The 117,632-nt window shown below is 34.6% G+C and overlaps 11 protein-coding genes and 1 long non-coding RNA gene across 12 annotated transcripts; 4 read left to right on the top strand and 8 right to left on the bottom strand.

The window, feature by feature from the left end:
• Nucleotides 1-12,360: 12,360 nt before the first annotated feature.
• Nucleotides 12,361-14,514, bottom strand: LOC148771846 (uncharacterized). Its single transcript, XM_088815257.1, has 2 exons — nucleotides 13,046-14,514; nucleotides 12,361-12,919 (listed from the first exon to the last, which is right to left on the bottom strand). Exons 1-2 carry the CDS (start codon nucleotides 14,512-14,514, stop codon nucleotides 12,361-12,363), a joined length of 2,028 nt encoding a protein of 675 aa, XP_088671383.1.
• Nucleotides 14,515-15,189: 675 nt separating this feature from the next.
• LOC148771845 (uncharacterized) lies at nucleotides 15,190-16,122 on the bottom strand. Its single transcript, XM_088815256.1, has one exon. It carries the CDS (start codon nucleotides 16,120-16,122, stop codon nucleotides 15,190-15,192), a length of 933 nt encoding a protein of 310 aa, XP_088671382.1.
• Nucleotides 16,123-32,286: 16,164 nt separating this feature from the next.
• On the top strand, nucleotides 32,287-34,577 carry LOC105971448 (transcription termination factor MTERF5, chloroplastic). The gene is made up of 4 exons (XM_012996301.2): nucleotides 32,287-32,446; nucleotides 33,127-33,176; nucleotides 33,852-34,052; nucleotides 34,164-34,577. Exons 1-4 carry the CDS (start codon nucleotides 32,373-32,375, stop codon nucleotides 34,334-34,336), a joined length of 498 nt encoding a protein of 165 aa, XP_012851755.2. The 5' UTR covers nucleotides 32,287-32,372; the 3' UTR covers nucleotides 34,337-34,577.
• Nucleotides 34,578-37,646: 3,069 nt separating this feature from the next.
• Nucleotides 37,647-40,386, top strand: LOC148771844 (PKS-NRPS hybrid synthetase cheA-like). The gene is made up of 5 exons (XM_088815255.1): nucleotides 37,647-37,835; nucleotides 38,163-38,887; nucleotides 39,021-39,527; nucleotides 39,620-40,337; nucleotides 40,372-40,386. The coding sequence occupies exons 1-5, from the start codon at nucleotides 37,809-37,811 to the stop codon at nucleotides 40,384-40,386; spliced, it is 1,992 nt and encodes a 663-aa protein (XP_088671381.1). The 5' UTR covers nucleotides 37,647-37,808.
• A 4-nt stretch (nucleotides 40,387-40,390) lies between these two features.
• On the bottom strand, nucleotides 40,391-41,372 carry LOC148771843 (uncharacterized). The gene is made up of 3 exons (XM_088815254.1): nucleotides 40,866-41,372; nucleotides 40,483-40,781; nucleotides 40,391-40,394 (listed from the first exon to the last, which is right to left on the bottom strand). The coding sequence occupies exons 1-3, from the start codon at nucleotides 41,343-41,345 to the stop codon at nucleotides 40,391-40,393; spliced, it is 783 nt and encodes a 260-aa protein (XP_088671380.1). The 5' UTR covers nucleotides 41,346-41,372.
• A 20,477-nt stretch (nucleotides 41,373-61,849) lies between these two features.
• On the bottom strand, nucleotides 61,850-62,752 carry SLY1 (F-box family protein). The gene has a single exon (XM_012996133.2). The coding sequence runs from the start codon at nucleotides 62,661-62,663 to the stop codon at nucleotides 62,064-62,066; it is 600 nt and encodes a 199-aa protein (XP_012851587.2). The 5' UTR covers nucleotides 62,664-62,752; the 3' UTR covers nucleotides 61,850-62,063.
• A 5,091-nt stretch (nucleotides 62,753-67,843) lies between these two features.
• Nucleotides 67,844-70,591, top strand: LOC105971456 (cytochrome P450 81Q32). Its single transcript, XM_012996310.2, has 2 exons — nucleotides 67,844-68,874; nucleotides 69,818-70,591. The coding sequence occupies exons 1-2, from the start codon at nucleotides 67,963-67,965 to the stop codon at nucleotides 70,439-70,441; spliced, it is 1,536 nt and encodes a 511-aa protein (XP_012851764.2). The 5' UTR covers nucleotides 67,844-67,962; the 3' UTR covers nucleotides 70,442-70,591.
• Nucleotides 70,592-71,721: 1,130 nt separating this feature from the next.
• On the bottom strand, nucleotides 71,722-76,027 carry LOC105971240 (protein NRT1/ PTR FAMILY 8.1-like). Its single transcript, XM_012996091.2, has 5 exons — nucleotides 76,022-76,027; nucleotides 75,801-75,909; nucleotides 75,463-75,680; nucleotides 73,848-74,407; nucleotides 71,722-72,726 (listed from the first exon to the last, which is right to left on the bottom strand). Exons 1-5 carry the CDS (start codon nucleotides 76,025-76,027, stop codon nucleotides 71,811-71,813), a joined length of 1,809 nt encoding a protein of 602 aa, XP_012851545.2. The 3' UTR covers nucleotides 71,722-71,810.
• Nucleotides 76,028-77,238: 1,211 nt separating this feature from the next.
• Nucleotides 77,239-77,982, bottom strand: LOC105971241 (uncharacterized). Its single transcript, XM_012996092.1, has one exon. It carries the CDS (start codon nucleotides 77,980-77,982, stop codon nucleotides 77,239-77,241), a length of 744 nt encoding a protein of 247 aa, XP_012851546.1.
• Nucleotides 77,983-78,413: 431 nt separating this feature from the next.
• Nucleotides 78,414-81,335, bottom strand: LOC105971242 (uncharacterized). Its single transcript, XM_012996093.1, has 4 exons — nucleotides 80,974-81,335; nucleotides 80,009-80,753; nucleotides 79,135-79,435; nucleotides 78,414-78,979 (listed from the first exon to the last, which is right to left on the bottom strand). Exons 1-4 carry the CDS (start codon nucleotides 81,333-81,335, stop codon nucleotides 78,414-78,416), a joined length of 1,974 nt encoding a protein of 657 aa, XP_012851547.1.
• Nucleotides 81,336-98,758: 17,423 nt separating this feature from the next.
• Nucleotides 98,759-101,290, bottom strand: LOC148771842 (uncharacterized). The gene is made up of 2 exons (XR_016030541.1): nucleotides 100,850-101,290; nucleotides 98,759-98,967 (listed from the first exon to the last, which is right to left on the bottom strand). It is a non-coding gene; the product is annotated as an uncharacterized LOC148771842 (long non-coding RNA).
• Nucleotides 101,291-101,489: 199 nt separating this feature from the next.
• Nucleotides 101,490-109,998, top strand: HOS15 (WD-40 repeat family protein). Its single transcript, XM_012996240.2, has 14 exons — nucleotides 101,490-101,875; nucleotides 103,641-103,786; nucleotides 103,879-104,371; nucleotides 104,523-104,617; nucleotides 104,722-104,768; nucleotides 105,949-106,093; nucleotides 106,251-106,314; nucleotides 107,381-107,539; nucleotides 107,662-107,783; nucleotides 108,368-108,442; nucleotides 108,692-108,745; nucleotides 108,833-108,906; nucleotides 109,281-109,355; nucleotides 109,470-109,998. The coding sequence occupies exons 1-14, from the start codon at nucleotides 101,815-101,817 to the stop codon at nucleotides 109,687-109,689; spliced, it is 1,830 nt and encodes a 609-aa protein (XP_012851694.1). The 5' UTR covers nucleotides 101,490-101,814; the 3' UTR covers nucleotides 109,690-109,998.
• The last annotated feature ends 7,634 nt before the right edge of the window (nucleotides 109,999-117,632 follow it).

Raw genomic sequence — 117,632 nt, 5'->3', positions numbered from 1 at the left:
TGGCAATGGACACGCTCCGCATCGCCGCATTTGACGAAGTAACAAACGATGATGCTTTAAGATCACAGCTGGACGAAGTTTTCGATCTTCGGGAAACGGCGTATTTGCACATGGAAAGAAGTAAAAACTTGATTAAAGCTCGGTATGATCAGGGGGTGCGGTCCCGCTCATTCCAGATCGGAGACCTCGTCTTGCGACGAGCGGACGCGCTAAAACACACGGGAAAGTTGGAGGCTAATTGGGAAGGACCATACACAGTCACCAGGTGTTTGGCCGGCGGAGGATATGAGTTGGCAGACATCGACGGAAAGCCGTTACCTCGGGCTTGGAACATAATACATCTGAAACGCTTCTTCGCGTGAAAAAAAAAAAAAAAAAAAAAAAAAAAAAAAAAAAAAAAAAAAAAAAAAAAAAAAAAAGAGAAAGAGAGATAAAGGAAATCGAGGCAATTACGCCAGCGAAATCGAGACACACCTTGTACAGGCAAAACAACCATTAATAAACATCCATTTTCCGATCTGGGCTAGGCCCCGTGGTTTTTTCTCTCCTTATTTGGAGGGTTTCCACGTTAAAAAAGTACTTGTGTTATTTACTTAAGTTATAACTGTGGCGTTAACTCGCGTGTTTTACTGTGGCATTAACTCGCGTGTTTCATTGTGGCGTTAACTCGCGTGTTTTACTATGGCGTTAACTCGCGTGTTTCATTGTGGCGTTAACTCGCGTGTTTTACTGTGGCGTTAATTCGCGTGTTTCATTGTGGCGTTAACTCGCGTGTTTTACTGTGGCGTTAACTCGCGTGTTTTACTGTGGCGTTAACTCGCGTGTTTCATTGTGGCGTTAACTCGCGTGTTTCACTGTGGCGTTAACTCGCGTGTTTTACTGTGGCGTTAACTCGCGTGTTTCATTGTGGCGTTAACTCGCGTGTTTTACTGTGGCGTTAACTCGCGTGTTTTACTGTGGCGTTAACTCGCGTGTTTCATTGTGGCGTTAACTCGCGTGTTTCATTGTGGCGTTAACTCGCGTGTTTTACTGTGGCGTTAACTCGCGTGTTTCATTGTGGCGTTAACTCGCGTGTTTTACTGTGGCGTTAACTCGCGTGTTTCATTGTGGCGTTAACTCGCGTGTTTCGTTGTGGCGTTAATTCGCGTTTTCGTAAGCAAAATATTATGAGTGGGTGCTAAGTTAAAATATAGGAATGGTACAAGATTGAACTAATGGATGAGCTTAAGGAATAAAACACCACTGGAGATCAGTGAGGATATTGACAGACTAAGTCTGAAGTCCAAAACAACAAAGACATAAAAGCGAATAAAGACGTTTCAAGCATATGGAAAAACGGAGAAATTGTTAAGGGTACATGACAAAAGGAAATAAAGGGAGTAATATTCAAGAAATACATATTCAAAGTACAAAACATAAAAAATGGTTAAGTCTTTTTGGCCTTCACTTTGGAACTGCTTCACTCTGATTCTCAGCATCCGGAGGGGGCGGCGAAACGAGGCTTGGTTGTGCCTCTTCGGAACTAACCACCGTCCCAAGGGCCCCGATGTCTCCGGCGAAGTCGGTAATAGCCCCTTGCCGGGAGAATTCTTCAACGAGGCCTTGATAAACCGGCCTCCACCACTCTAAGTTGGGATCCTCGTTTACATCCCCCTCAAAACCCGGAATCACGTCGTCGGGGAGGTCCTCTGCCAGTTCATTTTCCACCAACGGGAACTCGATGCCGGCACCGCCTAACCGCTTCCGAACAGCCGCAACCGCCGACGAAAAGAAGAAACGAGCTAAGCCTGAAGCTTCTCGAGTAAACGTGGTGGAACGCCACAATCGGTGAAAGAAGCGGCGAACAAACTCCTCGATGAAGCGAAGGCCCTCAGGCGACCCCGGGAACAACCTTTGCCCCTCTTTCACCCCTTCGGTGAAATTGGTGGAGGCTTGTACTCCAGCCGCGAACAGCTCGTTGGAAAGCCCCTTAGCTTTCTCCTCCAAACTGGCATTATGGGATACAAGGGAGTCTTTTTCAGCCTCGAGGATTTTTTCTCTCTCTTTCAGCCTCTTCACTTCGGCAAACAGCCCCTCCTTCGAGGACTCCGACACTCCCAAACTCTCCTTCAAGCCCCGGACTTCCTTCCGGAGCTGCATCACCTCTTTCCTCTGATTATCATACGCCTCGCGTGAAACATCATCCCACCCCAGGGGACCCGAAAAGGCGATGGCGAATTGCTGCACCCACAAAGAGGTTAAATGGAGTTAATCTTAAATACAAGATGCTATGGCAAAAACCAATTCACAAGAACCGCGTGAAACAAACCTGTGTAATGTTATGAAGAAGCAACTCAAGTCGGTCGCCCTTACTCATTTGCCCGAAGTGGGCGACATCGGTGGGGAATGCCAAGGACCGGCACGCAGCAATAGCGTTTTCAGCATTCCGGCAGAGGTACAGTCCAAAGTCGGCCGGTAAAGATGACCCAGCCGCCCCAAGGGCCAGCTCAGACCTCCGTTTCTTCGGAGCAGGTTCTTTCTCTACCACCTCTTCGGTCGAAGAAGGAGGCGGTGACGGGGCGAGAACTATCGCGGAGGATTGTTTAGGAGGTTCAGAGTCCTCAGTTCGCGAAGCAGGTCCACCACGGGCGCGAGGAGGAGCGGCGTTTTTCTTCGATGGCCTGGGCCTTAGAGCCCCTTCCTCCGAGGGTCTTTTCTCGGATTCAGCGATTAGAGGGCGCTGAAATTCAGACGCCTCGAACCCAGGTTCCGGATCGGAGGGACGGGTAGCCGGCTTGTCACCTCGGAACATCCTCTTCATCCTTAGATCTACGCACCAAAACAAACGGGCAAGGGAGATACGTGGGTGAGATACAAGACATACAAGTACATAACTAGCGAAACAACAAAAAACAAACCAACCGAAGTAAGACAACGAGTCGAGGTAAAAATTAGTGTTATAACCAAACCCACCTAAATCTTCCCGAGTTAGAGAATACGTGCCGTTGTCGTGAAAACGAAAGTGGCGAAGCATTGGCGGAAAGCTGGTGAGGCTATCCGGGACGCCGTGGCTCGGTTGAAAGTGGGATATCATTTTTAACAAACAATCGTCAACCGCCAAAGGTTTCCCCCTTTTCTTTTCAGGCAGGGTGGCGAGCCAAGGACACAAGTAGGGCGTGTCGACAGGATTTCTGGCAAAGAAATAATGACCTTGCCACCCATCGGTTTTATTAGGTGGCATCAGAATCTTAAAACCCGGTCGAGCCGAGATAGAGACATGGAAAGGACTCGAATTCTTTAATACCATCACACTCCGGAAGCGAGCTGGTGTAGGAATCACCCCCGACCAGGCGCACAGCATGCGGAATCCGGTCATAATTATTATGGCATGGGGGTGGAATTGGTTAAGGGACACGTTACATAATTGGGCAATCTCGGAAAACCAGGGCGAGATAGGAAAAGATAGACCGAAGTAGAATTGCTCCGAAAACCAAGTACTAAAACCTAAAGGAGGGTTTAGAGGGCGATCATCTCGCGAAGGAAGAATCAATTCGACATCGGTAGGGAGGCCTATGTCGCGAACTAAGTTATTTAGATCTGTCTCGCTTAAAGTACTAGGTCCCCATTGGTCATCCAAATCTCGTCCTTCAGATAGGGAAGGAGAACCACTCCTCGCAGAAGACGAAACCTCTTTTCTGCCCCTCTTCTTGGGCCGTTCTAAGAGTTTGCCCGAGGGGGAGAAGTAGGGTCCCTCCTCCGACGAGGAAGAAATAGAAAAAGCGGGGTTTTCACCCTCCTCCCCGGAGGGCATTTTTTGGCCGAAAGGATCGGGAGAACGGGCAGACATTATCAATTCGAAGAGTAAAGGCGGGGGAAATAAGAGACGGGGGAAAGAAGTAGTACCTTTGTCGGGGAAGAAAATGGGCACGAAGGATAAGATCTCTGTCTCGGAAAAGCAGGTTCGCCGGAGAAGAAATAATAAGAGAAGAGAAAGCACAAGGGTAAAAAAAAGGGAAAAAACTTAAAAAATGGCAAGGACCAGGTATTTATAGAAGAAGGAAAAGGAGAAAGCTCGATCGTGACCGTCTATTCGGATGGACAAGATTCAAAGTAGGTCTCCCCGAATCCGATGCAAGAGGCGTCGGTTGGACTCCCCTAGTAATGACCTAGGAAAGAGAAAAAACCAATCATAACCGCCCATCCGAACGGACAGGATTTAATGCAAATTACCTCGAACCTAGCACGAAAAGCGCTGATGGAAATCTTCTCATAATGACCTAGGGAACTCGAACCGACCACGCGGGGTGTCAGAGCAATTAATGAAAGGGAAAGGAAGAGAGGCTGCGTATGCCGACATGAATCAAGTACGAAGTGCGAACTGATGCCTCATACTCCATACTTATAAAACGAGGTAAAGAAAAGCCGACTTGTTTTATAAATAAGGAGTAGGGGGGAGTAGTTGATACGGGCTTGTTTGACAATTAATAAATAAACATAAGCCCATTAGGGTAAGCCCAATATGATAGGCCCATAATGAAGAACCCATGATGCCGTAGCTCGGTCCTATGAGCGAGGTCGTCATATGGCGCGAACCTCGGAACTACGTGGGAGTACCTTAACTCGCTAGCCCAATACCAAAACGCGGTAAGGCGAGCCCAGGGCAATATAGGCCCAAGATACATGACTTGGGGGAAAAGGGGAAACCCTAAAAAAGGAAAGCCTTGGAAGCCAAGCTTTCCTCATCTATAAATAAGAGAATCAACATACACACACACGGGATTTTTTACACTAATCACTATTACATTGCATATACATTTTCTCTTCTATTCCGATCACTGACTTGATCGTCGGAGCTTTCCCGCCGGGAACCCCTCCCGGCGTTGCAGGTTTATTCACCCGGAGCACGGACGGAGCTGGCTTGAGGAAGACGAAGACCTACGGACCAAATCAAGTGGCGCCGTCTGTGGGAAAATCTTGAAGTTTTGGGAAAACAGCTTCCGGGAAAAATCAGATCTACCCCCGGAAGTCCAGATCTGAGCTGAGAACGTGGAGAAAAAATGGAAGGAGAAGACACGGTTACCCGAAACCTACAGAAGGAGCTGGAAGCAGCAGCTCACGATACACCTGGCGTTGATCCGCCGCCTGCCTCGAGGGAGAAGTCCGGGTGCAGCCTGCTCACGCCCGAGAAAGAGAGACGAGTCCCTCTCTTTTCAGGAAGCCCTTCTTTTGAATTTCAGAGCGCTGGAGCTGCTTCGAAAAGACCGGCTGCAGCACCGGCTCCACCCCCTGATGAGCGCACGTACACCCGAGATGAAGTAGAAGTCATGATCACCACGGCCATCCGCAATTACGCCCAATCCTTACCTCAGGATAACCGACCCAAAAGGGACCTGAGACGCTCTCTGAACGAGGGGCGAACTGATGATGAAGGCGACAGTTATTCGGAAAATCGAGGAGGCGACAGTCATGGAGTCAGGACCGAAGTAGACAGCCTGAGACGTGATATGAACGAATTAAAGGCCTTACGGAACAGGTCAATGCAAGATCTCGTGGGATCTAGCCCTTTCGCAAAACACCTCGATGATGACCCCATACCCGCTAGCTACCGACCCATCTCGTTCGAGTACAATGGCACATCGGATCCCGCCGAACACCTAAGCCGTTTTAACAACACGGCATCACTTCATCAGCTCACGGAAGGGGTGAGATGTCGTGCCTTCGCCACCACCCTAGCCGGGCCTGCGCAGGCCTGGTTCGGTTTGTTGCCTTCCGGGAGCATGCAATCTTTCGAACAATTTGCTAAGGCCTTCATGAACCAGTTCGCCAGCTCGAAAAAGTGCAAGAAAACCTCCCTATCGTTGTTCAGCATCCGCCAGAAGGAGAAGGAAAGCCTCAGGAGTTACATCAAACGGTTTACCTCGGCCACCCTGGAAGTCCCGACTACCAGTGACGAGGTACTCATGGCGGCCCTTTCACAAGGGTTGAGAGATGATGAATTTTTCCGAGCTCTAGCGCTGGAGCCATCACCTGATTTCGATAACTTATTAGAAAGGGCATCTAGGTTCATTAACTTAGAAGAAGCCCGCCAACAGAAAGTGGAGGAATCTCACCAAGCCACAAGTGTACGGGTCAGCCAAGTAAAGAGAGGCAAGGAGCCCATGTTACCTCGCAGGGATGCCAATATTCCTAGTCGGAGTATTGTTCCGGATGCTAAGGGATCTCGGTTCCAATCATACCAGCCCCTTACAGCTCCTCTATCCCAGGTGCTATACGCGATCGAGAAGAGAGCCGATCTGCGGTGGCCTCGAACTGCTCGCGGAGCCCCCCGTCGAGATCCGACATTGGGTACTTTCTGCCGTTTTCATAACGAATACGGACATACGACCGACGACTGCGCACATCTGAAAGACGAAGTGGAACGTCTCATCAGGGATAACAAGATTGGGGATTTTGTGAAGATAGATTCGCCTCGGGGGCAAAAACGTGAAGCCCAGTTCGGGAACCCGCCACGAGCACCGCCCCCACCGCCAGCGCCGAAAAGAGGGTACATTCAGATGATTTCAGGAGGTCCTACAGGAGGAGATACTCACCGGGCTAGGAGACGTCATCTCGGTAGCCTAAAAAATAATCATGAAGTTTGCCAAATTTCTACACCGAAGTATCGTCACTATCCCACTATCTCGTTCAGTCCTGAAGATGAAACAGACCTAGATGATTTTCACTGTGATCCTCTCCTCATCACGATTAACGTGGGAGGATACGATGTCGCTCGCGCCTTCGTTGACCCCGGAAGTTCGGTGGACGTCATATCTTACGAGTGTTTCCTGCAAATGGAGCTTGACCTCCCGGTTTTTCCCGTCACCACAGCGATATTTGGGTTCACAGGAGGGTCCCTGACGCCGATTGGACAAGTTAAAATCCCTGTCACTATAGGAACTCCACCTCGAACACGCACTCAAACTGTCAATTTTGTCATCGTTGAGGGGTCGCCGACCTCATATAACATCGTGGTAGGACGACCAATGTTACATACCTTTCGGGCGGTCCCTTCGACCATTCATCAAAAGCTTAAGTTCCCGGTTGATGGGATGGTAGGAGAGGTCAGAGGCGACCAAGCCCAATCGAGATCGTGTTATGTCGAAATGGTTAAGATAGCAGAGAAGGGCCGACGCGATACCCTCACCAAAGAACTAACAAATTCTATTTTTATCCCATAAATAACTGTAAAGAGAAAAACACAAACACATTTAAGGTGCAACGGAAGATACCATTAAAGAACGAACCAATTCACACAAATTTTAACATGCCGTTGCCCCGCCAAGTTCCTGGATTATAAATAACAGAATTCCAAAATGAAACACGAATCAAACAACGAGAACTTCAACATTTTTTTTATTTTCCAGACAAGTCCTTCAACAATAAATCCCGAATTTGAATATCTCTATGAATGTACATATATACATATTATTAAACCATAAAATAAACCTGTAAACCTAACCTGGAAACATAAATTTTAGATGTTTGAGGTCCAATTGTCGTGTATGCTCACTGATTTCCATTGAATTGTGACCACCAAGCAATTAATCAGGAGTCTTATTATAAGAACTATAGAGACGGAGAATCAAACAACGAGAACTTCAGAAATTTTAAAATAATTGAAAAGGGAAGAGAAATAATTTTAAAATAATTGAAAAGAGGCGGAGAAATCAAACAACGCGCCGATTGGAATTATACCTCGAGCAAACCAGTTCTAATCTGGTAATGGAGCGGATCGAAGGCGATTTTGAGATGTTCGCGGCCGGAGATAATTCGCCGGAGCTTGGTTTGAACAGAATCGAAACCTAATTGAGACGATTTGCCGGAGGTTGGCTTGAACAGAATTGAAACCTAATTGCGAAAATTACAGAGACGGGGAATCAAATAATCGACAGAGATCTCAAAATTTGGAAAAATAATTGCAAAGAAACGAAAAAAATCAATGGAAGGTGTCAGGGCTGGGAGCAATTTTTGGCTGGGTTTGGGTTTTCCCCTTGCTATCGTATTTGTGAGAACGATGAAATCCCCTTATTAGTAATGAATGTTATTTTTTTGTCACGAAAAAGAATTCTTTTGGTAACGATTATTTATTTTATGTAACTACGTTTTTCTCTTGTTACCGAAAACTGGACCTTTTGTAACGAAAATTCTCTTTTCGTAACAAATCTTTCGTTTCGTTACCAGAAATTGAGTTTTGCGTGACAATATCCGGCTTTCGTTACAAGAAATCATTTCTTGTGACGAATAATCCAATCGTTACCTTTGTTTTGTTATTTAAAACATCTTTTTTTGTAGTGTAAAAACAACTAAATTAGATGAAAAAATGGTGCTATAGTGACCGATGAGCATCTTCCAATATTAGTGACCGGTGAGCATCTTCCAATATAATCACTATTTTTTTACCGAATCCTATTTTTGGTGGTGAAAAAATGTGTTTACTCCTACCCTTAGCACACCATTCTATAATTTCACTACTTTTGGTGAAGAAACAGTGTATTTGGTCTCCACCAGTTCCATCAAATTTTATACGAAATAATAAAATAATAATATTTCACCATTTTCCTATTTATAGAGAATAATATTTGGTGCCTGCAAGGGTGTAGCTCAACTAGTTCCGAGGGTGGTAAGTTGGTACAAGATCCTAGGATCGAATCCTGGCAGCCGTAGTGTGAGAATGTCAACTCCAATGAGGGTTGATTCCGTGTGGGCACCAACTCCGGGACCGCTATCCTAACGGGCCGTTGAGTTACCATGATTTACATTCTTCCATCACATACTTATCGGGCCAATGGATAGAGACCCTAGGGGCGAGGGATTTCGCCTTTTGGTACAAGAATAACATTTGGTTTGGTCTCCCTGGATATTTCACCAAATTTATCACTAATTTATAAATTTAATGTTAATCATAATTTTAGTCTATTTTAATTTTATTATGTTTTTCATTTATATAATTATTAAATGTATTTCATTTATATAATTTGTCTTGTAATTTACTATGTTACGTTATAATGTTATGTTTTTGTTGGTTTTTGATAATTAACATATTTATTGTTTAATCATATAACTTATTAGAGCCAAACATATTTATATTTAATTTAATAATAATAATAATAATAATAATAATAATAATAATCATCATAATAATAATAATAATAATAATAATAATAATCATAATAATCATAATAATAATAATAATAATAATAATAATAATAATAATAATAATAATAATAATAATAATAATAATAATAATAACAATAATAATAATAATAATAATAATAATAATCATAATAATAATGATAATAATGATAATGATAATAATAATAATAATAATAATAATAATAATAATAATAATAATAATAATAATAATAATAATAATAATAATAATAAGAATAATAATAATAATAATAATAATAATAATAATAATAATAATAATAATAATAATAATAATAATAATAATAATAATAATAATAATAATAATAATAATAATAATAATAATAATAATAATAATAATAATAATAATAATAATAATAATAATAATAATAATAATAATAATAATAATAATAATAATAATAATAATAATAATAATAATAATAATAATAATAATAATAATAATAATAATAATAATAATAATAATAATAATAATAATAATAATAATAATAATAATAATAATAATAATAATAATAATAATAATAATAATAATAATAATAATAATAATAATAATAATAATAATAATAATAATAATAATAATAATAATAATAATAATAATAATCTATACTATCTATAAAAGGAGGAATCTTAGGATGGTTTCTTCCATTTTTTGAAGTGACAAAAAGTTCCCATGAATATGTCAAATTTTGAAGGACAATTAGGTAATAGACACTTCTTAATTATTAGAAATTAATAGTGACCTATGAAATTAAATTATTAACTATTAGCAAATATAGTTTGGATCATTTTCTTACAAATCATCCAAATGCACGTACTATAGCATTAATGAAAAATAAAATGAAACAAACCCGAAATTTTAAAATTAGTTTTTATTAGATTACTAATATTAAAATATAATCTAAAAATATTTTTATGTAATTAGTGTCAAATTTCTTCAGTTGAAGATTATTGTCAAAATTTTGACTAATATATAAGATTATAAGCACATCTAATATAAATAAACAAATAATTTGCTTATTTATTTATAATAAAAAATGTTAAGATTTCATGGAATAAGTTTTTCATAATTCAGGAATACTCAATTGTTATGAAAATCTCATTATTACTTACTAACAATCTAAAAAATATTCAATTCCTAATGACTGTTGACCTAATTCCTAATATTTGTTAAATATTTTACTAATAGCAACTTTATTGATTTTGGAATTTGCATAGGCTCATCTCTGCAGCCTTTAACATGTACATTTAAAATAACATCTATTTCTCTAATCCATTTTATGTTGGACACAAATTAAGGTTATATGATCCACCTTGACACCATCACCGGCCGTAAAAGATGTGGAGAATCGGACAGGGACCACCGGTGGCAACATAGAATATCGGGTTTTAAGAGGTAGCTCCTCGCATTTTGGGCTCTACTTTATTATTTACTGGCTTTCAATAAACTGACCATGAATGCCGACATGCATGGTGACGGGAAGGAATTTGATGATTATTATGAAAAATACAAGTGAAGTCTATTATTAATGATTTGTTATTTTACCATTTTGTGTTTGCTTCTATTTATTATATATTATTTTCTTGGGTTGATTACATAAGTATTTGGGTATAATAACAAATATACTAAGGCCTGAGGCTGGGCACAAATTCCAAATTTGAATGAAAGTTCTTGAGATTATAATAAGGCCCCGACTTAATTTTTTGCTCATCATGTCATTTTTTTATGGGTAAATTACAAACACCCCCTGAGGTATGATCAAATTACAAAACCCCCCCTCTTGTTTGGATAATTACATCTACCCCTCTCAACTATGATTTTTTTCTTACACCTCCACCCTTATGGTTCCAAATTCAACATAATCATCTAGATTCCGTGGAATGTGCTCTAGTTTGTACTCGTTTTGTGTAAAACTACAATTTCGGATCCACCGCAAACTGATATATACAAGCTAAAAATCACATATTATGATCATCTTGCATCATAATGTAGAGTTTGAATGGGATAAAACGGGTAGAAAAGTGATAATATTCCATATAATCTCGAAGATTCCACTAAATTTGAGGAGTTGAGGGGGTGGTTGTAATTATCCAAACAAGAGGGGTGTTTTTGTAATTTGACCATACCTCAGGGGGTATTTGTAATTTACCCTTTTTTTATTTACAATTTGAATCAGTAAATTGGATGAGATTCATATTGTTTGTTCAATTACTGAGGATTTTTTAAAATTTTTGAAAGACATAATTCTAGATTGGATCCTCGAGATATAGCATTTTAGCACTTTTCCGATATTATTCAACTTAATGATTTAATTCTTTTGGCGTACATATTTACGGTTTATAATTTAGGGTTTAACATTTATCTCTATAAAAATATTGTATAATGTTTATTTCATTCACTCCGACTTTAAACGACCCAAATTTAACAAAAAAATGAAAAAAGGCTAGGGAATTGGATAAATGGAATCCTTATTCTTGCAAGCTTTTGAGAATTTTTCCTGCATAGCATGTGAATGAAAAGTCTTCTTCACCTTTAATTTAGGAGTCAGTTTATCTGACTTTGTTTCTATTCCAACTCCACATTATTTTGAATTCGATGGAGCAATTGAACAACCCATATAGAAAGAGCAATATGCTTCAGTCAAATACAAAACTCGTGAGTCTCGCTGGATTATCACATATATATGCATTGAGAACTATGAACATGCACAATATCTTATATTGCGTTGCAATAATTTATATTTATGATTGTTTTATAATTCATTTACTTGATTTATGAAAATAAATTTGTATCCTAAAAATAATTAGTATACTCGACTTAATTGACTTTGGAAAATAAAAATGCTTAATCAATTAATTAGGCGTAAAAATATTCTCAATTATTTTTACAATCGAAAATAGTATGATAGTATTAATGCAAAAATTATCACAATTAAAATTCTAATGAATAAGTATATTTTTTTTTTTTGAGAAAAAAAAAATGAACTTATCATTAGGCAATAGCCACAACTTCTGGAGAAGATCAATTCCAGAAATACAATGATTATGCAAAATCTTAGCTAAACCATTAGCTAACCTATTACCACACCGTTTAATAAAAACAAATGAGCATGATTCTAAAGAGTTGGCAATCTGGAGGCAGTCCTCCATCAACGCACCAAACGATGAACCGTCACAATCTTAATTCCGAAGCGCTTGAATAACTTGGAGACAATCCCCTTCCACTATGATCGAAGTCCACCCAAAATCCTTCGCCATCTTAACAGCTGCTAGAGCCGCCATAGCTTCACATTCAACAGCCAAGAGTGAACCATCAATCGTGTCTACCCGCCACCCTATACTCTTCCCGTCGGTGTTTCGCGCAACAATGGCCACAGAATAGCAGTTTTTTCCCCTAGGTAAGGCATCGTCAAAATTAATCTTCACCACCCCAACGGGAGGTGGACGCCACACACTAGGTAATGGAAGGCTCATCTTTGTGTTTGATGGCAGTTGTGCAAGATTGAAAGCATCAAGGTATGCGCGAGACCATTGTACAACCTCGTCCATCGCAACCCCTTTTTCGCCCTTAAATTCCTTATTTCGAATATCCCACGCTTTCCATGCTATAATAATCGTGAGGTGAAAATCGTCCGCACTCAAGGATTGGTGCAACTTTTCCATCCAATTCCATACAGAAGCGAAATCTGTAGGCGTGAGTTTATCAAAAGGAGATGACCTCCAAACTCTATCTATACCCCTACATTTAAAAATTACATGTAGGGGATCCTCCACCTCTATTCGGCAATGATCACATATCGGAGAGGGAGTAATTTTCCGGCGAAACAATTCCGCTTTGGTTGGTAAAACGTTCGAGCACAGTCACCAAGTGAAAATGCGGATTTTTGGTGGAATCGGCAGACGCCACAACATTTTCCAGTTCAAATTCGTTGTCCCGCTATACGAAAAATGGTTTCGTGTATTGGACCATTCTGAGAGAAAGTGATAGTAACACGATCGCACCGTAAACTTGCCATTTTTGAAGAAATGCCAAGTCCATCGATCCTTAGCGAAAGAAGAGCCAACCGGGATAGATCGGATTCGATCTACATCGACTGGCCAGAAGATCCCTCTAATAAGATTCAAGTCCCAAGTTCTAGTGATGGGATTAATGATATCGGAAACTCGGTTCGGAAATACCGAATCAGGTGGTCGCTTTGTAATAATACAAAATTTGCCACCATCTTTTAGCCACGGATCTGCCCAAAGAGCCGTATCTTCCCCATTTCCAATCCTTTTTCTTAGACCCGCTCTAAGATGAGGTAGAACGCTCCAAATACTCCTCCAGGTAGCCGATGGCCGGTTACCCACTCCTGCCGAGAAGAGGTGACCATGCGGATAATATTTGGCTGGAAGAATTCGAGAGAGGAGAAGATTAGGGCATGATAAGAGGCGCCAAGCTTGCTTAGTCACTAAAGCAATATTTAAAGACTCCATGTCCCTAAATCCCATACCACCCACGTTCTTCGGTTTGCACATCTCTCTCCAAGATTTCCATGCCATACTCTTAGTGTTGCCATTGCTCCACCAAAATCTCTTAATAGTCGATTCTATCTCCTTGAGCAAGCCCAGCGGAAGTAAGAAGCAACTCATAATATAAGAAGGGATAGCTTGAAGAACTGCCTTAATAAGCACTTCCTTGCCAGCTTTAGATAGAAACTTCTCTCCCCAACCTTTGATTCTCGTCCTAACACGCTCCCGGAGATGAGAGAAAACCTCCTTTCGAGTTTCTCCCATTGAGGCAGGCATCCCCAAATATCTTTCGTGCCGATCAACAATTTTAAAACCCAAGATGTTATAAATGGCATCCCGTCGAGATTGATGGGTCGAGGGGCTGAACATCACTGTTGATTTGTCTAGATTAATCTCTTGGCCCGACACTCTAGCATATTGATTAAGAATATTCTTCAGATTTTGTGCATAACCCTCGGTGGCATGGTTGAAAATAAGAGTGTCGTCTGCAAAACATAAATTTGATACCACGGGTGGTGACGGAGCCACCTTCACTCCCTGCAGGTCTCTTCTATCCACCGCATTAGTGATCATTGCAATTAGAGCTTCCGTACAACAGATGAAGAGGTAAGGGGAGAGAGGGTCACCTTGCCGAAGACCTCTCGAGGGGTGCAATGATCCAATCTGTGAGCTATTAAATATAAACGAATAAGAGATAGAAGAAACACATAGCATAACCAGCTCAACAAAATCAGCGGGGATTCCAAATTTAGTGAGGATCTTGCGCAGGAAAATCCATTCAATTCTATCGTATGCCTTACTGATATCAAGTTTAATAGCCATATAATTTGTTTTCCGATAGAGCTAAGTTTGATGAAATGGTTTATCTCAAAGGCCACAAGAACATTATCGGTGATTAGTCTCTTGGGTACGAAGGCAGATTGGATAGGGGAGATAAGATCATTAAGGACACTTTTGAGTCTATTAACAATAACTTTGCTCCCGAATTTATATATGACATTGCAAAGACTAATAGGTCTATAGTCGGACATTTTTTCTGGTTTTTTTACCTTCGGAATAAGGACAATAAAGGTAAAATTCAATTTCGGTGGAAGTTTATGATTATTCAAGAATTCTAAAACACATGACAAGACATCAGACCCCAAAATATGCCAATATTTAGTGTAAAAAATAACGGAGACGCCATTAGGGCCGGGGGATTTGAGAGGAGCCATTTGTGAAATGACTCGGGTTACCTCCTCTGTAGTAAAAGACAAAGATAATGTTTGACTGGCGTCGCTCGTGACTCTAGTTTCGATGTTTGCCAGTACTTCGTCTATCTCATTCTTATCTGGTGCGCAACATTGGAAAATATCCTCAAAGTATCTTAAGATGATATGTTCTATATCCTCCTCCCTTTCTTTCCATTGACCAAAATTGTCACGGATTTTATCCACACGATTAATACGTTTTCGAGTAGAGGCTTTGGCGTGGAAAAATTTTGTGTTCCGATCGCCCTCACGGATCCAATCCATTCCTTAGCTGGCGCCAATACATGTCTTCATCCTCATAAATATTTTCTAACTCAGCCCGTAGAGTCCTCGCCTCTTCCAACCCCATCTCTGTCCGTGTCGTCGTATCCAAAACTTGAAGCCGTTTATGGATCGCTTCAATTCTTCGACGGGGCTGTTTTAATGTGTTTTTATTCCACTCGATGAGTGCGAGCCGACACCCATCATTTTTATGCATAAGCTCTTCCACTGGATCTCCGAAAGTATTAGCAGCCCATTGATGTTTGATAATTTCTTCACATTCATCTTTTCTCGTCCACATGACTTCAAACCGAAAGGGTCTCTTCCTCTTTTGGTAGTTCGACCACCTCGGGGCACACCAGGTGAGCAAGATCGGTGAATGGTCTGACCCAACGAAATTCAAATGCTGAACTCGGGCATTCGGGAATAAGGTAGTCCATTCACTAGTGGCACACACTCTGTCGAGGCTACAACGCACTGTTGCAGGGGCCACCTGTCTGTTGGACCACGTGAAAGGAAAGCTCTCGAACCCGACATCTACAAGATTACAGTGTTCCAAAGCCTCTTGGAATGCAGCCACTTGCGATGGTTGTCGTTGATTACCCACTTCTTTTTCATTATTGCTTAAGATTTCGTTGAAATCTCCACCGAGAACCCAAGGGAGATCGCGAGCAAGACAAAGATTTCGAAGAAGATCCCAGGAAAGGTGTCTGCGGCTAAGTTCCGGGAATCCGTAAAATCCCGTAGCTCTCCATTTATTCCCACCACCACTATTCAAAACCTCAACATCAATGTGATTACTTGAAAGACTAATAAGATGCACCAGAACATCCTTTTTCCATAACAAGGTCAGGCCACCTGACATTCCAACTCTATCCACACATAATCCAAAAAGGTTCCATTTAGCTTTCAACTTCATCAATATACGCCGATGTTGCCCTCGTCTCTGAGAGAAATACCAATTGGGGACGATGTACTCGGAGAATATCTCCAAGTGTATGAATTGTCAAAGGAGCCCCGAGCCCTTGACAATTCCAGAATAAACAACTCATTGGGTTTGGGGTTGAACCCTAAACGCTCCATAATTAACGTTAAGAGTCAGACCCACCTCTTCTTCTTTAACGAGACGGAAGTTTCTAGCCGTAGCTTCTGAGACACCGTCCATATTGATGATGAGAGATAGACAAAGGAGTAGGTAACAATCGAAACGAGTCTAGCGGTGCCGTTAATAGGGATCTGAAAAGGGATAGCGGGAGATAGTGGATTAAAGAATATTGAGGGGAGTGAAATTAGACTAAATACCAGTGTTCTAAAAATCGGCCGAGGCGGCCGATTAATCGGTCGCCTAGGCGGAGGCGGTCCAAAACCTTTACGATTTTAGTGTAAAGGTTTGAAAAATCGGTTTTTGCGTGTGAGGCGGTTTGAGGCGGCCCGAGGCGGTCTGAGGCGGTCCGAGGCGGTCAAACCTTTAAGGCGGGTCAAACTTTGGTGGCAAAAATCGGCAAAAAATCGGTCAAAAATCGGTTTTTTTTTTATTTTTTTATTTTTTATTTTTATAAATCAAAATAAAAGTTGGAATTTTAATTAAAAAAAGGAGTTTATGCTTTATTTTGTTTATGTTAATTATTATTGTTAAAGAACTAATGATTTATGCCAAGAATGTATGTAAATTCAAAAAAATTACCTTTTTATTTATATTTTATAAGGATATTTATGTATTATGATCTTATTATTATTAAACTTTTATTATGTTATTAGAATATATACATGATGGAGACAGGGCCGGTCCGGGAAATTTAGAGGCCCTGGGCGAAAAGAAAAAAATTGTGCCCTTATTATAAGCCTATTAAAAAAAATCAAATCTATATTATTTCTATCAAATATTTTGTTCTATATATTAAGGCCAAGCTAAAAAAAACTATATATCAGGCCTATTAAAAAAATTAAATCTATATTATTTCTACCAAATATTTTGTTCTATATATTAAGGCCAAGCTAAAAAAAACTATATATCAAAGGCATAAAATATTTTCTAAATACAAAAAAAAAATATATATATAAAAATCAAAAGAAGAGTACCAATATTCATTTTGTATTTCACAACTATATTTGAAGGGCATAAATTTTTTTCTTTTAATAATAGAAAATATAAGATACAATGTGAATTCAAAATATCAACTCATAATAATAAATAATGGTGAAATTACCTTAGCAAATAAAGTTTTATTCTAATAGTTTAATCATCTATATTTACAATGAATTAATAATAATACTAATGAACAATTAGATTATGTAGGGTATAAAATACATACTATTAAATCTACAAATTAAAACTATTTTTATTGATCCCAATACCACATAATAATGGTGCATTTAATTAAGAGTGATGTGAGATAGGAGAGAGAGTGGTGGTGGTGGAGTCACATGGAGTCTTCAACACGTGAGAAATGGAAAAGAAATAGCCAAATAAATAAATAAACTACATAATAATATAACTAATGTTTTCTTGTTTTTGGGCCTCTAAAGAAAGTGAGGCCCTGGGCCTGGGCCCCGTTCGCCCTGGGCCAGGGCCGGCCCTGGATGGAGATATAACTATGTTTAAATATTTTTTATCTATGTTTTGAGTATTTATAAATAATATCTACAAATATATTATATTAAATTTTAAAAACCAATTTATTTCCGATTTATCATCGATTAATCACCGCCGCACAGATTAATCGTGAGTCGGTGCCTGACCAACTCGGACCCGATTACCGCTTTTTACAACCTTGCTAAATACCATAGCAACAAAACCCTAAACAGAAAAACAAAATACAAGTAAAAAAAAAACTGATAAAATAATAGCACAGGATCGAATCGGCCAGATCCCTAGAAGACAAGATCAAAAAGGATGAAGATAGAAGGAGATAGCATCAACACAAGCCTCCGAAGAAGAGAGAAAAATTGCCTCTCAACACGAGAGAAAAAAATGATTGAATAAGTATATTAAGTCAATAGAATATTTAAAATTATATTTAATGTTAATTGTACCATACAGATCTGTGTGTAATTCTGATTCAAGTACTATTTATGGAATAAGAATACTTAATATTAATAATATTAAGTATTTAGTATTTACCAACATATTTTTTATTCAAATGGAGAAGATAAATAAAAAACGACAAATACCTATGCTTGTAACATCCAATGAAATCTATTTTTACACTGACCATAGAGCACGAAAAAAATTAATAACAATAATAATATATCCAAAACAATATTATGGGTATTCCGGAAAGAGATTACAAGAAAAATAATTATTACATATAAGAAAAAATAGGTAAATAACATTATCTAATGTTTATTGATGATGAGGCGCTTCAAGATTTTGAGAGAAAAAAACTAGATAAAGAAAATAAAAAATGTTCAATATAATAATGAATATAAATATAAGTACAAATTATGAATTTAAACATGATGCAGTGTAACATTAGACAAAACTAGACCCTGAGGTATAGTCAAATTACAAAAAAAACCCTCTTGTTTGGATAATTATATCTACCCCCCTCAACTATGATTTTTTCTTAGACCTCCACCCTTGTGGTGCCAAATTCAACATAGTCATCTAGATTCCGTAAAATGTGCTCTAGTTCGTACTCCTTTTGTGTAAAAATACAGTTTACAATGCACCACAAACTGACATATACAAGCTAACAATCACATATTACGATCATCTTGCTTCATAATGTAGAGTTTGAATGAGATAAAACGGGTACAAAAGTGATAATATTCCATAGAATCTCGAAGATTCCACTAAATTTGAGGAGTTGAGGGAGTGGTTGTAATTATCCAAACAAGAGGGGTGTTTTTGTAATTTGACCATACCTCAGGGGGTGTTTGTAATTTACCCTATCTTGTAACGTACATTCAATAAATTTTATTTTCTCACTGAGCATAGAGCACAAAGAAAAATAATGACAACAATAACTATCTGTCCAAGTGTTTTAAGAAGAGGTTGCAGAAAAAAAAACTGATATATATAAGAAAAAGAAAAAAAAAGTAAATAACATTTTCTAATGATGATGATCGATAATGAGGTGCGTCAAGATTTTGAAAAAAAAAATCACGATAAACTTTGACTAATGAAAAATATTATCAATACAACTCATAACTTTGATATTTTAATATATATTATTATTTTGATTGAAAATATGTCAAACTAATGCAAAAAAAAAAAAAAATTCTGAATAAATTAACACAGGACGTGCAACGCACGTTCACCTTCCTAGTAATAATAAAAAATGTATTTATCTTTTGGGCGAATAGCAAAAAAGGCCCATGACAAGATACTTAAATGCAAATTGGTAAAAAAAAAACAGTCTTTCAAATAAACCCATCCCCAGGTCTTTACTAAAAAATAGCCTCCATAATATATTTTTTGTCAATTCCATCCATTATGCTCTAGCAACCTTAATATTACATATTGACCCCGAATTTAAACAAATATATTACATTAACCCCCATTTTAATAAATTTTTGACAAAATAATTTATTGTTCAGAAACTAATTTTTTTCTGATTTTTTTCCCCGGCCAGATTCCGGCGTTGACTTTTTTTTTTGGAATTTTTTTCTGAAATTTTTTTCCAACCGGTCAACCACCGTTAACCGCCGGTCTCCAACGTTGACCTTTTTTCAAAAAATTTTTTTGAAATTTTGAAATTTCTTAGAAAAAAATATTTTAATTAATATTACCGTCTTGCCTTCTAAATTACTGTCTTAAACAATAATATTACTGTTTGGGACAAAGTAATATTATGAATATTATTTTACCGAATAGTAACATTACTAATATTACTGTTCAAACTGTAATATTATTGCATAAGACAGTAATATTACGGTCGGAGACAATAATATTACAGTCGAAGACTGCAAAAGTGCATGTCAAGACGATAAAATTAATTAATACAGTAGTATTACTGTCTCAGACAGTTAAATTACTGTTGGATACAATAATTTTAGCAGTCAAGACAGTAATATTAATTAAAATAATTAAAAAAAAACCAAAATTTCAAAATAAAAATAAAAATAAAAATCAATTAACAGTTAAATTACTGTCTCCGACAGTTAAATAACTGATGGAGACAATAATTTAGCAGCCAAGACAATAATATTAATTGTATTTTTTTAAGAAAAAACATTTAATTAATAGTGAAATTACTGTCTCCGACAGTTAAATAACTGCTGGAGACAGTAATTTAGCAGCCAAGATTGTAATATTAATTAAAAAAATTTAAGAAAAAGAGGTCAATTAAGAGTTAAATTACTGTCTCCGATAGTTAAATAACTGCTGGAGACAGTAATTTAGCAGCCAAGACAGTAACATTAATTAAATTATTTTATTTATGAAAAAAAATTAAAAAAAAAAATTCAACGCCAGAGACCCAGCGGTCAACGACGGTTGACCTACCGGAAAACAATTTCATAAAAAAAAAATTCGAAAAAAAAAGTGAACGTCGGAAACCGACGGTCTCCGGTGGTGGCGGATTAAAATTGGGGTCAAATTGAAATTATGGTCAAAATTGGTTAATGATGAAATTTGGCTAAATTGGGATGTAAATCATGAAATTGGAGTTGAATTGTGTTTCAACGAATTGTGGGTAATTTTGGTATATATAAAAGGGTTTCTTTATTTGCAAATAAGTTTGAATGAGCTGGAAATATTTGCAAGACAAAAAAGTTGGATGTCCCTTTTTGAATCAAGTGTCCTAGTAATGGGCCTATTTGCTATTTGCCCTTATCTTTTGAACACTAATTCATTAAATAACTCTAATATATTTTGTATAAATATGTTTATAAATTGGTAATCACATGATATTAATTAGTTAATATAATAATTTTATATGCTAATTACAAAATGGTGTTAATTACATTGAATCATATTTTAATTTCTATATTTGATAGGAAAAATAAGATTTGGAGAATAAAAGGATAAAATAGTGGAAGGATATAAGTTGCAAATTTCTCAAAAAAATTGGTGAAAATATAGGATTTGGTAATATGGTGATATATGGTTTGACCACAATGAAAGACTAAAACCAAATCATCATAATTTTAGGTGTAATGATGATATAGTGGTTTAAGTTCGGAGGTTAAAAACACCTAAATTAGGTGAAGGATATGAAGAAAGGTGGAAGTTGTCTTTAATGTCCAGTGTGCCTTGGAACTAAGGTGTTACAGTCGACCCATCAAATGAGCCCAAGACGAGGGCTGCCAGATCAAACCCAAGAGTAGATGATTCTAAAATATCTTCTAGAATCCTCCCATTAATGTAGAGATCTTAGAGGATTTTCCTTTGTATATATTTGGTAGGAGATTGTATGACTTAATCGTAGCCTTTAAATCAAGATGATCATCACCATCCATTAAGGAGCTGGCGTTGAATAAAAATGGGTATACTCATTCATTGCAATCATCCAACATGTTAGAATCCTCTGGATTCTGACTTTGTAAGGAACACTTATGAAAAGACTCGTTCCTCTAGTCTGAATAAGCCCTATCATAAGATAAGGAAATTTCCTTTATTTTTAATTCCTTATTTTGTCATTAATTAATTAATATGTTGAGTTACCTTTATTACAAGGAATTTCCCTTGTTTTACAATTCATGTCCTTTACGTAAAAAAAAAAATCATAACCCTAATGAACTCTAATTCTTTATAGGATTCTTATCGACTTAAAGGAGTATAAATACAGCAGGACAGACGCATATAACGTCGTCCTTTTTGTTAGAGAGAAATCAATTTTCTGCTATTTTTGTTTAGCTGCTCCCTATGCACGTTATTATTCGAAAAGAAAAACCACATCCAAGGTTTGCTTCTTTTAAGGGAGAAGTTCGATCCGCCGACTGAAGGATTCAGCGTTGAAGGGATTTCAACCGCGAAGATTTATAATTTGAAGTAGTATACAAGAACGACGTCAACAAAGAGGGAGTTTTTGTAAATTGCGTTTGCAGGTCCCCGTAGATGTAGAGTACAATTGTATCCGAACCACTTTAAAATGTGTGTCCATCTATAACGGTTTCATTAACTGTTGAAAATCTCTATAAAACAATATCTGAAATTGAATCTAAGATTAGTCGGACACAAATAAATAATTAGTTTGCACGAAATAATTATAACACAACGAGCATTTCTTAACATTCTCCAATACTTGTTATTTAGAATTGAGAAGTAACAGAAAACCGCATAACCTATGGGTTGATTTGCATTGATTGCACTCATATCAAAGAGCTGCATAATTCAGAAATCTATACATTCATCAACAAATTTTGAATTAAAAAATAAATATTTGAATCAACAAAGAAAAATGACCGTTGGACTTCCAACTGTATGATAAAAGATGAAAAAAAATATAAATACCTGAGTGAACTTCACCTTATTCATTCACTTCTTCAAAACATTCTTCAATTTCATCCAAACATTCTTTAATTTTAATGAATTAATACATTTTATTTTTTTATTATTTATTTTTTTTATTTTTTATTTTGTGTGTCAATGGCTTGTCATAATTATTGAGCTTTGTTTTCTTTTCTCTTTTTTTGTGGATGGATCTCTGATGCGTGAATGTTGGGTGCATTTATTTAGCAGTTTTGGAAGGTGGGTTGCGTGTGATTATGTTAGTATTTAAGTTTTGTTTTTTTTTTTTTAGTTTTTTTAGGAGATTTTATTTTATATTTAAAATTATATTATATTTATTTTTAATATATTTTGACCTATAATTGTGTTAATTTTTTTCTCTCTTATTTTTTTTATCATTTTTTTATAGGAATGAAGAATGTTGAAGAAAGTTTAAGGGATTGTAATTTTTTATTCGAAGAGAATATAGCTTTATGCCTATATTATATTGCAATTAATGAAGATCAGGGGGAAAAAATAATCAATGATGACAATGTGAAACCGAATCCAAGATAAATTTATGAGTTCGTGCATGTTAGAGGTGGAAAGAGAACATAAAAAGCCTTAAGAGGTGCTTGGCTAAGCTTATAAGATGTTAAAAGGAGCTTATAAGTTGTTTTAGGGCTTATAAGCTCTTCCAAAGTGTTCGGTAATTTTGTTTAAAAAGGCCTTAATTTTTTTTTAAATAATCTGTTGGAGAGCAAATAAGATCTTTTTAAAAAAGTACCTCCAACCTACCTTTTTATTTAAGATCTTATGATGAGTAAAAATAAGAAATAAGCTCATTATCCAAACACTCTAAAAATTAATTCTAAAAATAAGACGCAACAAATTACCAGCTCTCAAAACATCTTATCTGAGGTAAGAGCTTATCAGCTGTTTAAAATAAGTTTAGCCAAACACCTTCTAAATCTAGTTGGACGAAAATCAATCAAAGTTGTACAAGATTTGCTGAATGTACTGTTCAAAAAATTTGAGGGCAGGAAGCGGAGTTTAATCGACAATGTGAGTTTTATTTACTATGATCTGTTATGCTATTTTATTTATAATTTGATATTTTAATATATTATTATTTGCTAAATTTAAATTTTCATATATGGATGATGCAAGACTCTTATATGTTAGCACTGAGCGAAAAAAAAAAAAAAAAAACAACTTTGATCATTGCTAGACAATTTGACAAGATGGTAAAAAAATGGAGATTCATCATCGAAGTTCAGCTTTTCACAAAGTGAAAATATGATTCAAGTCCAAATTATTTTTCTAGCCCGAATAAAGATGAAGGGGATTCAGTTCCCAGATATAAAATGTACCACAATCATCAAACAGTAATGTAAGACCGATGGGGCACAAGAAGGCTAGAAAGCAAAAGCAAGAATGCATTGTAAATGATACCACGAGACAAGCTAATTCAATGGCAAAAATAATGAGGGATTACCAAGAAATAATTGAGATTAAGACATATATCAAGGTTATGATGACGAGCATGTCCTTAATTGAAACTCCAAAGAAGAAATCATGGCTGATTGAACAATAAAATACCATTATTGCAAAAAGGTCATTTCGTTCATTGAATTTTGACGATGATGTTTATCACCCCGAAATGCGTCTATCAGATTAAGTATCTTGATGTTATTATAATAGTTTATTTTTCTGGTTATCGTTGATTATCTTAAAAGTCGTATTTTAATTGGTAATTTGAATTTCTAGTAACGTTTAATAAGTTACTAATATTAATCTTAATTAGTTTTATATAATTTCAAATATTGAGTTTATAGACAATCAAAATGAGGATTAATGTGGTTGACCTAAATAGTACTTAAAATTCAAGGAACAAAACAAAGAAACAAAACAATGAATAATCATTTTACAATATAATTACAACGATACAATTTAAACATTCAAGTTTCCATCCCGATACTCTTTCCAGACATACTCGATAAAGTCATTTCGAAGTATAAAATAGCAAGTTGTATCTAATCCCGACACGGTTGGTTAAATATTCTGGAATGGTTATCGGGTCTCGACTAAGCGAAACATGTTACTGTTCCGCATGGTACGTTGATGGATCCTCGATTTAGACTTGAATGGTGTTTAGCGAATAGCCGCATTTTTAGTTACACCAGTAAAATTTCAAGAAGTTAAATTAATTAATTCTTATTTCTAACTAACCACCGGTTGATAAAAATTATGGGCAAATTGTTAAACACGTGTGTGCACAAATGCACTTTTAGATAAGGACAGTCGGATTTTCGCAATTTGCAAATTTTTTTTGTTATTCAGACTTGCCTTCATCTAGTCTAATTTAACTGTACTTTGTCGGATTCCGTTTAATCCCGTTGATGCATTCCGTTAAATCTACACCAACCCCATTCCCCACCGCTGATATCGTCGAAACTCTGCCATACAGGCACTCACACCATTACATACACACATACGCAACCACACACATGCACACAAACGATTTTGGTTACACTTCTTCCCCTTAGGCTTCGTTGTAACTTATATTTATGAAAACCAAAAATGAAAAATATGAAGAATTGTTTGATGATGGTGATAGTAATGTTGGTGGTGATGTAGGTACCAGAGATTTAAGTTTTTTTTTTCCTTCAGTTTATTTAACTAGATATTTCTATAAAATGTAACTAAATTATACAAATAAGCTTTCTAAGCTGTCTAATTAACCAAAACTTCATAGAATAATTACATAAAATACATGTTCTTTGCAAAACAAATTGCTCATTAATGTAATTAAGCTATGTGAATAAGTTATCTAAAATGTTTGTGTTAGTCGTGTATGTGATGTGAGATGTATCTATTCTTGTTTTAGTTTTTTTTTTCTTCAGTTTATTTTTACTAAATTGTTGTGTATTAATATAACTAAGCTAACCAAATCACTGTCACCATTACTGATAATTTTCCTGAGTCATTTCGTTAGAGACACATCGGGTCTGGCATCAGATCCAGAGCGATAAAGCTCTCCGAACATTAGAAAAAATGCAAAATTCACATGTCCTTAAAGCTATAGAAAATATTTTTGAAAAGCTTCAGCCAATTTCCACAAAACAATTAACCGATAAGTTATATATTATCTATTGAAAAAGTTCGACTATAAAATAACATTTTCACTAGTTCTGTTATAATTTATCCTTACATTATTTTGGGGCAATTTTTTTATTATGTGTAGTTTTTGAAAAAGATAAACAAAATGGGGTAGTTTTCGTAAGCTTAAACAAATAGTAGTAGATTGCCAGTTCTAATGGCAATTCCATCTCGTGTTGCCAGTCCCAAGGACGACTACATCTTGTACTGATAAAGGGGACTTTATGTCTTTTTTTTTCTTTCTTTTTTAACTCTGAAATTTGAATACAAATTAATCGTATGGCCTAAATTACAGATCGGGCCAGCCGTTCGAAGAATCATACGGCTAGAAAGGGTTGAAACTTGCCTCGTGACTTGTGCGTTGACTGAATTCGCCAGGATCAGCGGCGACTCCATCTCCCGCACAACCCACCACTTGCCGCACTTCTCAATTTACGTAAAAAATAGAAAAAACAAAACTCAACCGCCCACACCTCCACCCACCGGCGATCCACCCGTCGCCGTCCCCATTCTCCTCTTGGTTCTCGGCGTCGCCCCCACTCGCCAATTATATCTTCCATCGCCGCTGCTCCTCTCTTCGGCCCCACTCGCCGTCGTTGCTCCTCCACTCGCCGCCGATCTTCTTGGAGATCCGCTCTCTTTCCCAATTTCTTCTCCCAAGGTAATTTTTATTTATTAATTTAGCATATGCTTAGTATTATTTATTTTGTAAAGTTATTAGTTATTTTATAAGTATTTTTTTTAATTATTAATTATTTTATAGAATGTGTTTATATGCCTAATATTTTAGGGTAAATGATTGATGAGTAGTTTAGTGTGTTAATTTTATATTCGATTTTTATTTTTATTCAATAAAATAAATTAAAATTGATAATTAAATATTATTTCTTTTATATTTTGAAGATTTATTGCGACAAAATAATGTTAAACTGTTGAAACTTCGGTTGGACTTTGATAATTATCACCAAATAACAGATTGAAACTCGGACTTCATTTGTTCTGTCTTTTAATAGTTGACAATTAGCTTCAATAACATTCATAATAATATGAAGATAGGCAAGGTGAGGCGCGAACTATGTCGCTCCCTTAACGAATTTCACGATCCCTTCTCTAATGAGGTGCAGAAAGGTTCCAATCGTGTCGCCTATGGGATACAACAGCCCAACATGTCTCTTCGTTGTAACTTCACCGAAACTGCACGTTCAAGTGAAGCAAAAACTTACACACGACACACAACAAGAGCTCAATATATGTATAAAATATATGATCTTTTGAAAGACATTTTTCTTCACTCTTTATGTTCTCTTATCCATTTTTTTAAGCCACAAAGCCACCCTTTTATAGTGTAAAATAAGATAATCATAAAATCCATATTTAATAATGAATTAGGGAAATTTATAGAGGTTATATGAGGCAAATAAAGTTTTTGTAGGTTTCAAAATGTTGGTCCAAATGACCTTAGTCAAAGAAAATATTTAGTAAAATATTATTTTTATCAAAACACCCCAACATAAAGTATACGTGTTTTTTTGAGGTCACACTATTCCAGGTTATTGAGTAGCGAGATATAGTATTTCACATAAAATTGATTTTTGAATTAAACGTGAGTTCTCATTTGCTCATCTTTTATCAAGTTGTATCACAACATAGAGGTCGATATTATTAGCTTGAACTGAAGGTATGGTGTAAATTATATATTTTAGGGTAAATTACAAACATCTCCTGAGGTATGGTCAAATTACAAAAACACCCCTCTTGTTTGAATAATTACAACCACCCCCCTCAACTCATCAAATTTAGTGGAATCTTCGAGATTATATGGAATATTATCACTTTTGTACCCGTTTTATCACATTCAAACTCTACATTATGAAGCAAGATGATCATAATATGTGATTTTTAGCTTGTATACATCAGTTTGTGGTGTATCGGAAACTGTATATTTTACACAAAAAGAGTACAAACTAGATCACATTTTACGAAATCTAGATGACTATGTTGAATTTGGCACCATAAAGGTGGAGGTCTAAGAAAAAATCATAGTTGAGGGGGGTAGATGTAATTATCCAAACAAGAGGGGGGTTTTTGTAATTTGACCATACCTCATGGGGGTGTTTGTAATTTACCCTATATTTTAAATGGAGAAAGAATGAAGGATATGATTATCAAGATGACAACAGATGAAGATTTACAAATGTATATTGATCCAGAAGAAGGGAACGACTGAATGGAAGTATTTGTTTAAATTTGGATTGTTTTCTTTTTTCTTTCTGATAGTGTCCCACCACAAGTGAGTATACGTGGTGCTCTTACTTTGCTATAGGTAATAAGTTTTTTGTACTTCTAAATCTTAAATTAATAGTTTATTATACTTGTGCATTATAATAGTTTATGTTTATTAATTAGTGTTGGGCATGGTCGATGATTCTTTTACTAGCTCCAATAATACCACAAGTAGTAGACAATTTTTCCCATCGCATTGCATATCCTCATCCTCCTTATGGTGCACGGTAAATATCTTATGTATTAATAATTTATTTATATGCAACTTAATTATTTCATTATATTGACTTAACTAAGTTTCATATTTTATTACAGTTGGATTAATCCCATTAGTCACACTCGACCTTCCAAAAACACTATACATATTTATCGTACGACGCTCGATCGGATGCTCCAACATCGAGTTCATATAAGTTAACTGTATTTACATTAATGTTTGATAAATTTATATAAAATATTTTATACATTAATGTTTGATAAATTCCATTTTTTAATTCACATATAATATAAAATACATAATAATATTAATATTATAAATGCAATTTAGGAAAAAAAATTCAGATTGAAAATTTGAAAAATAAAATAGAAACAATCGGCAAATGTAATTTTTGAAATCTCAAAATGGATAACATTGATCCAAAATAGGGAATTTTCAAAATACATCGATAAATTTTAAAATTTTCATTTCAGTTTCCACCCCTAAATACAACATTGTTATTCAATGTACATGTTCGATATATGTGATGAATAATGGAGCACAAGATTGTTACTCGTAGGGGTGTTCATACAGTAAAACCGTGCCTAATCGTACTGGAGTTTCGGTACGTCAAAATTTTGTACCGTTTACCGAACTAAACTATTCGATTTGGTATATTTTTTTTACCAAACTATTCGGTTCAGTACGGTCGGGTACCGGTGAAACCGAAATATATTTTCTTATTTTAGAAAAGATAAAAAAGACAATTTAAACGAAATAATTCTTGAATTTGACATTAAAATTTCAATTATCGGCCCTAAAAACAAAAAAGTGATTATCAATAGTCGCTACTTTGTAAACAATGAAAAATTACCAATCTATAAGTATGTTATAATTTTGGGCAAATTACGGCCACCCCGAGGTATGGCCAAATTACGAAAAAAAAACTCTCTTGTTTGGGTAATTACAGTCACCCCCTCCTTATAAATATTTTTACATAAAAATTATGTAATTCGATTATTTACCGAAGCAAATCGTATATTTAGTTCGGTAAACGATATGAAATGTCGGCGTACCGAAATTTCGATTTACCAAATTAACATCCCTAAATTTACCTATGGAGGGTCTTTTCGTAAGATAATACATAATTGAGGGGGTGGCTGTAATTACCCAAACATGAGAGGGATTTTCGTAATTTCACCATAAAACAGGGGATAGCTGTAATTTGCCTTTTTTTGCTAAATTTTCATTTGTACAATTGAAAGATAAGGCATGGCTTTGTACAATCTATACCTGGTGAAATAGCGCTTTTAAATCGTAAACCTACATATAATAACAAACACACCTATATATATACGTGTTTAGTGGATCCTTATTTATATATATTAGAAGGATATTGAAAGAAAATATTAAAGGAGTGGGAAACGGATTATTGGATTTTGTCTAATTTACTATTTTGCCTTATGGATTTGACATCCTACATACGGTGAAATACACCATTGTGGTTTTAAACCGTAGATCTAGGGGTGAAAGTCGGATGGATCGGATCGGAATTAGCCTTTTCGGAAAATTTCCAAAAAATTTCGGAAGTACAAAATCAATTCCAATTCCAATTTCAAAATTTTCGGAATCTAAAAATTCATTCCAATTCCAAAAGGCCCGGAATTTCGGAAAAAAATCGGAAATCACATAAGCTTTAAAATTTCAAAACTTAGCCAAAAATTTCTAAAATGTTCATAATTTTTCGAAAATAAGAGCATCCACTTCGATAAAAGTAAAACTAATAATTGCTAAATTTCAGTTCAAAAAAATAAATAAAAATAAACACAACATAATATCTAATAAAACTTCTAACAACAATTCATTATGTCAAAATCCTAAAACAAAACTTATAGGTGTATTTTTCGGAAAATAAGTATTATATAATATATACTATTTATAGGTGTATTTTTCGGAAAAAAATCGGAATTTTTCGGAATTAGTTTCGGAATTAAATCGGATCGGAAATTGGAAATTCCAAATTTAATTTGTATAATTCCAATTCCAATCCAAAAAATCGGAAAATTTCGGAAATCGAAATTTCGGAAGTCGTAATGAAAAAAGTTTTTCCAAAATCGAAACTTTTCGGATCAAAACCGGCGGAAATTGGAAAATCCGTTCCAACTTGCACCCCTACGTAGATCTATATATATAGGCTCTTTGAGAAAACCCCCTCACTACTTTTTTTAATGGAGGGAGACCCAAAATATTTTAGTCCATTTGAGAAAAGTCCACACACATTTTCAGCCATTATGCTTTCTAGCTTTGCCCCCGCCCGCCACATCATCACTGGGTCACGCGCTCAGCGATTTTTTTTTTTCGTCTTTTTCTGTATCAGTTTCCTTAATCGACTATGAAGCATAGTCGATTAGCCTTAATCGACTATGTTTCATAGTCGATTAAGGAAATTATTTTTGTTTTTAAATTTTCTTTTTATATCAGGTATATTAATCGACTATGATGTGAAGCATAGTCGATTAAGAATCTGCTACTAAAAATAACAAATCATAACTGTGAAAAAAATACAAAATCAGCTATATATTACAAAAACAAAAAATATACAAATATTATAAATGATTTATACAATTGAAACCAATAAACAAAAAATCCAAAAAAAATAAAAAAAATTGGAGTCGATGAACCTTAATCGACTACCAGAGCATAGTCGATTAGCTTAATCGACTATGAACATGTACATAGTCAATTAAGGTTTCAGCCTGCGCGAAATTCTCTACACGCGCCTTCATCCGTTCAATCCACCAAAAAACCTTAAATATGTCTCCCCATCGTCACCACACCTCCGTCACAACACACCATCATCACCTTACTTTGATATTATGAAGGTTTTTTTATTACAAATAAATAAATAAAAACACAACTCGCACCACCAACCAAAGCAGAACCACCACCCATCAAAATCCGATTTCAGTGACAAATCGACAATTTATGGCTTTTGTTAAGATCTGCCGACGACGACCCCGACCCCGACTTTGACGGCGACGGAGACGGCACCGACGACAATGGCTCCAACAAAATTAGCATCGTTGTTCTGGTTGGTTCTTCATCTTCCGATCAAGAGAGAATAATCTAAAGAATTGAGAGAGAAAAGTATAATATGGAGAAAAAAAAACAGAGAATAGACGGGAGAAGAAGAGACGAGAGAGAAGAGAAAATAAGATTAAGGTTTGAAAGAGTATAGTAGACAATTAAGGATAGTTTTGGAATTATAAAAATATCACTTGGGGGTGGAATATTAGCTAGGGGGTTTTCTCCAATTATTTTTGGGAGGGGTGTTTTCTTAACTCATTGACCTAGATGCGGGCCGCGGGGTTCTTGCTAATTATCCCATCTATATATATATATATATATATATATATATATATATATATATATATATATATATATATATATATATATATATATATATATATTCTTTATATAACATTCTAAATCTGTCCAAAATTTACAAATGATCTCGCTAATTTTGAAATTTTTACATGTTAAAATTATATTTGATGTGTATAATATTAGTAAAAAAGAAAACCGGGAGCGCTGCCACCGAACCAAGTAAACTTTTATCACATTATTTTGTATTAAGGTGGTGTTTGCAAATGCTTTTTGAAAGTGATTATGCAGTTTTTTTTGCTCATAATCTGTTTTTAGGTGTTTGCAAAATCAACTTTTGTTTTTGCTTCTCTTAAAATAATCTGCTTTAAGCTATTTTTTTAAAAGCACCCCTGACCCTGCTTTTTCAATTTTAGTTCATTTTCCGAAATATTCGCAAACACCCCCAACTTTTAGAAATAAGCACTTAAAACTAACTTAAATCACAATCACTAACTTCTGCTTTTAAATAATCATTTGCAAACACCACCTAAGTAACACATTATACAAAAAATAAATTGAAAACCATTAAGCTGAAGCACGACTTTGTCTAGACTGGTTTTTTTGTTTTTTTCTATCGTGCGACTTTTGGGTTGTAGTGGGGTGAAAGGATATTTATGAAGAAGACAACCCATCATCATATCTTTTCATTTCAATGGTTCAACAACTCTTTCTTTTCACTTCACATTTTTTCTCACCGCCACAATAATAATAATAATAATAATAATAAATGGAAGCTTCTATTTTGTTCAACCCATCCGCCATGATTCCTTGTTTTTCAAGAACCTCATTCCTCCACTCAAGGTACACTCTTTCTTCTCTCTTGCTTTTTCTGAATTTCAAGAACCTTGGTCGAGTATAGAGTTAATCCAATCTAATCCAACCAAATCCAATCCAATCCAATTCAAATCCAATCCAATTCAAAATAATCCGGAATAGGTAGCCAAATGAAGCCTTAGAAAATGGAGGGCCCAAAGTGGAAACAAAAATCGATATAACTTGCATTCGTATGGGATCATGCGATTCCGATAAGAATTTTTGTTCTCCAGTGGATGTAATATGTTGTGATTTAATATATTGATAACATCCATAAATTTATTTATGGGTAAATTACAACAACCCCTGAGTTATGCTCAATTTACAAAAAAACTCCTCTTGTTTGGATAATTACATCTACCTCTCAACTATGATTTTTTCTTACACATCCACCCTTATGTGTCAAATTCAACATAATCATCTAGATTTCGTGGCATGTGCTTTAGTTTGTACTCATTTTGTGTAAAAATACAGTTTCTGATGCATTACAATCTGATATATACAAGCCAAAAAACACATATTATGATCATCTTGCTTCAAAATGTGAATTTCGAATTGTATAAAACGGGTACAAAAGTGATAATATTCCATATAATCTAGAAGATTCCACTAAATTTTATAGTTGAGGGGTGGTTGTAATTTACCCTTTATTTATTTGGTATATGCAGGGCTGGGCTAATGGTTCGTCAGAAGGTTTTCTTTTCTCGAGCTACACATGGTAAGATGTTGTTACCTTTTGCATTATCGATCCTAGGAGTGCAAGTTGGAACGAAGTTTCCGAATTCTGCCGATTCTGATCCAAAATTATCCAACTTTGGATCAAATATCTTCATTCTAATATCTGATATTTCAATTTTTGATTTTTCCGAATGTTATAGGATTGGAATTGAAATTATATATAATTTCTTGGAAATTCAGATTTCCGATTCAATTTTGATACCCACAAATAATTTCCGAAATATTTTATTAAATAGTTATTTTATACTATATGTATAATGACATATTAAATATTGTATATTTTAATAAGTGTGACTATATTAATTTTTATTTAACTCATTAAATATGGACGCAATTTAATTGTAAAATTTCCGGAAATTCCTATTATATTCCGAACATTTCCAATTAAATTTTATGATTTTTTTTCCAACTGTGATCTTTTTGGATTTTTCCGAAATTTTCAAAATTTCTAGAATTGGATTATATTTTTGAATTCCGAAAATTTCGGAATTGGAATTGGAAGTATTATTTGATTTCCGAAAAAAATTGAAAATTTTCCGAATGGCTTGTTTCTGATCCAATCCGATCCATTCGACTTTGAGTCCTAATTGATCCTCTACTGATAATGTTGCGGTAATTCCTTTTGATTAGTTAATGAAACTTAAATATATGACAGACGGATCAGTTAGCTTACGTCTCGTATCTCCGACACTACTAGCAGCAGAAAAGGAAGAAGCAAAAGCCGTGCTGGCATTATTCTTAAAGAAACAAGGTTTACGAAACGCAGTTGCCACAAAAACTATCAACAAGTCAAATGCTTTTATCGACCACCTCGTTTCACTGCTTCACTCCGTACACAAGTCTCGTTACTTAGTAGGTTCGATCTCTCGTTTTCTTTTACATCCATTACAATCATTTTCCAAAACTTCTTTTAATTGGGTAATATTTATATTACATACGAATATTCTGTTTTATATTTAAATTATAGGCCGTGAGCTCACAACTCTCGAGATTAGAGATGTTCTTATACCGTACCTCGAGACATTCGAAGAGGAGTATGGATCCCTTTTGGTGGATGTTGTGGAGAATTTCTCTGTCCAAGAAAAAATAGACGAAAAAATTGTGTCCTTTGAAGAAAAAGATGTAGAAAAAATTCAGTGAATATATATCTTCTTGTGTGTAATTAATGCTAGGTTTTGTGTAGTAAGTCGCAACTGTTAGTCGAAAAATAATTCTTCGACGAGCTTTGGTAATTTAGGTAATTTTATTTTAGGCGGTACTTGGGAGAGAATATCTTGTATGATATATCCTTTTTTTTGCCGAATGTATCTAAGTTTTGTAATTAAATTTATTTGTGGTGAACTTGGAGCTTTGGATTTGAGGTATGTATATTGTTATTAAATTTTGAGTCTTTGTTACGTACCATGAATTGGGAAATCTTTTCGCGAAAAAAAATGTTCTTGTTCATTTGGATAAGGTGCTGGAAATATTTTCGAAAAAAGTTATTCTTGTTAATGAAGGTGATCGTAAGTAGAGATATTTTTAACAGATCGGATTGGATTTAATCAAGACGAACAACGCTAAATTCGATTATTTTACGATCGTGAGAATCTCATTTTCGACAATTTGTTCTTGTTTTTTCAACCAAAAAATATGGCAGTATAAATTGACCTTGCAATACACGCACGCATTTGAGATCGAACACAACCTCCTATCACAAGAAGCGTGACGTTTATCAACCGCAATCGTTGGTACTATTAAAAGTTGTCAATGTGTCGTCACAACTTAAAAATGACAAACAAAATAATAAATTTTGAATACATTTAAAACATCAATGAAAACACCTTAGCAGCAAATCAGCGAAAAATAAGCTTAAATTTCTCCTCGGCTTCAACTAGATGACGAATATCGGATCTTCAGGCTCGAGCCGGGTGAAAAGTCAAAAAATGCCTTCTCCGTAAGCTGTATGTCCCTGCAAACGTCATTAATCTTAAGCAACATAAAATTATGTAATTCTATGAGAAGCTCAATTGTATTATTATTGGATAAAATGTGAATTATAATTTATTGCCACTTTATTTAAGGATGCAATATAATTTCTCAAAAAAAAAAAAGAAAGAAAAATAACATATGGAAAATGTTATAATATTCATAAACAATACTAAAGCATTCATTAGTACTAGAATGAAACACATAGTTATTAATTATCAAAAAACAAAAAAAAAAAAAAAAAAAAAAAAAAAAAAAAAAAACACATAGTTATTAATAACCATTCCGCTTACAGTTTAGTAAAAATAAAGTCTTAATCTTTTTGTTGAGGGCGCTACCCTCGAGGCCTCCCGAAAATTTAAGTTCATTATGTAACAAATTTCTAAACTCGCAGTTGTGTGGAAGTATGCACAGTGTATAAATGTTACCACCATATCATGCGTTCCATGATTGTTCCATAAAAAAAATGTAAATAATTTTGTTAAGATTATAATTTTATAACTTCGTCAGAATAAAATTTGATCAAGTAAAAATTTAAAATATTTACACTGAGTTAAAAGAGCTTAAAATTAAGAGGCAATTTGCTAAACATCCTTCAAGGCTAATTTTTATTCATATTAGGATAGTTATATCTCCGCACTTTGTAAAAAGTCCATCGGCCAACTTAGTTAGAGAATTTTAACTAAAAATAGACGACTGAAAATCATTTATTCTTCGCCACCTTATCCGTCCTCAAAACCACACATACTCCCGAAATTGACATTTCTTCCACTACTCAACCTCTCTCTAATTTCCACCAACAACACATTGGAAAAGGTTATTCTCATCCGTCTTAGTCCTTCTTTTCAGTCCAAAATATATGTTTTCATTCCAAATTCTCCAACTAATATATCTATTGTCAGTCTTACCGTTTACTTTTAGTCTAATCATGTCCAACCGTCCAGTGAACTCTTAACAAATATAAAATATCTGGACGAACTGTTAACTATATACAAATAATTTTGAGAAAGTTTTAACCAACTGTCCCTAAAACTAACTATTTCTTACTGAATTTGCAAAGTTACCATATATTTAAATTATAAGAAGACCTAAAATGGATTGGTTCGGCCCGATTATAATTTAGCCGAGCTTATTTTTTAGTGAGCCTGACCGAATTTGAGCCATTTTACTAAATTCGATTTATTTATGAGTCGAGTTTGAGCTTACTGTGGCTCAACCCAAATAAGGTCCGACCCGTTAGGTTAATAATAAAATATATATAATTTATTATTTTAATGCTATAACTCAATATACAAGTTACGATCGTATAAGATTATTTTATTTTGCAAAGAAAAAAGTTAAAATAAAAGGAATTAAGTGGTGGTGGTGGTGGCAATTAGTTAAATAGGAATCAAATCCAACATAGCCACCGAAATTCAATTGTTGTAATTTATCACCGAATTTGAGAATATAAAAAGTTTCCAATAATAAGAGTTGCTAATCTTTTTTTTACTTGTTTTAATCTTATTTTTTGAAGTTTTCCATAACTTGCAAATATCGCTTAGGGTTTTTTTTAGATTGGCTCCAATAGAGTTAATAATTTTTTTTTGTTTACTCATTACAGTTATATAGTAAGGGGTTCGATATAAACTAGAACCCGAAAAAATACATGAGTCGAGCTTGAGCCTATACTAATGAGGCCCGATGGTATGTGAGCTTGAGCCGACCCAAACTCGGCTCACATGGCCCGATTGCTAGCCCTAGAGATATTAATATTAAATGATACAATAAACTAACGGCTTAAGTTTTTGGTTGAGATGGTCATTCAATATGGTATCAGAGTCGGACCAAATAAAAAGTTTTGAGTTCGAATCCCGCTGTCACCATTTTCGAATATTTCAAGTGGAAAACTTCAAATATAATTGGTTGCTTGGTTGCACTTGAGGACACCACTGTCACCCATTTGAAATATTTCAAATGCAAGGCTTCAAATATAATTGATTGTTTAGTTGTGTACTTGAGGACAGCTTAAACTTTTGGTTGCTAATTTCTCTAATTACTTTTATAGTGGCCATGAAGGATATTTTAGGCATGAACTTTGACTCCAATATTTTAGGCAATCCCATTCCCATCTTATGAGCATCTCAAGTGGACTATATATGGTTGGAAAGTGGACAGGGTCGACCAAGGTTTTTTACTTTAGTTCCTTCCTTTTGATAGCTTCGTATGCATATATCATAAGTAACATATTTATGTACTAATTATAAGATTAAACTGCATAATAAAAAATCAATTATATGGTACCAATTGATAATTACCGGAAACATAATAGAATCCATTTAATAACACAAATATATCATTAAGTACTTGACCGTACAGAATAACTTGCTCAATCAAAGAATACAAAACTAAAAATAACAAGAAACTAAATAAAAAAGAAAAAGTAGAAAATTTTGATTATTTTCAAAATAAAAAAATAAATAGATAAATAAATAAAAGGGAGTTGATATACGCAGGCCAAATTAAACATTCAGGCACTTTTTTACCATGATTTTTTACCTTTTTACCATAACTATTTACCTTTTGTACTATTCCTACCAAATCCTATAAAATATAAAACTCAACATTCAAAGTGAAAAATTTCAGATATTCAACAATTTTTGCGATGGATCCAAACAACTTAGACCCGAATGTAAGTTTTTCGTTTTTTTCCCGAAACCGTATATGCTCGTGTGAATTTACGCGAGCACTTATTTTTTATTCATGTGCTCGTGTGAATTTACGCGAGCACTTGGCAAGTGCTCGCGTAAATTCACACGAGCACATGAACATTTTTTTTTTTTTTTAATTAGCTCGTGTGATTTCACACGACCAGAGGAGGTTTGCTCGTGTGAAATCACACGAGCAGAACGTCTCTGTTCGTGTGAAATCACACGAGCAACACAATTTTTTTTTTTTTTTTTTTTTGAGTTTTATTCTTTAGTTTTATAATTTGCTAACTACATTAATATAAAAACAGGAAGTATACATAGATGTGGATGAAGATATTGAAACATTCGAGCTACATGATTTCAGTGAATTTTTCACAATTTCGACTGCATTTGATAGTAAAGATGCACTAGTCGAGTGGACGATGAATATGGCCATCAGTCATGGACATGAGATTAGGCGACAGTCTTACCACGAGGGCCGACAATATTTGACTTGTAAAAGAGCCTATAAGAGTCGAGGAAAAAATGCAGAGGTCAAAACAAGCCGGAAGTCCGGTACAATAAAGTGTAAATGCCCTTTTGCGCTATGGGGTAAAGAGGGTCGTGATGGATTATGGCGCCTTACCATCAAAAATGGCAATCACAATCATAATCCTCATAAATATCCACAAGGACTACGTTCGCTAAGTCGCCTGACTGAAGAGCAACGAGAAGTGACAAAGATACTGAAAAAGAGCCATGTGAAGCCGAAGGAAATTTTGCATCATCTGAGACAGATGAATCCGGATACGGCTGCGTCCTTGAGAGATGTGTACAATGAATCACAGAAAATTAGACGAGAGGAAATGAAAGGAAAAACAGTTATACAACATCTGTGGCACGAACTAAGTGAGAGTGGATACAGCAAATGGCATCGAACAAATCCAGCTGGTGATACAGTGCAAGACGTTATGTTTGCGCACCCTGATTCAATAAAGCTTTTGCAGTTATTTCCATACGTCATCCTGATGGATTGCACGTACAAGACTAACAGGTAATAATTATTTAAATGTGAATTACATTTATTATATATATATATATATATATATATATATATATATATATATATATATATATATATATATATATATGTAAGAGTTGACTAAATTATAATTACCTTCATGTAGATATGAAATGCCTCTTTTGGAGATCATTGGTGTTACTCCCGTGGGAAGGAACTTCACTATTGCCGTTGCTTTTATGTCAAGTGAAGATGGGGACACTTATGCATGGACATTGCGATGTTTGCGAGACATATTACCAATCGGGATAGAACCAGAAGTGATACTGACAGATCGTGAGCTGGGCCTACTGAAAGCATTGCCAAACGTGTTTCCACATTCGCATCACATGTTATGTTTATATCACATAAACAGAAACGTTGAGGCAAACGCGTCAAAATTCTTGGGTAACACCAAGTTGGGTGTACTGTTCCGGAGGACGGTGTGGGCAAAGTTAGTCGAATCTGAGACTGAGGAAGAATACGAATGCAACTATAGAGAGATAGTTAGTTTGTACGGGCAATATCCGAAGCTGATAACTTACATCAATGAAACGTGGTTGATTTATAAGGAGACATTTGTTAAGTGTTGGACCAACAACATCGTTCATTTCGGTAACACGACGACTAACAGGTATATAAATTGATTTTACTATAAACTCGTTACGTACAATCTTTTATACACATGTTACATTTATTCATTATTTGAGTGTTTTCTCGAAACAGAGTAGAGAGTGCACATCGTGCATCGAAGCGTTGGATCCAAACATCGACTGGAGCTATGGATACAGTTCAAAATGCACTAGATGCGCAAGTTGACCTTCAAATTAATGAATTGAAGGTGGAAAATGAAAGCAGTAGAACAGTCAGGATGTACAGTACTTCACTGTCGTGCTTCGGTGCTTTGGTATGTAACGTATCACACAAAGCACTGGACCTGTTGGATAAAGAGTACGAAAAGTTGGAAAAGAATCCGGATAGTTGCAACTGTTACCTAAGCCGAACCCACGGACTCCCGTGTGCGTGTATGATTGCAGTTAAAATTGCTGAGGGAGATACTTTTTATCCGCAACAGTTACATCCATTCTGGAGAACGTTGGTTGTCGAGCCAAAGTCGGATCCATGGGAGGACGAGGAGGAACCGTTTGATCGCACAGTTGCAATTAAGAAAGTTCTTCTCGATGAGTTCGAGAAGTTATCAAACAAAGATTACATGTCCCAAAAAAATGCGGCCGACTATTTACGGGACCTAAATAATCCTTCTTCAACGCATTTACAAGAGCCGTCATTTGTGAAGGCCAAGGGACGACCTAAGAATAACTCGATGAAGAGGAACTTGTCCGGATATGAGCACATGATGAATCGGAAATCCGAAGTTAAATCTTCTTCCGGCTCTAAGGGTCGCAAAACCCCGACCGAAAGGACGCCAGAGCAGAAACATCAAGTAGCCCTTCATCTTCTTGTCGTCTGTGGCGCAGGGAAGGGTCAATTGATCTCTCACCTTAACCCAACCAACTCCCTTATTTCGAAACATCTCATTGGTGTCCATCAGACCGACACCCAATACAGATGCAAGACTCTGTGAGCACTCTTCTATCGGGCGAATTTCAGACACTGCTGGTCCGTCCAGCCGCAACGCCAGGATGAAAGCGACATCGTGGAGCGTGATCGTCATCTCGCCCCATGGCATGTGGAAACTGTTCGTCTCCGGCTGCCACCTCTCCACGAAAGCTAGCATGAAGTTCTTGTTCATCCTCTTCAGAAAACAGTCTCGTAAGTGGTAAAGACCTGTTGCCTCCAACCTCGCAATCATCGTGTTATCCTGCGGGCCGCGGTAGTCCTCGAGTGCTTTGGTCCTCGACTCGCACCGTGTAGTTTCACGGCGCTCCTGAAAAATATTGCATGTATTGTTAGCTAAAAAAAATGAATAATATAAGAATTATGTAAAACACGTGTTGACAGAAAAACTTACATATCCTTCCCAAATGTACATCGCTATATGCGACTTGAACCATCGCATAAACTCTAAATTTTGCGGCCCTCCCTCGCACGGACCCTCCAAGTACGCCGGACCAGGCAGCTGCGGAAAGGGTAAGGCACGACCACCTCTACGATCCTGAAATGCATCTGCTGGCCCATCATCTTCCTCCATCTCCTCGTCAGTATCCATATTATCGGGATTGTTGTTGTGGTCATTATCGTCGTCGACATGTGGCAATGTACAGGGTCCGGCTCCAGCTGCAACAGCTTCTCGTCTCAGTCTCTCTTCTTCCCGCTGTAACGCTGCTTCTCGAGCTAACTGCTTTCTTCTACGGGCGGAAGCAAGGACATCTCGGTCTCCAATGCGATCCGGATCTTCCGGATTGTCCCCCTTCCCGCTCAAGGCTTTCATTAAGCTCTTGCCTTTACCGGCAACTTGACTCATAAGACTTTTCCCCCGACCTCCTGCCATCTACATTTTAAATAAGCACTTTATTAATATTTCATATAATAAAAAAAAAAGAATTTAAATAATGAAATGAGAAAAAAAAAAAAAATTGTTGTGCTCGTGCAAAAACATGCGAGCATTTCAAAAGTGCTCGCATGTTTTTGCACGAGCACAACTTATAATTAAACTAATTAATTTATTAAAAAAAATAAAAAATAATAATAAAAAATGCTCGCGTGGATTTACACGAGCGCAGTGGATGCGCTCGTGTAAATCCACGCGAGCAAGCAAAAATCGGGATTTAAAAAAAAAATTATAAAAAAAAAAATAATAATAATTAAACACTCGTGTGAATTTACACGAGCGCATTGGATGCGCTCGTGTAAATTCACACGAGTAAAAATCCAACTCCCATTTTTTAAGAAATAAATTTATAAAAAAAAAAAAAAAAAAAAAAAAAAAAAATTAAATTCACGCTCGTGTGAATTTACACGAGCGAAGTGGCTGCGCTCGTGTAAATTCACACGAGCGTTGCTAAGCTCGATTTTTTTCGTTTTTTTTTTCGGATTCGTAATCTACATAACAAGAGGATCGTAAAAACGTAAAAATTACCTCCGATCTGTTGACGATTTGCACGGGCTTTGCGAAAGAAAATCGAAAGGGTAGAGAGAATTTTTGAGTTTTTTACTTTTTGTTTTTTGAAGAATGGTAAAAAATGTGCCTGACTGTTTAATTTTAGCCTGCACAAATCATTTCAGTAAATAAAAACTAGTTTCCATCTCCAGGGCTTGGACCAGATTTCTTGATTCCACCTAGGATTAAAAAACGCCCATCTCCACCATGGCTCGGCCCTTCGGTTTTCAACGCCTCTACGTACAAATCCTCCAAAATTTTCCCAATCTCCTTTTCAATGGCGAACTTGTAATATTGCTGATGATTAGCATCCGATTTCATAAACAACTCATAACAGCAACAACAACAACAAGAACAGAGAACAATGTGACAAATTTTACGCGTTTGGCTGTTGCTAATTTAACGAATTCTTGGTAAATCTTGGATTTGGGTTCGGGTTTTGGTTTTGGTTTGGAGTAATCGAATATTACACACGCCATAGCTACACCAACAGCGAAAGCTACGACGGCGATAAACACCGCATTTGACACCATGCTTATTATTGTCTAAGAGATTAGTTGATTAAGATAATTTGTTTTCTTTTAGTTTTATGACTAATTACTTTTTAGATGATAATAGAGCGGGCCACTGAAATGGGTTATTTATAGAGAGGCAAAATGGTCGATTTATTTTATTAGCCAACTTTGAGAAAGAAGTTGGAAAGATGCATGAGTATTTATTGATGACAATGTATCTAATTAATAGTAATTGGATTAATCAAAATTACTGCACTATATTTGGTCTATAATTAATTATAATTCATTTACGAAGCAGTACTGATCGATCCTTTAAAAGTTGGGTCAGGAGATTGTTTGATTTCTATATGATTTTATTTTTCCTAAGAGGATTTCGAAGGGTAAACAACATAAATCCCTATTTGTTAAGGAAAATCTGCAAATCCACCTGTGTAAGTGTCAAGGAAAATCTGCAAATCCACCTGTATAAGAGTTATCGCCGTTAACTATAGAGGGGGTTTTGTGCAAATCTTTTGTAACATAGGGGAATTTAGTGCATATTTTCTACAATACAAGAAGATTTTATGAAAATTAATTTATTCATTTGAAATTCATTCTTAAATTAAATCGAATATATCTATTAATTTCAAATATGAAAACTAGAAAATAATACTTGAGATGGAAGTTGGAACGAATTCTCAAATTATTTATGTTATTTTCACATATAATTAATCAAGAATAAATTATAAATATATATAATAATTCTAATAAAATAGTTATATAATTTAAAAAATCAACATTCATACATTAATAAATTATATATCATATAAAAATTGATTTTTTTTTTTAAACATTCACCACACCTATTAATTTTTTTTATTTTTGACATTGTAATTGAATAAACGTGTTCAACTTAATTTCAGAAAATAATATGAAATTTAAACAAATAAAATTTTTTTTTGCATAAAATTCCCTTGTATTGTAGAAAATATGCACTAAATCCCTATGTTACAAATAACTTGAATAAATCCCTATTTTGTGCAAAGTAAAATAAAACACAATGGGGTTTTACGCAAAAAAAAAAACACATGGGAATTTAACACATGTTTTTCTTAACACAGAGGGGTTTTATGCTATTTACCCGGATTTCCAAATACAGTTAAACCTCTATAAATAAAAATATAGTCGTACTGGCAAAATTTTATTAATTTAACAAAAAAGTTACTGATATATATTATAAATATAAGCATGGAATCTCAAAAGTTTTTTCAAACAGGTAGAAAATACGTCTATTGTGTGTGGAAGTATGCGCAATGCATAAATATCACCACCATATTATGATTTCCATGGCTGTCCGGTAAAAAAAACGCGTATGATTTTGTTATCATCATAATTTTATAAGTTTAAAAAAAAAATTTGATCAACTAATTATGGAGCGACTCTCCAGTAGGACATCATCGGGCGCAAGAAATTGGAAGAAGACTATGGAGCTGTTATTGTGGTAGGAGACTGTTTACATGTTACCGAAGATTTACGAAAACAGGAACATTCGCTCAAGTTCCTAACAATAGGCGAGAGAGGCAGTCGCCTCGAGTCCCCAATTTAAAAAAAAAAAATTAGGGGCCCCAAATAATGTTTTCTAATATATATATATATATATATATATATATATATATATATATATATATATATATATATATATATATATATATATATATATATATATATATATATATATATATATATATATATATATATATATATATATATATATATACTAGTCATAATATTAAATGATATCTAAAATTTATAAATAGTTAAACAATTTGAATAACCATAACTATATCATTTTATATAGTTTAAGTATTTAATGGAAATTTTTACACTTATTCTACCATTTGATGGAAATGAAACGTCTTAGATCAATTATAACTAGTTATTTATTGAGTTCTTCTATCACATTTTTATAACTTTTTTTTTTCCAGCAATTTTTGCACTTTTTAATAACTTCAAAGAGTTTTGGCAAGGTGAAATATATTATATTTTATTTTAGGGTAAATTACAAACACTCCCTGAGGTATGGTCAAATTACAAAAACACCCCTCTTGTTTGGATAATTACAACTACCCCTAAACTCTTCAAATTTAGTGGAATCTTCGAGATTATATGAAATATTATCACTTTTGTACCCGTTTTATACCATTCAAACTCTACATTATGAAGTAAGATGATCATAATATGTGATTTTTAGCTTGTGTATATCAGTTTGTAGTGCATCGGAAACTGTATTTTTACACAAAACGAATACAAACTAGAGCACATTACACGGAATCTAGATGATTATATTGAATTTGGCACAATAAGGGTGGAGGTGTAAGAAAAAATCATAGTTGAGGGAGGTATATGTAATTATCCAAACAAGAGGGGGAGTTTTGTAATTTGACCATACCTCAGGGGGGTTTTTGTAATTTACCCTTTATTTTATTATGTTTAAACAAAGATTAAATATATTTACTTGTTTAATGATATTTTTATACGGTTTTCAAAAAATCTTGGGCTCTGCCCCGAACCAACTTTTCACTTACCTTAACAATACATTAGTCATATTTTTAGCAACATTCTAAGCTGCTAATAAAAAAAAGGGTTATTCTAGATAACCCCGTAGTTACCAAATAAATTAGGGATAAACTCAAACCTAAATTATCATTTGACATATTCCTGGAGAAGCGAAAGTACTATATTACCCTTATATGCAATTTTCGGCCAAACTGCATTCAACATTTCTGGTCTGCATTTATCGTTTTCACCGATTTATTTATTTATTATTATTATTACAAGTCAAATGCTTTTATCGACCATCTCATTTCACTGCGTCACTCCGTACACAAGTCTCGGTACATAGTAGGTTCGATCTCTCGTTTTCTTTAACATCCATTACAATCATTTTAGAAAACTTCTTTTAATTGGGTAAATATTATATTACATACAAATATTCGTTTTATATTTAATTATAGGCCGTGAGCTCACAACTCTCGAGATTAGAGATGTTCTTATACCCTACCTCGAGACATTAGAAGAGGAATATGGATCCCGTTTGGTGGACGTTGTGGAGAATTTCTCTGTCAAGGAAAAAATAGACGAAAAAAACGCATCCTTTGAAGAAAAAGATGTAGAAAATTTTCAGTGAATATATCTTCTCGTGTGTAATTATTGCTAGGTTTGTGTAGTAATTCACAATTGTTAGTCGAAAAATAATTCTTCGACGAGCTTTGTTAAGTTAGGTATTTTTATCTTAGGTGGTACTTGGGACTTGGGAGGATTTTTTTTTTCTTTGTCGAATGTATCTAAGTTTTGTAATTAAATTTATTTGTGGTGAACTTGGAGCTTTGGATTTGAGGTATGTATATTGTTATTAAATTTTGAGTATTTGTTACGTACCATGAATTCGGAAATCTTTTCGCGAAAAAAAATGTTCTTGTTCATTTGGATAAGGTGCTGGAAATATTTTCGAAAAAAGTTATTCTTGTTAATGAAGGTGATCGTAAGTAGAGATATTTTTAACAGATCGGATTGGATTTAATCAAGACGAAAAACGCTAAATTCGATTATTTTACGATCATGGTTTTCTGAAACACTCTTTTTCCACCCCGATCGTTATTTTTATATTTGAAAATAAGCTTTTGATTAATCCAAGAATCTCATTTTCGACAATTTGTTCTTGTCTTTTTTCAACCAAAAAATATGGCAGTATATATCGACCTTGCAATACACGCACGCATCTGAGATCGAACACAACCTCCTATCACAAGAAGCGTGACATTTATCAACCGCAATCGTTGGTACTATTAAAAGTTGTCGATGTGTCGTCACAACTTAAAAATGACATAAACAAAAATGACATAAATAAAATAATAAATTTTGGATTCATTTAAAACATCAATGAAAACACATTAGCAGCAAATCAACGAAAAATAAGCTTAAATTTCTCCTCGGCTTCAACTAGATGACGAATATCGGATCTTCAGGCTCAAGCCGGGTGAAAAGTCAAAAAATGCCTTCTCCGTAAGCTGTATGTACCTGCAAACATCATTAATCTTAAGCAACATAAAATTATGTAATTCTATGAGAAGCTCAATTGTATTATTATTGGATAAAATGGGAATTAATGCCACTTTATTTAACGATGCAGTATAATTTCTCAAAAAAAAAAAGAAAATAAAAAGAAAGAAAAATAACATATGGAAAATGTTATAATATTCATAAACAATACTAAAGCATTCATTAGTACTAGAATGAAACACATAGTTATTAATTATCAAAAAAAAAAAAAAAAAAAAAAAAAAAAAACACATAGTTATTAATAACCATTCCGCTTACAGTTTGGTGAGGGTTCGGGTTCGGGTTCGGGTTCGGGTTCGAATTCGTATCTGTATTCGGACTGATCAAATTCGGGTTCGGAGTCATTGGAGTTATCCCGCAATATGGCACTTGCCACAGCTACCACAACTACAGCTACCACGGCGATAAACACGACATTCGCCACCATGCTTATTATCTAAGATTAATTGATTAAGCTAATTTGTTTTCTTTTAGTTTTATGCCTAATTATTTTTTAGATGATAATAATTGGTAGTTATAGCGTGCCACTGAAATGTGTTATTTATTGAGAGGTAAAATGGTCAGATTTATTTTAATTACCAATTATGTGAACTTTGAGAAAGAAGTTGGAAAGATTCACGAGTATTGAATATCGACGTACAATATAATGTATCTGTTGAATTTGAATGCCTATCAAAGTCCACTCATCTGTTGAGACAGACTACATGTTACGACATTAGGTGACGTAACAGAATTGTTGTGTTGTCACAGTAATAAATCTACGAAAAGCAGAATAAAGAACACAACAATTTAATGTGGTTCGGATACAAACGTACCCTACATCCACGAGGACTTGCAAAACTAGTTCAGATTTATGTGTACATTAATAGGACTTAATAAAACACTAAAGACTCCCTCTTTATGTGATACGCCGTTCTTGCACACGACTCGAACTTGTTGATAATCAAAGCAATTCCTCCTCCGCACTCTTGGACTTCCTCCAATGTTGAACTTCCTTCAAACGGCGGATCGACCTCTCCCGAGATCTTTTAAACACTTCTCCCGAAACGCCGATCTTCTTTATGGCCTGGTAGAAGAAACCTGTTCTGTTGACGCACCTGATGTGCCGACAGGGCTGCAGCACGGGCTGCACCCTTCAAAGCCTTTATGCTGGGATTTTTCTTTTTAAAGCTCCATGGGACTCATATGAGGTTGAGGGCCTTATATAGGCACGAAATCCACCACCCTAAACCTAACTTGAGCCCTAAGAAATCGATTAACTAGGTAATAGAATCCTAGTCGATTTCTACTTCTATTCTAGATAAGTACAAAAGATACCTAACTAGAATATAATACATGGAAATAAATCTAAGTCCTAATAACAATATTACAAAAATAGGACTCTAATTAATTCCAAAATAAACATGGAAAACAAATCTTTGCCAATCTTTAATTTCCACGTATGGCGGATTTCTTCAATCTTCACAAATAGAAATCTCGTGCCAACAATCTCCCCCTTTGGCATAGATTGGTTAGAATCCATGTTTAACAAGAACTCCCCCTGCAGATGAGATTTACTCCCCCTGCAACAGAGATGCCACTTTTCTTCATCCGTCTTGGTCTTCTATCAGAGTGTCCCATCACGGGGCACGTTACAACGCAGCGGAATTGGGTGAATGCCGTGACAGACTTCCGTCTCAACCTTCCTTGTGAACACACGTCATCCAATAAGCAAAGTAAACAAATCAAACCCAAAATCGGACACTAAGTATATCTAGTGACCCGCTCTGATGCCAATTGTTGAATTTGAATGCCTATCAAAGTCCACTCATCTGTTGAGACAGACTACATGTTACGACATTAGGTGACGTAACAGAATTGTTGTGTTGTCACAGTAATAAATCTACGAAAAGCAGAATAAAGAACACAACAATTTAATGTGGTTCGGATACAAACGTACCCTACATCCACGAGGACTTGCAAAACTAGTTCATATTTATGTGTACATTAATAGGACTTAATAAAACACTAAAGACTCCCTCTTTATGTGATACGCCGTTCTTGCACACGACTCGAACTTGTTGATAATCAAAGCAATTCCTCCTCCGCACTCTTGGACTTCCTCCAATGTTGAACTTCCTTCAAACGGCGGATCGACCTCTCCCGAGATCTTTTAAACACTTCTCCCGAAACGCCGATCTTCTTTATGGCCTGGTAGAAGAAACCTGTTCTGTTGCCGCACCTGACGTGCCGACAGGGCTGCAGCACGGGCTGCACCCTTCAAAGCCTTTATGCTGGGATTTTTCTTTTGAAAGCTCCATGGGACTCATATGAGGTTGAGGGCCTTATATAGGCACGAAATCCACCACCCTAAACCTAACTTGAGCCCTAAGAAATCAATTAACTAGGTAATAGAATCCTAGTCGATTTCTACTTCTATTCTAGATAAGTACAAAAGATACCTAACTAGAATATAATACATGGAAATAAATCTAAGTCCTAATAACAATATTACAAAAATAGGACTCTAATTAATTCCAAAATAAACATGGAAAACAAATCTTTGCCAATCTTTAATTTCCACGTATGGCGGATTTCTTCAATCTTCACAAATAGAAATCTCGTGCCAACAGTATCTAATTAATTGGATTAATCAAAATTACTATTTAAATATTTATGGAATCATACTTGTATTGTAGTAATCAATATATTGGATTAATCAAAATTACATTTGGTCTATAATTAATTATAATTCATTTACGAAGCAGTGATTGATCCTTTAAAAGTCAAGTCAGGATATATTGTTTAATTTCTGATATAATTTTATTTTTCCTAAGATGATTTCCAGATAGTTGGATCATTTTGAAAGATGTGATAAATGAGAATTTTATTTATAGGCCAAAGGTCGGATTCGAAGAGTTTTCCATTTTTTTTAATTGTTGATTTGTAATATCATAGGAATTTGTTTAGCCATTCTCCCTATTTTACCGATATTTATTATAAATATAATCATGGCATTTGAAGAGTGTTTTTAATTCTTCGGTATTTTTACGGCAAAATGCAATTTATTAGGCTAACGATACGAAATTAGAAGGAAGAACATACTCCTCCAAATAGTCATTACAGGAGATTTGAGCAGTAACATGAGCTAACTTATTTCTCAAACGCTTGATAAAATTAAATGAAAACTTATCAAAATCATGAGCAAGTCGAAGACAGTCTTCCAGTTATGCTCCAAAAGAAGACGATTCACCGTCTCCATCTCGTAAATTTGTGATAACTTGGAGGCAGTCCCCCTCGATAATTATGTTAGACCACCCCTTTTCTTTTGCCATTATTATCGCTTTGGAAACTGATATCACGCGATGGATCAAGGTTCTTTAATTCTATCCCTTCATCTCTCAGTTAAATACTCTATCTTCCCTCTTATTTGAATCCGTACCTACTATTTGTCTGCCTCTTCTGTCTTCTTCTTCTATTATGCTCTCCGACTTTGTCAATCGTGGATCAAATGCCGCCGTTTTGGATAGAGTTTGACTCTCTGATAATACCTTACTGCTACTTTTGACTTGAGTCATATTTATAAGAGGAGAACGGAGAGGAGGCAGTTAAGACAGAGAAAAACCCTAAGTCTGACCTAAAACCTAAATCCTTTTACCATGTGAGATTTAGAACACTTTGGTGAGTGTGTGAGCTTGTGTACATGCTTAGATTTGTGCTTCCTTATGTAGGTTCTTGGGTGAATCTGAGCGTGAGATAGAGAGTTTGGTTTGGAGATCCATTTTCCGGTGGTACTCTGATGGTGTTAGTGTAAATATTGGATTGGAAGACTGAGCTGTACTGCAACTCAATTTCTTCTGTTGTTTACTTTATGACCCACTGTTGTAAAACATGGTCTCTGTAATCATTAATATTATTGAATTTGAATTATACATAATCATGCAATCTTCGAATTTGGTGAATTGTCACAAAGGTCTTTACTTTAGTAGACCTTTTAGCCTATTAAGACGTCTCTGGTAAGCAAAAGTCACAAATATGCGACGAAACTAAAAACATCGCAAATCAATTTGTCGCTTGTGTTGCATTTTGGCCTAGTGACATTGCATATTATGTGCGTTTCTTAAGTAAACACATGTCTAATTATGACTTGCCTCATTGGAAGGCTCTAAAATGGTTGTTGAGATACTTGAAAGGGACTGGGAAAACTAGTTTGTTGTTTTCTAAGTGTAAAGATGCTATTGAACTTTGTGGTTATGTGAATTTAAACTTTACCAGTGATATGAACAATATAAAGTACTCCACTTGTTATGTGTTTTAAATGGTGCTTGTGTTAGCTGTAAATCACACCTTCAAAATGTTGTGGCTCTTTCTACTAATGAGTTTAAGTATATAGATGCTACTGTAGCTATAAAAGCAACAATTTGGCTTAAATGTCTACTTTCTGAAATTGGTTTCGTAAAAAATAAAGTGATTGTGTTTTCTGATAGTCAATCTGGTATACAATTGTGCGAAACCCCTGTTTTTCATGACATAACAAAACATATTGATGTAAAGTTTCACTTTATTAGAGATGTTGTTGAAAATGGGTCATTGACCTTGAAAAATACCATCTTAGTTTAACCCTGTGGGCACAAAGATGTTTTCTGAAAAATTATGCTTAATTGTGCTTAAAGGTTTTCTGGAAACTTCTGCTCATATTGTTTGAAAAATTTAAACATAATTTTTGAAATTTAACTGTTATGCTTTACAATCTTTTTGACTGACATTATTCATTCTTTGTGAATTGCATCTTCCCTCGATTTCTGGTGATTGCCTTCTGCACCCAATGTGAATGTAGAAAAACTTTATGTTTTACGTTTTGCTTTCTTTGTGATTGCATTGAAATACATGTAGTACTTTGTGCTTCCATACATGTTAAAATAACAACGTTGACTTCGCAAATATCTAAGAAAAAATCACTAACTATTCACTTTGGTCTCAGGAGGAGAAATATTGTATTTTAGCCTGAAGGATGTGATGGACCTTGAATCCTATTTCATCCATAACTGCCCACCACCAGAAAGGCCCAACCGTGTATTTTATGAGAGCCACTTTAGTTTTATTATGGAAGGATTTATAAACTGATGTCATATGATGGATCAAATTTCTTTATTCGTGTCCCTTCATCTCTCATGTAGATACTCTCTTCTTCTCTCTCTCTTATCTCGCATTTGAAATTACATACTTCCGGTCTTCCTCTGCTGTCTTCTTCCTATGTTCTGCTCTGAGAGCCCGTCATCCGTGGATCATACGTCACCGTACTAGCACACTTTAACTCACTGGTAGTACTTTCACCAACTAATATTGATTTGAAACCCATTTATGAGGAGAACTTAGTGAAGGCGGTAGACACAAATAAAAATTATAAACTTGACCTAAACCCTAAATCCTTTAACTGGCTGATATTTGGAACTGTTTGTAAGTGTGCGCTTAGATTTATGATTCCCTTTGTGTTTCTAGGTGAATTTGAGAGTTAGGGAGAAAGTTTGTTTGGAGATATGCTCTTCACTGGTACTATGATGGTGTTGGTGGTGTTCCTATATGGAATCTCTGGTATGAATATTGGATTGCCAGACTGAGATGTACTCCAATTTTATTTTTTCTCTTGTTTACTTAATGTTCCACTTTTGTAAAACATGGTCTCTATAATAATTAATATTATTGGGTTTAAGTTTTATCTTATCACGCAATCTTTAATTGGGTGTCCAACGAAGTCAAACCTAGAGCAAGGATAGAATCAGCTTAAAACCAAGAGGCAATTTGTTAAACACCCTTAAAGTCTAATTTGTTTTCATATTAGGATAGTTATATCTCTGCATTTTGTTAAAAGTCCATCGATCGGCTTAGTTAGAGACTTTTAGCCAAAAATAGACTGCTGGAAATTATTTATTCTAGCTCCTCCACCTCATCCGTCCTCAGAACCCCCGAGACTCCCGAAAATAACGTTTCTTCCATTCTCCAACTTCTCACAATCAGTTCATGTCATTGACCGCCTAATGTCCGCCAACAACACTCTGGAAAAGATTATTATCATCCGTCTTAGTCCTCATTTTCAGCCTTAAGATGTATTTTAACTAAATTATAAATAACAAGTTCACATACTAACAATATATTATATTCCCTCTTAGACAATAAATTAATTGTATTACTTATTTTTCTTATTAATAACGTGACGGTACGGTAAGGCAATACTATGATTATGATTAGGGCGGTGCGTTGGTTAGGTTGGTTAAAAATCAGCCATAAAACCAATCCAACCAACTTTGGTAAATATTGGAACCGTTATCGACCCAATTTACATGGGTTGGATGATGGTTGAAAACCAATTTAGTGGGTCGGTTGATGGTTTGGTTGATGGGTCATCCATCTAAATACTTTTTAATTTTGTTTGATATTTTATTAGTTGTTACAATGTTATATATCTTTTATAAATTAAATATGACTAGTTCAACAATATTCAAAAAAAAAAAAAAAACATTACGGGCCACATGTATTGCAATTTAACATAAATAATTCAATAAATAATAATTGTCCAGATATTTATGCCTTAAATTAAAATAGTTCAAATTAGATAATTAGGTTAGATTTATTGCTTTTAGGATTTTGGTTAATATTAGAAAATTTAATAAATGTAATATAAAATAGAAATTTGAAATTAAAAATATTAAACATTTTAAATAAAATTATTCAATAATAAATTAATAAATAAAGTTGGTTGGCCGATATTATCCGACTAACCAACTTTTTAGCATATTAAAAACCATTATCGACCGAACTATACGTGGGTTGGTTGAAATTATCAACACAACTTAAATGAGTTGGTTGATGGTTGATTATCCGTCACAAATTATGGGTCGAAAATGGTTTGGTTGGTGGTTAAAATAAAAAAATAACAATTATAACTATCAAATGAGCGGGAAAAGTTTCTTAGGGTTTAGCAGAATCAACCTTACTTTTATTAATAAGATACGTGGATTTGGGGTCAAAAAATCGGGAACATAATGTATTTATTAAACTTGATTATATTAAATGAAACGAAATAATAAAAATAAATAATTAAATAAATAAATGACAATTATAACTATCTAATGAGCTGGAAAAAATTCCGAACAACCTTACTTTTATTAATAAAATTATGAATAAATATGTTCAAAATGTCAAGTATCTTAATATGAAATAAATATATAAATAAAATTTTCCTGTCAACAATATTATTTTATTTTTATAAAATAATTATTGTATGAAGCCAAATATGTTTTTCTTGGGTTTATCTTCAATTTTATTGATATTGTTAAATTTATAACTATAATATTATCAAGAAAATAAAATAAGCTCATTCCTTTACACTTATATCACTATTCCAAGATCACTAAATAAATACTTTTTATGTTATTAAGAAATATATGTTATTTTATTTTAGATTTTTGAACATTAAAATATACATAAATAAAAAATATTTATTTTTTTACTAATAATATTAATTTATTATTATTTTTTAAATAATTAATGATGGATCGGTTTCATGTAAAACTAAATCTTTGTGGATTAAATCTTCGATTGTACAAAAATTTATTGAAATAAGTATATTTATTCATTCCTTGATGATTGAGAATGACTAATACAACAGGGAGGAGAAGGAAACCACGAATGACTTTCCCATATTATTAAGAATAGGGATTCCCATAGAAATGGATAGTCCCAACACTCAAACATACAAGCATGTGTTTTGGAATGAGCTTGGGAACGAACACTCATTCCATTCACAACTCATTCCTGCTATACCAAGCATGCCCTTCTATTCGGTTGGAAAGGTTCAAAAATCTATATGATTTGGCACAATAATCAATTGATGAAACTAGGGTTCGGCATGGGTAGGGCCGAGTAATTATCGGTCAATTACCAACCCAACCCGACTTCCGATTATGCCGAATATTGAAAACTATTATCGGCGTGACCATTATGAGTTGGATAATGGTTGGCAACTGACTTTGTCGGATAAACAATGGATCTATTGGAGGTATTATCGACCATCTATTTATTCATTTTATTTTTTATTTTTTTTATAATAGTAAGATGTTTTAGAAAAGAATCAAAAGATATTTAAAATTGTGGAAAAACTAATATTGCAGAAATCTTACTTTAAAATTAAGAAGATTTTTTTATTAAACTTCAACAAGAAGTAAATATATGATATAAGACTAGAAATAGTATGTAGATGTTTACAAATTTGTGTTTCGAGTTTTGACTTCTTTTATATATTTTTCAACGTTAAGAAAATAAGAATTACAATAATTTTTTTATAATAAATTTTTATAATAAATTATTATTATTAAAAAGGTTGATTGACCGATCTTACCCGACTAGCCGACTTTTGAGTAAATTGGAAACCACCGACCGACCATTTATATATGGGTCGGTTAAAATTATCACCCGACAACAAATTATCAGCCAAAAAAAATTATATGCAGGAAAAAAACAGATTAAAAGTAGATTGATTGGCAGATTAAATAGTCCCATGCCCAGCCCTAGATGAAACTAATTAATTTGATAAAAGAATCCACCCCTAATATGACAAGCTAATTTATCTGGAGGGCCCAGAGCAGATTTCTTAATCCCCATATGCTTAATTGTAATTAATTGTGTATTAAGGGGCAGTTTACTTAAGATCTCTGGTCACTAATACTCTTTTAAATTAGGATAACTATTTTTTTTTTTGCAATTTGCTAAAAGTAATTTTATGTTCTTTATATCTGCCTTCATCACGTCTACATTAACTATTTTCCGTCAAATTCCGTCCAACCCCGCTACACTCCATAAAATTTGCTTCACCCCTACTCTCCTCTGTTGCAATATAATCGTCGAAGCTATGCCACACACACACACATACTCACACAATCACACACCTACATATGCACATACGCAACAGCACACAACGCACAAACATACAATTTTGGTTACACTCATTCTTCTCCGCTGTAACTTAATAATCATGGAAATCAAAACGGAAAAATATGAAGAATTGTTTGATGATGGTGATGTTGGTTGTGATGTGCACACAAGAGATTTAAGTTTTTTTTTCTTCATCTTATTTTAACTAATTGTGTAACTACGATGTGCAAATAAACTTTCTAAGTTGTCTAACTTCATTGCAAAATTACATGAAAAATATGTTTTTTTTTTCTAAAATTTTGTTCGTTAATGTAACCGAACTCTATAAATAAGTTTTCTAAGTTGTCTATGTAAGTTGGAGTTTATTGCATTTACTACCCCTGTGAAAATCGTAACTGCGCGATTCCCCCCTATCATAAAAAAATTAGCAAATACCCCCCTGTACTAATTAGTCAAAGGCGAAAACCCCCCTCGGAGCATAACGTGTATCGCACTCGCGGATTGTGCGATTTTTTCTTCAGTTTTGCATGTGAAGTGACATAATTACCCCCAAAAGCCTACACCTTCTCTCCCCTCTCCTCTCCTCTCTTCTTCGTCTTCTTCGACTTCTTGTCTTTTTTTCTTTGGAATAAATCTTCTCATTATGTTCATTAATGGAAGATTTCCAAACATAAATAGGCAAAGCTTCGCACATCAACAAAATCATTGGTTTCAATTTCCTCCATCTTCAAAAAGAAATTAGTGTTTCTGCAACTTTATAGCAATGGCGGTGGATATGCTTCCTGTTGAAAAAGAATGGCAACAGAGATGGTGTACGCTGTTGGCGGTGGGCTGCTGAAAAATAATGGCGGCGGAGATGGTGGGTGGTGCCGTGGTGGGCTGCTGAGCAAAGATGGTGGCGTAGATGGGTTGGGCGGTTGGTGGTGGATTGCTGAGCAAATATGGCGGCGGAGATGGGTTGGGCGATGGGTGGTGGGCTATTAGGCAAAGATGGCGGCGAAGATGACTCGGGCGGCGGGTGCTGGGCTGTTGAGCAAATATGGCGGCGGAGAAGATCTGGGAGGTGGTGGTGGAGGCTGGTCCCGTGAAAGATGAACTTTTTTTTCTTTAATTAAGTTTTGGAAATTGCAATTTAACCACTTTAAGTTTTCATAAATTCAATTTGGTCCCTGAGTTGTAAAAATTACTCATTGAAGGACTGGGTCTTTTGTTTTTGCAAAACCCTCGCTGGGTATTTTGTCTTTTCACAGCTAGTCAATGGTTAAAAGTTAAATGGGTCAAGTATGCAACCTAAAAATTAGCACAGGGGGGTTTTTGCTAATTTTATTATGATAGGGGGGGATCGCGCAGATGCAATTTACACAGGGGTAGTAAATGCAATTTACTCATGTAAGTTGTGTATGTGTTGTGGGGTGCATATATTCTTGTTTTAGTTTTTTCTTCAGTTTATTATAACTAATTTGTTGCTTATTAATATAACTAAGTTGTTTATTAATATAACTAAGATGTGCAAATCACCGCGTTTCCATTATTATAGTTTTTCTAAACAATTTCGTTAGAGAGACTCCAAACCTAATATTAAATTCAAAGCAAGAAAGCGCACAAGAACTTTAAGCAAATTATGAAAAATCTACCTGCCTTATAGCTATATAAAATACTTTTGAGGGACTTCCTACCAATTTCTCCTAAATTAATATTAGTATTAGTATTATTCAAATTTGACATTTGACTGATTAAGGCAATTAAGCACATGGGGAGTTTTTCGGAGACTACACCAACCAGAGAAAAGCAGTGGACTATAGGTGGACAGTGAATTCCACTACAAAAAAAATCACTTGTGGTAACGATGAAATTGGTCGCCAAATGTCAAGTTTTCGTCACCTTAACTTTGCGTAACGACTAATTGGTTACCTTTCTTTTTCCTGTAAAGCTCGACGCTAGAAGTTTAGGTAACGATTTCTTATAATTCGTTAGTAATACATTGGTAGCGAAATAAAATTGGTTACAATAGCTTATTAATGGTAACAAATACGGTCCTCGTTATATATTTTAGTCGTTACGAAAGTCTGGATTTGTTACCGGTAATCAGTTTCATGAATATATATTTTGAAATGGGTCGAACTTTGAATCTCAAGTATTGAGAATCCCAACAATATACCAGTGGCAGAGCCAGCATATAGCTAATGGAGTGTTGAAATTAAACTTCACCGGGAGATAAATACCATTGTTCTTCATTTGAGTAAATTTCTGAACTGATTTCATATTCATTTTCAATAGTTTTCATTTTGCAGGTGATCAACGAAGAATTTCGAGATATATATATATATATATATATATATATATATATATATATATATATATATGTGTGTGTGTGTATTGTGCCAGTTGATTTATTCGATTAAATTAAAATCATCTATAGGGTTTACAAAGAATTACTGGAAACATAATAAAATGCATTTAATAACACATATATATATATATGAGGAGTACTTGTACATATTATTTTAACAGTACATAATAACTTGATCAATCAAAGAATAAAAAATAAAAATAACAAGAAACTACATAAAACTATAAAAGGGCGAAAAAAAAAGAGATCACTTGATATTTTCAATAATAAATAAATAAAATCAGAGTTGTTAATTAGTTAACAACTAGTTACCAGCTCCAGGGCTGGGGCCAGATTTCTTGATTCCACCTAGGGTTAAAGCATGCCCATCTCCACCATGGCTCGGCCCCCCGGTTTTCACCCCCTCGACGTACAAATCCTCCAAAATTTTCACAATCTCCATTTCAATGGCGGCCTTGTAATTTTGCTGATAATTAGCATCCGATTTCAATACACGAGATTCAACAGAGAAGAATAAACAACTCATAACAACAAGAACAAGAACAAGAACAGAGAACAGTGCGACGGATTTTATGCCTTTGGCCATTGCGAATTAATTTAACGAATTCTTGGTAAATCTTTGATTAATTTTGTAATATAGTTAATTAATCAAGAAGATGAGGATTATTGATTGTATAAAAGATGATGAGGATATTCACAATTTGCTAGTGTTATTTATAGACTCAAACATGCATTTATTGCATGCAATATAAGTTAAAGGTAATGTGAAATGGGAATTTTGACTATAATTAATAAAAATTTGAATTTTCTGAAAAGTGTTTGGACTGTGAATTGCCGCCAGGCCTGGAATTTTATGTTGTATGCATGTGGAAATAATTTAAAACAAGAGATTTTTGGGCATGAATTTTGGGGGACAAAAGGGTGTGTGTTAGAATCTTGAAGAGTAATCCAACTTTGATTGTTTAATTCAACTTCTCTAAGTCCACAACATAGAAGTATTTTGTTGAATATTGGTATATACTAACATATGTTGAAATTTCAATGGATTAACTAAGATGTTTCGGGCCTATTTACTTACTTTTTAAGGGCATTTGAAATTAAATTCATTTTCTAAATTACAATGGAAACAAAATTTCAATCGACTCAATTATTTTTTTTCTTTTTGGTAGTAGAAATTCAATATAAAAATTATCATCAATTCGGGTGATCTCATAGAGGGGTGTTCATTCGATAATACCGTACATGAATTTCATTACTTCAAAAATTTGTACCGTTTCTGAACCAAACTGTTTGGTTCGGTACGATTTTTTACCGAACTAATTCAGTTTTTTTTTGTTCAGTACGATTTTGTTTACCGAATTAATTCAAAAATTTTGTACGATTTTGTTTACCGAATTAATTAAAAAATTTTGGTTCAGTAATGGCAAAATCGAAAATATAATTGAATATTTTAAAATGTAAAAAAAAATATATTTAAACTAATTAATTCTTGAATTTAAACTATTTAAACTAAGATGTAGCGGGCATCAATATCGTATGCCGTATCGAATACCAGAATTCCAAAAAAAATGTATCAAATACGGAACCAATTTTTTTATTCAATCTTTAGCACGGACCGAATTTTCATTTCGGTTCGATCTGTTCACCGGCCGAACGAACGCCCCTAATCCATCCAGACTTATGATTGTTAGCTATATTTAGCATTATGTAACACACACGTATACAATAAATAATGTAAACAAATACCAAATGGAGAATGAAGCTAACAAGAGTCAAAATTCCAAATTAGCAACATAAATAATAATGCATCTCCAAACCCACTACAGCTGCAATTGATTGGTTGGTTAATTAAATGGCACGTTCTTAGGTCCCTACAATGCAAAATAATTGAAGTCCAACACCAAATTTACCTTCTTTTTGAAACACTTTCTACTTTCCAAAACAACATTTAATAAACACTTCTTAAAAGTTAAAGATGTTATTCTTAAAAAATAAATAAATGGAGATCGTGAAATTATTATAATTTGTTCCCCTTTTCGAAGGGAACAGTAGATGAGCTTTGAGACTACATTATAAGTTATAACTAAAATTGCTACCTAGAATTTTAAAAAATAATAATAATAATAATAATAATAATAAAATGATGAGTGGATGGATGGAGTTTGGGGTCTAAATGAGCCGAGCTTGGCTGTTTTGACGAGCTCGAATTCGAGTCTATTTTGACGAGCTCGAGCACTTCAATTATTTTTTATTTATTTTGGAGCTTGAGCCCATGCCCATTTTGTGTATTTTTATTATACTATTATTATCATAATTTTATTATAATTATAACAAAAAATTATAAAATGAAAATGACTTGTAATTTTTTTTTTGATTATTATATGATTTTAATGTTATATTAAGTATATTTAAATTAAAAATTAAAAAAAAAATTAAAATTTTAAAAAATAATAATTAAAAGCTCACGAGCCACTCGCGAGCTTACGAACAACTAAGAATCAGCTCCGGCTCAACTCATCAGCAAGCTCCAACTCGAAAAATTCGAGTTCGATATCATACTTTTGTCGGGCAGACTCAACTCGACTACTCGACTCAACTCATTTACAGACTCAACTCATTTAACACCCCTAGATGCCACAAAGAAAATAACTCATTTGGGACACAAAAGGTAGATTAATATTTAGACTCATCTAAATATAAAAATAAGGAAATGATTAGAAGAGCATGAATATAATTAGGGTAAACTTCAATTTACCTACCTGAACTATACCCAAGGTATAAAATACCCCCCTAAACTTCAAAATGAATCAAAACAGCCCTTGCAGATTTTGGGTCAACGTTTAAAACCGTTAAAAAAGTAACACCGTTAGTTTTTAAGTGCTTTTACATTTTTGCCCTCCAATCTTTTTTTTCTTCTGTTTCTTTCTTCTTCTTCCGCTTCTTTCTTCTTCTCCTTCCGTTTCTTTCTTTTCTTTTCCTGCTGAAATTTTGTACACAAACCCAGAAATTTCATCCTCAAATTAAAAATCTCAAAACCTTCAATCTTCTTCTTCAAATTAGGAATCCCAGTTTTTTTTTTCTTCAATTGGCTAACAACTTCATAATCCATCCAAGAAGTAACCTAGAATCTCATAACCTTCTATTCTACCCACACAATCCACCAAATCAATTCTTCTCGGTCTGCCACTCCACCACTCGAATTAAATCTCGAATTTTGCTTCAAAAGTCTGTACAATAACCGCAAGTGACATAGGCCGTGGAAAGAGACGACGGCGACCTGGACTGTGAAATGGGGCGGCGAAGACGATGGCGGAGACGGCGGTGGCGGCTAAGCAAGAAAGAGGCGGCGGCGACGACACGGCGGAGTTTCTTCCGATCAGCTTCATCATCGGGCTGCACACGACGGAGTTTCCTCTTCTTCGATTATTTCCTCTGTGAAAATCAATTTTGTTTGAGTTTAAAATTTCTCGAAATAGATTTGAAATTGATGATTGGGACGTCGTGCATTTTGGTGGCCGGACAATGAACTGAGGAATTTCTTTTTTTTTTTCAACTAGGGAGGAAGGGGTATAGAGGTGACGGAGGTAGTTCTGGATTGTTTTTAGAAAATTGCAATTAAGTCCTTGATTTATTCCGAAATTTAACATAAATTGCAATTCGGCCTTTATTATCTTTTACAATTTACTTGTGAACAAATATAGCAGAGGGTAAATTTGTCAAAACAATAAAACAGCTGGAATAAAAGTAATAATTCAAAAAAGTCAAAACGCCACATCAGCAATTGTGGATGGATATTTAACGGAGGGGTTGTTTTGGTTCATTTTGAAGTTCAGGGGGTATTTTATACCTTGGGTATAGTTCAGGTAGGTAAATTGAAGTTTACCCATATAATTATGAAGAAATACGTTTATAATAATTAGGAGAAAAAAAGAGGTAACATAGAATAAATATTCAAGCATAAGGTGCAACTTGTTCTTCATTAATTTATTAATAAATAATTATAATTATAAATGCCAGAAACAGAATTGGATGAAAACGTAGGTCGATTTATCCAATACAATAATTATACATATGTTTGGAATCCAACAAGCAATTATATTACAATTTAAAGTTCAAAGAAAATATTAAATATATAAAAAAAAAAAAAAAAAAAAAAAAAAAAAAAAAAGGGAAGTTACTCTGGTTTCAGAAAATCACAAACAGGTTACAGATCGACGAAAATTAATTTAATTTAATTCATTACTTGCTTCGATTATTGAAACTCATCTTCTCAAAGTACTTAATCGAGAGTAGAGAGAGTGAGAGATTCACCTCATCTTTTCCCCACCTAGCCCTCGACCTCGCCGAACCTACCGCCGGCGCCGCCGCCGGCGGTAGGCAAGGCCAGGCGGAAACTGCCGGCGCCGCTGCCGAAGAAGAAGCGGAAGAGGAAGACGGCTTCAGCAGCGGCCACAGGTGGCTCGAGTAGAGCCGCCGGAATCCGCCGAGGGCCAGAACGACGGCGCGGAGCTGCATCGGGCTGCGGTGGTAGTGCTTCGTGCAGATCAGCTCCCACAGCCGCTCGTCGTGGGCGGTCCGCTTCCACTGGCGGCTGACGCACGCCGCCTTGGCTAGGGTTCGGCCGTCGTCGACGTGGCGGAGGACCTCGTACAGGAGATTCTCGTCGAGCAGCACCGCCTCCGCCTCCTTCGATATCTCCTCCTCCGCCTCGTCTCCTTTTCCTTCCTCCTCTTGCTTCATCTTCTTGTTCGCGTCATTTTCGGAGCCTGCAGCTCCGGGATCCGCGCATCCGGCGGCGGCGGGGTGGTTGTCTTCGCCGTCGGGGAGGGGGCGTTTCATCGCCGGATCGGAGGTGCTCTGTGATTGAAGATTAGGGATTTGGGGGTTTCTCGATTAGATGAGGGGAAAGGGAATTTTGATGAATCTGGGTGGTTTCGATAAGGTCAAGATCGGAAATGAATGCTTTTGGCGTTACTCGTGTCGGGCGTGTCTACGAAACATTTCTTTGCCATTTGGTCCTTTTCGATTTGTGCTTCTATCAAAAGCACCCATGAAGTTACTGAAATAAGAAGAAATGTGGACACATTACCTCTCCCCATACAATATTTCACTTTGTTTTTACGGCCTTGTTTGGTTGGAAAAATTAGTTATGATTAACTAAATAATTGAATTTTATTGAATGTTAGGGATACTCAATAACTTCACGGATCGACCAAGAAATAGTATGTTATTATGGGTTATTATGTCTTTTAGGGAGTTTTTTAATTGGACGTTCCACGGTCCAATAATATAGTTAGGTCTCACTAGATTATTTAATTTTAGGATAAATTACAACCAATACTTGAGGTATGGTCAATTTACGAAAAACTCATCTTGTTTGGATAATTACATCTACCCCTCAATTATGATTTTTTCTTACACCTCCATCCTTATGGTGTCAAATTCAACATAATTATCTAGATTTCGTGGAATGTGCTCTAGTTTGTACTCGTATTGTGTAAAAATACAGTTTCTGATGCACCACAATCTGATATATACAAGCCAAGAAACACATATTATGATCATCTTGCTTCAAAATGTGGAGTTATAATGGGATAACATAGGTACAAAAGTTGTAATATTCATATAATCTCGAAGATTCCACTAAATTTGAAATTGCAAGAATGGACGTGTAAGAAGATTTATATTCGAAGGATGATTGTAATTACCCAAATAGAAGAGGGGTATTCATAATTTAACCATACCTCAGATGTTCGTTGTAATTTATCCTTAATTTTATTCTGATAAATTCTATATTGACAACCACACAAAGTCTTGAATAGTGAAGCCCTTGAGAAGGAAACTTTGTTATTAACTGATTTTTCCAATGAAAAATATGCCCAATCAAAAGTCATAAATTGAACAAGTATATATTAAGGACTCATTTGGTTGGGCAAATTAGTCATTATTAAACTAACTAGTTGGATTTTATTCCATGTTTGATATCCCCAATAACTTATCGGTTCGATCCGCAAATATTATGTTATCATTTATCTTGCCTTCTAGGCATGTTTTTTATTGGATCATCGAATGTACAATAATATAATTTGGTCTCATTAGATTATTTAATTTTATCTTGGTTAATCATATTTTGGCAACCAAACGAGACCCAATGATAAATAAAACTTAACCCACGTGGTTAGATAGTAGTCTATGAGATGCTACATTAGGTAAAAAAATATCGGATGATTTTACATCATAAATTAATAACCACCCACTAATCACACACGCATAAGTTTTGTTATTATATGTAGATCAATTATATATAATCACCAGATGTATTTTACCGGGTTTAGCATTTACAACATCAGGTTGGACCCATTTGCACATAGTCCTCCGGTGGTATTAATGTAGTTTCATGATTATCAATTTGGGTAATTCTTTTGAAGGAATGTAGGAAGTGTTTGGAAATGTTTAAGGTTGATATGAAGTTGAAGTAGCCTACAGGTCATTAAGGTAATAATTATAATACAATTTGATGTTCTTTAGTTTTCCAAATGAAAAAAAAAAACAAGTAAACAAAATAATAACAGTATAAAATTCTTTTATGTTATTTGGTTTTAGTTTAAAGTGATCTACTTGTAAATGTATTTTCGAGCGAAGGAATGATTTTTTTTTTTATTTTTTTTAGGAAGACATTATATTGTAAATTCTATTATATTGTTCAGTGAAATATATTTAATTTAAGTTGTTAGTTTTTGTTGTTTTTGTTAAACGGAGGATGTATAGACTTTAAAAGTGAATGTATTATGTATCTTACTTCAAGTGTTGTTTGAAGATAGATTTCCTGAAGTTTTGGTATTGTATACTTTTGGAAAGCAGGAATTTGTGTTTTGGGGAGTCCTAGTGATTTTTGGCATGTGTTTATATTTGTGTTGGAAAATTACACTCATTTTTGGCATGGGGTTACTTACATTTCTGTATAGGTTTCAATGTTAATTCAAAGAAAATAATGAAAAAATATCTACCAGTATTCTCGACGGTTTTCAACTATCGAGAAATGTATTGTTGACGATTTTGAAAATATGTACGAGTATTTACGATTGTTCTCAAAGCGTTGAGAAACATTACTCTTGACGGTTTATTTACACTTGAAAGTATATATGACGGCCTTTTTCTTGACGGTTTCCTGACGGTTAAAAATCGTCACAAATAATGTTCCCGACGGTTTTTGTGCGTCGCATAAAGTAATAAATGTTGTAGTGTCTCTCAATCTTCTTCATACTACAACTTTTGAATTTTTTTTAATTTAATTTTAGCTATTTTAATTTATATGTTAAAATGTCCAATTTATAACGACTTTAGTGTAACTACTGAGAGTGTTAATTACTATATTCTTTTAACTTTTATATTTTAGGGGTTTTTACAAATAAGCCCATCAATGGGTACTTATACATAAAGAGATCCCGACAATAAACTTCTTTACAAAAAAGTTCACAAAAGATCCAGATTTTTTTAAAAGATTAAAATAGCCCATCATACTTTAATATGCTCTAATTTCATTCTTTAATTTAATTTAATTTGACCCCAAATTTCACAAATTATTCAATTTTGACCCAAAACACATTTTTATGGACAATTTTGACCCCACATTTTTTTTCTTTCTTTCTGTAACATTTTTTTCTCTCGTTTAAATAACAATATTGTTGTGATTGACAGTAAAATTAACTATATTAATGTTAAACACAGTAAAATTAACTATACTATAGTTTAACACAAAAAAATTGTTATATTAATCTCTAGTACAATAATATTAATACAACAAAACCCATTATTATTGTGTAATAGAGTAATATTACTATGTTGACTGTTGAACAAATGTAAACATAATAAAAAGTCAAAAGAATTAATATTATTGTGAGTGACAATAATATTACTATAACAACAGTAATATTACCGTCAACCACAGTAATATTACAATAATAGACAGTAATATTATTACGTTACTCCGTGAATAACTCAAACAAACAAAAAATCTAAACAAAATAATAATATTGATGTGGTTGACAGCAATATTACTATAACAACAGTAATATTACCGTCAACCACAGTAATATTGTTGTGTTTACAATAATATTACAATAATAGACAGTAATATTATTACGTTACTCCGTGAATAACTCAAACAAAACAAAAAACCCAAAAAAATAATAATATTGACGTGGTTGACATTAATAGTATTGTATTTACAGTTATTTTACTGTCAACGACAGTATAAGTTAACTTGTCAACAAATCAAACAAAATTAAAAAAAATAACAAAAAATAAAAATAATAATATTACGTTAATTTACTATCAACGATATAATAATTACATAAATGTATTGTCAACGGCAGTACAATTACGTTAATGTACTGTCATTGACAGTATAATTACGTTAACTTAGTGTCAGTGACAGCACAATTACTGTCAAAATTGAATTTTTTTTTGGTCAAAATTGATTAAATTGGGGTTACAATTAAGAATTGGGTATAAAGAGTTTGTGGTAATTTTGTCATATATATGAATGTTTCATTTATTTATAACAAATATTAAAGGATGTGCTTATTAGTGAAAGAGATATAACCCATAAACCTAAAATAATAACGATACTTGGTTAGGGACCTATGCACAAAAACCCCTATATTTTATGTTTGATTATACTTTATCATATTAGATACCGAGAATTTAATCTACATCAAGCGTACTATCCATTAATTTCGTATATTTTGCTAATTAAGTTAATCGTAGTAGAACAATATCTTTTTATTCAAATATATAGTATTCACAATTTTAGAGCAACTCCAATGAGGAGATATCACAATGGAGCATTAAATATTCATTTGATGTTCTATACAATACTTTAATACTCTTGAAAAAAAATTCACTCCAACCACAAGTATCAAATAGATTATCAAATTTTAAGTATATGAATAATTATATTTTTAAATGCCACGTGTCAAATAGTGATATGTTAATTGGGTGGTTATATTTTGGATACCTCATTTTCCAGGGAGTATTTTTGCACATCGGGTTGGTTGAGTATCAAAATGATTCTCACTTTAATGCCTCCATTGGAGGAGAATTGTTTTAATTTTGGAATATCAAAGTGGTAGTTATTTAGTTTGATACCTCATTTAGTACCTCTATTGGAGTTGCTCTTACAAAACAAAAATATATATATTTGTTCATGAACTTATAGGCATCATTTTGTAATTAACTAAGGTTCCTTTCAAAACCAACCCTCGTTAGGAGAATTGGTACATAATCTATAATATTATAGTAGATATATAGGATTCGAATCATACTCCCTTCTCCATACTTTGAAACCAATCTTCACTAGAATTAGTTGGTACTTAACATCTATTAAACTAGGGGTATAGACTATAGAGTTTGAATTAAATTCCTCCCTACTTTCCCAATTTGTAACATGTTCGAATTTCTAAAAAAATAATTGTAATTAAGTGAGATTCAGTTCTCTTGGTTGTAGTTCAAATACTCCCAATGTTCCACAATACTTCTGTTTTTTTTTTGTGATTTTTTCTTCTTCCATATTATATATCACTTTACAAGTGTAATGCTACATTAATTACATATTTTTAACTCTCCAACACTCTTTCTGCATTAATTAATAAACATCGATATTTTTTTGGTCTATCGATATCTATTTTCCCAAAACCAAGACACATTTATTAAGATTATAAGACTCTGCTGATATGAAAAAATCGACACATATTTAAAAACAGAGGGACTAAAAAATTATGTAATTTCAACTTTTATTTCATGCACAAAATGTCATACTAGAAGACAAGTCCTATGATAGGAAACGAAGCATGGAAGAAAGTACCAACCACCCCCACCCACACACACACACACAAAATTCCTTGTCAAACAAAGTCCAACTTTTACACCACCCACCACAACAAAGTGACGTAAACCTTGTTTTCTATGAAAAAATATTTCCTTGCTCAAAACGCAAACATGCGTGCAAACACACACACAAAAAATAATGAAAATAAAAAATAAATAAAAAATCAGTAACATATATAAACTGAAGTAACATATTCAATCTTGGTTATATAAACTGAAGTAACATATATACAATAATTAGTAGTGTCTCATGGAATATTCCTCTTGGTTTTACTCTGTTTCCTTATTAACCCTTCTTTTCCTCGTTTCTCTCTCGAAATTAATCCTTCAACGCAAACGTACCCGAATCAAGAACTTCCCTCCGAGCCCGCCTGGAAAATTACCGATAATAGGCCATCTCCATTTACTCAAAACCCCACTCCACAAAACCCTAAACCAATTTTCTCAAAAACACGGCCCCATAATCTCTCTCCGTTTCGGTTTCCGTAATGCAGTCGTTCTCTCTTCACCGTCCGCGGTCGAAGAATGCTTCACCAAAAACGACACCCTCGTACTAAACCGGCCGAAGTTTCTCTCGGGCAAACTCCTCAATTACAACTTCACCACACTGGGGGCCGTACCCTACGGCCCCCTCTGGAAAAACCTCCGCCGCCTCACCGCAGTAGAGATTTTCTCCACCGCCCGTCTCAACGGGTTCTCGGGGATAAGACAAGACGAAACAAATTTGCTCCTCAAGAAATTGTACCAACTTTCTCGCGGAGGCTTTGTTAAAGTGGAAATGAAGTCGAAACTATCGGAGCTTTCGTTCAACATCGTCATGCGAATTGTGGCGGGGAAGAGGTACTTCGGAGACCATGAAATGGAGAACGAGTCGGAAGCGAGGAGATTTAGGGTTTTGATAGAGGAGTTGTCGTATTTGAGTGGGGCGTCGAATCCAGGGGATTTCTTGCCATTTTTGCAGTGGTTTGATTATCAGAATCTCGAGAAGAGGATGATTATATTGCAGAAGGAAATGGATTCTTTCTTGCAAGGTTTGATTGACGAGCGGAGAAGAAACGGAGATTGTGGTGGAGAAAAGACGACGATGATTGATTCGATGCTTGCTTTGCAAGTTTCGGAGCCGGAGAATTACTCTGATCAAATCATCAAAGGCATAATACTGGTACGTACTTGTATTGTCTGAAAATATAGGGTAAATTACCAAAAACTCATTGAACTAATAAGGTCTAACTATAAAAAAAGCTCCTCAAATATTGATAATTACAAAAAAAAAAAAAAAAAAAAAAAAAGGGGGCTTTCCCTAATGTTCAACTTAGGAGTGAAAAATTGAAACGAAGTTTTGGATTTTCACCAATTCCGATCAGGTCCAAAATGTTTTGATTATTTAACTACCGAATTCTAATTCTTCTGAATTTTTTCGATTTGGAATTGGAAAAAATATGAGATTCCAATTTTCGATCCCATTTTAATTTTCAGAAAAATAATTCCAGTTTGTTTCCGAATTTTACACTTACAAATTCATATATATTATTATGTATTTGAAGTGACTGACAATTTTGAAATTTTGAACTCCGACGATTTTGATCCGATTTTTTTTAATTTAAGAAGAAATATTTTCATTCTATATTACGGAATTCCGATTTTTAATTTTTTTTGAAACGAATTTGGAATCAGTTTTTCACTGCCGAAAAAATCGAAAAGTTTCATAAAGTGCAAATTTCGATCCCATCAATCCAATTATTTCTACAACCTAAATTGAATAGGAATTAAAATACTATAAATTACCAAAATTCCCTAAGGTATTCATAATTACTAAAAGTCACCTAAAGTTTGTTTCCATCTAACATTGGTATTTAGTAATATTATTATAAATACCCCATGAGGATAAAATCCGGTTTTTTTTTTTTAGAAAAATATTCCTATACTGAATTAAAAAAAGAAATCATCAAAATTCACAAACTAAGAAAATAATGAATTACAGGGTGGTTTTGATGATTATAGATATGTGAGGGTTTTTGTTGTAAATTGACCTTAGTTCAGGGCGTTTATGGTAAATTTACCAAAGTATTATAAAGTGATCTTGCTTATATTTACTTCTTAATTAGGTTGTGCTAATGGCTGGCACAGACACGTCAGCAGTGACAATGGAATGGTCAATGTCACTTCTCCTCAACCACCCCGACGTACTCAACAAGGCCAAAACGGAGGTTGACCGTTACGTGGGCGAATCCCGTTTAGTCAACGAGCACGATATTACGAAACTGCCATACCTCCGTGGAATCATAAACGAAACCCTCCGTTTATATCCAGCTATACCACTCTTGGTACCTCGCGAATCCTCACACGACTGCACAATCGGACCGTTCGATGTACCCGGTCAAACGATGCTTCTGGTCAACGCATGGGCGATTCATCGGGACCCGCGGGTGTGGGTCGACCCGGAGAGGTTCGACCCGGATAGGTATGCGGGTTTGGAAGATGAGGATTATAGGTATAGATTGGTGCCGTTTGGAGCGGGGAGAAGGAAATGCCCCGGTTCGGGTCTTGCTAATAGGGTGGTGGCGCTGGCCTTGGCGGCGTTGATTCAGTGCTTTGAGTGGGAGAGGATTGGCGGCGGAGAGGCGGTGGATATGGCGGAGGGCGGTGGACTTTCGATGCCGAAGGCTGTTCCGTTGGAGGCCATGTGCAGAGCACGTGAGGATATGATGCACGTGCTCTTCAAACTATGAGTGTTTGTTCTACATATATATATAAGTTACTGAAATAAGGCCACTTGGCCACTTATATTGCTTTTATGCTTTTTGTTTCAAAATTTGAAGTGGAGAGAAAGAAAGAACCCCACCTTTTATAAACAATCGAAGGGCTATTTTTGTTTGAAATTGTCCGATATACAGTACAATGGTTGGTCAATTTTGAAAGGGGATGGATTAATCTTTAACGTTGCTTGACGGTAGAGGTCATTTTGTCGTATTTTGTGTCTGAGACTCTGATACTGATAATAGTATATGGGCGCAATTTGAATATAACCCTTGATATAATGAACAGGGCATGTTGTAAAGAGCAACTCCAAAGTCCAATGCTAAATATCAGGATTGAATTATCAAATATTCATTTGATCTTTGAGGTATTATTTCAATATTTATTAAAATTCATTTATTCTATCAAAGTAATTATCAATTGGAAGTTTATAGGTGATTTTATTTTAGTTGTCACATGTCAACTTATGATTGAATGTTTAGATGATTACATTTTTTATAACTCAATTTCTAGCAAGTATATTTACGTCCCAAGAGGTGAATTATCAAATTAAAACACTCATTTGATAACCCATTGGAATTAAAAAATTTGATATTTTTAGTATGCAAAGGAATGTTAAAGGTTTGAATACCATGTTTGATAACCTCATTGGAGTTGCTCCAACACTACAAGAAAATATAAAATATGCAACGATTTATCTATCGACAAAATTAATTTTGTTATCAATAGTTATATTTTAACAATGAAATAATATAGTACTTCTGGCTAAAGAATAACGTTTTAGCAAATCAATAAGAAATTCATCTAATACACTTCCGTCCAAATCATAAATATTAATCAAAAGTAATCTAACGATTGAATCAAGTGAGTATATGTTCCAGATTAGATCCCCTTACCAACAGTCATTGGGTCAAATTTGTTACACATAACTAGTCTAGAGTAATTTTCATTTCTCGTATATTTTACAAGTTATTATAGAAGAGTGTAGGTATGCTGAGTGGCCTCGATATATTAAGTAAAGTTGATTTTTAAATAATATATATATCAAGTAATAAAATCTCAAGAAACATAAAATAAACATCTGAAATTAAATGTTACACCTTATTATTTAAACGGGATGGATTTGAACCATAAATCTATACATACACACTCCTCTGTATGTGTGCTTGGTGAATAATTATTTAATTAAATCTGCGATGCAAATCTCCCAATATAAATAACTGGATAATAGTTAAAACTTATAATTGCAAAGAAAGAATCCAAGAAAACAAGACAAACTGAATTCACCAAAACTAATTAAAAAATAATAAACGACTTTATTACATGAAAATTTCGATTTAGCTAGATAGCCACACTGCGAAACTCCTCGTCATCTCCCACCACGTTCCCAGGAGCAGCCAATTCCACCGCCGCATTCTCATCGGCCACACTCCCACCACCACCGCCGCCGCTCCTGCCCTTAAACCGCCGCGCAACAACCAAGTACACCAAGAAATTGACCCCATTAATCCCCGTAAGAATCCAGTAAAAACAATCAAGCCGGCTAACATTAAGATCATCCCTCAGCCACCCCTTCCCCTCCCCCCCGCCGGAAGCTCTCTCCACCACCTTAACAATGGCGGTGCTCAGCCAACTCCCGATCCCAATCTCACTCAAGAACATCGCACTGCTTATACTCCTCGTACCGTCAGTCGCCTCGTCGTAGAAAAACTCCAGCTGCCCCACGTACGTGAAAACCTCCGCCGCACCCATCAGAAAAAACTGCGGGAAGAGCCAGAAAACACTCAGTCGGCGGCGGCGGTCGTCGTCGTCGGAGCTCGAATGAAATGAATCCCGACGCTTCTTCTCAACCAAGGCGGCGGAGAGCATGGCGAGGATCGAGACGAAGAGGCCGATCCCCATGCGCTGCAACGAGGTGATGCCACGTGGGTGGCCGGTACGGGAGCGGAGGAAGGGGACGGCGAGCTTTTCGTAGAGGGGGATTAGGAGGAGGGCGTTGACGGCGCTGAAGACGGGGGTTGAGCCCGCCGGAATCTCGAAGCTGCCGCCGAGGTGGCGGCGGGTGGTGGCGGCTTGGGCGATGAAGAAGGTGGAGAGCTGAGAGAAGGAGATGGCGAGGGCGATGGTGGATGCCCATATGGGGAGGATTCTGACGAAGGATTTGAATTCTTCGACTTGTGTTACTGTGCACAATCTCCATCGGTTCTTTGGGTTGTTGCTTTCGGGGTTTGTTATTACAGCTGCTTTGTCCAAGAATCTGCTTTGTCGGAGAATAAAATAATTAGAGAATATTTAGGGATTTACAATTTAAAAAATAATAATAAATAAAGGAAGTATGATACATATTCGACTGATCGAATCGAAATTAACATTTTTTAAGGTTTTTTTAAAAAATGAAAAACTATATTTAATTTAAAAAAAAATGGTATATCGGAAGGCGAAAATTTGAAATTTGGAATGCTTTTTTCTTTTTCTTTTTTTCCAAAATCAGAAACAGCCAAAATTGGATTTTTTCTTCTTCTATAATGTAAAATAAAAAATGGTCCATCCATCCCAAAATATTTGTCGCATGAAAATATATTTGTTTCCAAATTATTTGTCACTTTGGACTTTCAATAATGCATTAATCACACTTAATTAATTGATAGATAATTAGTTGAAAAATACTCTCTCCGTTCCCTTTTAATAGTTGTTTTTAGCTTTGCATGTGGATTAAAGATTTCATTAAATGTGTCTTGATTTTATAAAAATGTATGTTTTTAGACTGAAATAACCTTATCTTATAATTAATAAGTGAGAGAAATAAATTAAAAAAAGAGGATTATAAAGAGTTGTTTTTTTAGAGGTTAGTATTAGAAAGAGTTAATAAGGGTATAAATTAGAAATTAAGTAATTAATGCAGTATTGGAAATATAAAGTGACTGATAATATGGAACCAAATATTTTTAAACAAAGACAGTTATTATGAAACACATGAAATAATAATCCCAAGAATATATTAGTGACTTTCTTGTTTTCTTTTTTCTTTTTTTATGATACATATTTATTGGTTTTCTGAATCTGTGCAGACACTACAAAAGGACAAAAGTAGCATTATATCTTAATTTGAACTTTTGAAGATGTTTATGGAAACTAAAAATAGATCGGAAATTTGAATTTTCGGAATTCGAAAAGCAATATGTTACATATTGTTCCAATTGATTACTAACTTTTTTATTGGAATCTGCACAATTCGACGAACTTGGTTCCAATTTCTACCCCTATAGACAAACCCATTTTGCTTTACTAGATCACCATCTTTTCTGATTTAACTATAAATAAGAATTGAAAACCAAAAAAAAAATAATAATATTGAACTTGTAATTATGAAATACTTACCTATATTGATTCGTGTGAGGGAGTTTTCTTGCACCAACAATATCAGATTCTCTTGTCCTAACCTCATAAAGCTCACCTCCCCTCCCCACCTCAACACCCTTCACATGATTCCTCAAAGCAACCACCACGACTTGAATAAATCTCGTAAAAGCGCTTCCCATCGGCTTTTGGTACCGATACTTGAAAAAACCGGCGGCCAAGATGAAAGCAGAAACAATCATCAAAGCCGTCGGTACACCGAATCCCCAAACCCACCCGAACTCAACTTGTATGTACACCAAAATGGTGATCCCTAAAAGGGCACCCATGTTTATAGCAAAGAAGAACCAATTGAAAAACGCGTACTTCTTTTGGGCTTCGGTTGGATCCGATTCGTCGAATTGGTCCGCTCCGAATGTGGAAACGCACGGCTTGATGCCGCCGGTTCCTAGGGCTATAAGGGCCAACGCGCAGTATAGGAAGCTCTTTTGGCCGTTTGATGCCGGAATGCAGGGTTTCTTGATGCATTGAGGTGGCCTTAAGCTATCTATCGATGCCGAGAGTGTTAGTAACACCATACCCTTGAAGAAGGAAAAAAAAAACGTATGAGTGAGATTCTTGTTGCATATATAAACCAAATCCTTCATTAAGTGCGTATTTCGTCTAGCACGATGGGATTAGACAAGATAAGATGCTCACAATCGTATACTAGGGCCATATTGTGTAGTTGGATAGATGGTTTAATACAGTAATATTCCGGAGTTTATTACATTTAGGCCATATTTGATTGGCAAGATACACTAGTAAAATAATTGCTTTTTACTACGAATTTTTTTGTTACGGTAAAAAGCCGCAGCAAATGGTATTTTTTACTACGAGATAATTTTGAAGTCGTAGTAAATACTATGATTTATCGTAGCAAAAAAACATTTGGTACGGCCATTTACCGTAGCAAAATTTTTGTCACGCCCGTATATGCTACGGGGCAAATGCGCAGCAAAAGCCTTTTTGCTGCGAATTTGATACCTTGTGCTACGATTAATGGTCGTAGTAAAAAGTCTTTTTCTACTAGTGATAAGATTAGCTAAGATAAGATTAATTTAATGAAACCCAATTATTTTATTGAAGCTCGCGACGTCCAACAAAAAAAATTCACTAGAAGACAACATAAGCCATGATTATATAATTTTGACGGGTCGACCCAGCAATTTATCGGAGATACCAAACATCAAATTAAATCCAACTATTTAGTTAATCATGGATTATCTTAGCAACCAAACGGGACCTTAGTACATTTACATCGAATGCTACAAAGTACAAACTCCCCATGTTACTTTTATTGGCATAAGCCGCCCTACCAATACATTTGTTTAGCGCATACGCCCATAAATAGTAAGCTCTTAGGGGTCATTCGTTAGGTTCAATTATTTAATTAATCATGATATACGGTGAAGCCTTAGGAGAAATATAATTTTTTTGGGATTTGTCGAAATTTTATTATTTAACTAAGCACAAAATAATGTCCAGTTATTTAATTAATCACGACGACATATAGTAAGGCCATAATTAGAAGAATCGAAACTTTTTTGTGCGAGATTTGTGGAAATTATTTTGAGGTAGAGCATGAAAATCTTACGACAGCATAGATACAAGAGAAGATAATGATGGTACGAAAGCGGCCCAAATAAGCATCTGCTAGAAAAGCTCCGAACAATGTAAGAACATAGGCGGCTCCAATCCAATCGGTGACGTGTGTGGCTGCATCGGGTAGAGACTGGTGCATCTCCCGCACCAGGTACGCCACCATGTTTACAGCTATCGCAAAGAATGCCAACCTCTCTGCCACCTCGTTCACTACACCCCCAAAAAAAACACAAAATTGATTTTGTTTGGTTTAATTAGATAATACTTATTATAAGATGGATCAAGAGATTAAGTATTATGTTGTCAAGTATAGAAATTTAATTAAGGAACCTATGATGAAAGGGGAGGCTTTCCATCCTCCGGTTGCCTGTTTATCTGCAATCGCGCCTTTGTAATCGACACATCCATTTGAAACTAGATTTGAATTTGCGCCTTCTTCCTAGTAATTGAAGTTAATTTTGAATCAATTGTTAGAAACACAAAACAAAATAAAAGTAAGTGTATAATTATGCTGCATACATATATATATGAGTAAGTATATATAATAGTACCTTCATTGTATACTTGTGTTTCATACTCCCATTTAGTGATGGCTCTCCACTATTTATTTCCATGAAGTTAAATGGCCTGATATTGCTACAACTATAACCAAATTATGATCTATATATATATATATGTGTGTGTGTGTGCGTGTGTGTGTGTGTGTGTGTGAGAGAGAGAGAGAGAGAGAGAGAGAGAGAGAGAGAGAGAGAGAGAGATTTTATAACTAGACAAAATTGACTAGTATGCTTAAATTTCAGGCGGCAACAAAACAAATTTATAATCACACCCACCGAAATATTGTTTAACATTTGCACACATAAGGTCAACAGAAAAAGATGCAAAAACTGGAGTTGAATCAGTCAAACTGCAGTCCTAGCATTCAGGTGTATGGATTCATCCTTAGATAAATGACTTAGATTCCAATATATATATTACACGTATTTTATGGTTGTAATACAGCCTATGTAGCACGGACACAGAAACAACAATACGGGGAAACGGACACGGTGAAACGGCATGTTCCAGAAAAGGGATACGGAAGCTTAGGGTAAACGTGTAAATATTAAAAATATAGAGATGTATTTATAAATATGCTATATAAACTTTTATTTATATATAATATATATTTTTTTTCATACAAACATATTCAAAATATATTTTACTACCAAGTATCAATTTGCACTCGATCATTAAGTCATGCAAATAGTTAAGGAAGCAAAAAAAATTATTTAAAATTTTGCTATTCAAATATGTCTCTAACTTCTTAGAAATTGCGAAATGATCCATAAAGTATCCAGCAGGTGTTCTCGAGCATCGGACACAAAAGTATTCAAAACGCGGAACCGTGTTACATATAATACAACTAATTACTAAATAGACAGTTTACAGGCATGTAATATAGAATACATACATATATAACCGGCCGATGATAAACAATTAGCTAGAGGGTCTCAATTTGGTTAATTGTTTACAAACTTGTATTAAATTAATGCTGTTTGTGAAGTATTGGTTAACACCTCTGCTACTTTATTTCAGAATGGATGCAATAACGTAAAAAGGCAAAAATTATATAACGAATGATGAATTCTTGTTTTTAATTCTATTATACTTGAAACAATAAACATTTCGATTTAATATTAATATCTCCAATGCGCCCATTCAAGTATAGGAGAATTACATTTAAAGCCTTGCACTTTTTTTTTTTTTTTAGAAACAACGCACTTTATTAGGCAATATACGCCAAATTAGGTGGGAGAACAAGATCCTCCACCACGTTATTACAAGGAATCTGAGCAATAGCGTGGGCTAATTTATTACCCGACCGCTTCGTGAAATTAAAAGAGCAATATTGAAATTCTAGAGCCATTTGTCGGCAATCTTCCACAACAGCCCCGAAGTCAGCAGCCTCATTCTCTCCTTCGCGAAGAGCTTTAATAATTGGAAGACAATCCCCCTCGATGACAATATCAGACCAGCCTCTATCCTTGGCCATGGAAATGGCTTTGAGTGCCGCCAAAGCTTTCCTCTCCACCGGTTGAAAATTGCCACGAATCTTGACAACCTTCCAACCAATGCATCGACCAACCTCGTTCCTAGCAACAGCTGAGACTGAGATCCATTGTTGCCCTCGTGGTAGAGCTGCGTCAAAATTCACCTTGACACGACCATGCGACGGTGGAATCCACTCGCTGGGGTGAACGGTCTGCATCTGTGAATTCGGCTGGAGCTGAGCACTCTTAAAAGAAGCAAGATAAACCTTACACCAACTCACCATTTCATTCACGTGGAGCGCTTCTTCTCTTTTGATTTCCTTATTTCGTCGATCCCACGCTTTCCACGCCAAAACCATTGCAACAAGAAACTCGTCTGTCCCTAATAATTTTTGAACGTCAACAAACCAATTCCACATGGACGAAGTGTCAACATGGTGCAAAGCATCGAAAATGGGTAAGTTCCAAATAGCTTCCATTCCTCGGCATTGCAAAATAACATGCATGGCAGATTCTTCTTCGCTATTGCACCGACCGCACCATGGTGAGGCAACGATCTTCCGTCTAAATAACTCGACTTTAGTTGGCAAAATACCCCGACACAGGCGCCAAATAAACAACCAGATTTTTGGAGGAATAGGGAGACTCCATATAACAGGCCATTTACAAATTCCTGCCCCACTACTTGAGCCGTTTCTGCCTCGTCGTTAATTCACTAGGTCGGACAAATGAGAAAGAACCCTATGGTAACACGATCTCACCGAGAATCGACCATTTCTTGAAAAATGCCAAACCCAAATGTCCTTCGCATACCCGTTGCCCACCGGAATAGCCAAGATACGTTCGACGTCCACTGGCCAAAAAACATCATTTATCAGCTGCAAATTCCAAGAATTTGTATTCGACTCGATTATATCTGAGACCCTATCCGGAAAAGCCAAATTACTTCACGCTTGGTGAAAATCTTAAACCCCCCTCCCTCTCGAAGCCATGGATCACCCCATATAGATGTGTCGAGACCATTTCCAATTCTTCTACGGAGGCCCATCTTCAAAAACGGAATAACCTTCCAAATGCTTCTCCAAGTGGCGGATGGTCGAAATCCCACGTTTGCGTTAAAGAGATAGCCATTCGGAAAATACCTGGCATAGATAATCTTTGACAACAACAGATCTGGATTAGTGAAAATCCTCCACGCTTGTTTCACAAGCAACGCAAAATTGAAGGCTTTCAAGTCTCGAAATCCCAATCCTCCAAGTTCCTTAGCTTTGCACATCTCCCCCCACGACAACCAGACCATGCCCTTATTCTCTCCATTCCCCCACCAAAATCGTCTGATTGTCATTTCAATTTCCTGAATAAGTCCTTCGGGGAGAAGAAAACAGCTCATCACGTAAGTCGGGATAGCCTGTAGAACTGCTTTGATCAAAACTTCCTTGCCCGCTTTGGAGAGTTGTTTCTCCCCCCACCCTTGATCTTCAACCACACAAGGTCTCGTAAATAAGCAAATATCTCTTTTTTGGTTTTTCCAACGGACGCCGGCATCCCCAAATATTTGTCATGATGGTCCACAATTCGGAAGCCTAGGATTTGGTTAATGGCATTTCTCCGGGAGAGTTGGGTAGTCGGACTAAAAGTCATCGTAGATTTCTGATGATTAATCTCCTGCCCGGATACTCTGGCATACTTGACGAGAATTTCTTTCAAAGCAACTGCATATTCCTCAGTAGCATGCCCGAAAATAAGAGTGTCGTCGGCAAAGCACAAGCTAGACACCATCGGAGTTGTTTGGGCGACACGGACACCTTGGAATTCTCCTCTAACAGTGGCATTTGCAATCATTGCAATAAGAGCCTCAGCACAACAGATAAACAGGTATGGGGAGAGGGGGTCGCCCTGCCGAAGCCCTCTCGAGGGAACAACACCGCCAAACTGCGTACCATTAAATAAAAACGAAAATGAGACTGTAGTGATGCACAACATAATAAGATCAATAAAGCGAGAGGGGATTCCAAAACGAGAAAAAATCTTTTGCAGAAAAAGCCATTCAATCCGATCGTATGCCTTACTAATGTCCAATTTAATAGCCATGTAATTAGTTTTAATATTAGAGCTCAATTTAATGAAATGATTGATCTCAAAAGCAACGAGAACGTTATCAGAAATTAAACGTTTTGGAACGAAGGCAGACTGAGTAGGAGAGATCAAGTCATTTAAGACCAATTTTAGATGATTGGCTAAGACTTTCGACCCAAATTTATAAATAACGTTGCAAAGGCTTATAGGTCGATAATCAGTATTTTTTTCCGGTTTTTTCACCTTCGGGATTAAAACAATAAAAGTGGAATTAAGGTCAGGGGGAAGTTTGCGGTGATTCAAGAATTCAAGCACACAAGAAAGAACATCGGACCCTAACAAATGCCAATATTTAGTGAAAAAAACAACGGGTAAACCATTCGGGCCCGGGGATTTAAGAGGAGCCATTTAAGAAATGGCTCGGGTTACCTCATTCGAAGTAAAAGGCTTTGACAGAAGTTGACTAGCTTCCCTGGAAATTCTGGTCTCGACACTCGCCAACACCTCATCTATCTCATCCTCTCTCGGATTTGTGGACTTGAAGATGTGCTCGAAATAATTAGAAATAATATTCTCAGTGTCCTCATCTTTCTCTTTCCAAATTCCCTCTGTATCTTTAAGACGATCCACTCGATTTGTACGTCTCCTGATAGTGGCCTTGGAGTGAAAAAACCTCGTATTCCTGTCCCCTTCTTGAATCCATTGCACTCGATTGCGTTGGCGCCAGTACATGTCATCGTCTCCATAAGCTTGTTCTAACTCAGCTCTCACACCCCGAATTTCTTCCCTTCGAGCAACTGTTTGTTCGGCCAATAGGAGAGATTGGAGTCGTTTGTGAAGACTTTTAATCTTCTTTCTTGGCTGCTGAACCGTTAGTTTACTCCATAGGATCAACGCAAGACGACACTCAGAGTTTTTGTAGATCACCGACTCCATCGACCCTGCATCGACGCTCTTCCTCCATTGATTCTCTATGATCTGCTCACAATTCTCTCTTCGGAGCCAAGTAGCCTCAAATCGAAAAGGTCGTTTCTTACCCGAGATACGAGCACGAGTCGGTACTCTAAGAACAAGTTTGATAGGAACGTGATCCGATCCCGAGTAGTTCAAGTGGTGAACTCGAGCGTGAGGAAATTTGGAAATCCATTCTGAACTAGCACAAACTCTATCCAATCTACATCAAACCGTGTACGGTGAGACCCTATTGTTAGACCACGTAAAGGGCGGGCCTTCGTAGCCCAAATCCGTCAAACCGCAATCATCTAAAACCTCTCGAAACCGCTCAATATAGGACGGCTGCTTTTGTGGACCCCCCATCTTTTCATTATTGCTGAGGATCTCATTAAAATCCCATCCCACTATCCATGGTAAATCACGATGGTCACTCAAGCTACGCAACAGATCCCAAGAGCTTTCGACGACCCTGTTCTGGAAATCCGTAAAAACCCGTTACTCTCCATTTGCTATTCTGGTTTTCATCGAAAACCTCTGCATCAATATGATTATTAGAGTAACTAATCAAGTCAACCGCTAAATCTTTCTGCCAAAAAAGAACTAACCCACCAGATTGTCCCACCTTCTCCACACCAACTCCGTTAAGATTCCATTGTTTTTTCAATCTCTCAATACGAAGAAGTGTCGCCCTCGTTTCCGAGAGAAACACAATCCGGGGCCTGTGAACTCGGAGAATGTCTCCGAGTACGTGAATTGTCAAAGGCGCCCCGAGCCCTTGACAATTCCAGAATACGCAATTCATTGTTCTCGGCGGGACTGCCGCGCAGTCTCCGCCGTTGAAATAAGGTCCTCGTCATGTAAGCACAACATTTGTTTCTTCCCTGCTGAAACTCTGTCCAAAAGCCCCGACTCATTGGCCTTGTTCTTCCTGCCTTTTTTTATAATTGTGGTTGGCCTCCTATTGGCTATGGATTTGCCTCCACCTGCCTGAAATTGAATTGAATTATTAACCAGCGTGAAATCGTCCCAAAGTATTGGTATATTGTTCTCCTTCTCTTTTGCATAACATTCTTGTGACACCGAGTGATCCTTGTGAGCAGCAAAGTCAAAAATATGGATTCCCCTCTGGTGAGAATGGGAGCCCGAGGCTGCTCCATGACCATTTTTTGCATGTAGCTGTTTCAAAGGGTTCCTCACGTTGTATCCCTCGGTAGAATTAGTTGCTCGCAGCCACGTCCCATATGGTAAGTTCTCACCAGGGTCAATGAATCCCTCATCGTAGCGTGCAGGACAACGGTTTTCAGCATGCCCAATTTTTCCACAAAGAAAACAGAAATTCGGCAGCCTTTCATACGAAAAGGCTAGCCAAATTTTGGAGCCGTCGTGACTGTGCAAGTTCATTCCACGCTTGAGACTATCATTCACATTGATCCGAACTTTCGCTCGCATAAACTGAACAAACTCTATATGCTTTGAATTGACAACCTCGATTAACTCGCCTACCTTGCTGCAAATCTGTGTTGCCATCTGTGTGTTTCTCTTTGAAACTGGGAGATTGTGAATTCTCATCACAATGGTCATCATGTAAATATCCATTGAGATTAGGTCTGACTCTATCTCCAGTTCATGGAAAATGAGTGCATTTTTATCCAACAACCATGGGCGTCCAGAAAAGGGCGTGTAGATAATCCAACCTATGCTCGAAGCCAATGATGAATCTGTTGGGCCCAAGCGTGTGGATGTTAACTGATTTAACAGGTTGCAGAATACGTATCACATTTGATTTAATCGAATGTGCCGAAATCTCTCTAGCAGTGACCACCCGACCAACCAGTTGGAGACCTCGATCCCCAACCCTATTCTCCGAGAGGGATTCAGGGATAGTTATTCCATCATCTTCCTCTTCGGTAAGAGTAAGCCCTTTCGCCATGGATTCCGATATTCTTTCCATGATGAGAGGAGAAGATAGATAAGGTGTCGTGAGTTACGAGATGAGGAGTCCGAGGAAGCGTTGTCAACTTCAGATCTGAAAGCAAAAAGGAAGCGGATAAAGTAGGGTTAGCTGATAAGAAAAGAGAAGGCAAAGATAAAAGATAAACGAAAAAGGAGCGGCGAAACCCTAACAAATAAACCCTAATAAAGCCACCAAAACACGTCAGTAAATCAAGATAAAAGTATAGCACACGATCCAAAATTCTGGTCTCTGCAAAAGCGGAAAAAAATTCCGTTCAATCGAGAGAAGGAACGGGGAATCCTGTCCGAGAACAAAACAAACGAACGCCTCCCACTATGAGAGAAAACCGCCTCTCATTCAGAGAGAAACCCCATCGACAAAGCCTTGCACTTGAAATATTTGAAATGAGTGGCGGTGGGATTCAAACTCAGGACTTTTCGTTTGGTCTGGCTCTGATACCATGTTGAATGACCATCTCAACCAAAAGTTTAAGTTGTTAGTGAAATGTATAATTTAATTGTTAGTGAAATGTATAACTTAATATTAATGTCTTCAATATTATATTCGACCGCTCGTTAACTTTTGTGTTTGAGAGTAGGGGTGAGAAAAAAAAAACCGAGGAACCGAAAACCGACAAAACCGAACCGAAGCATAAACCGCATACTCGGTTTTCAATTTTATGTGAACCGAAAATTTCGGTTCGTATTCGGTTTTCCAAGTAGGGAACCAAACCGACATCAATACGACGTCGTTTCATTAAGTATATATATATATATATATATATATATATACTTGAATGAATTTCATTGATTTTTGGGCCTATTTTGGGCATACATTTGGGCTTGTTTTTTATTGATTTTTTTATTTCTGAATTTTGAGTTGATTTATTGAACTTTTTTGGGCTGATTTTCGGGCCCAAATGAGCTCAAAACCGAACCATTATTGAAACCGAACCGAGAATTTTATGAACCGAGAAGGAATGGAAACCGAACCGAAACCGATCGGAACCGAACCGCAAGAAACCGATCCGTTTGATTTTTGGTTCTTTAGGAACCGAACATTTCGGTTCCGGTTCCAGTTTGTGCCTAAAACCGAACCGAACCGACCCGTTCCCACCCCTATTTGAGAGGGGTGTTTGCCACAAATTTCGTGTCTACAAAGTATAATTACGAGACAAGAAAATAGGGACAATAAATTTTATTAATTGAATAAATGTGTTACGGTTCTAGATAGATTCCCGTATTCATCTCTCCTAAATTTGATTCAATGCCTAAGGTTTACCCGTTAATCGAATGCGAGACATCCTCCAAGATTCGCGGAAAAGATTACAAACACCTTAAACTAAAACTTGTTATGGATACGTGCAACTCTCTTTTGCATGCAACGGTGCTTTATTTTGTAGAGTTAATTGCACATACCCCTCGTGTAATTTCAAATAGCCGAAAAAAACTCTCATATTAAAATAATTAGCGGATTCACTAATGTTGTGTTTTATATAGCACAACACTCCTTACATGCAGTTGACTTAGGTGAAACAACAAAACTACTCCAAATTACAAATAAAACAAAATACCCCAAACCCAGAAAAAAAAAAAAGGAAAAAAGATGTAGAACCCAAAATATCATTTCTGTAATCTTTTTTGCCGGTGAATTTCAATACACCAAAAGGTTCTGGGACTGGACTCAAGATATACTTAGCTGATGAAAACACAAGCTAATTGTGCACATAAACTTTGTTCGGTGTATGCGTCTTTTTTTATATATGATATATATTAGTATTTTAAAAATCGGTCGAGACGGCTGATTAATCGGTTTCCGACGCGGGGGCGAGGGCGATCTAAAACCTTTACGATTTTAGTGTAAAAGTCTTAAAAATTTATTTTTGCCTGCGAGGCGGTTAGGCGGTCCGAGACGGTCAAACTTTGGTGGCAAAAATCGTTCAAAAATCGATTTTTATTTTTTTATTTTTTTTTATAAATAAAAAAAAGCTGGGCTTTTAACTAGAAATAAGTTTATGCATTGTTTTATTTTGTTATGTTAATTTTTATTTTTAAGGGACCTAATGATATATGCTTGCAATTTTCAAATATAATTTTAGATGCATAAGATTTTCGTGTTATTTTTATTTTGTAAATTTTTTTATTATATTATGATCTTATTATTATTAAAATTTTATTATGTGATTATGATATATAAATGTCAAATGATGGGGATAAAGTCAAGATATATATATATATATATATATATATATATATATATATATATATAATATATAAAATTATATTACATTAAATTAAAAAAAACCGATTTATCGCCAATTTATCGCCGATTAATCACCGCCGCACTGATTAATCGTGAGGTGTTGTCTAACCGAATCGAGTCCGATTCCCGCCTTTTACAACCTTGATATATATCATCAAAGCATTTTTTGAATGCATGGCGTCCAACTACAAATACACTTGACATATATCGACGAATAATCCATAGGGGCTTTTGTGCATAAGTCATTGACCAACTGTCTTTATTATTCTAGGTTCAGGGGTTATATCTCTTTCGCTAATAAGCTCATTCCTTTAATATGTGTTATAAATAAAAGAAAAATTAATGTATATGACAAAATTACCCCAAACCCTTTACACTCAATTCTTAATTGTAAACCCAATTTAATCAATTTTGACCACAAAAATCCAATTTCGACTTTTTTTAAACTTTTTGTTTTTCAGAAATTATTTTTTTGCCGCCGGTCTCTGGCGTTGACTTTTCGATTTTTTCTTCCTCTGGCCTTTTTTTTCTACCACCGGTTTCCGGCGTTGACTTTTTTTAATGATTTTTTTTTACGTCTGCCGCTAAGCGTTGACCGTAATTGTGCTGTCATTAACAGTAATTAAAGTCATTGACAGTAATTATACTGTCACTAACAGTACATTAACGTAATTGTACTGTCGTTGACAGTACATTTATGTAATTGTACTGTCGTTGACAGTACATTTATGTAATTGTACTGTCGTTGACAGTACAATTAGAGTCAACGACAATATTATTATTTTTTTGTTATTCTTTTTTAAATTTGTCTGATTTGTTGACAAGTCAACGTAATTATATTACTGTCGTTGACAGTAAAATAATTGTAAACACGATAATATTACTGTCAACCACATTAATATTATTATTTTTTGGATTTTTTTTTTGTTTGAGTTATATACGGAGTAACGTAATAATATTATTATGGTTGACACTAATATTACTGTTGTTACAGTAATATTACTCTCAACCATAGTAATATTAATTCATTTTGTTTTTTTATTATGTTTACCTTCGTTGAACGGCCAACATATTAATATTACTCTATTACACAATAATAATGACTTGTTGTTGTGTTAATATTAAGGTTTGTAAAAAGCGGTAATCGGGTCGGAGGCGATTAGGCACCGACTCACGATGGTGCGGCAGTGATTAATCGGTGAAAAATCGGAATAAATCAATTTTTAAAATTTAATATAATATATTTCTAGATATTATTTATAAATACTCAAAATATATATAAAAAGATATTGAAACATAGTTATATCTTCATCATGTATATATCCTAATAATATAATAAAAGTTTAATAATAATAAAATCATAATACGTAAATATCCTTATAAAATATAAATAAAAATGCAAATTTTTTGAATTTAAATTTATTCTTCAACTTTTTTGGCATACATCATTAAATTCTTTAACAATAACAGTTAACGTAAATAAAATAAAGCATAAACTCATTTTTTTTTGAAAAAAAAAAAGAAAAAATAAACGATTTTAGCCGAATTTTGCCCCGAAGTTTGACCCGCCTTAAAGGTTTGACCGCCTTGGACAGCCTCAACCCGCCTAAAATCGCCTCATGGAAAAAACCGATTTTTCAAACCCCTTTACACTAAAATCGTAAATGTTTGGGAACGCCTCCGCCTCGGAGACCGATTAATCGGCCGCCTCGGCCGATTTTTGGAATACTGGTTAATATTACTGTGCTAGAGATTAATAAAGCAATATTAATGTGTTAAACTGTAATATAGTTAATTTTACTGTGTTTAACAATAATATAGTTAATATTACTGTCAACCACAACAATATTATTAAAGGAAAACAGGGCAAAAAGATGTTAAAGGAAAAAAAATTCAAAAAAAAAAAAAAAAAAAAAAGTCAACGCCGGTGTCGGACGAAAAATTGTCCATAAAATTGTGTTTTAGGTCAAAATTGAATAATTTTGGGTCAAATTGAAGTAAGATTAAATTAAAGGATGAAATAGAGCATATTAAAATGTGAGGGGCTATTTTAGTATTTTACAAACCTCTGGTCCATGTATGAACTGTATTATAAAAGTTTTTATTGTCTGGACCCCTTTATAAATAAGTACCATTTGATTGGTTTATTTGTAAAGTGCAACTTTCCATATTATTATGAGATAAATATCCTTTTGTGGCCTTCCCATGAGTAGCACGAATTATCCATATTATTATGTCAAAATAATATGGGTATTTTTTTGACATTTTATTCCGTTTGCCTCTGTCAAATTTTCTTCCATATCTCTAGATTATTTTCCTTCACGATTTCTTTGTGAAATGTTTCGGTTGACAATTTGGGAAGAAAAAATACCACATCATTCAAAGTCAAAGTTTTATCATTAAATTCATTAATGAGGGGGGTAAGTGTTACATTTGTAACTTTAAGGGGGTAAGTGTTACCACCCCTATAGTTTAAGGGTGCAAAGTGTATTTAGCCCTTTCTTTTATATATAAGATTACGTTGACTGGTCAACAAATAAAACAAAATAAAAAAAAGTCAAAAAAAAAAATAATGTTGATGTGGTTGACAGTAATATTATTGTGTTTACAGTAATTTTACCGTCAACCGCAAAAGTATTACTATTCAAAAGTCAGCGGTGGGAGCAAAAAACATTCAGAAAAAAAAAAAAGTTCAAAAATAAAAAATTAAAATTGATTTTTTGAAAAGAAACAGTAGCATTTAGTTTGGATTACGGTATTCACCCTCAAATTAATGTTATTGAAGTTCGAAAGTGCACATTCGAGAAGATCAAATAACAATTCCTTCCAATTTTATTATTGAGTACTTCATCACACGTTCCTTCAAACATTAACGTTTGATTCGAGGTCAAATGCATGCAAGACCATCAAATTAACGTTATCAAAGCGTTCATTTGGAATAGACAAAGCACCAATTCCGTGAAATTTTATAAGGCGCATATGGCACGTCCTTCAAGCCGTAACGTTTAATTCGAGATCAAGTTACAAAACCCACATATTATTGAATATTACAAATTACATTAGGAAAATATCAAAACGCAATTTCACCTCCAATATTAGGCCATCTCCGGTCGAGAGCGGAAGGGGTTTGGATAGGACCGGGCTGGTGTGTTTAGTGGATAGGGGGATGGGGCTGGGGGAGGGGGTTGGTGAAATGAGCACAGGCATAAGTCATGGGCTCTCACGCGCCCCTCCCTCCGTGACTTTCACGTTTTTTTTTTCTTCACGTTAGGCCATCCCCCCTTTTCTTTTTCTTTTTTTTTCTTTTTTTTTCATTTTGTTTCTTTCTCTCTTTTCTTTATTTATTTTTCCTTTCGTATTTTTTTTTAATTTGTTTATTTCAATTTATTTTAGTTTTCTCTTTTTCTTTCTTTCTTTTTTCTTTATTTATTTTCACTTTTTTTTATTGGTTTCTTTTATTTTATTTTAGTTTTCTCGTTTTCTTTTTATCTAATTCAATCTTTTTAATTTAAAATAATAATTTTATTGCAAACATTCTATTAATTATATTAATTATATTAACATTACATGTCATTATATTACAATGTACAAGAATAGTTTTAAAAAAATTGTTCCAGAAAAAAGAAATTATTATTATTATTATTATTATTATTATTATTATTATTATTATTATTATTATTAGAGTACTGGTGATGGAAAAAATGGAAGAAGGAGCTTGATCGATTGGACGAGAAGTAGGTTGGGGTAGACACGGCCACGGGCCGGTTTTGGGCCCGGAACCGGCCCGAACCGGCCCGTTGACGGCCCAAACCGGCCCGTTGACCGTGTGAACCGGCCCGGAACCGTGAACCGGCCCGTCCTACCCGGGACGGGCCCGGTTCTTAGATTTGGTGAACCGTGAACCGCCGGGCCGGCCCGGCGGTTCACCCGGATTTAAAAAAAAAAAAAAAAAAAAAAAAAATCAAAAAAAAGTGAATAACGGCCGGTGAACCGGCCCGAACCGGCCCGGTGAACCGGCCCGGGTGAACCGGCCCGGTGAACCGGCCGTTATTTACTTTTTTTTGAATTTTTTTGAATTTTTTTCCCCCCCCAATTTTTCCTATAAATACCCTCACACCCCAATTTTGCTTTTTTTTGAATTTTTTTTACCCCCAAACCCCCCCAATTTTTCCTATAAATACCCTCACACCCCAATTTTTCCTATAATTTACTTATTCATCAAATATTTCAAACTTGTGCTTCTAAATTGATTTTTCATTTATTTCCTTTTCCTTTATCTATTTAAAAGTATTTCTTTTAATTTACTTATTCATTAAATATTTCAAAAAAAAAAAACAAAAAAAACAAAAAAAAAAAAATTCAAAAATTCCGGGCCGACCCGGAACCGGCCCGGATAGGCCCGTGAACCGGCCCGAACCGGCGGGCCGACCCGGCCCGGTGAACCGTGCACGCCACGGGCCGGTTCCGGTTCCGGAAAATGTGAACCGTGAACCGGTCCGAACCGGCCCGGAACCGGCCCGAACCGGCCCGTGGCCGTGTCTAGGTTGGGGTCAGGGGAGCCCCGGGGGAGCCGCCCCCTCTCGACAGGAGATGCCCTTATAAATTTTCAAGATTATCGATCTCAATAACAAGAATCGGAGAATTTTAAGGGGTAAGTATAGATAAATCCCCAAATACAAACTTAAAGCGCGGATCAGTCCCTACAGATGTTTTATGGGCGGATCAGTCCCTACTGCAGAGTTTCACATGCAGTTCAGTCCCTTTGTTTGTATTATTATATTATTTTTTTCTCTCTCTGTCTCTCTCTTCATTTAATGTTTCTCTCTCTTCTTTTTTTCTTTATTTTCTCTTTTCTCTTTCCTCTTTTTTCTCTTTCTCTTTTCTTTTTTCTTTCCTTGCCCCGTTCCAATTCAAAACTCAAATTTCAGTTATTTTTCTTTAAACAACAAATGAAAAGGCGCAAGAAAAAACTCGTGAAGAAAACAAAATGAAAAGAGGAGAGAGACCCATTCTCGAAGAATTATGAAGGGGAAGAAACAAGATTTGATTTTTTTTTTTCTAGTCACATATTTAAAAGATGTTTGATAGTTTGATATAGGTTCTGAGAAAAACGCTTCTCGTATTATTTTTTGAAACATTTTGTGTTTTATGTGACTGCAGTAGTATATGTCGTATTCAACAATAGTATTGCTAGTGTGGTTGGATGGTGTTGAAATAAGAGATGAAAAGTACTAGTATTGCTTGTCATGTAGTAGAATAAATGCGTCAACATAGTACGCTTACGTCTAGAATCAAGTATATTTGGTTCAGTGGTGAAGTACGTGTTGTCTAAGTGAGTATCATGTCGGCATTTTGAGGCATTTTGAACACTAAACGCAACACCATTGTTCATCAATCTTAAAATCTATTTTATGTCCCTCCCACACTCACTAATCACTAAATTTATTATGAAATTGGTATAATTCAATTCATTATAATTATGGTACAATTTATTCTACATAGAAATGAATGCATTACACCAGCGATGCTCGTGTTTTCCATTCATAGAGTATGCTTCTTTCAATGAAAAAGTAGATGTTCTCCATTTATATGGTACGCTTGCTTTATAGATATTATTTTGGAACCAATGCAACAATATAAACTCATTTTCTGAGGCATCCCTTCATTTTATGACTAATTACATGAAATGAGATAACGTGGGAATCCATCAACATCAATTATGGTAACATTTTAGAAAAATACTAGTCATACATACAAGTCTTGTACTATATGTGAATATCATATAGGAAATCAAATATATTTGTGGACTCGAAACGTAACACCAATGTTCACCAAACTTAAAATACTCATCTAAAACATAATTTATGCATCTTCCATACTAATTCATCATTAAAGTGTCAAGGAAATTGGTTCAACTCAATTTATCACAAAATATAGTATGTTTTGTTCCACAAATCATAATAAGTACAATGTATAAACTGATAAAGTTAGAGTTATTCATGCATATAGTATTGTGAGTTTATTCATAAAGTATATGTTGTCCATTCATATTGTACTGTTATATTCTTTATATTATTGTGGGGCCAATGCATCAATATAATATCATTTTAAGACGCATTTCTTCATTTTAAGACTATTAACATGAAATGAGATGATGTAGGAGTTGATCAACATAGATTATGGGAACATTTGAGGGCAATTTTAGCTCTACGCATGAGCCTTATACACTTATATGAGTATCATGTAATAAATTCAACACATTTATGGTATCTTGTACACTTATATGGGTATCATGTATGAAATTCAACATATTTATGGCATTTTGTACTCCAAACGCAACAATAATGCTCACCAACCTTAACATAAACATCTAAAACATAATTTATGCATCTCCTATACTAATTGATCATTAAAGTGTCATGAAAATCCGTATAACTTAATTCATCACAAACAATAGTCCGATGTGTGAAACACGTAAGTACAGTGAATACACATGTGAAGTACATGTCTAGAATTGACACGGTATCTTCAAATAAACTAGAAAATATGTGTTGTTCATTAGTATGGGACGCTTATATTATTTATATTAATTTGTGGCCAAGTCAACCATATAAACTCAACTCATAACACAATATAGTACCATGACTTCAACAGGTAAGTACAATTCATCAAAATATATGGTACAATGTTTTCAATATAAAGTACGAGTAGAGCTGACCAATAGTATTGTTAGCTATATAACAAAGGACATATTCCTGCAACTACATACACATAATTACAATTATATCAAATATAACCCACTATAAAGTTTCACTACTAGTACTTCCAATACTCTCTTTCAACACCATCCAAATGCACCAGGAATACCACTATTGCATATGGCATATACTACAACATCACCAAGAATAATACAATAAACCTTTTTCCCATTTTCTATATCAAAGTCATCAAACATCATACATCAAATCCTTGCTAGGACTAAAAATGCTTTGGGAGCATGCTAATATCGCCGAAGAATAATACCCAAGAGAAGAGTGTTCAAAATCGACAATAAATAAATGATCTTTACAAACTCTAACAACAAAATAACAGATATTGGAACCGAGTCAATGATTAGGGGAAACAAGTCAAATCTTATTTCTTCTCCTTCACCATTCTTCGAAAATGGGTATCTTTCCTCTTTTATTTTTGTTTTTTTCTTCTTCTACTACCTTGGTTCTTCATTTTCTTTGTTCTTGTTGCTTCATTTGTATTGATTTAGGAGTTTGTTTTCTTGCGCATTTTCGTGTTCATTTTTCTTTGTTGTTTGAAGAAAAATAACATAAATTGAATTGGAACGGGCAAGAAAAGGAGAGAGAGAAGAGACATAGAAAAAGAGGAAAGAGGAAAGAGAGAAGAAAGAGAAAAGTAAGAGAGAGAAAATGAAAAAGTATGTAATTTCAGATTAAAGTAAAGGGTATTTTAGAATTTTCACTTGCCTCTAGGGACTAAACTGCATGTGAAACTTTGCATTAGGGACTGATACGCCTATAAAACGTCTGTAGGGACTGATCCGCACTTTATGTTTGTGTTTGGGGATTTATATGTATTTACCCCGAATTTTAAATAGATGTTGTAGCCCAATTATTTTATTTAAAACAATTAAACTCTATTTGTACAATTATTTCTTATTTATTTATTAATTTACAAACTAAAAAATTTGCATTATAATATGCGGATCAAAATTCCTAATTATAGATCCACAAAATCTCCGATGATGTGATTGAGAAGCAAGAATATTGAGAATGGAGGCATCATTGCCTATTTACCCTACACTTGGTGTGTGCAATGTGTGAGAGAGAGAAAACTTAGCTAGGATTTTAGAGAGAGATTTTTTATAGTAAGCCAATGGAATCTCACAGGGAATCTGTAAATCTGTACAGAGACTTCCTTCCGTACTCTCTTGCTTCAGTGGTTCAATTTTCAGTAAACAAAAAAAAAAAAAAGCTGCTTTTAGCTTATCGATGAAAAGCTGATTGATATAGATAAGCTGTAAGCCTGTGTTGTATTAGGACACAAAAGCTGATTAAGGAGCTGCTTAATGTCGTTAATTTCTAATTGTTAATTAACATGCCTACCCCTGCTGCCAGGCCACGCAAACTTTGCATTAAATTGAGTGGTAAAGCCAATCATTATTAAGCAGTAGGTTAATCTATTTTACTGCTGGTTCAAAATGAAAACAATATAATATATGGTTTATAATAGACATAGTATAATATTTAACAAATTAAATATGCAATTAGCTAGGCACAAATTATTAGAAAACAAATAGACTTTTAAATGAATGAATTGGCTTGTCTCACATAAATCTCATTTGCAATTAATTAGGGGTGGAAATTGAAATAAATTTCTGAATTCCGCTGATTCTGATTCAAAAATGTCTGTGTTTGGAAACGTATTTCATTTCGATTACCGATTTCTTCGATTTTTTTTTGGAACGGAGAATCGTATATAAAATTACCAAAAATTTTGATTTCGGATCCAATTTTAGCTCTGAATTTTTTGATTTTTTTCCCAAAAAATATAATATAATTTATGACATAGTTTTGTAATTCCATAATATAATATATGCTATATTTTATATGAAAAATTATGAATACCTAAGGGCCAAATGAAATAAAACTCTAAAAAATATTGACTGGTATTAGAAACTCCTGTTGCATTTTTTTATTTATCAGAAATTTTCTATTGCATTGTGTTGTTCTTACATGTCAATTTATTTACTGCATTTTGTTGAATATTATTTTTTTGATTTTCTTGCATTTTGCTGGAAAATATTCCAAAAAGACATGAAAATATTGTGAAAGCTCCCGTAATTTCTAAATTTGGAACAAGATATTAGGGGTGTGCGCGGGCCATAAACCCGCGGGTTCTATCAAAACCCGCCCTCGTCCCGTCAAACAACGGTTCTTGATTTTGAAAAACCGAACTTGTGGATTTTTAACGGGTTTATGATAGGCGAGTCCATGGCTGGTTTGTAGTAGGACCCAACCTTTACGGGTCGAAACCCGTTATCGTCTAAACTATTTTTTTTATATATAATTTATAAGTTTTACGGGAGAATAATTAGAAACTAAAATGAATAACCTAAAATTTTAAATTGAAACCAAACATAAATAATGTAAATGTCAAGAGTAAATAAAAATTAATATAAAACTAAAAATAACTAATTCATAACTTAAAAGACAAAATTTAAATAAAATAAATATAGTTTTTTCAAGCATAACCAACGCTATTCAGCTCCATTCAACACCATTTTCTTCCTTTTTTTTCTGCCGTGTGTTGACCGTTGTATATATATGTTTTTTTTCCTACATTTTCTTAGAGATTTTCATAATCTTTATAGCTATTACTTCCACAATTATAGTTTAGTTGATTTATGTATTTGATACACTATAGATACTTTATTTATTCATTAATATTATTAATTTATTATACTATATAATGTAAACAAAACGACGTCGTTTTGTATGGCGGGGCGGGACGGGTTTCACGAGTATTAAAAAAATTGAACCCGTCTAAGACCCAAACCCACGGTTCTTCACCATTTTAGGACCCAATCCTATGGATGGATCTATCCGTCCGGTCCCAACGAGGCGGTTTTTCACGGGTTTGACGGGTGTAGCGGGTTGATGGGTCCGACTTGCTCACCCCTACAAGATATTATAAATTAATGCAATTTTCGAATTTTTCGAAATCCGCCAATTTCGAAGTATTCCGAATCGGAAAGGATTTTTGAATTCCGATAATTTTGCAACGATAAAACTTTGCAGCAAAAATCAACGACGTTACTATATATTAACTGAAAATTTACTTTTACGCAACAGACAAATAAAATAATACATATATTTTCCTTAAACACAAGGAATTATACATGTTGTTTACCCAAAAACATCCTCACCAATATTTTTCAAAAAAATATATGCAGGCATGAGAAAAGTACTGGAGTACACAAGTCCTGTAAAGGTAGAAAAGTAGGGGGCAAAGAAGAAGAAATAATAAAAAGTAGGGGGCAAATAAGAAGAAATAATACAAAAAACTACAAAAGACAAACTCAATAAAGACAAGAACATGCATGGAGACAGAAAGAAAAAAGGGATCAAAGCAAGCAAACATGTAGAAAACAAAAGATCTGCACTCAACCCTAAATATAAAATATAATGATGCATGCAAAGTTCTTGAAATTTTAATACTAGTCTAGCTTTACAAATTATTTTAAATAATAATATAATAATGTAAAAAATGATCCATGGTGAGAATTATCATATATCAAGAACACCTATATAGTAACATAGATATATAAATTCACAAAGATATAGAATCATGCATATGTATATATATATACATTTGTATGAGGTTCATTGCAATTTGTATCCCTGTGTTATGTCGAATTGCTAGAAAACTATCGTATGTTATTTTATTAGCAAAATATATACCTCTTATGATTCAATTTTTTTTAAATAAAACTAAATCATTGGTTTTTTTTACTATTAAAATAACACAGTAACAATTCGATATAACACAAGGATAGCAATTACAATGAACTCGTATTTATATATATATATATATATATATATATATATATATATATATATATATATATATATATATATATATATATATATACTAATTTTTCGGATCGACAATACTTCACTATTTGAAAAATAATAAATATTCAAATAATAAATAGTTGATTTATATGATAACTACCTTCAAGTACTCTCTCTCTCTCTACTTTCACACACACTTGTCTTTCTTAAACAAAAAAAAAAAAAGATATTACCAAAATATATAATTTGTAGCTGTTCTTCAGCGATTGTGAAGAGGGTCTGATTCATTTGGTACTCGCCTTTTGCTAGTGAAGAATTCATCAAAAACGTGCTTCTGCTTCTGCTTCTGCTTTTGCTTTTGCTTTTGCTTCTGCTTATGCTGATGCTGATGCTGCAAGTCTTGATGACTTTCTTGAAGTTTTAATAATGCTGAGAATTTTCTACTAGTCCCAAAGAGTACCATTGACGAAGTTTGATTTTTCTCATCTCCAGCTGAAACTAACAAAGCTACCATAATTATCAATAACACCATTTTCTTAAGCAATATGCCAACTCCAAAGGGATTGATTATTTGCATGTTTTGTGTTTGTCACACCAAAAAAAGAAAGAAATAAAAAAAGGGTAACTACTATTGCACACATATATAAAGGAAGGGAAAAAGAAAATCAGATTTTGAGGGTTTGGTTTTTATGAAATTTAGAAGAAATTAAAATAAAAAAGAAAACTTACTAAAAAGGAGGGGTATATATATATAATTTGAGTACACGCCCTGCAAACAAGGGACACATCAAACGATGGATGGGGCCTTTAATTAGCTTTATAGCTTTAGTGTGTGTTTTGTGTGTGTGCTTATATATAAATATATATATATAGGGTATATTAGATTGGATAATTAGGTCTACTTCTCAACTATGAATCTTCTTACGTACATATTCATTATTGCGGTGTCAAATTTAGTGGAATCTTCTAGATTATGTGGAATGTTCTCCAGTTTGTACTCGTTTTACCCCATTCGAGACCCATATTTTGAAACAAGTCATCATAAGAAAGATGTATCTCTTGACTTGTAAATATCAGATTGCGGGTGCATCAGAAATTCTGTATTTTTGCACAAAACGAGTACAAACTAGAGAACGTTCCACGTAATCTAGAAAATTATGTTGAGTTTGACACCATATATAAGGGTGTGCGTGTAAGAAAATTCATAATTAAGGCGGTGATTGTAATTATTCAAAGAAGGATTTTTTTTTTTAATTTTACCTTACATCAAGAATGGTGATAATTTATATATATATATATATATATATATATATATATATATATATATATATATATATATATATATATATATATATATATAATATACATAAAACAAAAGGGTAAATTACAAACACCCCCCTGAGGTATGGTCAAATTACAAAAACACCCCTCTTGTTTGGATAATTACAACCACCCCCCTCAACTCCTCAAATTTAGTGGAATTTTCGAGATTATATGTAATATTATCACTTTTGTACCCGTTTTATCCCATTCAAACTCTACATTATGAAGCAAGATGATCATAATATGTGATTTTTAGCTTGTATATATCAGTTTGTGGTGCATCGGAAACTGTATTTTTTACGCAAAACGAGTACAAACTAGAGCACATTTCACGGAATCTAGATGACTATGTTGAATTTGGCACCATAAAGGTGGAGGTCTAAGAAAAAATCATAGTTGAGGGGGTAGATGTAATTATCCAAACAAGAGGGGGATTTTTGTAATTTGACCATACCTCAGGGGGTGTTTGTAATTTACCCTAAAACAAAATTATATAATTGTTTGTGATTCACGAGAACTTTTGAACCCACTTTTTGAAGCTTTTACACAGCTCGCTTTCATTCCCCAAAATATGGGTCACACTCCCACTCCATACATAGTTAGGGCATCTCCAATGGAGTAAGCAAACTGTATTTGGCTTCAAAATATAGAAATTGTGGAAGAAATTTCAACACCAACAAGAAATTTAGTGGGGCTCTAAATTTTCAGATTTTTGCATAATCTCCAAACTTGTTCCTAAATATAGGACTTTGTTTGGAGACTCATGTGTATTTCATGGGAATTTGTTTAGAGACTGAAAATTATAGAGCCCTCCATTGTGGAATTTTATTTTTTAGAGACTCTAAAATTTTATTGGGTCTCTATATGGATCTCCAAAATAGAATTTAGAGACCCGATTTGCTTACTCTATTGGAGATGCCCTTAGGGTTAATTATCATGCAAAAAAAGGGATGTTGGTTTTTAGTGCTTTATCTTTATGTGGGATGTGCAGTTGTATTTGTATATATACCTTTGAAATAACTAGTCTGATTCTTTTCTTTCTATAGCTTCCTTCTGCAGTGAGCACAGGACCTATATATAGCACTTTTTTATGCCTAATTTATCAAGTATATATCTATTTGCCATATTGTTTGATTATTTTTTTTAAGACCAAGTTATTAGTAAGTGATAGATGCTATATATGATAGAGTTTTAATTTAATTAAGGTTAGCTTTGTGGTAAATACGTCAAAATGAGTTTTTTAGTCATGTAAGTTTACTAGTTGAGAGTTTTAGTTCACTATATTTTAAAATTAGAATTTTAGTACTGTAAGTTATAAAAATTGAGAATTTCGGTCCTATGACCTGCTATAACAGGTAATTCAATGCTTGGTTCAATGAGTTGGCATTTAATTAATAAAATTAAATAGATTAAAAATAAACAAGATGATGTGGCCGATGAGATAGGGCAATTTTGGAGGGAAATAAAATATACCATTAAATTATCTGATGCAGAGGTGGCAGAGCCGGAATTGTGCGCGGCCAAGTTTTTCCGAACCGGAACGACGAGGGGAGTTAAACTCACTGTTATGCCATGATGTGTGATGGATTTTGGCGTTTCGAGGTCGTTTAGGCCTTCAAAACGACATTTTTGCTATTTTAGGAAAATTTTAAATAATTCATAATTAATTCTAGAAATTTCGGATTTGAATTCCGCCAGTTGGGATGTTTCCAACTCTCGGTATTCTATTAGGTTTAGGAGTTATTTCGTTTTTTTGCCTTTTTTGGTAATTATCTCGTTTTCCTAGTTTGATTAGCACCCCCTTCTAGTCGGGCGATAAATCGAACCGGTTTATCGGAATATTCATTTAACTAGCGGAAGCAAAAGGAAATCTTTGTAATTTTTAAAACCTTGGAATGAGACTAAAATGAAATTATTAAAAATCTCTTCTTTAGGACATTAAAAACCCTTTGTGATTTTCAAAAACTTTCTTAGGAAGATTTTCGTTCGAGTGCTACACTATCAACTATCGATCTTGGTTCGAAAAGAAATCAGAGTTTTGAAAAGGTATTTTGGTAAATAATTTGAAAACCACTAGTGAGACGTGAAAATAACAAATTTACTAAAAGGACTATTTTGTAATAAAAGTCAAATACGATCCATACCGGATTCGAGTTCGAAAGATCCAAAAAGGGAAATACTTAGGTTTACTATTACATCACCAAAAACCAAAATACTTTAGCATCGTTCATAGGTCCTCGTACAACTTCCAAAAATCCCAGGCAAGACCTAGATCCATTCCGGTGGAGGATTACTAACACTATTACCTGCAATTAAAATGCATCTACATGAGCTATAAAGCTCAGTAAGAAATCCAATGAAATATCGAATTTTGAAAATACGTTATATATAATATATAATATTATATAGCTATCCTTAATCACATTCCAAACAACATAAGGCAAACGACTAATCACATAATTCACGAGAACACATTATTCACACATAAACATTTACTTATGCAAAATGACTAAAATGCCCTTTTTATGAAAATCGTGAAACATCATTTTTCGTTTATCGGATCCGTGAAAGATTAATTTATGTGCCTAGCAATAAACTATAAAGCGTTTCGAGCCCGTTCTGATTAAACCACATATTTCATCCTAGTTGGATACCGGCCCACCGTATCTCGTTTATTCACTAAGCATTAACTTATGTGCCTAGCAATAAACTATAAAGCGTTTCGAGCCCGTTCTATTGTGGAATCAAATCACGTATTTCATCTTAGTTGGATACCGGCCCACCGTGTCCCGTTTATTCACTAAGCATTCCATTATCTTTCAATTTTCAAAATAATGAAATGCATTTTTTTCCAAAATTATGCTTTTGTCACACTAATTATGCAATTCACACATAACACCACAAATATCAATCAAGTACCATATAATCACATAATTACCATAACTTATCACATACTTATGCAATAATTCACACATATGTATACACACACGGCACACATATATACACATTCAGCCAAACACATGTAATATGTCACCATTTAACACTTAAATGTGTTTGCCAAGCAAGTAGCCCTTTTTATCCATTCCTTAACGAATTTATTACCACTTCTAGGTAATAAATCCATTTCGATTAATTTCCAGCAGTAATTAACACATCTTCTACATAAATTTAAGGCACACAATCTCAAGTTTCATCCTTCTCAATCAACTATTTCATGACAAGGAGATTAATTTTAAAGCACAAAACATCATAAATGACATGCATGATATTAAAAATTAGAAATAGTAGTAAACTAATTCCAGAAATTCCTAAATTAAATTCTAGAGTTCCTAACTGACCAAAGTTTTAGTTTCTGAAATTTTAAAATTTCATAAAGTTTCGAATTTTCTTTAAAATAAAAACTAGGAAAACCCCTTTTTTCTTTAAGAATGCAAATTCTTAATGTGACCCCAATAAAACTTAAAAAACACAACTTTCTTCTCTTGTAACACTTGCTGGAAAACAGACTCCCAAAATTGAGAAGTGACAATTTTTTTCAAAAATTACAATTTTGACCCCAAAGTTTTCAAGATTTACACATGCAACCACACTAAAAGTTCAAAATCCGAATTTTCATGAAATGCCTTTAACAATCTGAAATTTTACTTTAATGTATGCAGAAAACAAAGTTAAAAAGTTACTTGAGGCAGAATTTTTGAAAATTACATATTTTACCACAAAATCTCTAGATCTATACATTACCCCAAAATCTCTAGATCTATACATGCAAGACCACTAGAAGTTCAAAAATTATTTTTTCTTGCAAAACCTTTTTAAATCCGAATTTTTTGTTTAATTAATGCTGAAGAACAGATCTGAAAACATGTTTAGGACTGACTTCTTGAAAATTATGAATTTGACCCAAAAATCTTTAGATCTACACATGCAACCCCATAAAAGTTCAAATATTCATTTTTCTTCACTCTTTAAAAATCTGAAATTTATTTTAAGTTCTTGGTCAATAAAACTTTTATCTAAATATAAATGATGCATGCAAGAACAAGAAATAACAATCTAACATAACTTTTCCATTTTCCCCAAAATGGCATAATTTATTCAAAATCTCTCCAAGTCTTTTAAGAAATTTTGAAAACCATTTTTGATACTATTGACACCCTTTAATTGCAGTAAGAAATCGAAATTTCTTACCTTAATAACCGAAAGAAAAATGAAGGAAAACCGAAGGAAAATGTTTCAAAGGTTGGTGCCCAAATTATTTTGATGGTGAAGGAGATGGAGTGGATCTTCAAGTGAGATGTATATTTCTTTTTGGTGAATGGTGTTTTAGGATACTCCAAGTCCTTGCTTCAAATAGGGGAAATTTTGAAACGATTTTCCATTTTCTTTGAAAAACAAGAGACGAGGTGGAAGAAGGTGAAGAATGGTGATGGTGGTGATGTTTCGGTGGAATGATGGGAGGAGGACAAGTAATAGGGTGAGGTGGAAGAAGAAGGAGGAAGAAGAGTGTAGGATTAAACTAGGTGTCATAATGGGAAGCAAAAATCCGCATGCATACTTTAGCATATGTGGAAAAGATTTTTAATGATGAAAAATCCACATGGATATTAAACGAACCAATCAAACGAAACGATTTGTCCACCTAATCCCCGGAAAACGTGCATAAATTTTAAAATAATAAATGTTATGGCAATAAGATGAATTAAATTACCAAATTATAATTAATTGAAAATTGGATTGGGGCAAATTGGTGAGATTGAAAAATGAAATTGTGTATCTTACTTACTTTTATATTCATTATATTATAATATAGTATTTAATATTATATTACATAATATTTTAAATTATATTATATTATAATTGTATTGTATAGATTTCATGTTCCATTTATGCAAATTTTGATTTGTGTGATTTTAACAACCCTTTTGTTTTTCTTGATAAGCCCAGTGGGGGCATTCCAGTCATTTAGTCAAATTAAGTTTCTCCTAAAGCCGGAAAACGCAACGCTCCGCCCACAGCCCCGCCTCCGCCTCCGCCTCCGCCCGCCCTTCTCTCAATTTCTCTCTCCAAATCCCTTTCTCACACACAAATTCGCACACACGGATTGAGAAATTTATGTGTGAGCAATTTGTACATGCAGAAAGGAATTTCCGAAGATGATCTCGATAACCTCGGCGGAGTTGAACTACCTTATTTTCCGTTATCTCAACGAATCTGGTATGAATCTCTGTGTGTGTGCGTATATATGCACGTATCTACTCTTGTTGTGCCGTATGCGTTGTCGCCGAGTGTTTGCGTACTTCAATTTTTTGTAATTTGCTAACTGGGTTTAGGATTTTTGTTGAAACGAATTTTGGGTTTCCAATTGAGCAATAGGGTTTCATTTTTGTTAATGCTGCAGAATTAATTTTGTTGTTTCTGGAATGATTCGATTTAGCAACTTACTTGGTTCATTTTAGTTAGGGGTTAATGTTTGGTGTGAATTCGACTATGGGATTTTATGCTTACCCAACTCGAAGCGAAGAACTTGAAAAATAAACAGTTAAAATAATGGAAGAAACATTAAAATGTGGGTATTTGCTTGCAGGATTTTTGTAGAAGTCTTGATTAGTCAAAATAGGAGAAATGTTAGGAGCTGCTGAAATAAGAGAATTATACTCTGTATGAATCTTGATGTTTATTGGGCTGCTTGAGCAAATATAGTGAACTGAGCCTTGAAAAAGAACTAAAGAAGTTAGCTTCAATTTTATCAACTCCACTTTGATCCAATTTTACATACTCGACTATAGTCAGTTGAACAAATATTTTTCCAACCATTGATTTGAAAATGAACAAAGAAGTAACGATCCCTCTTTATGGAGAGAGCTTGTGATCTGAAAAGCTTGTTTCGTGGAAAGTACTGTTGGACGAGTATTCATCAAATCTATCATAAGTTAGATGAAAAATTAGATTATCCATGTGAATGATAGATATGAAACCATGAAACAGTTCCATCTATTAATGTACGTCGTGTAATGGTAAGTGCAAGCAACTGGCCTATTCAGACATAGTTTTGTGTATTTTACTCTATAAGGCACATTAATAGTTAATTCTCAGTTCAATACGAAAAGGACTAGATCTTGCCTTACAATTATATATCCTCAAAAAAAATGAAAATAAGAAAACACACATTCGAAATCTTTGCCTTCTTTGACTGTGAGAGTCGATCTAATGTGGTAGTCAAGAGAAGATTGATATGATTTTATAAATCTTATATTTTGGTAATGACAAAGGAACTCCGAAAATCTCAGGAAAAACATGAATATATTGTTCCATTATTCTTTAGCTATATTTATACGGTTTACTTCCATGATGTTAGTTCATCGTTTTCTATTATAGACAAGCTGCACGTTATGATAGGACAGTTCATCTTATGACATATGATAGAAACTCGTCTAATCTTTTTTCGTTGGAAGTATCGCAAGAATGGGAAGGGGCTGAACATTTATGTTTATGTGGTATTTTTTGTTGATTGGCATTAAAGATGACTAAATGCCATCAGATCCGAAGACAGTTCATTAAAAATGACACTGTGGTAATCATTAAAAACAGTAAACAAACATCTCCATGTTCATCAATTTAAAGGTCAACATATTGGATCCTTTTCAGGGAACATAGAAGTTGGTTTTGAATTCTTATAGAATTTTATGTGACACTGTATAGTATTCAAGCAATACTTAGATGATATTTTAGTATTTCTATGAATTTATACAATCCCTGGACTTGTTCATATTGGTCCAAGAAATCATAGCCGTGCTCAATATCAAGTTATTAACTGATATTTTATGTTACTCAATGTTGTTGAATGAAATATATGTTTGTGAAGAAACTTAAATTTTAGAATGTTGGAGAATATTATCTCTCTTCTGAAATCCAAGAGAACAATTTTATTATCCATAGAATTTAGTTGTTAATGCTTTATCTTGAACAAATGCATTTTCAGGATTCGCGCATTCAGCATTTGCTTTAGGATATGAGGCAGGGATCAACAAAAGTACCATAGATGCAAATCTTGTCCCACCCGGTGCTCTCGTTACATTTATTCAGAAAGGCATTCAGTATCTTGAATTAGAAGCAAACCTGAGTAATGTAAGTATGGTACCACTTAATTTCCGTTTTTTCAGTTTTTGTTTTGCGCGTTTGACAATTTTGCACCGATACATAATTTCTGATGTATTCAGGATGACTTGGATACCGACGAAGATTTCCAGTTCCTTCATCCTCTTGATCTTATAACAAAAGACGTTGTTGAACTCAGAAAAATCATAAAAGATAAAAAAGAAAATATTCAGAAGGACAAAGGTAAGGGAAAGGAGAAAGAAATTATCGTAAACGGCAGAGAACACGATCGTTCAGTTGCAATGGATAAAGACAAGGAACTTGCAAGAGAAAAGGAGAACGAAAGACAACAGAGGGAGAAAGAAAAAGAGAGAGATAGAGAGAGAATAGAGAAAGAGAAGGAGCGAGAACGAGATAGAGAGAGGATAGAGAAAGAGAAGGAACGAGAGAGAATAGAGAAAGAGAAGGAACGGGATAGAGAAAGAGCAGAGAAAGAGAAGGAGAAAGAGAAAGAAAAAGGCAAAGAAAAGGAAAAGCCATTTGAGGACACCAGTGATGCTAATAATATTGGAGACGAGATTAATGGCAGATTTGAGGAGAATGGAACTAACACGGGTAAGATACATTTCAGAATTATTAATGTTATAATATTTGTCACTAATTGGGGGACTTCATATGTACTTGTCTTAGCGTGCAAGATCTTGCTGTTGTTTTTTATGATTTTTCATGATATATAACTACTCTTTGTTCATTGATGCTATGATAGGGCCAGAACCAATGGATATATGCCCTAGTTTAGCTTCCTTGCCTTGTGAAATCCCAGATAGTGATGTGACTGTTTTGGAAGGCCACACTTCTGAGGTTTGATCACGTTTTATAATTCCTCATCTCTTATCTCCAGTAGTGAAGAGAAATGTGATTAATTGTGTCGGACAACTAGCTGATGCTCCTTTTTATCTTCACAGGTTTTTGCATGTGCATGGAATCCAACTGGTTCACTTCTTGCTTCCGGGTTAGCATAAGCTATAAATATTACTTATCTGAAGCATGATTTATCTTTATTTTCTTGCCCTGGGATTTTAATCTCAATAACTTCTTTCTTGATGTATGATATGTACATGCACTCACTTGCTTGGAAGTTTCCCATTGTTTTAATTGTATCAGAATTAAATCGTTCGAGATCGTATGACCTAGGGCTTAAGATTCGAAGCTAAGAGAATGCCGTCAAACTCATTCATAATCCTTAACAATCTTCTTAACAACTCAACATTAACTAATCCTCCTAGTTATGGAACCTATCTAGCTGTGCACAGAAGAAATATTTTACGCCTTCATTGAAAATGAAGAAGATACATAGGAAGTAGGATCTTTGTGGTTTTTAGAGTTAGATAGATAAGAATCCAGAGTCAAATAATGCTGTTTGTTTGTCTGATTTTCTATAGGTGATTTGTGTAGTTTTTCGGAAGCACCTATTACTCGATTTCTTAATGTCCTTGTTTTCCAGGACTCTATGTATTATTTTTTGAATTTGAGTATATCACACTCGACCCTTTCTTGTTTTATCTTTATGCACTGCTTCTATGACATATTGGTTGATTTCGTTTTATCCTTGGGCTAAAAGAAAAAAAGAGACCTGCTTGGATTAATCTAAAGTTTTATAGCTGGCAATTTATGTATTCCCATGAAACTGGTGTCCGATCAACTTCATAGAAACGAAATACAACAACATTTGGTAGATATGTAAATTTTCAATGATTTTAGTTGACAAAAAGAAGATGATGTTCTTATGATCTGGGTTTTGGATCTGAGACAACTAGATTAAGTATGGCTTGTCATTTCCGTATCTTTCTCACAAAACATGCAAGAACCAGTACATTGTTCACATCATATCCAGTGTGATATGCTTGATTGTCAATGTATCTATCTGTAGTTGCATTTAATGACAAAACTATCATGGATCCTCATGTTTCTTCAGCATCTTTTCAAATTGTACATCAGTTGTTTTGATTAGATTTTATTTCACACACGTGTATAGTCAGTTCACTCTTCATACTCTTCTAAGTATGGGATTAAACTTCTTGACTTGGTCGAATCTTCATAGTTTATCACTTGTAATGCATCTTTATGTTCTATTCTGTTAATTCAATTCCTATTATTATTATTTTTATTTTTTATGTTTATCTGTTTTATAGGTCTGGAGATTCAACTGCTAGAATTTGGACTGTGGAGGGACCATCTAGCTCCAACATTGAGAATGAGCCTTCCAACGTCGTACTTAGACATTTCAAGGGTAGAACAAATGAGAAAAGCAAGGATGTGACAACGCTTGATTGGAATGTGCGTGTTTAAACTATTTTACTCTTCAGTGCATCTTCTTTTTCAGCATTTGGACATCTAAGTTCTATCTCTGCATACTGGATTCTGTCAATCTGATGCCTTGAAAGATTTGACATGGTTTTTTATTTCCTTTTCTTGTAACATGATTATTGTGTAGGTTGATGGAACGCTACTTGCTACTGGTTCTTATGATGGCCAAGCAAGGATATGGAGTAGAACAGGTAATCGCTGTTACAAACTTCGTTTCTTGAAACTTTTTCACCCTTGAAGTTGGATATGCCATGCCAATTTTATATCTGATAACAAATCCAGTTACTTCAGCATATGATATATTTAGTGAAGTATGAATTCATGCATCTAGTTATTATGTTTGTGTGGATATTTTAGGCATGAACCGTTTTGTTTTTGCTCCAAACTTCATCACATTTGCTTGTATGGTTATTATTTGACTAGGAAAAAGGTTCAATTTTGTATGCCTTTTAGATGAATGTCCTGCATGTAGAATGTGCGGTGTTACATTAAGAAGTTAACTTATCGATACTTTTGCTAAGATAATCACTGATGCTATGGAGTAATTGAAAGTTGGAGAGGAGATTAATTAGAGGAAGTATTTTCAAATCTATAAGTGGCTCTTGAACCTATGAGTTATGATACTATATTTCGTTAGGAGGAAAAAAGTAACACCACTAGTGGCAGCCTTAGGAGGAAAAAGTTGTCTATCATTTCTTGCTTGCGCATTTGATGGGAAAATGCCTTCTTAAATGCAAGACTCGATGACTTGGTGAGGATTGTGCCTGAGAAGAGTGATTATGAATTATGACCTTCTGTCTATGGTATTTCATCTGCTCGGACTGACTTTATGGAGTTCAAAATTTCAATGACTAATTTGATGCGTTGTATTTTGGGAAAGAAATTGGTTATAAAGAAATTTCAATGCCTACTTTTACTGAATAAACAAAATAATCACGTTCCGGACAGACTAATAATGTACTAAATTACAATTTGGAGTTCTTATTCAAACCAAATTTAAAAATCTGTACAATACATTGATGTATCTTGTCATGATAAGTTATAGTTTATGTCCTTGTGCGGATATTCTTTCTGTGGTGTGTTGTGTGTTTGTCAGAAATTTTTCTGGATAATGTATATTCTTACCGAGTTGAAGCTGCATTAGAAGTCCGTAGAGCTACAGAATTTAATCTTGCAAGACTCGTTTTTTGTTCTAACCATGATTTTTGTATCTCTCGTTTGCATGATGACGTGCTTACGATCTTTATTTTTTTCCAGGGGAGTTGATTAGTACATTAAACAAACATAAAGGGCCAATTTTCTCTTTGAAGTGGAACAAGAAAGGGGATTTTCTTCTCAGTGGAAGTGTTGATAAAACCGCAATTGTATGGGACGTTAAGACAGGCGAATGGAGACAACAATTCGAATTTCACACAGGTGCTTTTGCATCCTTTCATCTTTCTTTATACTTATGCCTGTCCAAATGCATGTCTTTGTGATGAAAGCAACCATTTGCATTTTTGACTTGGTATGATTTTTTCATGACGTTCTGGATGCAGCTCCTGCCCTCGATGTTGATTGGAGAAACAATACTTCATTTGCTACATGCTCCACTGATAGCATGATATATGTATGTAAAGTCGGAGAGAATCGACCGATCAAAAGTTTCCAAGGGCATCAGGTTTGTTTCATTTGTTATATTCAGCACAGATAATTACCTTGTTTGTGATGGTATGGTAATCACTAGTTTCAATATCTGGAGAGTTGTGAGGTTGGTTCAACAATATGATTCTATCTATTGGTTAGAGGTGGCAATTTGAATGAAATAATCCTTATACAGTATTATTATTATGTAAGAAAAAAATACCTTGTTGCCATGGAGTTGGCATTGTTGTGTTAACTGCACTGTAATATTAGATTTATCTAATTGTACGGATTAAAAAATGTGATGTAATCCATTGAGACATAGTAGTTTCATGGCTTTAACTAGTATGCATATGAATGCACTGATATTAGTGGGAGCACTGAAAATCATTTGTAGTTACTGCACACATGTAGGTCAGTGGGTACGTGACCACGTGTATTATATACACATTGCATACACACTGTAGTTTTGACTTTTAAGTTATTGGAATATTATACAGATGTTTGAGATTTGAGAAACATGCAAATGTTGGTTCTGTGGTTAGAATACAGTTATTTGTGTAAATGTCTTTTCTACTTCTACAAATACATTTGCACTAACACTTGAAAGTGCTTCTTCAGGGTGAAGTTAATGCTATCAAGTGGGACCCCACGGGCTCCCTTCTTGCATCATGCTCTGACGATTCTACTGCAAAGGTCAGAAACAATTTCGGTACACGTAGAGTTTCATAGTTGATGATTTAAGATAGATAACCGATGATCCATTTTTATTTGAATTAGAGTTGTAGTCTATGATTTGTTACTTAGTTTGCTTACGGCCTTTACGTGAAAAAATACGCAGGCATTACTGCATTGCTTAGTTAAAGTATTTATCTTCATGGTTTTGCTCTGGTGTTTAGTTTTAGTATATAACTGGTGAGCTTCTTCTTATTGGTTATGATGCAGATATGGACTATGAAACAAGATACCTGCTTGCTTGATTTGAGGGAACACTCTAAAGTATGACATTAAGCTTTCGTGTCTGTCGTTTTTTGCAATGACAATGTAAATCAGAGTTGCTGACATATATAAAAACCATTTCTTCAGGAGATATACACTGTGAGATGGAGTCCAACGGGCCCTGGAACCAACAATCCTAATCAGCAACTTGTTCTGGCTAGGTGATTTTTCTCCCCTATGATTATTGAGTGATTGCCTGGTGACTTAATTTTGTATTTCATTTTACTCATGGATCTCAATGTTGGTTCTTGTTCAAAATATTCGAGAGTATTAGAACATACAAACAAAAAAAATGAGTGAACGTAAAAAAAAATTCCTAATATAAAAAGTAAATGTTTGATAGATGGGCCTTATCTAATTGCAAATACAAATGTAAGAATCTAGCTTTCGATATGACAAAATTCTGGATATCCCAATTTTTGCTACATCATGTATGTTTATGCAATTGATATTCTTCAATCAAAGTATCGGCTGATTATTAGTTTACTCATATATCCTATTTGGTTATTTTATCATTCTTCTCTCTCCTGTGCAGCGCCTCCTTCGACTCAACCATAAAGCTGTGGGATGTAGAAGCAGGTCGTCTTCTGCAGAGCTTAGATGGTCACAGGTAAGAAAACCTTATAATTTTTTTTTCATTTAAGTTTAACCGAGTTATTTTACTGCATTTTTTCCTCTCGACATTTTTTTATAATTGTCCTAATATTAATCAATTGAAATCCAGGGATCCCGTATATTCGGTTGCATTTAGCCCAAATGGGGAGTATTTGGCAAGTGGATCGCTAGATAAATGCATGCACGTATGGTCTGTAAAAGAAGCGAAAATCGTGAAAACATTCAGCGGGAATGGTGGTATATTTGAAGTTTGCTGGAACAAGGAAGGTGACAAGATTGCTGCTTGTTTTGCAAACAATGTGGTGTGCGTTTTGGATTTCCGAATGTAGAGAGAGATCAGAAAGATTCTTTTGCGCATTGATTGGATCTTCTTCTAAAGGTCTTTGCACAAATTAGGTAAATGGCAAATAGTAGATTTCGAGTGATGCTGACTTAGTGTAGCAGAAGATGCCTTTGGATTTAAGTTTTAATCAAAACTATGATGGATATGCTTTATTATACCTTGGATTAGTATATTGTGTTCTCTGTAACTCTGTAAATTTGTCATTTCATGCATTCTAAGTAGTCTTTTGTATCATGATTCTAGGATAATTTTATGTCGGGATATCATATAATTCATTGGCATTATCTTGTCTTAATTAGTTTATTTTATTTTTTGCTTTCCTTCTCTAAAATCATTTCTTTGCGATTTGATCCATGTTGCATTTGGTAAAATGAAATGAAATCACGGGGGTCGAATGCTTTAAAACTTTTATAGGGGGCGGATAATGCTACTTTTATAGGGATTTGAGGATGTTGGGGGTTCATGGTCCCATTTGACTCTATGTTAGTTCCGTCAATGACTACATATATCTCTCATATTTAGGCCCCGTTTGGTTGACAAGATAAGATTAGCCAAGATAAGACTAAATAATCTAATGAGACCCAATTATTTTATTGGAGCTTGAAAGGTCCAACAAAAAAAACTCATTAAAAGGCAAGATAAGACAAGATAAGACAAGATAAGCCATGATTATATAATTTTGGCGGGTCGACCCGGCAAGTTATTGAGGATACCAAACATCAAATTAAGTCCAACTATTTAGTTAATCACGGCTTATCTTGGCAACCAAACGGGGCCTTAATATATTAGAAGATGATGCTTGTAATTATTTTAGACTATGGATATTTTCGATATTTATTAAGGGTCCATTACAAATAAGTCAATTATGGGCTACTTATTCATAAATTGATTCAGACAAATTTGTTTTTATGAAAAAGTCCAGACATTGTCTAGAGGTGTATAAAAGACTAAAATATCCCATCATATTTTTATGCTTCAATTTCATCATTTGATTCAATTTAACCTCAATTTGATCATAAATTTCCAATTATTAAATTTTGACCCAAAATCCAATTTTGAGCACAATTTCGCCTATCGCTGCCGTTGGCTTTTTCTTTTTTCTTTTTTTCCGCCGTTTTCTGGTGTTGACTTTTTTTTTGTTGCTCTTTTTCTTTTTATTTCTGCCGCCGCTGGACAACGGTCAATGCCGGTCTCCGGCGGCCCTGACTTTTTTTATTTTTATTTTTTTTCTTCAACATTTTTTGGCCCGTTTAATCAGTAATATTGATGTGTTTTGACAGTTATACTAACTATATTACTGTTTAACACAATCATATTAACTATATTACATTTTAACACAGTAATATTGTTATATTACTCTCTAGCACAATAATATTAACACAACGAAAACCACTATTATTGTGTGATAGAGTAATATTAATATGTTACCGTTCAACAAAGACAAATATAATAAAACCAAAAGAATTAATATTGATGTGGTTGACAGTAATATTACTGTCAGCCACAATAATATTACTATAACGACACTAATATTACCGTCAACCACATTAATATTATTGTGTACAGTAATATTACAATAGTAAACAGTAATATTATTTCATTAATCGGTCAACAAATCAAATAAAACAAAAATACCAAAAAAAAATTAATATTGATATGGTTACAGGTAATATTATTACTATTTTTTTAATAAAATTTTATTAAAATGCAAAGAAATCCTAAGCAGTCAATCAAAAATCCCCTAATGGGGTGAAGAAAGGAAACAAAAGAAGGAAAAAAAAAACCCTAATGGGGTAAAAACGAAAAAGAAAACCCTACCCTACGGAAAAGCACATTATTAGAATTGAAAATTGGCCCCAGCTGAGCCTAGTCTGCTGAGATTTCATATTGTCCCCATCCAAGGCTGAAATTTAACTCAGATATCTCGAGAATAACTCAAGAGGTTTGCACCGAAATGTGTTTGACGATCGGTTTTTGAGATTTGATAGCATTTTGAGCGTGGTTGTTTTTTCTTTGATGCTCGTCGTTGGAATTCCATATCAGATTTTGGGTCGAATTGATCAACAAGAGCTTGTTTTTCTTCTAATTCTTCACCGTTAGAGCATGTATTCTCTGGTATACGAAAGCAATCGTCTTCATATTCTTGTGCATCAGAGCCCTCGTCGTGATATCCTGCCATACGTTCCATGAGAGACGGTCGGTTCGAGAGCACCATTATTTCCTTCTTTGTCTCTATTTTCGAGTCGCCCACAGCAGATAGTTCTTTGACACCATTTATTATTGAGGCTATCATCTTACCCAGGGTAGCTTCATTGATGGTGAGGGGTAAAGAAACCCTTGCCTTGGACGGTGTTGCATCACCGGTTTGTAAGTTGCCATCCTTGGTGACCAACAAAGGAGTAGCATCAACCTCTAGATTACCCTGCATAGTCGGCACATGCAGGTTTTCTTCCTCCTAGTGATGCCTACCATCCACGACTGGAGTTGAGTCGTTTGCTATAACATCATCCCTACGAGCTTCACTACCACTGACTGACTATTGCAGATGTAGGATTCCACAGTAATATTATTGTGTTTACAGTAATTTTACCGTCAACGACAGTAATTTTATTACATTTAACTTGTCAACAAATCAAACACAAAAAAAAAAAAAAAACCAAAAAAATAATAATACTGATTTGGTTGACAGTACATGTACTGTCAACGACAGTATAATTACTACTAATGACAGTACTATCACGCTCAACGTTCAGCGGCGAGCGTAAAAAAAAAAGGGCTAAGTATTTTCGGGAAAAAAAAAGGTTAAAAAAAATTCAACGCCAGAGACTGGCGGTGAAAAAAAAAAAGTCAACGCCAGAAACTGGCGGAAAAAAAAAAAAAAAACAGAAAAAAAAATGTTTAAAAAAAGAAAAAGTCAAAATTTGATTTTTTTGCTCAAAATTGAAGTTAAATTAAGGTTACATTTAGGAATTGAGTTTAAAGGGTTGGGGGCAGTTTGTCATATACATTAATTTTACATTTATTTATAGGGATAATTGGCTATAACCCCTATATTTCAAACTTATATGGGTAGAAGTCCAATTAGATTAATATAGCTATATGCCCTTTGACTAAAAAAAATCAATTAAATGAAATAAAATCAATTTGCATATGGACATAAACACCATTGAACAATAAATTATTTATTTATGGAAGTCTTTAGTTACGTAAATTGTGAGAATAAATCTCATATATCACGTCATAAGATTTGGAAGGGAGTTATGAACGTGGTTGGAAAAAAAACTCATCATGGAAGGGAGTTTATGAGACGTGGTTGATTCATCTTTGACAACACTCTTATTCTTTTTCGCAAAATATCTAGTTTAGATTTCAAGATTCAAATTCAAATTTAGACTTTTGATTCAGTTTGGCAGGCATTAAATTAAATTTTGTGATATTTTCAGGGTTGATGATGCAAGATTGAAGGAGAAGATGACCATAGAGAATGTGATTGAGTCCGATTCACATATTTTCTCTTGATTCGCTCATCAGAAGAAGATTTAATTTAGTTTTATTTTTTGGTGCAAACCAAAACGAGTACAAAATGGCTCGCTCGTTCTCCGCCGATTAATGCATTCCTTCTTTCATTTTCAGAGCAGTTATGTATCTAGATGCTCAAGGGCATCGATTATATGTTGGTGGATTTTTGTTTTGCGTTTTGCACATTTTTCGATGTTGGTAGATTTTTGTTTTGCGTTTTGTTGTTTCTAGTAGACTATAATTTACACTATGAGGTTATATATTTGTGTTGAGTTGTTGGCATGGTATTTGTTTGCACTTTTGATTTTTATGTTTGCAGTTTGTATATACGATGTCTTTGTTGCTCGGATATATTTGTACATGTTGCTGTTATACATGATGTAATTTTTTGGTATAATATTATCTACACTTTTGATGTCATATATTTGTTTTTGCAGTTGGTATTGTATTATTTGAACTTTGCCTTTTTTTTTTCTTGTAGTTTGCATATAAATTACAATTGCAAAATGCAAACTATAACAGCGGAATGAAGACTAAAGCCCTGTGACAATTTTGTTGCAGCAGTATATAACATAATAAAGGTCGAATATACTGTTTTTTTAAACAATTTACTGAATTTATAAGAAATTATGCATTGGCAAGCATATACCAATACACAAAATACCTGCATGAGTCTCTGGAATATATTAGAAAATAGTTCATATCGAAATCCAACAAAAATATAATGCCACAAATAAAAAAACAAAGTTCTGCTAAACATAAGTAAATGTCATAAAAAAAATTCTAATTTAACTCAACGGTATCCTCGACGTTCAAGAACTGGTAATTAAAAGTTTTGCGAGTTCGATAATCCCATTTTCTGCAGTTTTTCTCACTAATGGTTGTTGCATGAGCAACTGCCTTGCAATATACAAGACAAAAATCCCACAATCAACCAAATCTGGTTTTCGTTGAGGCGATGTCGAAACATAATATGGATTCGTGCTACCGTGCAAATAGATTCGGCTTGATTCGATCGTGGCTTTCCTCTTTTTAAAGAGGCGAATGTTTCATCTACTTTCCTCTTCCCCTTCGTCAAATCAACTGTTCAATTAAAAAAAAAGATTTATTGAACAACCATATTTGTACCTATAATCCATGTACATCAATTGCATATAACAATGTGCAAGGTGCATTTGGTAACATCAAATGCAAATTGTAATTTGAAACAAATGCAATTTAAAAATCACAAGACGACTAAGAATGTACTAAAGTTCAAATGAAATATACAATATCAAAAATCATATCACATATGCAAAATGCAGAATAAATAGCAAAGTGCAAAATACACTACGCTAGAAATAAAAACTTGTAAACAAAAAAGCAACGGAATCAAATATATGTTGCAATCAACATTATATGATAACATGAACAAAAAAACAAGAAAAATGTATCACAAAACAGCAAAATGAAAACACAAAATAATGTAACACAAACCAGGAAACTTCAAACAAACAATCAACGAATTTAGAAGGAAAAAAACAAATTCAAAAAAATACCCCCAAGGTCTGAAAACAACAAAAGACTACAAAACAAAAAATCGCAATCGAGATCTGAAAAGATGTAACAAAAACACAAACAACCGGCAATATATTGTAACTCAAACATTAAAATCCAAACAAAAAATAATGTCAAAACAAAAAATAAAAATAAAAAATATCGGGGTTAAAACCTTTGAATCTGCATCTTTCACTTCTGTTATAAAAAAAAACCCATTGCATTCCGTCAATGAATCGCCATTAAAGACATTTAAAAAACTGCAATAGTGAATTACATGTACGTTTCTATATGCATTATCCTCTATGATGTGTTTATGTCATTGGCGATTTGCAGAAGTTATAGAGATTCTATCGTTCTCGAGAATAACGATAGGGTTACTGAGATTGCATTGAAGAAAAGGGGGCAGGAAGAAGTTTTGCTTTTCGAGAGATTAACGATGGAAGAATGCAATTTGGGGAGGATTTGCAATTGACGTTTTGCGACACAATTTTTGCTAAAACTGATTTTTGTGGAGGATTTTAGGAATATATAAATTTAAGAATACAATTTTCCTATTTTTGCTAAAGGCCAAATCAACCATAAAAAGTAGTAGGGGGTTATAGCAATATTGGACTTATGACTTGAATTTTAACTAATATAATCTAATAGTGGAGGGTCTATAAGAAAATGCCCCTTATTTATAATACATATTAAAGGGATGGGCTTATTGACGAAAGATATATAGCCCCTGAAACTACAATAATAAAAATAGCTGGTCATAGACTTATTCATAAAAACCCCATTTATTAAACAATCCGTCATAAAAATATAATATAATACTAGTAATGTTTTAAAGCTTGTGGTATCAATTAATTTTTTTGAGATTAATGATTAATTTTTTTTTTAGAAGAAAAAGGGAAAATGGATTAGCAATTATACGGTCAAGCCTACCAATACGAAGTACTATTATTGTGGTGATCTTAATCATTAGAGTTCTAACATGTGCACTAAACTTAAGAAAGATTAGAAAATAAACAAGCCAATCATGTTTTTGATAATAATAATAATAATGGTGATGTTTTTATAGTGAATGATATACATGTTTCTATGAGTTTTGTGTTAGCTTATCTTAGTGAAATAAATGGCTTCTTGATTATGCATGTTCATATCATATGACTCCTTGTAGACAAATGTTTCCTAACTATGTGCTTATGAAAAAATGTGGTGTCACTTAACTGATGGTACTAAGATTATGGTTAATGGTATTGGAACCGTGCGATTAATATTTATAATCGACTATGTGTTAACCTTGAAAAATGTTAGCATGTTCCTTGTTTATGTCATAGCCTAATTTTTGTTGCTATTCTTGAAAATTTTCATGGGGTTGGGGAGATCGTTGCATAAATATAATGAAGGGTAGTGCTTACTTATGTAAGCCTATGAGAATGGAAAATGTGTATATTTGTTTTGTTGAATCTTCTGCTTCGGTGAATGTTGTCCAAAATGATTTATCTAAATTAAAAATCAGTATTTTTAAAATAATAAAGTGATGTGATGTTATTTGATTCATGGATTTTAGGCAAACAAACTCGTGTTTCTTTTCATGATAAGGCTTTTCCAAATCCATCTAAGTGCATTGAAATCTTAGAATATATTCATGTTGATGTGTGGGGTCCTGCCCGTGTTCTGACACATGGTGACCGTTAATTTATGTACATCATTGATGATTATTCTCGTGAAGTATTTGTGTTTATTTTAAAGTAAAAATATGATGTTTTTGATAAGTTAGAAACTTGGAAAACCTTGTTTGAAAATCAAACTAGAAAGAAGAATCAATAACGAAACGGAGTATTGTAATATGGAATTTGATACTTTGTGTTTGAAATTTGGAATTAGAGAACACAAAACTGTTGTTCACACGTCACAACAAAATGGTGTAACCTAACAAATGAACAAAACCATTCTCAAAAGATTAAGGGCTAAGTTAGCTAATTCTGGACTCTCAAAATTATTTTGGGGTGAAGAAATTTTGACTGCTACTTATTTGATTAATCATTTTTGCATCTGTGTGGTCTGGTAAGAAAGTAGATTTATCAAATTTGCATATCTTTGGGTGCGGTGCTTATGTTCACCATAAAGACGATAACTTGAACCCTGTTATGTGAAATGTATTTTTTTAGGTTACCCTAAAATGATTAAGAGGTATAGATTTTAGTTAAAAGGGGAATATGATTATAAAACCCTAATTAATAGGGATGTTATTTTTAATGAGTATAAATTTTAATGTTTTGCTCTCCCTAATGCAGTTATTCCTCAATATGCTCCAAATGAGGTGGAGAAATTGCTTGTGAAATCTAACGACGTGCATGATTTTCAATTATCAGAAAATCAGCATGATCAAAATGTTGAAATTGATTTGCCTAATGTGGATAATCTATCTGATTATCAACTTGCTTGGAGATATATCTAGATGTGAGCATATTAGCAAACTACCACACTTTGATGATTTTCGCCTTACCTCGCATGTATTCAATATGTTTGAATCTTTAGATAGTAATGGGCCTAAATCTTATAAGGATGCCTTGAAATCTAATGAATCTGTTGAATGATTAAATGATAGGAGTTGATAAAATGAATTCTTTGCATATAATGAATTCTCTCTAGATGAGAGGCGATTTCTCTCTAGTTGAGAGGCAGTCGACGATGCTAAACATAATGAGTTTTCTTCTTGATTAATTTTCCTTCATTTTGTTTTCGGTTCATGATTCCCGATCGTGTGATTTACTCTTGTTTGGCTTTGGTGTTTTATCTTATTCCTATATTAGGGTTTGTCTTTTATTGAGTGTGCCTTTTGTTCTCAATTTTTTCTACCCTAATTATTCCCGCTCATCT

This window comes from Erythranthe guttata, chromosome 3, assembly GCF_056151865.1.
Source record: "Erythranthe guttata isolate IM_541 chromosome 3, IM_541, whole genome shotgun sequence".
Taxonomy (NCBI): Eukaryota; Viridiplantae; Streptophyta; class Magnoliopsida; order Lamiales; family Phrymaceae; genus Erythranthe; species Erythranthe guttata.
The sequence above is the reverse complement of the archived record's forward strand: the minus strand, read 5'-3'. Positions and strand labels throughout refer to the sequence as shown.

Coding starts and splice junctions, on each gene's coding strand:
- LOC148771846 (XM_088815257.1), bottom strand. CDS start 14,514: ATGGCTATTAAACTTGATATCAGTAAGGCATACGATAGAATTGAATGG. Junction 12,920..13,045: donor AAAATCCGCATTTTCACTTG/GTGACTGTGCTC, acceptor TTTTAAATGTAG/GGGTATAGATAGAGTTTGGA.
- LOC148771845 (XM_088815256.1), bottom strand. CDS start 16,122: ATGAAGTTGAAAGCTAAATGGAACCTTTTTGGATTATGTGTGGATAGA.
- LOC105971448 (XM_012996301.2), top strand. CDS start 32,373: ATGGAAGCTTCTATTTTGTTCAACCCATCCGCCATGATTCCTTGTTTT. Junction 32,447..33,126: donor ACCTCATTCCTCCACTCAAG/GTACACTCTTTC, acceptor TGGTATATGCAG/GGCTGGGCTAATGGTTCGTC. Junction 33,177..33,851: donor CTTTTCTCGAGCTACACATG/GTAAGATGTTGT, acceptor AATATATGACAG/ACGGATCAGTTAGCTTACGT.
- LOC148771844 (XM_088815255.1), top strand. CDS start 37,809: ATGGATCCAAACAACTTAGACCCGAAT. Junction 37,836..38,162: donor CAAACAACTTAGACCCGAAT/GTAAGTTTTTCG, acceptor ATATAAAAACAG/GAAGTATACATAGATGTGGA. Junction 38,888..39,020: donor TGCACGTACAAGACTAACAG/GTAATAATTATT, acceptor ACCTTCATGTAG/ATATGAAATGCCTCTTTTGG.
- LOC148771843 (XM_088815254.1), bottom strand. CDS start 41,345: ATGGCAGGAGGTCGGGGGAAAAGTCTTATGAGTCAAGTTGCCGGTAAA. Junction 40,782..40,865: donor TGTACATTTGGGAAGGATAT/GTAAGTTTTTCT, acceptor AATATTTTTCAG/GAGCGCCGTGAAACTACACG.
- SLY1 (XM_012996133.2), bottom strand. CDS start 62,663: ATGAAACGCCCCCTCCCCGACGGCGAAGACAACCACCCCGCCGCCGCC.
- LOC105971456 (XM_012996310.2), top strand. CDS start 67,963: ATGGAATATTCCTCTTGGTTTTACTCTGTTTCCTTATTAACCCTTCTT. Junction 68,875..69,817: donor TCATCAAAGGCATAATACTG/GTACGTACTTGT, acceptor CTTCTTAATTAG/GTTGTGCTAATGGCTGGCAC.
- LOC105971240 (XM_012996091.2), bottom strand. Junction 75,681..75,800: donor AGCCTCCCCTTTCATCATAG/GTTCCTTAATTA, acceptor TTGGGGGTGTAG/TGAACGAGGTGGCAGAGAGG. Junction 72,727..73,847: donor CCTCACACGAATCAATATAG/GTAAGTATTTCA, acceptor CCGACAAAGCAG/ATTCTTGGACAAAGCAGCTG.
- LOC105971241 (XM_012996092.1), bottom strand. CDS start 77,982: ATGGAAGCTATTTGGAACTTACCCATTTTCGATGCTTTGCACCATGTT.
- LOC105971242 (XM_012996093.1), bottom strand. CDS start 81,335: ATGAATTGCGTATTCTGGAATTGTCAAGGGCTCGGGGCGCCTTTGACA. Junction 79,436..80,008: donor AGCCTTTTACTTCGAATGAG/GTAACCCGAGCC, acceptor AATGGTACGCAG/TTTGGCGGTGTTGTTCCCTC. Junction 78,980..79,134: donor GAAATCTACGATGACTTTTA/GTCCGACTACCC, acceptor GTGTGGTTGAAG/ATCAAGGGTGGGGGGAGAAA.
- HOS15 (XM_012996240.2), top strand. CDS start 101,815: ATGATCTCGATAACCTCGGCGGAGTTGAACTACCTTATTTTCCGTTAT. Junction 101,876..103,640: donor CCGTTATCTCAACGAATCTG/GTATGAATCTCT, acceptor ATGCATTTTCAG/GATTCGCGCATTCAGCATTT. Junction 104,618..104,721: donor TGGAAGGCCACACTTCTGAG/GTTTGATCACGT, acceptor TTATCTTCACAG/GTTTTTGCATGTGCATGGAA.